Source organism: Pseudophryne corroboree, chromosome 1, assembly GCF_028390025.1.
Source record: "Pseudophryne corroboree isolate aPseCor3 chromosome 1, aPseCor3.hap2, whole genome shotgun sequence".
Lineage (NCBI taxonomy): Eukaryota > Metazoa > Chordata > Amphibia > Anura > Myobatrachidae > Pseudophryne > Pseudophryne corroboree.
The window spans coordinates 50,092,868-50,237,046 of NC_086444.1; the positions used below are offsets into that span (position 1 = coordinate 50,092,868).

Here is a 144,179-nt window from a genome sequence, read left to right on the forward strand (position 1 = left end):
CATCACCGTCTGGAGAGCCCAGAGCTACACAGCGAGTGCTGCATTAGACTGTGAGCTCTCACAGGCAAGGCCCTCCACCCTCTTTGTTCCCCCCTCCTAGGCAGTGACTAGGATTCTTTCTGTCTGCCCTTCCCAGTTCACTGTTGCAATGCATACTGCCCAACATATGGAATTTTAAAGTGTGGATGAAAAAGGGGTGTGGCCTCACGTGAAGGGGGTGTAACCATATGACACATTTTCATCACATGGGGGGCATGTTTAACACTGCTCTCCCCACACAGATGCCGTGTGAGAATACTCCCTCTGACTCACAGAAGGTGGCACAGTCCCTGAAAAGTGGCACTGCGCACAGCTGGGGGGTATGCTATTGCGCTACAGACACTTTATAGCGAGTTATAAATAAAAGTTAATAATAGTAATATAAATATCTACTGTATATAATAATTCTGTAAGGTCTGTCCCATCTCCAACGTGCACGCACAGTAGGAGGCAGTGCGCGCTCTCCTATAGAGACAGACCTAGCGCCAGAAAAGAGGAGGACTCACTGTGCTATCGGTAATAGGGGTAGGTATGGAGGCAGGGTGAAGTAGGAGGCGGGAATTCGCAGGATGGAGTTTAGCTGGGTGGGGGGAGCAGCAGATAGGGAGTGGGACAGAGTGGGGAGTGGATCTGACCAGGGGGTGGTTATCGGTGGGCTGTCCATCTATGATTCATTGTAGACATCGGTGAGAACCATCTATGGCACATAAACCATCTATGGTGAACCATCAATGTTTTGCAACACTCGATGGCCACTGTTGGCAAGTGCTAGATGGGCCATGAGCCATTCAAAAACAGTGGTGGGGCTTAGCATGCAGCTAGGGGTGTGACTAAGCTCTGTGCCTGGGGGGGAGGGTGGGACTATTTGGTTCCACTCAGCCATCGATGGAAGAGAAGCATTGGCTCTCTGCCATCAATGGCAAAACCATTGACCATCAGTAGTTAGCCATCGATGTTTAGCAACTGTCGATGGTCGATGGCCATCCCTAATGCTAACAAGAATAACAGATGTGTTACTGAGCTAATATACTTGAAATATTTTGATATATTGAGTGTTTATATAGTTCACTGGTTCCCAAACTCGGTCCTCAAGAACCCCCAACAGTTCATGTTTTCCAGATCTCCTCACAAGTGAAGTAATTAGTTCCACCTGTGAACCTTTTAAAATGTGTTAGTGAGCAATGACTACACCTGTGCATCTGCTGGGTGTCCGTGAGGACCAAGATTGAGAACCACTGATATATAGCAGCGTATACAGCAAAGTGTGCACAAATCTTGTCAATTTGCATGTTCCATCGAACTTTATTCCTGCATATTTTAATACACTAACACTAAATGTAACAGGCTGAAATCAAATAAAAAAATTTAAAAAAAAACATAAGTGTGGTATTGTATGTGCAAAAGGTTGGTTACCCTGTAATAAATATTTGCATACCAGGAGGGACACAATGCTCTGCTTCTGGACTTTTCTCTTAATGTATGATTGCCGGCACCTGTGTTGAACAGGTTAATGGATAAGAAAGGTGTTTCAGTACAGGTGATGGAAAACATAAATTAAGAGGGAAGTCCAGGAGCAGAGCATTCTGTCCCTCCTGGAGAGGGTCATGTTGGGAAGTATGTATTTGTCTGGGGCCTGTAAAGGTCGTTCCAAGCCCTCATCTTTTGTTTCAGTATGTCCTACAGTATATAACACCTTGGTAGAATGATCAGGCGGGAGATGTAATTTTTATATATATATATATATATATATGTTGAAATTCAGCCCGGCACTCTGTTTGTAATGTAAGATCTGCCCCGGTGCCTCCAGTAACGGAATCAATAGTAAATAAAAAAAGGCTGCGGCACTCGAGGTCTTGTCAAAAAGTTAGTTATTATTGAAACATCAAAGCCAATACATCGACGTTTCGATAGCTATTCACCTTAATAAAGGGACGTGTTTGTCCCAAAACGTTGGCATTCATGCAGTGATTCATTAATACACCTGTTTGCTACAACAAGACCCTGAGTGCCGCTGATTGCTTTTCCGCCTCTCGTCTAACTCATTTGTACCAGAGGGCACCGGAGCACATTTTTTCCAGCAGCGGGAGTGCCGGTCCACGCAAGAACTGTATGTATATATATATATATATATATATATATATATATATTTTAGTTCCTACACTCTTTGAGAAAGGCTCCAACAGGAGAGGACACGTTAGAGGTGGGTACACAGGAGCAAAGAACACTATTCAGTGCATTTACAATTATTTGGAAACCTTCTGGATACTGCATCATTGGAAACCTTCTGAGACATTTGAATCAGCGGTTACGTCACAGGCTCAGGTGTCACGGTCGTCAGTCTGCATACTGTCACTGCAGCCTACACCAGAGTGTATGTGGGACCATGCACTCAGCACTAGATCAAAGGTATTTCTTCACCTCTCAGTGACTGTGCACTGACTTTGTTGTACGACACAGAGCAACAGCTGTTATTATCTCTGGTGGTAGAATTACCTGCAGAGTACATGAGAGCATTGTTATTTATAACATCATACCTGACAGGGGCCAGCTTTCCTACTTGGGACGGATACACTTATACGGTCAGGTGAACATTATATATGTAGTAGCTATGGATGGAGTGCTATATGGAAGAGCTATGGATGGAGTGCTCTGTGCAAGAGCTATGTGCAGAATGCTTTATCTGGGAAGAGCTATGGACGGAGTTTTTCTATGGAAGAGCTATGGACAGAGTGCTCTATGGAAGAGCTATGGACGGAGTGCTCTATGGAAGAGCTATGGACAGAGTGCTCTATGGAAGAGCTATGGACAGAGTGCTCTATGGAAGAGCTATGGACGGAGTGCTCTATGGAAGAGCTATGGACGGAGTGCTCTATGGAAGAGCTATGGACGGAGTGCTCTATGGAAAAGCTATGGACGGAGTGCTCTATGGAAGAGCTATGGACGGAGTGCTCTATGGAAGAGCTATGGACGGAGTGCTCTATGGAAGAGCTATGGAGAGATCGCTCTATGGAAGAGCTATATTCGGAGTGCTATATGGAAGAGCTATGGACAGTGCGCTATATGGAAAATCTATGGACAGAGTGCTCTATGGAAGAGCTATGGACAGAGTGCTCTATGGAAGAGCTATGGACGGAGTGCTCTATGGAAGAGCTATGGACGGAGTGCTCTATGGAAGAGCTATGGACGGAGAGCTATATGGAAGAGCTATGGACGGAGCGCTATATGGAAGAACTATGGACGGAGCGCTATATGGAAGAGCTATGGACGGAGCGCTCTATGGAAGAGCTATGGACGGAGTGCTATATGGAAGAGCTATGGACGGAGCGCTCTATGGAAGAGCTATGGACGGAGCGCTCTATGGAAGAGCTATGGACGGAGTGCTCTATGGAAGAGCTATGGACAGAGTGCTATATGGAAGAGCTATGGACGGAGTGCTATATGGAAGAGCTATGGACGGAGTGCTATATGGAAGAACTATGGACGGAGCGCTATATGGAAGAGCTATGGATGGAGCGCTCTATGGAAGAGCTATGGACGGAGTGCTCTATGGAAGAGCTATGGACGGAGTGCTATATGGAAAAGCTATGGACGGACCGCTCTATGGAAGAGCTATATTCGGAGTGCTATATGGAAGAGCTATGGACGGAGCGCTCTATGGAAAAGCTATGGACGGAGTGCTATATGGAAGAGCTATGGACGGAGCGCTCTATGGAAGAGCTATGGACGGAGCGCTCTATGGAAGAGCTATGGACGGAGTGCTCTATGGAAGAGCTATGGATGGAGTGCTATATGGAAGAGCTATGGACGGAGTGCTATATGGAAGAGCTATGGACGGAGTGCTATATGGAAGAACTATGGACGGAGCGCTATATGGAAGAGCTATGGATGGAGCGCTCTATGGAAGAGCTATGGACGGAGTGCTCTATGGAAGAGCTATGGACGGAGCGCTCTATGGAAGAGCTATGGACGGAGCGCTCTATGGAAGAGCTATGGACGGAGCGCTCTATGGAAAAGCTATGGACAGAGCGCTCTATGGAAGAGCTATATTCGGAGTGCTATATGGAAGAACAATGGACAAACTATATGTGGATTATTCTGCGGAGGTTTTATGGATGGATTGCAACAGATACATCAATTTGTGCCTTACCCCACAAAGCAATCAGATAACAATGAAGATGGCACATGATTGGTTGGTCAGTACCAGTATCCTGCCCAATAAGGTACTGGTTTAATTACACCGTCTCCAGCCCCTAGATGTTTTAGGGATTCTGCTCTAAAACTCCAAGTACTTTTTGAAATCATAATCTGTGTAATTCTCTTTCCCTTTAATAAATATGGTGCAAATATTATAATTAGCCACAGTCTTTTGTAGATAACGAATACAATAATTGGGAGCAGATTCTTGCAGCGAGTGTTATACTGTCAATGCAACATTCCTGTCTACCGTCAGGAACACCTGTGCATCCTGCTTCTGAGCAATTCATGTCAATAAAGTAATCAAAAAGGCTCAATATTTGTGTATTTTATTGGGTCACATTTTTAGAAAAAGCATTGCGTCATAAAATCTGACATGGCTCGATGAAAAGAAAACCTGTCCAGGTAAAATAAATAGATAACGAAACGGGTGACTTCTGTTAAGGACGTGTGTTTATACAGTGAGAGTGAGCAGGTCTGCTTGATCTGTTACAGAAATAGAAACCATGGAATATATTAGATTTAGCTGTTCCCTTCTTTGTCCCGTCAGGGTGATCTCAGGTTAGGATTCACGTTTTAAAAGTACAAAAGCGCCCATGATTGCCAGAACCGCATACTGTAAATAAACACAGAAAGACTATTAATGTCACATAAGCATGTAAGGAAGCACAGGAGGTATACAGAGAATACAATAAAATGCTATACAAGGAGATGGAAATCATTTATGTATGGGGGCTATATAAAGAGAGCATAACAAAGATGATAACGTCGATGTCCGCACATACGCAGTTATTTCCACCACTGCATGACCTAGTGAAGAAGGTGCTTCACCAGTACAGCCTGTTTTCAGATTTGATGTAGCGTCATGCAAAATATGGTTAATACAGTGGCGCATGCAGGGGGGGTTTCTGAGTACCTAGTACCCCCCCCCCCCCTCCCGATCAGCCAAATTACCACTACTAAGCTACTGCTGCAGGGAGTTCTCGTCAGCAGAGCTCAGTCTCTGAACAGAACGCAGAGGAGCGTGGGAACTGCTGCTGCCTCTCCTACTCTTGACATGGCCCCGGGTGTGTGTATTTCTGTGTATGTGTGATATATGTAAATACATTATTATATATATAATACACACACGCACACACACACACACAGAGTATATCTCATACCCCTTTCAGATCTCCAAAGACGGATCCCACCCGGGAATTGGAAACGGGTCCTTCCTGTGTGGATCCGGCATTGGAGCCCCTGCGGTGGCTTTCTGGCCTGGCAATATGCCGGTTCGGTTGCCATAGTGGCGGGGGTCGGTTGCCATAGTGGCGGAGGGCGGTGCCGGCAGCAGGGGCTGGGATGGAGACAGCACTGGAAGATGAGCCTTCCTACCTCTATGTCTGTTTTTACCCAGTTTTGTTCTATTACTGTTGTTCTAATTGTAAAGCGCAATGGAATATGCTGCGCTATATAAGAAACTGCTAATAAATAAATAAATAAATAAATGAGCTCATCTCCGCGCCGCCTCTCCCTATGTAGTAAACGGGTGGGAACCCGTTTACACTGCCACTGACCCGGGAATAACCCTTCTTATTAGCCGGGCTGAATTACTGGGTCAGGCAAACCGGGAATTCTCATGGGGCCCTTTCACATCGCACACTGACCCGTGTTGACCCGGCAATATGCCGGGGTCAATACCGGGTTATTTTTGCGATGTGAAAGGAGTAATAGAGGAAGGTCCGGCTATCCCTGTATCGAAACAGGGATAGCGCCAGGAGCCAGGGTCATGAATACCAACACATAGTCAGTGAGGTTGAAAAGAGGCAAAATGCCCATCGGAAGGGTTCTCTACCACAGGTTAATTTTAGGAGACAGGTGTATGTGTGTCCCAAAAACTTCATTGGTTTATTTATTCTTTTTAATTTGATAAAGTTCTGTTGCCCAGCGCTATCTATTCCTTCAGCTATGATAGAATTACCAGCACTGGGGGATACTTACTGTGGACAACAGAACTTTATCAAATTACAAATAATAAATAAACCAATGACATTTCTGGGGGACACACATTGTCCATCTGTCTTCTACAATGAACCTGCAGTCAGAACCATTATGAAATGTATTAGAATTTTTTAAATAAGTTTCTTACTGTAGTAAAATACTTATGTGCCTTTCAGCCTGTGGTTACTGGTATTCATGACTCCTTAAACTGGGCATACACTATACAATTATCTGGCAGATAATCTGTGGTTAGAATGAAAATCTGGTAATGGATGAGAGGAACTGACAATCGACCATTTGCTCCCAAACACTGGAAAATGGACAAAACCTGTTGTTTATACAAATTGGTTAAATCATGCACAGGTTTTATCCATTTTCCAGTGTTTGGGAGCAAATGGTCAATTGTCAGTAGCTCTCATCAATTACCAGGTTTTCATTCCAACCACAGATTATCTGGCAGATAATTGTATAGTGTATGCCCAGTTTAACTCTTATAACCACTTGCCTCATATTATCACCCAGTAAGTATTGGAGCCCCCATGCCAACTATACCTCCACGTGATATACATGAGTGAGAGAGAGGTCGTTACAAACCACTGTGTTCCTGAGTATAGGAGTACCCCTTTTTTTAATGTATATTGAATAAAGGTCGATTTTGAACAAAATGTGTAAGAGTGCCTCCAAAAAGATACATATATATCGTTCAGTAAATCCTTCGTTTGCCCCTGACTCAAGGTGCATACACACGGTGAGATGTTGACTATGCGATTTCCCTTGAACTCCACCAGAGCCCAGAAGCACCGATATTGTGTATACACACGGTGCGATTTTGGCTATTTGTGATTTTGACTATACTTTTTACTAGATTGTACACAATATAGTCAAAATTGCCTTGCCTGCACAGTCTATTTTTTCTTGCGATATTGATCCCGCATAGCCATGCTATATAGTCAAAATCACAAGAATACATCACACCATGTAGTGTTCACTCTAGGCTGTTTTAGCAGGGCGCCGCGCCCTGCCCGTTTTTTAGCAGGCAAAACCCGCCCTGTCCCTTTTACGGCGCCCTGCTAGAACAGCCGCCCGCTTCCTGCCCTCCCAGCGTGTAAAGATGCCGTGCGCATGCGCGCGGCATCCATTCACGCATTGGGAGAGAGCTGGGGGAAGCCCAGCACCAACGGGGGTGCTGGGCACGCCCCCAACAGTCACGTCGCCGGCCACAGACGCTCTCTATAGTAGCGTTTGTAGGCCGCACCGCCCACTAAAATGACGTAGGCGTGGCCACGCCCCCTAATTTGCGTGGCCGTGCCCCCGTTTTGGGTGCACGCGCACATATGCCCCCGGAGTCCGGCGCCATGCCCCTTTTCACTGCTAGAGTGAACACTACCATGTGTATGCATTTTTAATATTATTAATATCTCAGATAAATCAGAGATTACGGCTGCAAAATGAGTTGTTATTTTTTGGGTGTAAAACCCAGTAAATAATAAATAGGTCCCAAAATCTGTTCAGGAACCTGCCTGCCTCTTACTCTTGGACCCCTTTAAACACAGCACTCACTCAGATAAGAGGAAAGGTGGCTTATAATAACACATTTATTAACAGGATAAGGGGTCTATTTACTAAGCCTTGGATGGAGATATAATACCAACCAACCAGCCCCTAACTGTCATTTTTCAAACCCAGCCTGTGACTTGGTAGTTAGGAGCTGATTGGCTGGTACTTTATCTCCGTTCATCAAGAACTTACACCTGCACTGTTTTAGCAAACGGGGACGCCCGTTAGAATACATTGAGCTTAATCACTCTGACTATTCCCTGCAAACTCCAGCGTATATACCATCAGAGACATTGCTTATTATAAACATCACAAATGCTATCTCAGCGGGAGGATTTAAGCAATCTTGAATTTATATGTCATCTATTCCTCTAGATATGTCTGGGTTGTGATATATACAGTAAATTAATTATAGCCTTCAGTAGGTATATATCAGTGTGGATATATATCAGTGTGGTTATTGTGCTCTTAAAGGTGCAGTGTGGAGGCAATTGTATCTTATGCCACATTGTTTCATATGTGTGTTAGTGTAGCCACTGTGCTAGCTGTGTTTAGTAACAATTATTGTGGAGGTTGCTTCAAGGTCTACATGGAATTTCTATAAATAGGTGGTATTAATACATTTTATGTGATAAAGTTTTAATACATTTTTATTAAAGAGCCTTTATTTTGGACAGCGCTTTAATTTTTTTTTTTTCTCTATGTTTCTATACTAATTTGGGAATCAACAACCCATTTACCTTGAGACCAGCAGTCCTTAATAAGGAGAGCAGAATTTATTTGTCTACATTTTCTTTTCTGATAGTTGGGACAGCTGACACACATTTTAGCTTAGCGCTTTTTTCTTTGGTTTGGCTTTATCTCTGTTGACTTTATCCCCGTCCAAAGTTTAGTAAATAGACCCCTAAAGGTAGTGTGAAAACAATACAAGCCTCCTAGGTAACATAGCACAATCACCAAAGGGCTGTTAACAACATATCACAATTAACAGGTTAAACACCAGTCTCCCCAAAAGTCCCCAGCAGAGCCCCCAAAACTTATCAGAGGCAGCTACCTCAGTTTAACACAGTTACTACCAGGATCTCAGGTAAACAGTCCCCAGACCCCATCCTTTCCAGCATACATGATTTGGAAAAACTGCCACACCTTTCCCCCAGCACCTGATCCCTTTTAAATCCACATTAAGACATGACTAAGGGCGTATTGATTTCCCAAGGAAAGCAAAATCAGGAAATCCAAGAGGAGAATGCTAGAAGATGTTGTCAAACTAGACAATAACTGCTGGGAAAATCAAAAAGTCCCAGCACAATCTTTTATCAGTCCCAGTCTACCGGGCTCTGTTTTAGAACAATCAGGTTAGTAACAAAAAGACTCCCTCCGCACAGTCTAATCCGCCACAAGGGCTTCCTCTGAAAGGGAGAAAGGAACTCTGGGTGAGGCAAGCCGCTGCTGCATCGGAGTCCTTTTTTTGCACAGATTCACATTCACATACATATGTACAAATGTTGCACATCCCAGTGGTCTGCATACACTACCAATACAGCTTTGTCACTTTCAGTGGTTTTATTTGTGTGAATAAGAGGCAAATTGTGAACACAGAGGATGCCCAGTGCGGACGAGTCACCTGAGATCTGGCGCATTTGGCGCGACTGAAGCCACAGTATAAAAGGACACACAATGTACTCAGCATAACCATCCCAGCTGTATCAATTGCTATAAATAATCAACTGGAAATATCTGAGGTGTCTTCCATCCCCAGTGAGTTATCATGTTTCCACAGGTAACAATTTGGAATTCAGAGCAGGCGGAGTAAGGAGGGTTATATATAGGGTGGCCAATCCCAGGATCGGCCCAGGATTTAGGCCAAAAATCGTCCCGGATTAAATCCCGGGATTGGAAGCTCCAATCCCGGGATTGCGGGATCAGGCGGCCCTTTGAGTTTTTAATGCCGGGCAGTGTTGAGTGTCCTCAGGAGGCTCAGACGCTGCCCAGCTCCCTCCTCCCACTGCGCAGCGTGACGTGAAGTCAGAGGTCACGCTGCGCAGTCAGCCGTCCGTCATCCTGTACTCATGGTGCCAGCTGCCTCCAGGAAAGGGCTCTCTCGGGGTGGTAATTCTTACATGCAGTTGGTAGGTTAGACCGGTATTGTCTTAAGGTGGACATAACCTTAAACAAAACTGTGATATACATGTGTAGTTTTACCAACCTTAAATTTGGGGTAGTCGTTCATCACTATAGTCACCATCCCAACGTACGGCAAGAACCTAAATGAAAGAAAGAAAAAAGTTGAATATCAGAATCAGATTGTAGAATCCACAGTGCCACCCGTATGCTGGACAGACACCCACAAATCAGTCACCATGGAGGATAAAGAATAAATGGGATATAGCTACTGCAGCTGGAACCCTGGGCAGCTAGTCCAGAAACCCAGTGGTGAGCACAGTATTGGTTAATGACGCTCCGCACGCGATACATAGATCCAGGACTTCAGTACAAGAGCACAATGAGACGATACAGATGCTTCCTCAAAGCCGATTAGTTGCTATGGGCAACTTCTCCACTCTTTGCACTGCTAGCTACATCATCCCCTTGTTCCTTTACTTTCACAGTCCATATATTATGTATGTGGCACAGACAATGTCATTCTGTAAGACTAAGTATATGGAATTGGCAGAGAGCACTGGGACCGTAAGACGCTCCCTTCTCCTTTTACCATCAAAACCTTAATGACCGATTATAATATAACTATAACAGAAATCCCAGCCTGCGATTAAATGTCATTTTTATTTCAAAAGTTCAGTGTAAGTTCACCATATGCAATGAAGCACAAAGATCCTTGTTTCTTTCACTATATGACAAATGAATACAAGTTTGATTATTCTGCAGAGATAAAAGGAGACAGACATTGCTAGGATACAGGTACCTCCTAGGTGAGCCATCATGGATGTGAGTATACTGGCAGAGGCCTGGCTAGCTTACTGTGGATACTCAGTTATTCAGCTGTGCCCACCCGCTATGAGGCTGATTTAGAGATGTGTGTCCAGTTATCAACTGGGCAAAGGTTTGCTGAGTGGAACATTTTGCCCCCTTAGGAGGCGAATTTGGAAAAATCCCTGCTTAGTGGGTGGCTGCAAATAACTGTCACAGTTTCCAGACACCCCAGCAGGTCACATGTTCCAGGTCATCCAACTGTCACATTTTCCAGAGCACAATGGTGATGCATTATAAAATAAGAATTTACTTACCGATAATTCTATTTCTCATAGTCCGTAGTGGATGCTGGGGACTCCGAAAGGACCATGGGGAATAGCGGCTCCGCAGGAGACTGGGCACAAAAGTAAAAGCTTTAGGACTAGCTGGTGTGCACTGGCTCCTCCCCCTATGACCCTCCTCCAAGCCTCAGTTAGGATACTGTGCCCGGACGAGCGTACACAATAAGGAAGGATTTTGAATCCCGGGTAAGACTCATACCAGCCACACCAATCACACCGTACAACCTGTGATCTGAACCCAGTTAACAGCATGATAACAGAGGAGCCTCTGAAAAGATGGCTCACAACAATAATAACCCGATTTTTGTAACTATGTACAAGTATTGCAGACAATCCGCACTTGGGATGGGCGCCCAGCATCCACTACGGACTATGAGAAATAGAATTATCGGTAAGTAAATTCTTATTTTCTCTGACGTCCTAGTGGATGCTGGGGACTCCGAAAGGACCATGGGGATTATACCAAAGCTCCCAAACGGGCGGGAGAGTGCGGATGACTCTGCAGCACCAATTGAGAGAACTCCAGGTCCTCCTCAGCCAGGGTATCAATTTTGTAGAATTATACAAACGTATTTGCTCCTGACCAAGTAGCTGCTCGGCAAAGTTGTAAAGCCGAGACCCCTCGGGCAGCCGCCCAAGATGAGCCCATCTTCCTTGTGGAGTGGGCATTTACAGATTTTTGGCTGTGGCAGGCCTGCCACAGAATGTGCAAGCTGAATTGTACTACAAATCCAACGAGCAATAGTCTGCTTAGAAGCAGGAGCACCCAGCTTGTTGGGTGCATACAGGATAAACAGCGAGTCAGATTTTCTGACTCCAGCTGTCCTGGAAACATATATTTTCAGGGCCCTGACAACGTCTAGCAACTTGGAGTCCTCCAAGTCCCTAGTAGCCGCAGGCACCACAATAGGTTGGTTCAGGTGAAACACTGAAACCACCTTAGGGAGAAACTGAGGACGAGTCCTCAATTCCGCCCTGTCCGAATGGAAAATCAGATAAGGGCTTTTACAGGATAAAGCCGCCAATTCTGACACGCGCCTGGCCCAGGCCAGGGCCTACAGCATGACCACTTTCCATGTGAGATATTTTAACTCCACAGATTTAAGTGGTTCAAACCAATGGGACTTTTTGGAACCCAAAAACTACATTGAGATCCCAAGGTGCCACTGGAGGCACAAAAGGAGGCTGTATATGCAGTACCCCTTTTACAACGTCTGAACTTCAGGGACTGAAGCTAGTTCTTTTTGGAAGAAAATTGACAGGCCGAAATTTGAACCTTAATGGACCCCAATTTCAGGCCCATAGACACTCCTGTTTGCAGGAAATGTAGGAATCGACCCAGTTGAATTTCCTCCGTCGGGCCTTACTGGCCTCGCACCACGCAACATATTTTCGCCAAATGCGGTGATAATGTTTTGCGGTTACATCCTTCCTGGCTTTGATCAGGATAGGGATGACCTCATCCGGAATGCCTTTTTTCCTTCAGGATCCGGCGTTCAACCGCCATGCCGTCAAACGCAGTCGCGGTAAGTCTTGGAACAGACAGGGTCCCTGCTGAAGCAGGTCCCTTCTTAGAGGTAGAGGCCACGGATCCTCCGTGAGCATCTTTTGAAGTTCCGGTTACCAAGTCCTTCTTGGCCAATCCGGAGCCACGAATATAGTGCTTACTCCTCTCCATCTTATCAATCTCAGTACCTTGGGTATGAGAGGCAGATGAGGGAACACATACACTGACTGGTACACCCACGGTGTTACCAGAGCGTCTACAGCTATTGCCTGAGGGTCCCTTGACCTGGCGCAATACCTGTCGAGTTTTTCCCAACGGTTTATAATCATGTGGAAGACTTCTGGGTGAAGTCCCCACTCTCCCGGGTGGAGGTCGTGTCTGCTGAGGAAGTCTGCTTCCCAGTTGTCCACTCCCGGAATTGCTGACAGTGCTATCACATGATTTTCCGCCTGCTTCTTGTGCCACCCTGTCTATTTACGTGGGTGACTGCCGTGATGTTGTCCGACTGGATCAACACCGGCTGACCTTGAAGCAGAGGTCTTGTTAAGCTTAGAGCATTGTAAATGGCCCTTAGCTTCAGGATATTTATGTGAAGTGATGTCTCCAGGCTTGACCATAAGCCCTGGAAAATCCTTCCCTGTGTGACTGCTCCCCAGCCTCGCAGGCTGGCATCCGTGGTCACCAGGACCCAGTCCTGAATGCCGAATCTGCGGCCCTCTAGAAGATGAGCACTCTGCAACCACCACAGGAGGGACACCCTTGTTCTTGGTGACAGGGTTATCCGCTGATGCATCTGAAGATGCGACCCGGACCATTTGTCCAGCAGGTCCCACTGGAAAGTTCTTGCGTGGAATCTGCCGAATGGGATTGCTTCGTAGGAAGCCACCATTTTTTCCAGAACCCTTGTGCATTGATGCACTGAGACTTGGCTCGGTTTTAGGAGGTTCCTGACTAGCTCGGATCACTCCCTGGCTTTCTCCTCCGGAAGAAACACCTTTTTCTGGACTGTGTCCAGGATCATCCCTTGGAACAGAAGACGAGTCGTCGGAACCAGCTGCGATTTTGGAATATTGAGAATCCAATCGTGCTGCCGCAACACTACCTGAGATAGTGCTACACCGACCTCCAACTGTTCCCTGGATCTTACCCTTATCAGGGAATCGTCCAAGTAAGGGATAACTAAAATTCCCTTCCTTCGAAGGAATATCATCATTTCGGCCATTACCTTGGTAAAGACCCGGGGTGCCGTGGACCATCCATACGGCAGCGTCTGAACTGATAGTGACAGTTCTGTACCATAAACCTGAGGTACCCTTGGTAAGATAGGGTAAATTTGGACATGAAGGTAAGCATCCTTGATGTCCCGAGACATCATGTAGTCCCCTTCTTCCAGGTTCGCAATCACTGCTCTGAGTGACTCAATCTTGAATTTGAACCTCTGTATGTAAGTGTTCAAAGATTTTAGATTTAGAATCGGTCTCACCGAGCCGTCCGGCTTCGGTACCACAACAGTGTGGAATAATACCCCGTTCCCTGTTGCAGGAGTGGTACCTTGATTATCACCTGCTGGGAATACAGCTTGTGAATGGCTTCCAAAACTGTCTCCCTGTCAGAAGGAGACCTCGGTAAAGCCGACTTTAGGAAACGGCGAGGGGGAGACGTCTCGAATTCCAATTTGTACCCCTGAGATATCACCTGAAGGATCCAGGGGTCTACTTGCGAGTGAGCCCACTGCGCGCTGAAATTCATTGAGACGGGCCCCCACCGTGCCTGATTCTGCTTGTAAAGCCCCAGCGTCATACTGAGGGCTTGGCAGAGGCGGGAGAGGGTTTCTGTTCCTGGGAATTGGCTGATTTCTGCAGCCTTTTTCCTCTGCCTCTGTCACGGGCAGAAATGAGGAACCTTTTGCCCGCTTGTCCACGAAAAGACTGCGCCTGATAATACGGCGTCTTCTCATGTTGAGAGGCGACCTGGGGTACAAACGTGGATTTCCCAGCTGTTGCCGTGGCCACCAGGTCTGAAAGACCGACCCCAAATAACTCCTCCCCTTAATAAGGCAATACTTCCAAATGCCGTTTGAAATACGCATCACCTGACCACTGTCGTGTCCATAACCCTCTACTGGTAGAAATGGACAACGCACTTAGAATTGATGCCAGTCGGCAAATATTCCGCTGTGCATCACGCATATATAGAAATGCATCTTTTAAATGCTCTATAGGCAAAAATATACTGTCCCTATCTAGGGTATCAATATTTTCAGTCAGGGAATCCGACCACGCCAACCCAACACTGCACATCCAGGCTGAGGTGATTGCTGGTCGCAGTATAACACCAGTATGTGTGTAAATACATTTTAGGATACCCTCCTGCTTTCTATCAGCAGGATCCTTAAGGGCGGCCATCTCAGGAGAGGGTAGAGCCCTTACAAGCGTGTGAGCGCTTTATCCACCCTAGGGGGTGTTTCCCAACGCACCCTAACCTCTGGCGGGAAAGGATATAATGCCAATAACATTTTAGAAATTATCAGTTGTTATCGGGGGAAACCCACGCATCATCACACACCTCATTTAATTTCTCAGATTCAGGAAAACTACAGGTAGTTTTTCCTCACCGAACATAATACCCCTTTTTGGTGGTACTCGTTTATCAGAAATGTGTAAAACATTTTTCATTGCCTCAATCATGTAACGTGTGGCCCTACTGGAAGTCACATTTGTCTCTTCACCGTCGACACTGGAGTCAGTATCCGTGTCGGCGTCTATATCTGCCATCTGAGGTAACGGGCGCTTTAGAGCCCCTGACGGCCTATGAGACGTCTGGACAGGCACAAGCTGAGTAGCCGGCTGTCTCATGTCAACCACTGTCTTTTATACAGAGCTGACACTGTCACGTAATCCCTTCCAACAGTTCATCCACTCAGGTGTCGACCCCCTAGGGGGTGACATCACTAGTACAGGCAATCTGCTCCGTCTCCACATCATTTTTCTCCTCATACATGTCGACACAAACGTACCGACATACAGCACACACACAGGGAATGCTCTGATAGAGGACAGGACCCCACTAGCCCTTTGGGGAGACAGAGGGAGAGTTTGCCAGCACACACCAGAGCGCTATATATATACAGGGATAACCTTATATAAGTGTTTTTCCCCTTATAGCTGTTGTATCTTTAATACTGCGCGTAATCAGTGCCCCCCCCCTCTCTTTTTTAACCCTTTCTGTAGCGTAGTGACTGCAGGGGAGAGCTTCCCTCCAACGGAGCTGTGAGGGAAAATGGCGCCAGTGTGCTGAGGAGATAGGCTCCGCCCCCTTATCGGCGGCCTTATCTCCCGTTTTTCTATGTATTCTGGCAGGGGTTAAATGCATCCATATAGCCCAGGAGCTATATGTGATGTATTTTTTGCCATCTAAGGTATTTTTATTGCGTCTCAAGGCGCCCCCCCCAGCGCCCTGCACCCTCAGTGACCGGAGTGTGAAGTGTGCTGAGAGCAATGGCGCACAGCTGCGGTGCTGTGCGCTACCTTATTGAAGACAGGACGTCTTCTGCCGCCGATTTTCCGGACCTCTTCTGCTCTTCTGGCTCTGTAAGGGGGACGGCGGCGCGGCTCTGGGACCCATCCATGGCTGGGCCTGTGATCGTCCCTCTGGAGCTAATGTCCAGTAGCCTAAGAAGCCCAATCCACTCTGCACGCAGGTGAGTTCGCTTCTTCTCCCCTTAGTCCCTCGATGCAGTGAGCCTGTTGCCAGCAGGACTCACTGAAAATAAAAAACCTAATTTAAACTTTTACTCTAAGCAGCTCAGGAGAGCCACCTAGATTGCACCCTTCTCGTTCGGGCACAAAAATCTAACTGAGGCTTGGAGGAGGGTCATAGGGGGAGGAGCCAGTGCACACCAGCTAGTCCTAAAGCTTTTACTTTTGTGCCCAGTCTCCTGCGGAGCCGCTATTCCCCATGGTCCTTTCGGAGTCCCCAGCATCCACTAGGACGTCAGAGAAATGGACATTTAGCCAAATAACTCCGAAACGAAGCAAACAATTGCAACACCATTATTTTTCTGCAAATCGACGGCCCAAGACCTTTAATTTAGTATATGTCGGCTCAGACATCAATGGCATCGTAGAAATATGCCACTGAAAGTTGTCCTGCTGCTATTATTTAATATGCAGATCTAGGTAAAGCAATCATCATCATCAACAATTTTAAATTACTAGGCTACAAATAACCCTACGTAACATGCATATCACAGGCGCTCACTAAACTTGCCCCTGGGCACCATTACTGTTCCCCATTTGCAGGCAAATGCCCCTGATCCACCTGTACAAGCAGGAGAGACTGCTAGAGCCAGCCTCACGGAGCACAACGCACGGCCCCCGGAAGTGACATGAGCAGGGCGGCTAGTCCTACGTGACTCGTAGACAGGTCTGGCCTCAGGCAGGGCATCCAAGCACTGCACACCGCAATGTGAATACTGTAATAAATCATGGATAATGGCAGAAGAACCTCCTACATGGTACTGATCAGAATAATACTCCTGTCTGACATTGCAGCTACTTGTTAGCTATGCCTACTGCCTGGCAGTGTTCCTTACCATGGCATCTCCCAGATAAGTGGAGCAGAAAAGACGCCTACATTGTGCACTGCTTTTGGGAAGAACTATTTTTACAGCATAATATCACTTTAAACTGATGATACATATTACGTAGCAATGGGCGACAATACACTTACATCCTGTAGGAATGCTTTCTCTATAGTCCCTACCAAACACTTCTACCGTCTGACTAGTGTTAGGTGAACATGCAGTATGTACAGACAGCATCCTTCATTCTGATCAACAGAGAAGTATTTTCAAGTCCGCTTAAGCGGCGTTCATGAAATCAGTTTCGGACAACAGGCCACAGGCACATTCCCAAAGAGAGATCCCAACTTACAGAGTAATAATAATTATATTTTATATGGCGCCACAATGGGTGCGCAGAGCCTTACCAAGTAGATGAAAACAGCATGTACAAAACAAGAAAAAAGTGATTTACAGTACAGAGCATTGCACGGCCGGATTAGGGGAGGGGCGACCGAGGCGGTCATCCTGGGCCCCCCACACAGCTGTGTTCAAATGGACTAGTACCCCTCTGGCAGCTGAGCTGTGCGGCTGCCGATGAGGTCGCCTGTGTCCAGTGAGTCTTGCGGGATGGTGCGGTGAAATCCCATGAGACAGTGCGCAGCAGCATGTGCTGCTTCAGCGCGCTGGTCCAGGTGTGTGTGTTTTGTACACACAGGGTGTGGGTGTTTATGAGCAATTTTACTAATGGGGACCGCCACAACTTTGTTGCCCCTTGGCCACACCAGCCTTAATCCGGTCCTGGAGCATTGTAGGACCAGGATAAGGTTTAGAAACATTGCTGCACCAGCAGTCATTCTACCCAAATAAGCAGCGGGGCGGCAGAACCCAAAGGTTTGTTGCTGTTGGCAGTGGAAAGGGAATGAAGGTATAGGTGAGGGAAGGAAAAGCACAAGAGGGAAGAGGGCCCTGCTCGTGAGAGCTTACAATCTGGCTTTCTAGCCATCCAGCGCTGCCTGCTCAAGAGCACAGGAAATCCTGAACAAGACCTGTTCATCTTTCAGGAATACTAAGAAAGATAACTTTAAAATTCTCTACCGGGTTATTCTGCCTCTACCTGCATCAAAGTCATCCTCTCAGCTCTGAACAAGTAAAATGTGGCAATACCAGTAATTCTCCCTCATTAACAATGCGTTATTGAAGGCAAGGTGAACGAGCCAGGTAATATCAGCGTAACACAGTTCCTGCATCTACACCCAGGCATATGTTAGGAAAATACAATACTGCAATTCTAAGGACACAGATTTGTCTGTCTTTAGATCGTACTGCTGCTTAGCTTCGGGGTTACATGTAAATAGTTTTATAGGGCCCCTTGGGGAAAACAGAAAGCGCTTGCTGTGTTTTCTTGAAGGTTCTTCATAACGTTTGGTAAGTAGTTCGCTCTGGATTCTGTGTGCGAAAAAATGTCTTTGCAAAACTCTAAAGTTGTTTTCTCAGCCGTGATTTATACAGTCATTTGGTGCAAGGCTGGCGTTTCATTGCAGTCTCTATCACCGGAATGTGCTTTGTAGAATCTTCCATTTCCACAAGGACTAGACAACAAATAACGGAGAACTTGTTTTTAACCCCGTCCGAGTCTAACGGTGCAGCAGGGAATGCAGCACAGTGGCCATCGCACTACAAGGAGAACTAGCGCTGATCTATTAATGTGAAAACAATTCAAAATGTGAAACCTGGCCTATTGCATCCAGCTTGTAGTGCTGGTATTCACATCAGACAGAACATGAGACTGGAAAACATTAAAGCTTGCGATGCCGCTCCACCATAGCCTTCTCTGACACATACTTAGGCTATAGATCTCATCTCCGTCCAAGTAAGATCTGAGATTTATGGAGTACAAAAAGTACCACAAGTATTCCCAGTGAATTGTATCTATATAATGCTTCTCTAAGGTCTGTGCCAACATGCATGAACAGTGGGTTCAAGGGTGCATCCGGCCCGCCCAACAGTTTCCACTACTATGGAGAAGAGACATACCCAGCCTGAGAGGAGGATGAACCACTAGGTCGCTGGGAACGGGATAAGTATGGTAGTGGGACAGAGGGTGGGCGGTAGGGCGGGACAGAGCAGAAGAGGGGGGATGGATGGGACAAAGAAGCAGTTAGAGCTGGTGGGAGGAGCAGAAGATAGAGTAGGCAGGGCCAGACAGAGCCGGGAGCAGACTGAGGTGACCCGTCATAGGCTGGGTCCCTTTACTAGTCACTAATTTGAACTTAACTGCCTAACTAATTGAAACCATTATTCTGTATTGTGGGATAAAAAATGCAAAGTAAAATAGCATTTCTACGACCATAAGCGAGACCTGCACTTTGCACAATCCATACAGGAAGGCACCAGTATCATGTGCTCCTGGGTTATGTGACGAGTACATCACACAAGCTTACATCCGCGTTTTTAGCAACTTCTTTTGCTGGTCCGTTCACAATTACGTGGGCGCGCTCATACGGTGAGGCTGCTCTCTTTTTATATCTCATACCACCGCTGTTAACAGATGCAGTTTACAGGAAGGAACAGGATTTCCATTTCGTTTAAAACCAATTCATTAAAAATCCTTCTCTGTTGCCAAAACAGATCATTGCAGCTGGATGGTGCTACTGTATATACTATGTTATGAGCTTGTAATACTGTATCCTTCATTTATCATATGAATACTGAAGGTGGGCCCATTGGCAACAAACTGGAGGCCATATGTGAGCATTAAGAAGAGGTCATGCGTCTTTAGAAAAGCACGGAGTACCCACTGGAAGAGGAAAGCATTTAGCAGCTGTACGAATGAAGTGCCGACGTGTGCGATTGTTCTATTAGACGCAGGCTGAGCTGAAGGACGCACTAAGGCTGAAAATGTGTTTTGTTGTAGTGCTGCTCAGAAGGACGTTCAGCTTACATAATGCTGGCACGCAAGGCTGAATAACATCAAAATACAATTTGCTTTATGGATGGCTCAATGCATGTTAGAGGTGCTGCAAAGATCTTTATAGCTAAAAGCATGTGCAGGAGTGAACAGAGCAAAAATCAGGTTTAAAGGAGAAATCAACTGCATGATGGCTTTATACAGTCACATAATACCTAGTACCTTATGTAGTTACTGTCTCTTAAAGTTGGCCCATCAGTTACAAATCACTGTTAAACGCACATTAAGACAAATACGAAGCCACAAGCAAACTGCCCTGAAATACATGAACATCGCTGGTCGTGCAAGCAGGGCTGGCTAGCACTGAACTACATGAACACCGCTGGTCGTGCAAGCAGGGCTGGCCAGCACTGAACTAAAATCAACATCACTAGTCATGCGAGCAGGGCTGGCCAGCACTGAACTACATGAACATCGCTGGTCGTGCAAGCAGGGCTGGCCAGCACTGAACTACATGAACATCGCTGGTCGTGCAAGCAGGGCTGGCCAGCACTGAACTACATGAACATCGCTGGTTGTGCGAGCAGGGCTGGCCAGCACTGAAATATATCAACATCGCTGGTCGTGTGAGCAGGGCTGGCCAGCACTGAACTACATGAACATCGCTGGTCGTGTGAGCAGGGCTGGCCAGCACTGAAATATATCAACATCGCTGGTCGTGTGAGCAGGGCTGGCCAGCACTGAAATATATCAACATCGCTGGTCGTGTGAGCAGGGCTGGCCAGCACTGAAATACATCAACATCGCTGGTCGTGTGAGCAGGGCTGGCCAGCACTGAAATACATCAACATCGCTGGTCGTGTGAGCAGGGCTGGCCAGCACTGAAATACCAATATTAGGACAGATGTTTTCAATGATATGCGCAATAAAACTTGAGGTCCAGCTATATCTAGTGTAAATGGAAGTGAACCCCACACTTCAGAAGTATAACAATAGTAGAAAAGATTTTTACACTTGAAAAATGGCGCTCATCAAATATCATGCAAATGGAAGTATATACAACTAATAAAGTTTTCATTCACCCTTATTAGTAGGTAGATCTTCATGTGATGGTGGAACAATTTTATACTCTAGGAGTTCCTCTAATCAATCAAGAGTTCGGATAAAATAGGCAGGTATCCCAGGAGACCTGCAACGATAAATGCCTCTTTCTCCAGTGGAATTGGATTAGGAAATACGAGGCACCATTAAATACCGACCATAGTGTAGTACTTTTTTTAAAAACACGCACTGGTTTTAATGCACAGATAAAACTTACAAAAAGTTAAAAGAACAGAAACATATCATATTTCACTCCATAGGACAACACAGATGGTATATCACCCAGAGATTCACTGCAGCCCCAGCAGATGACGATGGAAGACGTGCACAATCTCTCCAAGAGTCCAGTAGCATGCAGGATAACCAAAGATGATTCTGTCCAGAATGTCCTAGGATCAGTGACAAGTTAAAAGCAGGAGCCACGCTTAACGCGTATCGGACCAAATGTCCTTCATCAGAAGCGTGGTTTACTGGCTCAGGAGAGTGCTTTTAAACCCCATTAAGTGATGGTTACAGCTGTATCCACTGATGATCTGCTCGCTGCGCTCCGGCCAGCGCACCTGCGCGATCGTGACCGGAAGCCGGAAACCGGAAGTTGTCAATGCGGGTCACATGCGTTCCAAACATGTGACTGTCTATTGCGTTTCCTGGTTAATGGAACACATATCAGCAAGGATATCCACGGTGTGAGCGTAAGGGAGCCAGAGACGCGACTTCCGGATGTTTGGAACGCATGTGACCCGTATTGACAACTTCCGGTTTCCGGCTTCCGGTCACGATCGCGCAGGTGCGCTGGCCGGAGCGCAGCGAGCAGATCATCAGTGGATACAGCTGTAACCATCACTTAATGGGGTTTAAAAGCACTCTCCTGAGCCAGTAAACCACGCTTCTGATGAAGGACATTTGGTCCGATACGCGTTAAGCGTGGCTCCTGCTTTTAACTTGTCACTGATCCTAGGACATTCTGGACAGAATCATCTTTGGTTATCCTGCATGCTACTGGACTCTTGGAGAGATTGTGCACGTCTTCCATCGTCATCTGCTGGGGCTGCAGTGAATCTCTGGGTGATATACCATCTGTGTTGTCCTATGGAGTGAAATATGATATGTTTCTGTTCTTTTAACTTTTTGTAAGTTTTATCTGTGCATTAAAACCAGTGCGTGTTTTTAAAAAAAGTACTACACTATGGTCGGTATTTAATGGTGCCTCGTATTTCCTAATCCAATTCCACTGGAGAAAGAGGCATTTATCGTTGCAGGTCTCCTGGGATACCTGCCTATTTTATCCGAACTCTTGATTGATTATAAAATTGTTCCACCATCACATGAAGATCTACCTACTAATAAGGGTGAATGAAAACTTTATTAGTTGTATATACTTCCATTTGCATGATATTTGATGAGCGCTATTTTTCAAGTGTAAAAATCTTTTCTACTACAGCACTGAAATACATCAACATCGCTGGTCGTGTGAGCAGGGCTGGCCAGTACTGAACTAAGGGGGTAATTCTGAGTTGATCGCAGCAGGATTTTTGTTAGCAGTTGGGCAAAATCATGGCCCTCATTCCGAGTTGTTCGCTCGTTGCCGATTTTCGCTATACTGCGATTAGTCGCTTACTGCGCATGCGCAAGGCTTGCAGAGCGCATGCGCTTAGTTTTTTGACACAAAAGTTAGGTATTTTACTCACGGCATAACGAAGCTTTTTCATCGCTGTGCAGATCGTAGTGTGATTGACAGGAAGTGGGTGTTTCTGGGCGGAAACTGGCCGTTTTATGGGAGTGTGCGAAAAAACGCAGGCGTTCGAGCTGCAAAACGCAGGAGTGGCTGGAGAAACGGGGGAGTGGTTGGGCAAACGCTGGGTGTGTTTGTGACATCAAACCAGGAACGAAAAGGACTGAGCTGGTCGCAATGGCTGAGTAAGTCTGGAGCTACTCAGAAACTGCTACGAAATTTCTATTCGCAATTCTGCTAATCTTTCGTTCGCACTTCTGCTAAGCTAAGATACACTCCCAGAGGGCGGCGGCTTAGCGTGTGCAATGCTGCTAAAAGCAGCTAGCGAGCGAACAACTCGGAATCACCCCCCATGTGCACTGCAGGGGAGGCAGATATAACATGTGCAGAGAGAGTTAGATTTGGGTGGGTTATTTTGTTTCTGTGCAGGGTAAATACTGGCTGCTTTATTTTTACACTGCAATTTAGATTGCAGATTGAACACACCACACCCAAATATAACTCTCTCTGCACATGTTATATCTGCCTCCCCTGCAGTGCACATGGTTTTGCCCAACTGCTAACAAAAATCCTGCTGCGATCAACTCAGAATTACCCCCTAAATCAACATCGCTGGTCGTGTGAGCAGGGCTGGCCAGCACTGAACTAAATCAACATCGCTGGTCGTGTGAGTAGGGCTGGCTAGCACCGAAATACATCAACATCGCTGGTCGTGTGAGCAGGGCTGGCCAGCACTGAACTACATCAACATCGCTATTCATGTGAATAGGGCCGGCCAACACTGAAATACATCAACATCGCTGGTCGTGTGAGCAGGGCTGGCTAGCACCGAAATACATCAACATCGCTGGTCGTGTGAGCAGGGCTGGCCAGCACTGAACTACAACAACATCGCTATTCATGTGAATAGGGCCGGCCAACACTGAAATACATCAACATCGCTGGTCGTGCGAGCAGGGCTGGCCAGCGCTGAAATACATCAACATCGCTGGTCGTGTGAGCAGGGCTGGGCAGCACTGAACTACATCAACATCGCTGGTCGTGTGAGCAGGGCTGGCCAGCACTGAAATACATCAACATCGCTGGTCGTGCGAGCAGGGCTGGCCAGCACTGAACTACATCAACATCGCTATTCATGTGAATAGGGCCGGCCAACACTGAAATACATCAACATCGCTGGTCGTGTGAGCAGGGCTGGCCTGCACTGAACTAAATCAACATCGCTGATCGTGCGAGCAGGGCTGGCTAGCACTGAACTAAATCAACATCGCTGGTCGTGCGAGCAGGGCTGGCTAGCACTGAACTACATCAACATCGCTGGTCGTGCGAGCAGGGCTGACCAGCACTGAAATACATCAACATCGCTGGTCATGTGAGCAGGGCTGGCCAGCACTGAACTAAATCAACATCGCTGGTCGTGCGAGCAGGGCTGGCCAGCACTGAACTACATCAACATCGCTGGTCGTGTGAGCAGGGCTGGCCGGTACTGAACTACATCAACATCGCTGGTCGTGTGAGCAGGTATAGTCACGTCAGGAGGCCTGGTCACCGTTAGTCTGAGCAAAAGGCTGAAAAATCTCTCATGTGGACTGACCCAAGTGTTTCGCTGCCACCGATACGAACAGCAGAGACGTAAGAGCACTGGGATCATCACCCCAATGCCCAATCTATTATCAGTATGATCTGCTTGTGTCCTGTCCACCCTGATAGGCGCTATGAGCTATATCTAACAAAAACACACCTTTAAATGAGCCTTTTATATATCTTTAGTAACATGGTGCACCTAGAACCAATGAGCTGCAAACTGGAGCAACCATCTACAGTTTGCTGTTTAGTTAATATCTGAAAATGCTGTTTTTATTTTTACATAAAATGCATAATAATAATAATAAAAATAATAATAACAACAACAACAACAACACCAACAACAACACCAACACCACAAAACAGAAACGAGGAGGCACTATACATAGATAATAATTTCTATCTGGTACCATGGGCACTTATGTCAACATGGCAGCTTAGCTACACGTTCTGATGGCAGGGTGTTTGCAATAATGAGGCACGAGGTTCCCCACCCAGATGTAGAAGTATAATTCATTCTTAGGATGATTTGGTGGATGTACACATGGTAAGACCGGCCACTGTAAGCAGCACATACAGGACGTAGCCCTGGAAGTAAAGTAGAAGGATACAGGCAGCTACTGAGGATCTGCAGGACGTAGTAAATCACCATACGGATTCCTTAGAAGAAACATAACTTGTATCTTACATCGACACTGAAGAAGTGGCTACAACAGGACTCACTCTTTATATACTGTAGATTATTTGTAGTTTTTACTTATATGATCATTCTGAATAGATTATATACCATGGCATTAAATAATAATAATGTAGATTAACATATGTACTCTTCCTGGAACCCAAAGTGCTACTGAATCTCCTGTCATTTCTCATTCAAGTGGAACATGCAAACTCCCAGGCAAATGATTCCCTATGCCCGGTGCGGGGGGGGGGTAACAGAGGGCGATATCTGGCCTATATACTGTCCTGAGCTAGCTATGATTATAGATATACTAAATGACAAAGGTCTGACTGGCACCTCTACAGTGAAACCCTGTGGTGGGTGTGTGGTTAAATTATCCTGCAGCCTGGAGAACGTCCCAAGTAATGCTAGTGGATGGGGTATTTGTACTCCGGAGCTGGAAGAATACCCCTGTTGTAAACAAATTTGAAGTTATACCCCTAGTTTGCGAACCTTGGTTTATTATAGGCTCTAATAAGGGATGATGAATGGTAATATAGTCTTGTTTTTGTGTAGGAGAGTAAATACATATTTCAGATCGACCAAGATATAAGATAAAAAATATATAGAAAGTTTATTTAAACAGCACAATATCTGGATGTTTAGTCCTTCACTACCGAACAATTGTCAACGGCTTTGGGATCAATCCAATCAGCCGCAAAGATCTCACGGGAGAGAGTCATCACTTTACAGCGGCCTGAAGTCGCACAATAGTGCTCGTCACCCCAAAGAGGTCTGAGCAATTTTGTGCAAACTGGGGCCGATATCAGCGCGGGAAGGATGCGAGATCAAATGCCGTTGCCGGAATTGAAATACTGCGGCAATGGTACATCGCACCCTTCACACTCTAATTGGATCGACCCCTAAGTCTGCTGAGCGTTTAGTGTGTGTGTGTGTGTGTGTGTGTGTGTGTGTGTGTGTGTGTAAAAGACGCTTCTGAACCAAAAGAATATCTACCAGCACCTAGTAAAACAAATGAAAAACATCATGCATAATAGATAACAAAATCTAAAAAAAGTAACAAAATTGGAGCGAAATAAAAAATACAATTAAAATAAAGTAACAGACAGGAGTTCTCCCTCAGATACTTGTAACGCGTTTCTCAGTGCTCAGAATGCTTCCTTCAGCAAACTAGGGGTATAACATAAAAGTTCACTTACAACAGAGGTATTCTTGCAGTGCCGGAGTACAAATATCTCATCCACTAGACCAGGCATTCCCAACCACGCTCCTACAGGCACACCAACAGTGCAGGTTGTAGTGATATCCAGGCTGCAGCACAGATGGTTAAATCAAAATAACTGAGGTGCTAATTAAGTCACCTGTGCTGAAGCCTGGATATCACTAAAACCTGCACTGTTATAGGCCCTACACACTGGCCGATTTTCTGAAAGATATGAACGATCTCGTTCATAAATGAACGAGAACTCGTTCATATCTTTCAGTGTGGAGACTCCTGCGATGAACGATGCGCGGCCCCGCGCTCGTTCATCGCTGGTCTCCCGTCGGCTGTGCATGCAGGCCAATATGGACGATCTCGTCCATATTTGCCTGCACTTCAATGCAGCCGCGTGACGGGGGGAGTGAAGAAACTTCACTCCCCCCGTCACTGCCCCCCCACCGCCGGGTCGCTTGTCGGCCGTTTCGGCCGTCGGGCACCTCGGCGGCGCATCGTCAAATGTGTAGGGCCCCTTAGTGTGCCTTGAGGACCGTGGTTGGGAATGCCTTCACTAGATTATAGATATACACCTTCAGATATTAGAGTGCCTTAAAGAACCCACTTCCTTTAAGTTGCTCTCACAAATGCTGCAAACATCTTCATCTGGTCAATACTTTACCAGTATATTCACCAATACAGGAGCTAAATCTGGCGGTAACCTTGACCTAACCTACAGATAAATGACTTGGTACAGGGTGAAGCAGGTAAAGTCACGTAACTCAGCAAGGAAATTATTAATAAGCAAGGTGGAAGCTCTGTATGTGCCCCAGTATAATGATCTGCCGGCCAGCTGAGAATGATGGTTGAGATCCCTTAGATCAGGGGTAGCCAATCGTGGTCCTCGAGAGCTACTAACTGTGCACGTTTTCCAGGTCTCCTCACAGAATCACAAGTTAAGTGATTAGCTCCACAGGTAAGCTGGAAAATGTGAACTGTTGGTAGCTCTCGAGGACCAGGGTTGGCTACCACTGCCTTAGATTAACTCCAGCTAGAAGGTGCAAAAGTCATGTTGTGCTATAGGGATAGGACAGGTTTAGCGTTGGGAGGGGAGTGCGTTGTAGAGTAACTGAAACGCGCTATGCTAAAAGAAAGCAGTTGTACTAGGCGCCAATGCAGAGTGGAACGCAACTTGGTCGCAAATGCTCCCGCTTTGCGTGTATGGCATAAAAGGCCTCCGAGACTGCACGGCCCGTACGCTGCGTTTCACAGCTATCATAGTTATCATCATCAGGGCGGACTTGTACCAGCCTGTACTGGGTTATGCTTCCGTGCAACTCTGCTTAGACAGCAATCCCGACACCATTCCTTCTCTAAACATTACCTATGTGAGAACTCATCAGAGCCCAGTTACGCAGACTCAGGCACAAGTAGAGATGCGACTGAATGCTTAAGACTCTGCATCACCCGTAGTTGCACACACTTGCTTATAAGGCAGGCGCAGTAGTGAGAAATATTGCAAGACGCGTTTCGCAAACGGGCGCTTGCTCAAGTCTACATTGGCTCCATTGTGGTAACGTGATTCTCCCAGGGGCAAATATGAACCCTATAGGGTTTATATGAGGCAAATATGAACCCTATAGCTGCACCCGCTCCGCACTCTGAAGGGGGCCCAGGGTATTGCTACTGTGCGACTCCTAAACTCAGAAGCAGCAGGAATAAATCCAAGAACTGAATGGGTAGGGCAGGAATAAAACGTACATTCAGGATGGTCAGTAATAGCTGAATATGACACTGACGTACATACAAGTCGTCACCAGATACCCATCACAGCCCAGCTCACCCTCTCGCTCTGCCCACTACATCCTTCTTTTCCAGCCAGTTTTGTCCTTCCTTATAGAGACCTCGGTCGTCAACTTCATTGTTATCTCCCTTAGTCAGGAACTTAATATCTCCGTTCTCTCTGAAAAGGAAATATGAAGATTTAGAAATAGTGATCTATGGAGCTGAAGGTTACGTTTGGATCTACAGCTGGATCGGGGTTTACAGGTCAACTATCAATGATATAAGACACATTTACACTACAAATCCGCCTTCATAGGAGGCCATTTAAGAAAAGCAAACTGATCACTCTGCAGCGCAAAAGCCTCATAACACATGACGCGCATATCCATCTACCCAAGTGACATCAGGCATTGTTCTGCATTTTTAAAGAGACATCTCTTAGAGCCTTCATGTTGCACGTCAACAGCAAACAAACAACAGTATTGGCGCCTGTAATGAATACAATCTACGGGGCTCGTTAATCAACGAGTGATAAAACTGGTTGTGATTGATAAAACTAGTTGCGTATAATAAATAGTGCTCCAGCCAACCAGCTCCCAACTGTCATGTGTTTTAAAAATTACAGTTGGGAGCTGATTGGCTGGAGCACCATTAATCATACGCAACAAGTTTCATCACTCGCTGATAAATGGGCCCCTCAGTCTCCTGATTAATTTAAGCCATAAACAAGGCTAAAATATGCATCATTTTAGGACAGAAATGGAAACCCTCCTAAAGGCCCGTACACACTGGTCGATATATCGGCCGTTCTCTTGAACGGCCGATATATCGCGGGACCGTCGGCCAGTGTGTACGGCCAATACGTCTGTGAACTCGGTCGTTCACGGACGTATCGCGTCGGCCGCGCAGCACAGCCGACGGCCAATATATCTACCGATATATTGGCGCGTCGCTGTGTGTGTACGGGGCGGTCGGCCGACCGCCCGTACACATGCTGCGGCGGCCAGCAGCGATTGACAGCTGAACTGGGCGGGCCCAGTTCATGACGTCAGTCCCCGACGGATCGGGCAGTGTGTATGCTCAACACACTGCCCGATCCGTCCATAGATATATCTGCAGATCAATTGATCTGCAGATATATCTATTAGTGTGTACCCACCTTAAGAGACCAGTTTGTGAAGGCATGTCTTGAGTTTGAACAACAGATCAACTCAGGTTTGACCGATGGAGATAAATGGGGTAATTTTGACCCGTTCGCTCGCTGCGTTTTAACACAGCAGAGCGAACGGGTCCCTGCTGCGCATGCGCCGTAGTGTGGGATGCGCCGGCGCCGTAGCAGGGATGCGATCGCCTCTGCCTGATCGACAGGCAGAGGCGATCGCTGGGCGGGAGGGGGCGGAACAGCGGCGTTTGGCCGCCGTTCCGTGGGTTTGGTCTGACCAATGCAGGCGTGGCCGGACCGAACAGGGGGCGGGCCGCAGCGGCTGCGTGACATCACACGCAGCCGCTGCGGGCCGGGGAGCGATGAGTAGCTCCCAGCCAGCACGCTAAAGCTACGCTGGCCGGGAGCTACTCTTGAAGAACAAAGGCATCACCGCTGTGCGATGCCTTTGCACTTCTGCGAGGGGGGGCCGGACTGACATGCGGGGCGGACTAGCCCTGTGCTGGGCGTCCCCCCGCATGTCAGGGTAGAACATCGTAGCTGTGCTAAATTTAGCACAGCTACGATCAACTCGGAATGACCCCCAAAATGCAGTAGGTCCATTGTCTTATCCTAAGTCAACAACAAATGTTTGTGCAGGAGCTAAGATCGGGGTGCCGCAACGGGATTTCCCCCTCTGCTGGTTGATAGACTACTCCACTCCGGGATGTAGACAACTCATCTAGGCATCCCAGGTGAGTAGTCTGTGTCCCGGAGTAGGGGTGGTAGGTAGCCCATGACCTGGTTGGAGGCACACCGTCTTTGCTCCTGTCATGCCTATGGTCAATGAACATAGTCATATTTATCTGGCAATAAAATACTGTGAAAGTAGAGTTCCTCTTTAATAAACGTCAGGGACACCTACGTCATTTGGAGGAAATTAACAATTGCTAGTTATGTAATCAATAATGACTCATTCTAATTGTAACACTTAGACAACGTTCATGGCAGAACAGCAGTAATAATTATACGTTACTTTTCGTGAACTTTGATGACTCTGTGAACTATTGGGATATCTCGGCCTTCCACTTTAAACACCACAATCTCTCCGGCTCGGATGGGGTCTTCGTGGAAGTTAGTTAGGAACAGCAGGTCTCCTCGATGAAAGGCTGGCTCCATGCTGCCACTGTGTAAGGTCACAATACAGACAGAGGTCATCAATCTGTTTGCTTGGCTCTTTGCTCACATTTAGTTATGGCTGAGGACAGCGGGGGGCTACTGCGGCCTGGGCTGAAAAGCCACGCAAGGATACAACACGTACACTAACAAAGTAATAGTGTTGATGCTGAGCTTCCAATTAAGGGGTTCTGTAATGCTACTACTAAATGTATACACATAATATATATACAGATGCCCAATACATTCTTCAACCCTCATATTTTTTTGATCCATGTGTCTGTAACTCTTTCTAAAAAAGATGGTGACATGGTGTTGATGTATCAAGCAGTGAAAACAGAGAAGTAGACCAGTGGAGGCGCTGCTCATTGCAACCAATGAGCATCCACCTATCATTTTATAGGGTGTACCTGATAAATGCTTCCTCAAAGATGATTGGTTGCTATGGACAACTACTCCACTCTTTCCACTTACTGATACATCAAGCCCTAAGTCTAATGTCAGCCATTCTGAATTGTGCTTGTACAAACAATAGCGTCTGCAGGCATAGGCTTAGCATACTATGGGGTCTATGTACTAAACCTTGGAGAGAGATAAAGTGGACAGAGATTAAGCACCAGCCAATCAGCTTCTAACTGCCACGTTACAGGCTGTGGGGTCTATTTTCTAAGCCTTAGATGGAGATAAAGTGGATGGAGATAAAGTATCAGCCAATCAGCTCCTAACTGTCATGTCAAAAATTTGGAAAAATAAGATTTTACTTACCGGTAAATCTATTTCTCGTAGTCCGTAGTGGATGCTGGGGACTCCGTAAGGACCATGGGGATAGACGGGCTCCGCAGGAGACATGGGCACTTTAAGAAAGAATTTAGGTTCTGGTGTGCACTGGCTCCTCCCTCTATGCCCCTCCTCCAGACCTCAGTTAGAGAAACTGTGCCCAGAGGAGCTGACAGTACAAGGAAAGGATTTTGGAAATCCAAGGCAAGATTCATACCAGCCACACCAATCACACCGTATAACTTGAGTTTATAACAACCAGTCAACAGTATGACAAACAACAGAGCATCAGGTCAACCCTGATGCAACCATAACATAACCCTTATTGAAGCAATAACTTTATACAAGCATTGCAGAAGAAGTCCGCACTTGGGACGGGCGCCCAGCATCCACTACGGACTACGAGAAATAGATTTACCGGTAAGTAAAATCTTATTTTCTCTAACGTCCTAGTGGATGCTGGGGACTCCGTAAGGACCATGGGGATTATACCAAAGCTCCCAAACGGGCGGGAGAGTGCGGATGACTGCAGCACCGATTGAGCAAATAAGAGGTCCTCCTCAGCCAGGGTATCACACTTGTAGAACTTTGCAAAAGTGTTTGAACCTGACCAAGTAGCCGCTCGGCAAAGTTGTAATGCCGAAACCCCTCGGGCAGCCGCCCAAGAAGAGCCCACCTTCCTAGTGGAATGGGCCTTAACTGATTTTGGCAGCGGCAATCCAGCCGCAGAATGAGCCTGCTGAATCGTGTTACAGATCCAGCGAGCAATGTTTGCTTTTAAGCAGGAGCACCCAGCTTGTTGGATGCATACAGGATAAACAGCGAGTCAGTCTTCCTGACCCTAGCCGTTCTGGCTACATAAACCTTCAAAGCCCCGACCACATCAAGCAACTCGGAATCCTCCAAGTCACGAGTAGCCACAGGCACCACAATAGGTTGGTTTATATGAAAAGATGAAAACACTTTCGGCATAAATTGTGGACGGGTCCGCAATTCTGCTCTATCCACATGGAAAACCAGATAGGGGCTTCTATGTGACAAAGCCGCCAACTCTGACACACGCCTAGCCGAAGCCAAGGCCAATAGCATGACCACCTTCCAGGTGAGATATTTCAACTCCACCGTTTTAAGTGGTTCAAACCCAGTGGGATTTCAGGAAACTTAACACCACGTTAAGATCCCAAGGTGCCACTGGAGGCACAAAAGGAGGCTGAATATGCAGCACTCCCTTTACAAATGTCTGAACTTCAGGTAGAGAAGCCAGCTCCTTTTGAAAGAAAATGGATAGGGACGAAATCTGAACCTTAATGGAACCCAATTTTAGGCCCAAATTCACTCCGGACTGTAGGAAGTGAAGGAAACGGCCCAGCTGGAATTCCTCCGTAGGAGCATTCCTGGCCTCACAGCAATAAACATATTTTCGCCATATACGGTGATAATGTTGAGCTGTCACGTCCTTCCTAGCCTTTATCAGCGTAGGAATGACCTCATCCAGAATGCCTTTCCCTGCTAGGATCCGGCGTTCAACCGCCATGTCGTCAAACGCAGTCGCGATGTCTTGGAACAGACAGGGCCCCTGTTGCAACAGGTCCTGTCTTAGAGGAAGAGGCCATGGGTCCTCTGTGAGCATTTCTTGCAGATTTGGATACCAAGTCCTTCGTGGCCAATCTGGAACAATGAGGATTGTTCTCACTCCTCTTTTTCTTATTATCCTCAGCACCTTGGGTATGAGAGGAAGAGGAGGAAATACATAGACCGACTGGAACACCCACGGTATCACCAGGGCGTCCACAGCTACCGCCTGGGGGTCTCTTGACCTGGCGCAATACCTCTGTAGCTTTTTGTTGAGGCGGGATGCCATCATGTCCACCTGTGGCAGTTCCCACCGACTTGTAATCTGTGCGAAGACTTCCTGATGAAGTCTCCACTCTCCCGGGTGGAGGTCGTGTCTGCTGAGGAAGTCTGCTTCCGAGTTGTCCACTCCCGGGACGAACACTGCTGACAGTGCGCTTACGTGATTCTCCGCACAGCGAAAAATTCTGGTGGCTTCGTCATCGCCACCCTGCTCCTTGTGCCGCCTTGTCGGTTTACATGAGCCACTGCGGTGATGTTGTCTGACTGAATCAGAACCGGTTGGTCGCGAAGCAGGGTCTCCGCTTGACGTAGGGCGTTGTATATGGCCCTTAGTTCCAGGATGTTGATGTGAAGGCAAGTCTCCTGACTTGACCACAGACCTTGGAAATTTCTTCCCTGTGTGACTGCTCCCCAACCTCGGAGGCTTGCATCCGTGGTCACCAGGACCCAGTCCTGAATGCCGAATCTGCGGCCCTCGAGAAGGTGAGCACTCTGCAGCCACCACAGGAGTGACACCCTGGCCCAGGGGGATAGGGTGATTAACCGATGCATCTGAAGATGTGATCCGGACAACTTGTCCAATAAGTCCCATTGAAAGGTCCTCGCATGGAACCTGCCGAAGGAAATGGCCTCGTATGATGCCACCATCTTTCCCAGGACTTGAGTGCAGTGATGCACTGACACCTGTTTTGATTTTAATAGGTTCCTGACCAGTGTCCCGTGTTCCTGAGCTTTCTCTATCGGGAGATAAACCCTTTTCTGGTCTGTGTCTAGAACAGGCCTGGCCAACCTGTGGCTCTCCAGCTGTTGTAAAACTACAAGTCCCATCATGCTTTGCTACAGTTTTGCTATTAGGGAAGGCTAAAACTGTGGCAGGGCATGCTGGGATGTGTAGTTTCACAACATCTGGAGAGCCACAGGTTGGCCAGGCCTGGTCTAGAATCATGCCCAGGAAAGGCAGACGAGTCGTAGGAACCAACTGCGGCTTTGGAATATTTAGAATCCAGCCGTGTTGCCGTAACACTTCCAGAGAAAGTGCTACGCTGATCAGCAACTGCTCTCTTGATCCCGCTTTTATGAGGAGAACGTCCAAGTATGGGATAATTGCGACTCCTTGCTTCCGCACGAGTACCATCATTTCCGCCATTACCTTGGTAAATATTCTCGGTGCCGTGGAGAGACCAAACGGCAACGTCTGAAATTGGTAATGACAATCCTGTACCACAAATCTGAGGTACGCCTGATGAGGTGGATAAATGGGGACATGAAGGTATGCATCCTTTATGTCCAGAGACACCATAAACTCCCCCCCTTCCAGGCTTGCGACGACCGCTCTCAGCGATTCCATCTTGAACTTGAACCTTTTCAGGTACAGGTTGAGTATCCCTTATTCAAAATGCTTGGGACCAGAGGTATTTTGGATATCGGATTTTTCCTTATTTTGGAATAATTACATACCATAATGAGATATCATGGTGATGGGACCTAAATCTAAGCACAGAATGCATTTATGTTTCATATACACCTTATACACACAGCCTAAAGGTCATTTAATACAATATTTTTAATAGCTTTGTGTATTAAACAAAGTTCGTGTACATTGAGCCATCAGAAAACAAAGGTTTCACTATCTCACTCTCACACAAAAAAATCCGTATTTCGGAATATTCCGTATTTCGGAATATTTGGATATGGAATACTCAACCTGTATATGTTCAGGGATTTTAAATTCAATATGGGTCTGACCGAACCGTCCGGTTTCGGGACTACAAACATGGTTGAATAATAACCCCCTCCTTGTTGAAGGAGGGGAACCTTGACCACCACCTGTTGAAGATACAATTTGTGAATTGCAGTTAACACTATTTTCCTCTCGTGGGGGGAAGCTGGCAGGGCCGATTTGTATCGGTGAGGGGGCATCTCTTCGAATTCCAGCTTGTATCCCTGAGGCACAATATCTATTGCCCAGGGATCCAGCTGGGAGTGAACCCACTTGTGGCTGAAATTTCGAAGACGTGCCCCCACCGAGCCTAGCACCGCCTGTGGAGCCCCAGCGTCATGCGGTGGATTTTGTAGAGGCCGGGGAGGACTTCTGTTCCTGGGAACTAGCTGTGTTGTGCAGCTTCTTTCCTCTGCCCCTGCCTCTGGCAAGAAAGGACGCACCTCGGACTTTCCTGTTTCTTTGTGATCGAAAGGACTGCATTTGATAATGTCGTGCTTTCTTAGGCTGTGCGGGAATATAAGGCAACAGATCAGAATTACCAGCTATAGCTGTGGAGAACAGGTCCGAGAGCCCTTCTCCACACAATTCCTCAGCCTTGTAAGGTAAACCTTCCATATGCCTCTTAAGTCGGCATCACCTGTCCATTGCATGTTCCACAGGACACGTCTAGCAGAAATCGACATAGCGTTGACTCTAGAACCCAGTATACTAATGTCTCTTTGGGCATGTTTTATATATATATATATATATATATATATATATATATATATATATATATATATACATATATATATATATGAAGCAAAAAACAACTGCGGCACTCGGAGACTTGATGCAAAAATAGGTGTATTACAAACAACACATTTCCAACGTTTCGGGGATAACACACCCCTTTATCAAGGAGATACAGCAATTGCTGTTTCTCCTTGATAAAGGGGTGTGTTAGCCCCGAAACGTTGGAAATGTGTTGTTTGTAATACACCTATTTTTGCATCAAGTCTCCGAGTGCCGCAGTTGTTTTTTGCTTCATACATACTTTGTATTTGCTGGAGGCACCGGAGCATTGGAGTGATCATTGGGAGGAGTGCCGGTCCGTCCCGCGGCTGTACATACATATATATATATATATATATATATATATATATATATATATATATATATACATACTAGGGTCTCAATCTCTGCTGATAAGGTATCTGTCCACGCTGCTACAGCGCTATAAACCCATGCCGACACAATCGCCGGTCTGAGTAGTGTACCAGAATGTGTGTAAATGGACTTCAAAGTACTTTTACTGCATGCTACTTTGGGTAAACGTGACAAGCTTTGTCCACCCTAGGGGAAGATTCCCATCGTATCCTGGCCCTAGTAGGGAAAGGATACTCCCTGAGAATTCTTTGTGGGAAACTGCAGTCTCTTGTCAGGAGATTCCCGCTCTTTTTCATCATGAGAGGAGGGAAATTTACCTCAGCTTTCTTCCCCTTAAACATGTGTACCCTAGTGTCAGGGACAGATGAGTCATCAGTGATATGCAAAACATCTTTTATTACAATAATAATATATTGAATACTTTCCTGCCATTTTGGCTGTAACTTTGCATTATCGCAGTCGACACTGGAGTCAGACTCCGTGTCGATATCAGTGTCTATTATTTTGGATAGTGAGCATTGTGAGACTCTGAAGGTCTCTGCGACATAGGGACAGACATGGGTAGATTCCCTGTCTGTTCTCTAATCTTTTGTGCAATAAATTTACCTTAGCACTTAATTTCACATATCCAAACAGGTGTCGGCGTTGTCGACGGAGACACCACTCACCCACACACATTTGCTCCATCTCCTCCTTAGGGGAGCCTTTTACCTCAGACATGTCGAGACACACGTACCGACACACCACACACTCAGGGAATGGTCATCTGAAGATAATTCCCCCACAAGGCCCTTTGGAGAGAGAGAGAGAGAGAGTATGCCAGCCCACACCCCAGCGCTATATGACCCAGGAAAAAACACAGCAATTTAATGTTTACCCAGTAGCGCTGTTATTATCTGCGCCGAATTATGTGCCCCCCTCTTCTTTAAAACCCTCTCTTCTACCGTGGTATAAGCAGGGGAGAGACCGGGGAGCTTCCTCTCAGCGGTGCTGTGGAGAAAAACATGGCGCTGGTGAGTGCTGAGGGAGAAGCCCCGCCCCCTCGACAGCGGGCTTCTGTCCCGCTAAAAGTGTAAAATTGGCGGGGGCTCCTGCATATATACAGTGTCCAGCTGTATATATGCTCCTTTTGCCAAATAAGAGGTTTATATTGCTCTGCCCAGGGCGCAGGGCGCCGCGCGCCCCCCCCCCTGCGTCCTGCACCCTTACAGTGACCGGAGTATGTGAGGTGTGTGGGAGCAATGGCGCACAGCTGCAGTGCTGTGCGTTACCTCAGTGAAGACCACGGAGTCTTCTGCCGGCTGTGAAGTCTTCTTTGCTTCTCATACTCACCCGGCTTCTGTCTTCCGGCTCTGCGAGGGGGACGGCGGCGCGGCTCTGGGATCGGACGGCGAGGGTGAGATCCTGCGTACGATCCCTCTGGAGCTAATGGTGCCCAGTAGCCTAAGAAGCAGGACCTAGCTTCAGAGAGTAGGGCTGCTTCTCTCCCCTCAGTCCCACGATGCAGGGAGTCTGTTGCCAGCAGAGCTCCCTGAAAATAAAAAACCTAACAAAATACTTTCTCTCAGCAAACTCAGGAGAGCTCACTGAAAAGCACCCAGCTCGTCTGGGCACCGTATCAAACTGAGGTCTGGAGGAGGGGCATAGAGGGAGGAGCCAGTGCACACCAGAACCTAAATTCTTTCTTAAAGTGCCCATGTCTCCTGCGAAGCCCGTCTATCCCCATGGTCCTTACGGAGTCCCCAGCATCCACTAGGACGTTAGAGAAATGACAAGAGCTGGTTATCTGATAGTTTATCTCTCTCCAGGGCTTACTTAATAGACCTCCTATGCCTTTAAACCGGGACACTCATGAATTACACAGGTTCTGTGGCTGGCTGACGTAAAGTCTGCATTTCACCTGGTTTTAACCAGCCACAGAACCTGTGTAATTCACAAGTGTCCCAGTTTAAAGGGATAGTATTGTAAACCTATGGAGGCATGAACTGGGAGTACAATGCTATACACTTCCTCTAATACACAGGTTCTCAAACTCGGTCCTCAGGACCCCACACAGTGCATGTTTTGCAGGTCTCCTCGCAGAACCACAAGTGAAATAATTAGCTCCACCTGTGGACCTTTTAAAATGGGTCAGTGAGTAATTAATACACCTGTGCACCTGCTGGGTTACCTGCAAAACATGCACTGTGTGGGGTCCTGAGGACCGAGTTTGAGAACCCCTGCTCTAATATATGTGTTGATTTCAATTAAGCAATTATTCTAAACAACGGAATACTGTTTTTCATACGAGCTCCTTATAGCACTATTATTGAGGCTGACCAATATTTTATGGATGGGGTTAATTTCTGGGTGTACAAGATCAAGTTACACCATACTTGCCTACCGGTCCCTCTCCATGAGGGAGAAAATGCTCTGTTCCTGGACTTTCCTGGTAATGTATGATTGCCATCACCTGTGGTGAGCTAGGTAATTGATAAGAAAGGTGTTTCACCACAGGTGATGGCAATCATAAATTACCAGGAAAGTCCAGGAACAGAGCATTTTCTCCCTCATGGAGAGGGTCAGGTAGGCAAGTATGAGTTACACTCTCTATTTCTTATTAGTTTTTACTACATGACACAATTTTAGTTGCCGACCCATCTAGTATAATATTAGGGATTCCTCCTACTTTCACACACTTGGCTCTTCTTATACTTACCCCGTACTCATTTTCTCATTGTTGTTTGTTTGCTCGTTGATGTTGTACGCAGTGGAGGGATTTTTGGGGGATTTTTTTTGCTACTGCATTTAAAGTCCTGGAAACCCATAAGCTTGGTACACACCGAGCCATATATCAGCCGTTCAATCGAATGGCCGATATATTGTGAGCCTGCCGGCAGCTGTGTACCCCCAATATGTCTGTGAACGGTGTCGATACTGCAGCACAGCTGATGTCAGATATATCTACAGATATATCAGAACACCTGGCTGTGTGTACACAGGGACTGCCAGTGACTGACATCTAACTGGACGGGCACATTTAAATGCCCACCCATTATGTGACGCCAGGAACGACACATCGGCTGAACGATTGGTAAGTGTGTATGCACTTACCAATCATTAAGATCGGTTGACGGATCGGCTGACCTGTCGGCCAGGTGTCTACCCAACTTTACTGCGCACATGCGACCCCAAGAGTCAGATGGTGTTCGCAATTGCGTATGACACCGCTAACACTTGAGAAAGGGGTTTGTGATCCCTGGGCGTTTCAGGGTGGAGACTGGGAAGTGTCCTAAGGTGAACGCAAAAAAGGTCCGTTTCATGGGTATGTTCTGGGAGTGTCATGTCCCATCGGTAAATCGATATAGGATGGAGACACAAATGGCCCGGCCACTTCCCGCTTTTTTTGGCCCGTTAGTGCAGTCAGAGGATGGAGCATGAGATATTAAATGTAACAGTAGAACCAGTGAGAAAAGTCAGTCTCTGTACCTTAATACGACCACAATAGGGCTCTCGCTCCCGGTGACCACGATCAGACCTTTCCATATCATGAGGGCAGACGACACTATCATGGCAAAGTTCAGCACTTGATAGTACAACTGTAGAGACAAAAACAGTGGAAACATAACAGGATTACTATGGGGCCAGAGACCGTTCCCCATGTGACGTGACAGCTGCGGCGTGGAGGCACTATGACTTCTGCCAGTGATAATTAGCGAGGTAACGAGCACATCCTCTAAATCGCCACATTGCAGCCTGAGCAGTGGGACAGTCTCATACTGAACCCTGGGGAATGAAATGGGTGACATACAATGGGCCATGTGTGAGTCACATCTAGAACACAGGATTACAGTGAGCCTGGGAAAGCCTCACGGATGGCATAGAGCAGAGCTGCCAGCTTCCCAGGAAACGGGCATCATTCCAGCCCATCTGCGACACTCACTGTACTCCACATCTCAGTCTCCCCTCTTGTGCCTGGTCATATGATCTAACCCAGTGGTTCTCAAACTCGGTCCTGAGGACCCCACACGGTTCACGTTTTCCATGTCACCCGGCAGCTGCACTGTGTATCACCAACTGTCACATTTTAAAAATGTACATGTGACCTGCAAAACATGCACCGTGTGGGGTCCTGAGGACCGAGTTTGAGAACCTGTGCTCTAACCAATGCACCTTGTAAAAAGGGTTTTAGCAAACGCCGGGGGCTATTCAATTAGAGACCATTTTTCTTGCTTGGTAAATTACTGTGTTAACGGGCGTTAACCCACAGGATCTGGGATAAGTTCTCGGACCTATGAGGTTAAGCTATTTAACACATATTTCTATTTGAAAGAAAATCCTCATTAACTGCAGCCTGTGGATTGCCCTCTTGCATAGCTCAGCTGCTTCAAGTAGCCCTAATTGAATTCCCCCTTAGGGGGTAATTCAACTGTTTTAGGGTGGCCATAAGTAGGTCAATTGTTTTGGCGATGGGCAGGAATGCTGCAGGCACCCATCATTTCTTCTCGCATCCTCATGAGGTGGCGAGCAGAAGGAGGCCCAAAGTCAGGCGTTTGGTTGCCGAAATGCAGCGTGCAACCAATGCATTTTGGGAGCGGCTGGCAAGATAAGTAATGGATGCCTGCTAGGCAGAACAACTGAGTATCGTCCCACCATGAGCACAAAAAATAAGATTTTACTCACCAGTAAATCTATTTCTCGTAGTCCGTAGTGGATGCTGGGGACTCTGTAAGGACCATGGGGAATAGCGGCTCCGCAGGAGACTGGGCACAGCTAAGAAAGATTTAGGACTACCTGGTGTGCACTGGCTCCTCCCACTATGACCCTCCTCCAGACCTCAGTAAGGATACTGTGCCCGGAAGAGCTGACACAATAAGGAAGGATTTTGAATCCCGGGTAAGACTCATACCAGCCACACCAATCACACCGTATAACTCGTGATACTATACCCAGTTAACAGTATGAACACAACAGAGCCTCTCAAAAGATGGCTCAACAATAACCCTTGTAGTTAACAATAACTATATACAAGTATTGCAGACAGTCCGCACTTGGGACGGGCGCCCAGCATCCACTACGGACTACGAGAAATAGATTTACCGGTGAGTAAAATCTTATTTTCTCTGACGTCCTAGTGGATGCTGGGGACTCCGTAAGGACCATGGGGATTATACCAAAGCTCCCAAACGGGCGGGAGAGTGCGGATGACTCTGCAGCACCGAATGAGAGAACTCAAGGTCCTCCTCAGCCAGGGTATCAAATTTGTAGAATTTTGCAAACGTGTTTGCCCCTGACCAAGTAGCAGCTTGGCAAAGTTGTAAAGCCGAGACCCCTCGGGCAGCCGCCCAAGAAGAGCCCACTTTCCTCGTGGAATGGGCTTTTACAGATTTAGGCTGCGGCAGGCCAGCCACAGAATGCGCAAGCTGAATTGTGCTACAAATCCAGCGAGCAATAGTCTGCTTTGAAGCAGGAGCACCCATCTTGTTTGGTGCATACAGGATAAATAGCGAGTCAGTCTTCCTGACTCCAGCCGTCCTGGAAACATAAATTTTCAAGGTCCTGACTACGTCCAGTAACTTGGAGTCCTCCAAGTCCCTAGTAGCCGCAGGCACCACGATAGGTTGGTTCAAGTGAAAAGCCGATACCACCTTAGGAAGAAACTGGGGACGAGTCCTCAATTCTGCCCTATCCATATGGAAAATCAAATAGGGGCTTTTACATGACAAAGCCGCCAATTCTGACACACGCCTTGCCGAAGCCAAGGCCAAAAGCATGACCACTTTCCACGTGAGATATTTTAAATCCACGGTTTTGAGTGGATCAAACCAATGTGACTTTAGGAAACCCAACACCACGTTGAGGTCCCACGGTGCCACTGGAGGCACAAAAGGAGGCTGAATATGCAGCACTCCCTTGACAAATGTCAGAACTTCAGGCAGTGAAGCCAGTTCTTTTTGGAAGAAAATCGACAGAGCCGAAATCTGGACCTTAATGGAACCCAGCTTTAGGCCCATAGTCACCCCTGACTGTAGGAAGTGCAGAAATCGACCTAGCTGGAATTCCTCCGTTGGGGCCTTCCTGGCCTCACACCACGCAACATATTTTCGCCATATGCGGTGATAATGTTGTACGGTTACATCTTTTCTAGCTTTAATAAGCGTAGGAATGACTTCCTCCGGAATACCCTTTTCTTTTAGGATCCGGTGTTCAACCGCCATGCCGTCAAACGCAGCCGCGGTAAGTCTTGGAACAGACAGGGCCCCTGCAGCAGCAGGTTCTGTCTGAGCGGCAGAGGCTATGGGTCCTCTGAGATCATTTCTTGAAGTTCCGGGTACCAAGCTCTTCTTGGCCAATCCGGAACAATGAGTATAGTTCTTACTCCTCTTCTCCTTATTATCCTCAGTACCTTGGGTATGAGAGGAAGAGGAGGGAACACATAAACCAACCGGTACACCCACGGTGTCACTAGAGCGTCCACAGCTATCGCCTGAGGGTCTCTTGACCTGGCGCAATATTTTTCTAGCTTTTTGTTTAAGCGGGACGCCATCATGTTCACCTGTGGCTTTTCCCAACGGTTTACAATCAGTTGGAAGACTTCTGGATGAAGTCCCCACTCTCCCGGGTGGAGGTCGTGCCAGCTGAGGAAGTCTGCTTCCCAGTTGTCCACTCCCGGAATGAACACTACTGACAGTGCTAACACGTGATTTTCCGCCCATCGGAGAATCCTTGTGGCTTCTACCATCGCCGTCCTGCTTCTTGTGCCGCCCTGTCGATTTACATGGGCGACAGCCGTGATGTTGTCTGACTGGATCAGAACCGGCTGGTTTTGAAGCAGGGGCATTGCTAGACTTAGGGCATTGTAAATGGCCCTCAGTTCCAGAACATTTATGTGTAGGGAAGTCTCCTGACTTGACCAAAGTCCTTGGAAGTTTCTTCCCTGTGTGACTGCCCCCCAGCCCCGAAGGCTGGCATCCGTGGTCACCAGGACCCAGTCCTGTATGCCGAATCTGCGGCCCTCTCTGAGATGAGCACTCTGCAGCCACCACAGCAGAGACACCCTGGTCCTTGGAGCCAGGGTTATCAACCGATGCATTTGAAGATGCGATCCGGACCATTGGTCCAACAGGTCCCACTGAAAGGTTCTGGCATGGAACCTGCCGAATGGAATCGCTTCGTAGGAAGCTACCATCTTTCCCAGGACTTGCGTGCAATGATGCACCGACACCTGTTTTGGTTTCAGGAGGCCTCTCACTAGAGACGACAGCTCCTCGGCTTTCTCCTCTGGGAGAAACACTTTTTTCTGGACTGTGTCCAGAATCATCCCCAGGAACAGTAGACGTGTCGCCGGAACCAGCTGAGACTTTGGAATATTCAGAATCCAACCGTGCTGGTGTAGCACCTCCTGAGATAATGCTACGCCGACCAACAACTGCTCTCTGGACCTCGCCCTTATCAGGAGATCGTCCAAGTATGGGATAATTAAAACTCCCTTTTTCCGAAGGAGTATCATCATTTCGGCCATTACCTTGGTAAATACCCTCGGTGCAGTGGACAGGCCGAACGGCAACGTCTGGAATTGGTAATGACAATCCTGTACCACAAATCTGAGGTACTCCTGGTGAGGATGGTAAATGGGGACATGCAGGTAAGCATCCTTGATGTCCAGAGATACCATGTAATCTCCCTCTTCCAGGCTTGCAATAACCGCCCTGAGCGATTCCATCTTGAACTTGAATTTTCTTAAATATGTGTTCAAGGATTTCAAATTTAAAATGGGTCTCACCGAACCGTCCGGTTTCGGTACCACAAACATTGTGGAATAGTAACCCCGTCCTTGTTGAAGTAGGGGCACCTTGACTATCACCTGCTGGGAATACAGCTTGTGAATTGCCTCTAACACAGCCTCCCTTTCTGAAGGAGTCGTTGGTAAGGCAGATTTGAGGAAACGGCGGGGGGGGGGGGGGGATGTCTCGAATTCCAGCCTGTACCCCTGAGATACCACTTGAAGGATCCAGGGATCTACCTGTGAGCGAGCCCACTGATTGCTGAAGTTTTTGAGACGGCCCCCCACCGTACCTGGCTCCGCCTGCTGAGCCCCAGCGTCATGCGGCGGACTTAGCAGAAGAAGCGGAGAAGGACTTTTGTTCCTGGGAAGTGGCTGTATGCTGCATCTTATTTCCCCTACCTCTGCCTCTGGGCAGAAAGGACGCGCCTCTACCCCGTCTGCTCTTTTGGGGGCGAAAGGACTGCACCTGATAATACGGCGCTCTCTTTGGTTGTGAGGGGACATGTGGCAAAAACGCTGACTTCCCAGCTGTTGCTGTGGACACTAAGTCTGAAAGACCATCCCCGAACAACTCCTCACCCTTATAAGGCAAAACTTCCATGTGCTTTTTGGAATCTGCATCACCTGTCCACTGCCGGGTCCATAACCCTCTCCTGGCACAAATGGACAGTGCACTTATTTTTGATGCCAGCCGGCAAATATCCCTCTGTGCATCTCTTATGTAAAAGACAGCGTCTTTAATATGCTCTACGTTTAGCAATATAGTGTCCCTGTCTAGGGTGTCAATGTTTTCTGACAGGGAGTCTGACCATGCAGCTGCAGCACTGCACATCCATGCTGAGGCAATAGCTGGTCTCAGTATAATACCAGTGTGTGTATATATAGCTTTCTGGAGAGCCTCCTGCTTTCTGTCAGCAGGTTCCTTTAGGGCGGCCGTATCCTGGGACGGCAGTGCCACCTTTTTTGATATGCGCGTAAGTGCTTTATCCACCCTAGAGGGTGTTTCCCAACGTGACCTATCCTCTGGCGGGAAAGGGTACGCCATTAGTAATTTTTTTGAAATTACGAATTTTTTATCGGGGGAAGCCCACGCTAGTTCACACACTTCATTCAATTCTTCAGAAGGGGGAAAAACTACTGGTAGTTTTTTCTCCCCAAACATAATACCCTTATTTGTGGTACCTGGGGTTACCTCAGAAATGTGTAAAACATTTTTCATTGCCTCAATCATATAACGAGTGGCCCTATTGGACATTACATTAGTCTCTTCGTCATCGACACTGGTATCAGTATCCGTGTCGACATCTGTGTCTGCCATCTGAGGAAGCGGGCGTTTTAGAGCCCCTGATGACTTTTGAGACGTCTGGGCAGGCACGGGCTGAGAAGCCGGCTGCCCCGCATTTGGCATGTCGTCAAATTTTTTATGTAAGGAGTCGACACTTTCGCGTAAATCCTTCCACAAGTCCATCCACTCCGGTGTCTGCCCCGCAGGGGGTGACAACACATTTATAGGCACCTGCTCCTCCTCCACATAAGTCTCCTCATCAAACATGTCGACACAGCCGTACCGACACACCACACACACACAGGGAATGCTCTGACAGAAGACAGGACCCCGCAAAGCCCTTTGGGGAGACAGAGAGAGAGTATGCCAGCACACACCAGAGCGCTATATAAATCAGGGATTAACTAAATTATATCCCCTTATAGCTGCTATATGTATATTGCGCCTAAATTTAGTGCCCCCCCCCCCTCTCTTTTTTACCCTTTTCTGTAGTGTAGACTGCAGGGGAGAGCCAGGGAGCTTCCTTCCAGCGGAGCTGTGAGGGAGAAATGGCGCCAGTGTGCTGAGGGAGATAGCTCCGCCCCTTTTTCGGCTGACTTTTCTCCCGCTTTTTTATGGGTTCTGGCAGGGGTATTTATCACATATATAGCCTCTGGGGCTATATATTGTGATATATTTGCCAGCGCCCTGCACCCTCAGTGACCGGAGTGTGAAGTGTGTATGAGGAGCAATGGCGCACAGCTGCAGTGCTGTGCGCTACCTTGGTGAAGACTGATGTCTTCTGCCGCCGATTTTCCGGATTCTTCTTGCTTCTGGCTCTGTAAGGGGGCCGGCGGCGCGGCTCCGGGACCGAACACCAATGGCCGGTTCCATGTGGTCGATCCCTCTGGAGCTAATGGTGTCCAGTAGCCTAAGAAGCCCAAGCTACCACCAGTTAGGTAGGTTCGCTTCTTCTCCCCTTAGTCCCTCGCTGCAGTGAGTCTGTTGCCAGCAGATCTCACTGTAAAATAAAAAACCTAAAATATACTTTCTCTCTAGGAGCTCAGGAGAGCCCCTAGTGTGCATCCAGCTCAGCCGGGCACAGGATTCTAACTGAGGTCTGGAGGAGGGTCATAGTGGGAGGAGCCAGTGCACACCAGGTAGTCCTAAATCTTTCTTAGCTGTGCCCAGTCTCCTGCGGAGCCGCTATTCCCCATGGTCCTTACGGAGTCCCCAGCATCCACTAGGACGTCAGAGAAACAAATGATTTACCCCCTTAAAGCAACAATTTTTGACAATGCAAAACCAGGTTGTTTTTGCATTGTAAGAAATTGGCGCCTTAAAAATTGCTGCTAAATCTCAGATTTCTCGGTACTTTGTAAATTCCGCACACTGTGACGTTTGGGCCAGCCTCTCCCAACACCCACTTTGACTCAAGGCCTATGCTTCCTGTCAATCACCTTGTGAACGCCCATGTGATCAAAACTTTCGCACCATCCTGTCGCTGTTTGGCGACATGTGTGCGCATTGCGGTGCATACACATGCGCAGTAGTTCGATAATCACCCACTGTGCGAAAATGAACAGCAGCGATCAAGTCTGAATTGGGCCCCAAGATTGATTGACATTCAGCATGTCAACAGTGACATGGATATGTCGACAAACTGTCCCTGTCAAACTAGCGGTGTGCGGCTGCGTCGTCTTCTTCTGGCGGTCACGTGACGAAGAGTTTCGGTGGCATGCCGGTGAGTATTAAACCCCTAAGTCCCTAACCCTTTCCCCACCGGCTGCCTAACCCTGACCCTCCTGGCAGCACCAGACCCTAACCGTCGGCATCCTCAGCACGTCGACATTTCACATTGTCGAAGTAAAAAAAATAAGATTTTACTTACCGATAAATCTATTTCTCGTAGTCCGTAGTGGATGCTGGGACTCCGTAAGGACCATGGGGATATAGCGGCTCCGCAGGAGACAGGGCACAAAATAAAAGCTTAAGGATCAGGTGGTGTGCACTGGCTCCTCCCCCTATGACCCTCCTCCAAGCCTCAGTTAGGATACTGTGCCCGGACGAGCGTACATAATAAGGAAGGATATTGAATCCCGGGTAAGACTCATACCAGCCACACCAATCACACCGTACAACTTGTGATCTGAACCCAGTTAACAGTATGATAAACGCAAAGGAGCCTCTGAAAAGATGGCTCACAACAATAATAACCCGAATTTTTGTAACAATAACTATATACAAGTATTGCAGACAATCCGCACTTGGGATGGGCGCCCAGCATCCACTACGGACTACGAGAAATAGATTTATCGGTAAGTAAAATCTTATTTTCTCTGACGTCCTAGTGGATGCTGGGACTCCGTAAGGACCATGGGGATTATACCAAAGCTCCCAAACGGGCGGGAGAGTGCGGATGACTCTGCAGCACCGAATGAGAGAACTCCAGGTCCTCCTCAGCCAGGGTATCAAATTTGTAGAATTTAGCAAACGTGTTTGCCCCTGACCAAGTAGCTGCTCGGCAAAGTTGTAAAGCCGAGACCCCTCGGGCAGCCGCCCAAGATGAGCCCACCTTCCTTGTGGAATGGGCTTTTACTGATTTTGGCTGTGGCAATCCTGCCACAGAATGTGCAAGCTGAATTGTACTACAAATCCAACGAGCAATCGTCTGCTTAGAAACAGGAGCACCCAGCTTGTTGGGTGCATACAGGATAAACAGCGAGTCAGATTTTCTGACTCCAGCCGTCCTGGAAACATATATTTTCAAGGCCCTGACAACGTCAAGCAACTTAGAGTCCTCTAAGTCCCTGGTAGCCGCAGGTACCACAATAGGTTGGTTCATGTGAAATGCAGAAACCACCTTAGGTAGAAATTGAGGACGAGTCCTCAATTCCGCCCTGTCAGAATGAAATATCAAGTAAGGGCTTTTATATGATAAAGCCGCCAATTCTGACACACGCCTGGCTGAAGCCAAGGCTAACAGCATCGACACCTTCCATGTGAGATATTTTAAGTCCACAGTGGAAAGTGGTTCAAACCAATGTGACTTTAGAAAACTCAACACCACATTGAGATCCCAAGGTGCCACTGGAGGCACAAAAGGAGGCTGTATGTGCAGCACCCCTTTTACAAATGTCTGAACTTCAGGTACTGAAGCCAGTTCTTTCTGGGAGAAAATCGACAGGGCCGAAATTTGAACCTTAATGGACCCTAATTTTAGGCCCATAGACAGTCCTGTTTGCAGGAAATGAAGGAAACGACCCAGTTGAAATTCCTCTGTAGGGGCCTTCTTGGCCTCACACCACGCAACATATTTACGCCAAATGCGGTGATAATGTTTTGCGGTTACGTCCTTCCTGGCTTTGACCAGAGTAGGGATGACTTCTTCTGGAATGCCTTTTTCCCTCAGGATCCGGCGTTCAACCGCCATGCCGTCAAACGCAGCCGCGGTAAGTCTTGGAACAGACAAGGCCCCTGCAGTAGCAGGTCCTTTCTTAGAGGTAGAGGCCACGGTTCGTCCGTGAGCATCTCTTGAAGTTCCGGGTACCAAGTCCGTCTTGGCCAATCCGGAACCACGAGTATAGTTCTTACTCCTCTCCTTCTTATGATTCTCAGTACTTTTGGTATGAGAGGCAGAGGAGGGAACACATGCACTGACTGGTACACCCACGGCGTTACCAGAGCGTCCACTGCTATTGCCTGAGGGTCCCTTGACCTGGCGCAATATCTGTCCAGTTTTTTTGTTTAGACGTGACGCCATCATGTCCACCTTTGGTTTTTCCCAACGGTTTACAATCAGGTGGAAGACTTCTGGGTGAAGTCCCCACTCTCCCGGGTGAAGGTCGTGTCTGCTGAGGAAGTCTGCTTCCCAGTTGTCCACTCCCGGAATGAATACTGCTGACAGTGCTATCACATGATTTTCCGCCCAGCGAAGAATCCTTGCAGCTTCTGCCATTGCCCTCCTGCTTCTCGTGCCGCCCTGTCTGTTTACGTGGGCGACTGACGTGATGTTGTCCGATTGGATCAACACCGCCTGACCCTGAAGCAGAGGTTTTGCTTGACTTAGGGCATTGTAAATGGCCCTTAGTTCCAGAATGTTTATATGAAGAGACGTTTCCAAGCTTGACCACAGGCCCTGGAAATTCCTTCCCTGTGTGACTGCTCCCCAGCCTCTCAGGCTGGCATCCGTGGTTACCAGGATCCAATCCTGAATGCCAAATCTGCGGCCCTCTAGTAGATGAGCACTCTGCAGCCACCACAGGAGAGACACCCTTGTCCTTGGCGACAGGGTTATCCGCTGATGCATCTGCAGATGCGATCCGGACCATTTGTCCAGTAGATCCCACTGAAATGTTCTTGCATGGAATCTTCCGAATGGAATCGCTTCGTAAGAAGCCACCATTTTCCCCAGGACCCTCGTGCACTGATGCACTGAGACCTGTCCTGGTTTTAGGAGGTTCCTGACTAGCTCGGATAACTCCCTGGCCTTCTCCTCCGGGAGAAACACCTTCTTCTGGACTGTGTCCAGAATCATTCCTAGGAACAGTAGACGTGTCGTTGGAATCAGCTGCGATTTTGGAATATTTAGAATCCACCCGTGCTGACGTAACACTACCTGAGATAGTGCTACTCCGACTTCTAACTGTTCCCTGGATCTTGCCCTTATCAGGAGATCGTCCAAGTAAGGGATAATTGAAATGCCTTTTCTTCGTAGAAGAATCATCATTTCGGCCATTACCTTGGTAAAGACCCGAGGTGCCGTGGACAATCCAAACGGCAGCGTCTGAAACTGATAATGACAGTTTAGTACTACAAACCTGAGGTACCCTTGGTGAGAAGGGTATATCGGGACGTGGAGATAAGCATCTTTGATGTCCAGAGACACCATATAGTCCCCTTCTTCCAGGTTCGCTATCACTGCTCTGAGTGACTCCATCTTGAATTTGAAACTTTTTATGTAAGTGTTCAAGGATTTCAGATTTAAAATTGGTCTCACCGAGCCGTCCGGCTTCGGTACCACAAACAGCGTGGAATAATACCCCTTTCCTTGTTGCAGGAGGGGTACCTTGATTATCACCTGCTGGGAATACAGCTTGTGAATGGCTTCTAGAACTGCCTCCCTGTCGGAGGGAGACTTTGGTAAAGCAGACTTCAGGAAACGATGAGGGGGAAACGCCTCGAATTCCAGTTTGTACCCCTGCGATACTACCTGTAGAATCCAGGGATCCACTTGCGAGTGAGCCCACTGCGCGTTGAAATTTTTGAGACGGGCCCCCACCATATCTGAGTCTGCTTGTAAAGCCCCAGCGTCATGCTGAAGACTTGGCAGAAGCAGGGGAGGGCTTCTGCTCTTGGGAAGCGGCTGCATGGTGCAGTCTTTTTCCTCTTCCTCTGCCCCGGGGCAGAAAGGAGTGGCCTTTTGCTCGCTTGTACTTATGGGAACGAAAGGACTGAGATTGAAAAGACGGTGTCTTTTTCTGCTGATGTGGAGTGACCTGGGGTAAAAAGGTGGATTTTCCAGCCGTTGCCGTGGCCACCAGGTCCGATAGACCAGCCCCAAATAACTCCTCCCCTTTATACGGCAATACTTCCATGTGCCGTTTGGAATCCGCATCCCCTGACCACTGTCGCGTCCACAACGCTCTTCTGGCAGAGATGGACATAGCACTTACTCTTGATGCCAGGGTGCAAATATCCCTCTGTGCATCACGCATATATAATAATGCATCCTTTAAATGTTCTATAGTTAACAAAATATTGTCCCTATCCAGGGTATCAATATTCTCAGTCAGGGAATCCGACCATGCGACTCCAGCACTGCACATCCAGGCTGAGGCGATTGCTGGTCGCAGTATAACACCAGTATGTGTGTATATACTTTTTAGGATATTTTCCAGCCTTCTATCAGCTGGTTCTTTGAGGGTAGCCGTATCAGGAGACGGTAACGCTACTTGTTTAGATAAACGTGTGAGCGCCTTATCTACCCTAGGGGGTGTTTCCCAACGCGCCCTAACCTCTGGCGGGAAAGGATATAATGCTAATAATTTTTTAGAAATTAGCTGTTTTTTATCGGGAGAAACCCACGCTTTTTCACACACCTCATTTATTTCCTCTGACTCAGGAAAAAATATTGGTAGTTTTTTCTCACCCCACATAATACCCTTCTTTGTGGTACTTGTAGTGTCAGAAAGGTTCAATGCCTCTTTCATTGCCGTGATCATGTAACGTGTGGCCCTACTGGACATTACGTTTGTCTCGTCACCGTCGACACTAGACTCAGTATCTGTGTCAGGGTCTGTGTCGACCCACTGAGGTAACGGGCGTTTTAGCGCCCCTGACGGTGTCTGAGACGCCTGGACAGGCACTAACTGATTTGCCGGCTGTCTCATGTCGTCAACAGTTTTTTGCAAATTGCTGACATTATCACTTAATTGTTTAAATACAATCATCCAGTCAGGTGTCGACTCCCTAGGGGGTGACATCACCAACGCAGGCAACTGCTCCGCCTCCACATAATTTTCCTCCTCATACATGTCGACACACGCGTACCGACACACAGCACACACACACCGGGAATGCTCTGATAGAGGACAGGACCCCACTTAGCCCTTTGGAGAGACAGAGGGAGAGTCTGCCAGCACACACCCAGCGCTATATATATATATACAGGGATAACCTTATATAAGTGTTATTCCCTTATAGCTGCTGTTAATTATTGTTATTTGCTGCCAACAATGCCCCCCCTTCTCTTTTTTACCCTGATTCTGAAGCAGGACTGCAGGGGAGAGTCAGGGAGCCGTCCTTCCACCGGAGCTGTGAGGGAAAATGGCGCTTGTGTGCTGAGGAGATAGGCTCCGCCCCTTCACGACGTCCTTATCTCCCGCTTTTTTGTGTAAAATGGCAGGGGATTAAAATACATCCATATAGCCCAGGAGCTATATGTGATGTATTCTGTTTTGCCACCTAAGGTATTCTGTTATATTGCGTCTCAGGGCGCTCCCCCCCCAGCGCCCAGCACCCTCAGTGACCGGAGTGTGAAGTGTGCTGAGAGCAATGGCGCACAGCTGCGGTGCTGTGCGCTACCTTAGTCTGAAGACAGGATGTCTTCTGCCGCCGATTTCACCGGACCTCTTCGTCTCTTCTGGCTCTGTAAGGGGGACGGCGGCGCGGCTCCGGTGACCCATCCAGGCTGAACCTGTGATCGTCCCTCTGGAGCTAGTGTCCAGTAGCCTAAGAAACCCGATCCACTCTGCACTCAGGTGAGTCCGTTTCTTCTCCCCTTAGTCCCACGATGCAGTGAGCCTGTTGCCAGCAGGACTCACTGAAAATAAAAAAAAACCTAACTAAACTTTTATTCTAAGCAGCTCAGGAGAGCCACCTAGATTGCACCCTTCTCGGCCGGGCACAAAAATCTAACTGAGGCTTGGAGGAGGGTCATAGGGGGAGGAGCCAGTGCACACCACCTGATCCTTAAGCTTTTATTTTGTGCCCTGTCTCCTGCGGAGCCGCTATATCCCCATGGTCCTTACGGAGTCCCAGCATCCACTAGGACGTCAGAGAAATATTACATACACACTACATGTAAACTCCAAACAGAGTGGCCTCTGTTCATGTGCGTTACCGGCGTGCGTGCGCATACACGAAGTGATATACGGTAGCATACGCATTTGTACAGAGAAGCCACAAAGATATATTCAACACATATTCATACAACACATAGACAAAACATGTTTAGCACCAGACTGGTATTAAATTGTATATGTATAATAGAGTGGAAAACCAGATATATATATATTACTGGAACAGAACAAGTTAATCATATCATTTAGTCTCATATTAAGCAGTGTTTTACCATCAGTAATCTGGTCATTATGGATAAACCGTTGCACACTGAGACTGCAAAATATGAGTAATATAAGATATGTATGGAATAAAGGTGGTCATTCCGAGTTGTTCGCTCGCTAGCTGCTTTTAGCAGCATTGCAAACTCTAGGCCGCCGCCCTCTGGAGCAGAATAGCGAACGAAAGATTAGCAGAATTGCTACTAAATATTTTCTTGCAGTTTCTGAGTAGCTTCAGACCTACTCCTAGATTGCGATCAGCTCAGTCCGTTTAGTTCCTGGTTTGACGTCACAAACACGCCCTGCGTTTGGCCAGCCACTCCACCGTTTCTTCAGCCACTCCCCCGTTTCTCCAGCCACTCCCGCCTTTTTCACTGACACGCCTGCGTTTTTTAGCACACTCCCGGAAAACCCTCAGTTACCACCCAGAAACACCCCTTTCCTGTCAATCACTCACCGATCAGCAGTACGACTGAAAAGCGCCGCACAGACAACAGCAAAACTGCTAAGTTTTTAGTTAAATAACTAAGCGCATGTGCGCTGCGTACCATGCGCATTTAGCAACAAATTGCAGCATAGCGAAAATCGGCAACGACCGAACAACTTGGAATGACCACCAATGTGCAGAGCAAGGTGTGGATACTGGTCAGTTGGAACTGGCTTCACAGCATGGCCCTGGGGGCAAACACATGTGCCTGCAACATAGGACAAAAGCCCTCACACTGACCTATGAGCCGTCGAGTTCTTGAGAGGTCTGGCCTCTGGTCTAATGGAAGAAGATGAAACCCACTGTTGTAGACACCCATTATTTTACTGTATAAAAAGAGGGACCCAAAATCAGGCAGCTCTCTCACACACACACACACACACTTATCAGAAGGGTCCTACCTGATGATTGGACCAGTGAAACCTGCGTATGTATATTGTCTGTAACTGATTCTTATGTAGCTGTAACTGATTCTTATGTAACTGCAACTGCTTCTTTTGTAACTGTAACTCTGTAACCATATTTATATATGTTATTTTGTATGCATAACTTTTAATATCAAATAAATATATCTCATAGCATTGGACCTCAGTACACAATGTGTGCGACTGCTTGCTTTCTCTTAAGGGACATAGTGCTGCAACGTTCAGCGCACTTTTATCGTATATATGGTAATAAGATGCGCCTTGCGTCCGCAGTATATAGTTACGCTGGCATTGAAATGTTTATTTAAAATAATAGGATTTTAATAACCTACCGGTAAATCCTTTTCTCCTAGTCCGTAGAGGATGCTAGGGACGACATCAAGACCATGGGGTATAGACGGGATCCGCAGGAGACATGGGCACTCTAAAGACTTTTCATTGGGTGTGAACTGGCTCCTCCCTTTATGCCCCTCCTCCAGACCTCAGTTGTAGGAACTGTGCCCAGGGAGACTGACATTTTGAGGAAAGGAATTACTTAACTAGTGGTGAGATATCTACCAACTCACACCCTCAACCATGCCGCACACATGGCATTCAACATAACACACGCCAACAGGCATGAACTAATTGCAGCAACATGCTGAAACCAAGATAACACAACTTGTGTAACTGTAATAACTAAACTGCAGGTAAAGTACGCACTGGGACGGGCGCCCAGCATCCTCTACGGACTAGGAGAAAAGGATTTACCGGTAGGTTATCAAAATCCTATTTTCTCATACGTCCTAGAGGATGCTGTGGACGACATCTAATCCATGGGGTCTATACCAAAGCTCCAGCACTGGTGGGAGAGTGCGGATGACCCTGTAGCACCGATTGACCAAACTTTAGGTCCTCGTCGGCCGAGGTGTCAAACTTGTAGAACTTAGCAAATGTGTTTGACCCTGACCAAGTAGCTGCTCGGCAAAGTTGTAATGCAGAGACCCCCTGGGCAGCCGCCCAGGATGAGCCCACCTTCCTAGTGGAGTTGGCCTTTACTGACGTCGGTAACGGCAATCCAGCCGTAGTATGAGCTTGCTGAATCGTATTCCTAATCCAACGTGCAATAGTCTGCTTGGAAGCAGGACAGCCAATCTTCTTGTGAGCATACAGGACAAACAGAGCCTCCGTTTTCCGTATACGAGCCGTTCTAGCAACATAGATTTTCAAAACTCTAACCACATCTAGAGATTTTGAATCAGTGAATGTGTCAGTAACTACTGGCACCACACTAGGTTGGTTTATGTGGAAAGATGAAACCACCTTCGGAAGAAAATGTTGACGAGTTCTCAACTCTGCCCTATCTTCATGGAAGTTCAGGTAAGGGCTCTTGTGAGACAAGGCCCCCAATTCAGACACCCACCGCGCGGAAGCCAATGCCAAAAGCATCACCACTTTCCAAGTGAGAAACTTCAACTCTATCTTTTGTAGAGGCTCAAACCAATCCGATTGAAGGAACTGCAATACCACGTTAAGGTCCCATGGTGCCACTGGAGGCACGAATGAAGGCTGGATGTGCAGAACCCCTTTCACGAAGGTCTAAACCTCTGGAAGAGAGGCCAATTGTTTTTGGAAGAACACTGACAAGGCCGAAATCTGGACCTTGATTGATCCCAATCGGAGGCCCGCCTCCACACCATCCTGCAAAAAAATGGAGAAAACGTCCTAAGTGAAACTCTTCCGTAGGAGCTTTCTTGGATTCACACCAAGACACATATTTTCTCCAAATACGGTGGTAATGTTTCGACGTTACTCCCTTTTCGGCCTGAATAAGGGTGGGGATGACTTCCTTGGAAATACCCTTCCTGGCTAGGATACGGCACTCAACAGCCATGCCGTCAAACGTAGCCGCGGTAAGTCTTGGTACACGCACGGCCCCTGCTGCAGCAGGTCCTCTCGAGGAGAAAGATGCTGAGGATCTTCTATGAGTAACTGCTGAAGATGGGTACCAAGTCCTCCTTGGCCAGTCTGGGGCAATAAAGATTGCTCAAACCCTTGTTTTTCTTATGATCCTGAGTACTTTTGGGATCAGCGGAAGTGGAGGGAAGACATATACTAACGGAAACACCCACTGGGTCACCAGTGCATCCACTGCTACTGCTTGAGGGTCTCTCGACCTGGAACAGTATCTCTGAAGCTTCTTGTTGAGACGAGACGCCATCATGTCTATTTGAGGAAATCCCCAAAAACCTGTCACCTCTGCGAAGACTTCTTGGTGGAGGCCCCACTCTCCTGGATGGAGATCGTGTCTGCTGAGGAAGTCTGCTTCCCAGTTGTCTACTCCCGGAATGAATATTGCCGACAGAGCTTGTAGATGTTTTTCTGCCCAGCTGAGGATTTTTGTCGCCTCTGCCATTGCCGCTCTGCTATTCGTTCCGCCCTGCCTGTTTATGTATGCTACTGCTGTTACATTGTCCGCCTGGATCTGCACGGGACGGTCTTGAAGAAGATGTACCGCTTGTTGAAGGGCGTTGTAAATGGCTCTTAGTTCCGGAACGTTTATGTGAAGGCAGGCTTCCTGATGTGACCAACGTCCATGGAAGTTTTCTCCCTGAGAGACTGCTCCCCAGCCTCGGAGACTTGCATTCGTGGTTACCAGGACCCAGTCCTGAATCCCGAACCTGCGTCCCTCTAGCAGGTGAGAGCTGTGCAACCACCACAGGAGCAAAATCCTGGTTTTTGACGACAGGATTATCTTTCTGTGCATGTGTAGGTGTGACCCCGACCACTTGTCCAACAGGTCCCACTGGAATACTCTGGCATGGAACCTGCCAAACTGTATGGCCTCGTAGGCCGCCACCATCTTCCCCAACAACCGAATGCACTGATGAATCGACACACTTGATGGTTTCAATATCTGTTTTACCATTTTCTGGATTTCCAGAGCCTTTTCCAGCAGAAGAAATACTCTCTGAACTTCGGTGTCCAGAATCATCCCGAGGAAAGACAACATAGTCGTCGGTTCCAACTGTGACTTTGGGTAATGTATGATCCACCCGTGTTGGTGGAGTATTGACTAGGAGAGGGATATGTTTTGTAATAACTGCTCCGTAGATCTCACCTTTATCAGGAGGTCGTCCAGATAAGGGATTATATTGACTCCTTTCTGACGGAGGACCATCATCTCCTCCATCACCTTGGTGAATACCCTCGGCACCGTGGAGAGACCAAAAGGTAACGTCTGGAATTGGTAATGGCAATCCTGAATCGCGAATCTCAGATAAGCCTGGTGAGGATAAATGGGAGCATGTAGGTAAGCATCCTTTATGTCCACTGACACCAAGTAGTCCCCCTCCTCCAGACTGGCAACCACCGCCCGAAGTGATTCCATCTTGAACTTGAACCTTTTCAGGAAGAAATTCAGATCCTTTAGATTTAGGATCGGTCTGACCGAGCCGTCCGGCTTTGGAACAACAAAGAGGCTTGAATAAAAACCCCGCCCTTGTTGTGACAACCGTACCAGGACTGTGACCTGGTCTTGACATAATTTTTGGATTGTCGCTGTTACTGCTTCTCTCTCTGGCGGAGAAGCTGGCAAGGTCGATTTGAAAAATCGGCATGGGGGAACGTCTTGAAACTCTAGTTTGTATCCCTGGAATACTATTTGCAACACCCAGGGATCCAGGCCAGACAGAATCCAATCCTGGCTGAAGAGTTTGAGACGTGCCCCCACCCGAGTGGCCTCCCACAAGGGAGTTCCAGCGTCATGCTGGGGATTTGGCAAAATTAGGGGTAGACTTTTGCTCGAGAACCTGGAGCCGGTGTAGGCTTCTTTCCCCTTCCTATTCCCCCACCTGCAAAGAAGGGGGAACCTCTCGTCTTTTTGTATTTATTGGGCCGAAAGGACTTCATTTGCGGGCGATAGGTCTTTTTTGCAGATACAGGCGCAGAGGGCAAAAATGTTGACTTACCTGCAGTAGCCGCCGATACTAACGCATCCAGGCCATCGCCAAATAAGGCCTCACCTTTATATGGGAGAGCCTCCATGTTTCTTTTGAAATCTGCATCCGCATTCCACTGGCAAATCCATAAGGCCCGCCTAGCCGATACTGCCATGGTAGCGGCTTGTGAATTCAAGAGTCCAATATCCTTCATTGCTTCCAGCATGTAGGCGGCAGCGTCCTTGATATTCCCTAACTTTAGGAATATCTCATCTTTATCAATCGTGACAATTTCTGATGACACGCTTTTTGACCATTTTTCAATAGCGCAACTCACCCATGCACAGGCAATAGTGGGCCTGAGCAGTGTATTATTGGTAACATAAATGGATTTCAATGTCGTTTCCATTTTGCGGTCTGCAGGCTCTTTAAGAGAAGCCGTGCCAGGAGCAGGGAGAATTACCTTCTTTGTCAACCTGGAAAGTGCACTGTCTAACACAGGGGGCGACTACCATTTTTTCCGGTCTTCAACCGGGAAAGGATAAGCTATGTGAATCCTTTTGGGAATACAACATTATTTATCAGGATTCACCCACATCCCTTCAAACAGAGCATTTAGTTCGTGTGAAGTAGGGAACGTGACTTTGGATTTCTTTTCCTTACATAAATAAGCTTTCTCCTGAGGTACCGGAGTGCTTTCTGTAACCTCCAACACGTCCCTTATAGCCACAATCATATATTGTATACTTTTAGCCAATTTATGATCTCTCTCTCCGGATTCACTATCGTCGACACAAGAATCAGAATCCGTGTCGGTATCAGTGTTTACAACATTTGCAAATGGTCTCTTATGTGACCCAGAGGGGCCGCCCGCATAAGGAACAGCATCCTGAAAAATCACATCTTCACGTAGCCGCGGTAAGTCTTGGTACACACATGGCCCCTGCTGCAGCAGGTCCTCCCAAGGAGGAAGAGGCCGAGGATCTCCTATGAGTAACTGCTGAAGATCTGGGTACCAAGCCCTTCTTGGCCAGTCTGGGGCAATGAAGATTGCTCGAACCCTTGTCTTTCTTATGATCCTAAGTACTTTTGGGATCAGCGGAAGTGGAGGGAAAACATACACTAACGGAAACACCCACTGGGTCACCAGTGCATCCACTGCTACTGCTTGAGGGTCTCTCGACCTGGAACAGTATCTCTGAAGCTTCTTGTTGAGACGAGACGCCATCATGTCTATTTGAGGAAATCCCCAAAAACTTGTTACCTCTGCGAAGACTTCTTGGTGGAGGCCCCACTCTCCTGGATGGAGATCGTGTCTGCTGAGGAAGTCTGCTTCCCAGTTGTCTACTCCCGGAATGAATATTGCCGACAGAGCTTGTAGATGTTTTTCTGCCCAGCTGAGAATTTTTGTCGCCTCCGCCATTGCCGCTCTGCTATTCATTCCGCCCTGCCTGTTTATGAATGCGATTGCCGTTACATTGTCCGCCTGGATCTGCACGGGACGGTCTTGAAGAAGATGTGCCGCTTGTTGAAGGCCGTTGTAAATGGCTGTAAGCTCCAGAACGTTTATGTGAAGGCAGGCTTCCTGTTGTGAACAACGTCCCTGGAAGTTTTCTCCCTGACAGACTGCTCCCCAGCCTCGGAGACTTGCATCCGTGGTTACTAAGACCCAGTCCTGAATCCCGAACCTGCGTCCCTCTAGCAGGTGAAAGCTGTGCAACCACCACAGGAGCGAAATCCTGGTTTTTGACGACAGGATTATCTTTCTGTGCATGTGTAGGTGTGACCCCGACCATTTGTCCAACAGGTCCCACTGGAATACTCTGGCATGGAACCTGCCAAACTGTATGGCCTCGTAGGCCGCCACCATCTTCCCCAACAACCGAATGCACTGATGGATCAACACACTTGATGGTTTCAATATCTGTTTTACCATTTTCTGGATTTCCAGAGCCTTTTCCAGCAGAAGAAATACTCTCTGAACTTTTGTGTCCAGAATCATCCCGAGGAAAGACAAACTTGTCGTCAGTTCCAACTGTGACTTTGGGTAATTTATGATCCACCCGTGTTGTTGGAGTATTGACAGGGAGAGGGATATGTTTTGTAATAACTGCTCCCTGGATCTCGCCTTTATCAGGAGGTCGTCCAGATAAGGGATTATATTGACTCCTTTCTGACGAAGGAGGACCATCATCTCCGCCATCACCTTGGTGAATACCCTCGGCGCCGTGGAGAGACCGAAAGGTAACGTCTGGAATTGGTAATCGCAATCCTGAATCGCGAATCTCAGATAAGCCTGGTGAGGAGGATAAATGGGAACATGCAGGTAAGCATCCTTTATGTCCACCGACACCAAGTAGTCCCCCTCCTCCAGACTGGAAATCACCGCCCGAAGTTATTCCATCCTGAACTTGAACCTTTTCAGGAAGAAATTCAGATCTTTTAGATTTAAGATCGGTCTGACCGAGCCGTCCGGCTTTGGAACAACAAAGAGGCTTGAATAAAAACCCAGCCCTTGTTGTGACAACGGTACCAGGACTATGACCTGGTCTTGACATAATTTTTGGATTGCCGCTGTTACTGCTTCTCTCTCTGGCGGAGAAGCTGGCAAGGTCGATTTGAAAAATTGGCATGGGGGAACATCTTGAAACTCTAGTTTGTATCCCTGGGATACTATTTGCAACACCCAGGGGTCCAGACCAGATAGAATCCAATCCTGGCTGAAGAGTTTGAGACGTACCCCCACCCGAGCGGCCTCTCGCAAGGGAGTTCCAGCGTCATGCTGGGGATTTGGCAGAATTAGGGGTAGACTTTTGCTCTTGGGAACCTGGAGCCGGTGTGGGCTTCTTTCTCCTTCCCCTACCTGCAAAGAAGGGGGAACCTCTCGTCTTTTTGTATTTATTGGGCCGAAAGGACTGCATTTGCGGGTGATAGGTCTTTTTTGCCAGTGCAGGCGCAGAGGGCAAAAATATTGACTTACCTGCGGTAGCCGGCGAGACTCATACATCCAGGCCATCGCCAAATAAGGCCTCACCTTTATATGGGAGAGCCTCTGTTTCTTTTGGAATCTGCATCCGCGTTCCACTGGCGAATCCATAGGGCCCACCTAGCCGATACTGCCATGGTAGCGGCTTGTGAACTCAAGAGTCCAATATCCTTCATTGCTTCCAGCATGTAGGCGGCAGCGTCCTTGATATTCCCTAATTTAAGGAGTATCTCATCTTTATCAATCGTGTTAATTTCTGATGACGCTTTCTGACCATTTTCAATAGCGCGACTAACCCATGCGCAGGCAATAGTGGGCCTGAGCAGTGTACCATTGGTAACATAAATGGATTTCAATGTTGTTTCCATTTTGCGGTCTGCCGGCTCTTTAAGAGAAGCCGTGCCAGGAACAGGGAGAATTACCTTCTTTGTCAACCTGGAAAGTGCACTGTCTAACACAGGCCATTTTATCCTATCTTCAACCGGGAAAGGATAAGCTATGTGAATCCTTTTGGGAATACGAAATTTTTTATCAGGATTCACCCACATCCCTGCAAACAGAGCATTTAGTTTGTGTGAAGGAGGGAACGTGACTTTGGATTTCTTTTCCTTACATAAATAAGCTTTCACCTGAGGTACAGGAGTGCTTTCTGTAACCTCCAACACGTCCCTTATAGCCACAATCATATATTGTATATTTTTTGCCAATTTATGATCTATCTCTCTGGATTCACTATCGTCGACACAAGAATCAGAATCCGTGTCGGTATCAGTGTTTACAACATTTGCAAATGGTCTCTTATGTGACCCAGAGGGGCCGCCCGCATAAGGAATAACAGCATCCTGAAAAATCACATCTTCCACAGATTTTCTCCAGCATGCAGCCTTAGATTCAGACTTATCTAATCTACGGTTAATCAGATGCATACTGTCACGTAGCTCTTTCACCCATGCAGGCTCTTGGTGTGCCGGTAGCGCCACCACATTACAACTCTGTGTCCCTAAAATGGCTTCCTCCGGGGAGGAACTCACTGCCTCAGACATGCCTCACACTTGTACAGCACTCACAGACACACTGGGACTTATTTGGGGACAGACCCACAGTAAAATCTGTCAGAGGGACACAGTATAGGAGCAGCCAGTTCACAACCCCAGCACCTGTATTTAATGTCTGTGAACACAGAATGCCCACTGACATGCAGCGCTCTTTACACAGTAAAACACATTTGTAAAGCACCCAAATCGCTTTGTGCCCCCCTTATTTACACCCTGAATACTTGTAGTCAGAAGTGGAGGAGGACCAGCTATATCTCTGCAGCCTGAGCAGAGAGAAAATGGCGCTGAGCAGTGTGCTGGCTGCCTGAGGAAGAAGCTCCGCCCTTTTTACCTCAGAGACTGTTTGTAGTATTTATACTGGCGGGGGTAGGGCTGTGCCTGGGCATCTTATGCCCCCTATTAGCCAGTTTATAGAGGTATTTTGCTGCCCAGTGCGCCCCCTCCCCCATGCCCTGCAGTGCCTGTGTGTGTGGGCAGCAATGGCGCGCTGCGCTCCAGCCAGTCGCGACGTACCTCAGCCGTCACTTACTTGATTGAAGTACAATCTTCTCATACTCACCTGTCTTCTGACTTCTGGCTCTGTGAGGGGGGTGACGGCGTGCTGTGGGAGTGAGTATCTAGACACGGCTAGCGTTCAGTTCCCTTCAGGAGCTAATGGTGTCCTGTCAGCCAGAAGCAGAGCCATGAAACTCTTTAGGAAGTTGGTTCTGCTTCTGCCCCCTCAGTCCCACGAAGCAGGGAGACTGTTGCCAGCAGTTCTCCCTGAAAATAAAAAAAACTAACATAAGTATTTTCAGAGAAACTCAGTAGAGCTCCTCAGCACATTTCTAAAACTGAGGTCTGGAGGAGGTGCATAGAGGGAGGAGCCAGTTCACACCCAATGAAAAGTCTTTAGAGTGCCCATGTCTCCTGCGGATCCCGTCTATACCCCATGATCTTGATGTTGTCCCCAGCATCCTCTAGGACGTATGAGAAAATTAGAAATTCACAACATGGAGATAGTTCACATGTTGACATTCTGCGGACGTCGACGTAGTTAAGGTCGGTCTTCTGACCAGATAGCATTTTAAAAACCTGACTCATCATCTCGCAGCTGTATTAGCCTATAGCCGCCTACTTATTTCCTCGTGCTAATGCCAGAATCTGCCCATATATGCTGAAGATCTGTGCGCCGTGTGTGGAGGGCCATCCCGCACCCCCTGATATTTCCATCTGCAGCTGTAACCAGTATCCCACCCCATGCTGGACGCAAAAGATCAGTCTAAAACACGTGCCCTCCATGGAGCACATCAGTTCTGCGCATTCGCATGTGTGCCGCCCAGTGTGGAAATTGTGGTCGGTCGACTGATGCATTGATCCGTACGCAGAAGCGAGTTCCGTCAGTGTGCGCATACCTGATCCAGCACAGGCGGGGTTCCAGATTTCCTACTCAGGCCTTGGCTTGGTACTCTTCATCATCCAGACGTACTTGCACCATTGTATTGGTGGTGTAAATAATAAGATTTTACTTACCGGTAAATCTATTTCTCGTAGTCCGTAGTGGATTCTGGGGACTCCGTAAGGACCATGGGGAATAGACGGGCTCCGCAGGAGACAGGGCACTCTAAGAAAGAATTAGGACTACTGGTGTGCACTGGCTCCTCCCTCTACGTCCCTCCTCCAGACCTCAGTTAAGGAAACTGTGCCCGGAAGAGCTGACAGTACAAGGAAAGGACTTTGGAATCCAGGGTAAGACTCACACCAGCCACACCAATCACACCGTATAACTTGTGATAACTTACCCAGTTAACAGTATGAACAACAACAGAGCATCAGATAAACCTGATGCAACTATAAAATAACCCTTATTTAAGCAATAACTATATACAAGTATTGCAGAAAAAGTCCGCACTTGGGACGGGCGCCCAGCATCCACTACGGACTACAAGAAATAGATTTACCGGTAAGTAAAATCTTATTTTCTCTAACGTCCTAGTGGATGCTGGGGACTCCGTAAGGACCATGGGGATTATACCAAAGCTCCCAAACGGGCGGGAGAGTGCGGATGACTCTGCAGCACCGAATGAGCAAACACAAGGTCCTCCTCAGCCAGGGTATCAAACTTGTAGAACTTTGCAAACGTGTTTGAACCCGACCAAGTAGCTGCTCGGCAAAGCTGTAATGCCGAGACCCCTCGGGCAGCCGCCCAAGAAGAGCCCACCTTCCTTGTGGAATGGGCTTTTACAGATTTTGGATGCGCCAATCCAGCCGCAGAATGAGCCTGCTGAATCGTGTTACAGATCCAGCGAGCAATAGTTTGCTTTGAAGCAGGAGCACCCAGCTTGTTGGATGCATACAGGATACACAGCGAGTCAGTTTTCCTGACTCCAGCCGTTCTGGATACATAAATCTTCAAAGCCCTGACTACATCTAGTAACTTGGAATCCTCCAAGTCACGAGTAGCCGCAGGCACCACAATAGGTTGGTTCAAATGAAAAGATGACACCACCTTCGGCAGAAATTGCGGACGAGTCCGTAATTCTGCCCTGTCCTTATGGAAAACCAGATAGGGGCTTTTACATGACAAAGCCGCCAATTCTGACACACGCCTAGCCGAAGCTAAAGCCAATAGCATGACCACTTTCCACGTGAGATACTTCAACTCCACGGTCTTAAGTAGCTCAAACCAGTGAGATTTCAGGAAACTCAACACCACGTTAAGATCTCAAGGTGCCACTGGTGGCACAAAAGGGGGCTAAATATGCAGCACTCCCTTTACAAATGTCTGAACCTCAGGAAGAGAAGCCAGTTCTTTTTGAAAGAAAATGGATAGGGACGAAATCTGGACCTTTATGGACCCTAATTGTAAGCCCATAGTCACTCCCGACTGTAGGAAGTGAAGGAAAGGGCCCACCTGGAATTCCTCTGTAGGGGTCTTCCTGGCCTCACACCAAGCAACATATTTTCGCCATATACGGTGATAATGTTTTGCTGTCACGTCCTTCCTAGCCTTTATCAGCGTAGGAATAACTTCATCCGGAATGCCTTTTTCCGCTAGGATCCTGCGTTCAACCGCCATGCCGTCAAACGCAGCCGCGGTAAGTCTTGGAACAGACAGGGCCCCTGTTGCAACAGATCCTGTCTGAGAGGCAGAGGCCATGGGTCCTCTGTGAGCATTTCTTGCAGTTCCGGGTACCAAGTCCTTCTTGGCCAATCCGGAACAATGAGTATTGTTCTCACTCCTCTTTTTCTTACGATTCTCAGCACCTTGGGTATGAGAGGAAGAGGAGGAAACACATAAACCGACTGGAACACCCACGGTGTCACTAGTGCATCCACAGCTATCGCCTGAGGGTCTCTTGACCTGGCGCAATACCTCTGTAGCTTTTTGTTGAGGCGGGATGCCATCCTGTCCACCTGTGGCAGTTCCCATTGATTTGTAATCTGTGTGAAGACTTCCTGATGAAGTCCCCACTCACCCGGGTGGAGGTCGTGCCTGCTGAGGAAGTCTGCTTCCCAGTTGTCCACTCCCGGAATGAACACTGCTGACAGTGCCTGCACGTGATTCTCCGCCCAGCGAAGAATTCTGGTGGCTTCTGCCATCGTCACCCTGCTTCTTGTGCCGCCCTGGCAGTTTACATGAGCCACCGCGGTGATGTTGTCTAACTGAATCAGCACCGGTTGGTTGCGAAGCAGAGGCTCCGCTTGACTCAGGGCGTTGTATATGGCCCTTAGTTCCAGGATATTGATGTGCAGACAAGTCTCCTGACTTGACCACAGCCCCTGGAAGTTTCTTCCCTGAGTGACTGCCCCCCACCCTCGGAGGCTTGCATCTGTGGTCAGCAGGACCCAGTTCTGTATGCCGAACCTGCGGCCCTCGAGAAGGTGAGCACTCTGCAGCCACCACAGAAGAGAAACCCTGGCCCTGGGGGATAGGGTGATCAGCCGATGCATCTGAAGATGCGATCCGGACCACTTGTCCAACAGATCCCACTGAAAGGTCCTCGCATGGAACCTGCCAAAGGGAATGGCTTCGTATGACGCCACCATTTTTCCCAGGACTCGCGTGCATTGATGCACCGACACCCGTTTTGGTTTTAAGAGGTCTCTGACCAGAGTCACGAGCTTTTGGGCCTTCTCCTCCGGGAGAAACACCTTCTTCTGGTCTGTGTCCAGAATCATGCCCAGGAAGGGCAGTCTCGTTGTAGGAATCAGCTGAGACTTTGGAATATTCAGAATCCAGCCGTGCTGTTGTAACACCTCCCGAGAGTGTGCTACGCTGATCAGCAACTGCTCTCTGGATCTTGCCTTTATGAGGAGATCGTCCAAGTATGAGATAATTTTGACTCCTTGCTTTCGCAGAAGCACCATCATTTCCGCCATTACCTTGGTAAATATTCTCGGTGCCGTGGACAGACCAAACGGCAACGTCTGGAATTGGTAATGACAGTCCTGTACCACAAATCTGAGGTACTCCTAATGAGGTGGATAAATGGGGACATGCAGGTAAGCATCCTTTATGTCCAGAGACACCATAAAATCCCCCTCTTCCAGGCTCGCAATAACCGCCCTGAGCGATTCCATCTTGAACTTGAACCTTTTCAGGTAAATGTTCAGGGATTTTAAATTCAATATGGGTCTGACCGAACTGTCCGGTTTCGGAACCACAAACATTGTGGAATAGTAACCCCTTCCCTGTTGAGGGAGGGGAACCTGTACCACCACCTGCTGGAGATATAATTTGTGAATTGCCGCTAACACTACTTCCCTTTCTATGGGGGAAGCTGGCAGGGCCGATTTGAGGTAACGGTGAGGGGGCATCACTTCCAATTTCAGCTTGTATCCCTGAGACACAATCTGCATAGCCCAGGGATCCACCTGTGAGCGAACCCACTGGTGGCTGAAATTTCGGAGACGCGCCCCCACCGCTCCTGGCTCCACCTGTGGAGCCCCAGCGTCATGCGGTGGATTTAGTGGAAGCCGGGGAGGACTTCTGTTCCTGGGAACTAGCTGTATTGTGCAGCTTCTTTCCTCTACCCCTGCCTCTGGCAAGAAAAGACGCACCTCGGACTTTCTTGCCTCTTTGCGACCGAAAGGACTGCATTTGGTAATACGGTGCTTTCTTCGGTTGTGAGGGAATATATGGCAAAAAATTTGACTTCCCAGCCATAGCTGTGGAGACTAGGTCCGAGAGACCGTCCCCAAACAATTCCTCACCTTTATAAGGTAAAACCTCCATGTGCTTTTTGAGTCGGCATCACCTGTCCATTGCCGAGTCCACAGGACCCTTTTGGCAGAAATTGACATTGCATTTATTCTAGAGCCCAGTAGGCAAATGTCTCTCTGGGCATCCCTCATATATAGGACAGCGTCTTTTATATGCCCCAGGGTCAGTAATATAGTATCCTTGTCCAAGGTATCAAGTTCCTCAGACAGAGTATCTGTCCATGCTGCCACAGCACTACACATCCAGGCCAACGCAATTGCCGGCATCAGTAGGGTACCTGAATGTGTATAAACGGACTTCAGGATACCTTCCTGCTTCCTATCCGCAGGATCCTTTAGGGAGGCCGTATCCTGCGACGGCAGGGCCACCTTCTTAGATAAGCGTGTCAAAGCTTTGTCTACCCTAGGGGATGATTCCCAGCGTAACCTGTCCGTTGGCGGGAAAGGATACGCCATCAGTAACCGTTTGGAAATCTGCACTTTCCTATCAGGAGAATCCCAAGCTTTTTCACATAACTCATGTGAAAGGGGAAAAGTCGCTTCTTGTCTTTTTTCCCCAAACATATAAACCCTCTTGTCAGGGACCGGGTTTACCTCTGAAATGTGCAATACATCCTTCATTGCTATAATCATGTAGCGGATGGCTTTAGCCATTTTAGGCTGCAACTTTGCATCATCGCCCTCGACACTGGAGTCAGAATCCGTGTCGATATCTGTGTCAACAATCTGGGATAGTGGGCGCTTCTGAGACCCTGACGGCCTCTGCGCTGTAGGATCAGGCATGGGTTGAGACCCTGACTGTCCCAAGGCTTCAGCTTTATCCAACCTTTTATGCAAGGAGTTTACATTATCATTTAACACCTTCCACATATCCATCCAATCAGGTGTCGGCGCCGTCGGCGGAGACCCCACATTCATCTGCACCTGCTCTGCTTCCACATAGCCTTCCTCGTCAAACATGTCGACACAATCGTACCGACACACCACACACACACAGGGGATGCTCTATTTGAGGACAGAACCCACACAAGGCCTTTTGGAGAGACAGAGAGAGAGTATGCCAGCACACACCCCAGCGCTATATAACCCAGGAATTACACAGTAACTTAGTGTTTACCCAGTAGCTGCTGTATTAGTGAATTTGCGCTAAATTTATGTGCCCCCCCTCTCTTTTTACCCTCTTTCTACCGTGATTCTGCAGGGGAGAGCCTGGGGAGCTTCCTCTCAGCGGAGCTGTGGAGAGAAAATGGCGCTGGTGAGTGCTGAGGAAGAAGCCCCGCCCCCTCAGCGGCGGGCTTCTGTCCCGCGATTTTGTGAAAAATAATGGCGGGGGCTCATGCATATATACAGTGCCCAACTGTATATATGCTCTATTTTGCCAGGAGGTACTCAATTGCTGCCCAGGGTGCCCCCCCCTGCGCCCTGCACCCTACAGTGACCGGAGTGTGTGGGTTAGTGTGGTAGCAATGGCGCACAGCTGCAGTGCTGTGCGCTACCTCATATGAAGACAGGAGTCTTCTGCCGCCGATTTTGATGTCTTCTTGCTTCACTCGCCGGCTTCTGTCTTCTGGCTCTGCGAGGGGGACGGCGGCGCGGCTCCGGGAACGGACGACCAAGGGTGAGTTCCTGTGTTCGATCCCTCTGGAGTTAATGGTGTCCAGTAGCCTAAGAAGCGCAACCTATCCGCAGTTAGTATGTTTGCTTCTCTCCCCTCAGTCCTACGTAGCAGAGAGTCTGTTGCCAGCAGACCTCTCTGAAAATAAAAAAATCCTAATAAAATACTTTCTTATTAGCAAGCTCAGGAGAGCTCACTAAAGTGCACCCAGCTCTGACCGGGCACAGATTCTAACTGAGGTCTGGAGGAGGGACATAGAGGGAGGAGCCAGTGCACACCAGTAGTCCTAATTCTTTCTTAGAGTGCCCTGTCTCCTGCGGAGTCCGTCTATTCCCCATGGTCCTTACGGAGTCCCCAGCATCCACTAGGACGTTAGAGAAAACATAGTGTTCATTCTAGCACCCTGCACCTTTCAAATCCTGTGCAGTTCCTCTTTCCTGCCTGGGGTATCGCTCTCTGCTCTGGTGCTTTTCAGCACACACAGGTCTGTATCACAGCACCGAGTAAGAGATCAGAGTGTGCGGAGAAGCACCACAGCAGAGAGCGACACCCCTGGCAGGAAAGAGGTACTGCACAGAATTTGAAAGGTGCAGGGTGCTAGAATGAACACTATAACCACGCCTGGAAGCTTCCATATCTACGCTTTCGCCCGACTCTGCGCAGCCTGCAAATCTATCGGCTCGCCTTCTGACAACTTTCCTACGTGCGAACGCCCCATTACAGTCCAGTTACGCCCCATCAGATGAAGACAACAAATGCTGAAGACTCTGCATCGCCAATACCTGCGTAGATCAGCGCATCGCCAATACCTGCGTACATACGTGCATTCCGCCGCTTTACATATATTGTATCTGGATAACGTGCCTATTAGACACAGAGTTACAGTGAAAAGGTGACAGCCTCCTGTATAAAGCTTGCCGTAACCAGGCAGGTGTATTTGAGAAATGCTCTTTATAGCGGCACCGCGGGGAGAAGAGTGGAAAAATAACAGAAAACAAAAGCAAAACCTCCAACGTTACCTGCATTGTAATGCGGCTAAATACATCAGGAAAATGAATGCTGGCCTGCTGAGATTTCCCGAGCTGCTAAGAGGGCTCTGATAGATTGCCTGTTACCAGCCAAATCATCTGGGGCCTTAATCACAGCATACCACAGACGTCTGGGCACGCGCTGCTGCTTGCAGGACTTACAGTGCAAGACAAGGGCAGTGCCGAAGCACAATACACAATAAACAGACTTAAGGTGGTAGAGCAGCAACACCGCCACTCACTTTACTAAATTACAGGTCTTTAGTGTTTTCTGAGGCCACGGGAGAGGTAGAAGCAAACGGTGTGCGACATGGATGATGTGTGGGTTATGTGAATGCAAATAACCAGGGGAGCTAGTCTGCAGCGCTATATCACCTGGTAATTATGTCCCTGCTGAGCCATGCGCTATGTAATAACACTGCACGTCAGACACCCCAGGTCAGCCAGGTGACTAGAACATAACAATACAGGTAATTTACAGACTCGCTAAGCTTCTATACTGCTCTCTGCGCCCACTTGTCCGTCAGGGGTGTTTTAAGGTGTATCCCCCAATTCTAGGCAGTCATATAAAGAGACACAACTACACTTTATAATTTATAAATACATTATTTGTCATTCTATTATTCTGTTGTGCTCCAGATCAGAAGAGACCTGATATCATTTCAGAATATGAATCTTCCAGCCACTTTGTTACACGGAGACCCCAATCACTGCCGGCCACCCCGTTACACGGAGACCCCAACCACTGCCGGCCACCCCGTTACACAGAGCCCCAACCACTGCCCGCCACCCTGTTACACGGAGACTCCAACCACTGCCCGCCATCCCGTTACACGGAGACCCCAACCACTGCCCGCCACCCCGTTACACGGAGACCCCAACCACTGCCAGCCAGCCCGTTACACGGAGACCCCAACCACTGCCAGCCACCCCGTTACAGAGACCCCAAGCACTGCCAGCCACCCTGTTACACAGAGACCCCAACCACTGCCAGCCACCCCGTTACACGGAGACCCCAACCACTAACAGTCACCCCGTTACACGGAGACTGCAGATACTGCCTGCTCCATATGTACGGAGACCCCAACCACTGCCAGCCACCCCGTTACACGGAGACCCCAACCACTAACAGTCACCCCGTTACACGGAGACTGCAGATACTGCCTGCTCCATATGTACGGAGACCCAACCACTGCCAGCCACCCTGTTACACGGAGACCCCAACCACTGCCAGCCACCCCGTTACACGGAGACCCCAACCACTGCCAGCCACCCTGTTACACGGAGACCCCAACCACTGCCGGCCACCCCGTTACACGGAGACCCCAACCACTGCCCGCCACCCCGTTACACGGAGACTGCAGATACTGCATGCTCCATATGTACGGAGACCCTACCACTCACCCTCACAACTTGCCATGCAGACTGCTGCCAAGTGCAGACACAACATCCACTGTCAGAAGACAGTGGCCCACTCCATCACATCCACACTTGCTGGTCTTGCTGCCAGGGATGACCTGTAGGCTGCAATCGACCACTTGTGTAACACTGACTTAGAGGTCCTGTCTCCAAACTGACGGAGTCTTAAGCGTCACGGTTTTTAATTCAATTATTCTGCCTGTTCCTCCCCATGGAGAGCTGCATATGGAGCATGCTAAACAAGGCTGCACTCTGATGCTCCCCTCCTGCAGTCACCACTATCATCGCCCATTACAGGCTGCAGAACCGTGCCATGTGCAGGAGGCAGGGAGATGCGGACAGGTCACCACTGTAGTATATGGGGCATACTTCTTATCAAACGGCCTCAACTGGGTGAACGGTTGGAAACAAGAGAATTATTATTTTATTATTTTTTAATTTTGTTAAATTACCACTTTAATAACAAAATATCCCCCTGGGCCTCTTTAGGAATGATTAGTGACAATGTCTGCCTTATACTTCTATCTATGCAGGTCTGAGTGAGACAGGACACTGGACCCTATCCAGTAAGAATTGCAAATTCTCCATAAAAGCAGAATTTGCAATCCTTTGAGTCACCTATCGCAGGGCAAGGCCGCCCAGCATGCTAACCGACCCCTGGCTGCGCTGGCAGGAGGGCCGCCGCCATCTTTTTGATCAGAGCGGCTACATGTTGCATCACGCCGCCGCCCTGATCACGCACATGCCATGCCCCCCGTTTGCACCACTGCGCCCCCGTTTCCCTGATGCTGCCCCTGTAACGCTCCGTCTACGCCTAGGAAACGGAGCTTTGCCACGCCCTCCCGCCCAGCGAATGCCTCTGCCTGTCAATCAGGCAGGGGTGTTCGCATTTATTGCGGGTCACCCGCAGTAAATGCGGGGCGCACATGCAGGATTGGTCCATAGCATGCACCCGCATCATCATTGTAATTTTTGCGGTTGGATTGCAAATTGAATTGGAGCCGGGGGGAGAGGGTGCCGGCTCCGGTTCTGCATAATAAATTATGCAGTCATCGGCCGCCAGCGTGAGTGCGGGAACCGGGGGAGGGGCGGGCGCTGATATTTTATAATAAATTATGCTTTGATACATGAGTGAGTCCCTGTCTCTGTGTAGGGGGGAGGGGGGGGGGGATGGTTATGGTGGTGCCTATGCTGCCAGTATGGAGGGGGAAAATGATCATGGTGTCTGCATGCTGATATATTGGGGGAGGGGTATGTGATTTTGGTGCATCAGTCTATGTGGGGGAGGGGGGGTCTTGGTGCATCAGCCTATGTGGGGGAGGGGGGGACATGGTGCATCAGTCTATGTGGGAGAGGGGGGGGCGTGGTGCATCAGTCTATGTGGGAGAGGGGGGGGGGGGCGTGGTGCATCAGCCTATGTGGGGGAGGGGGGGACGTGGTGCATCAGTCTATGTGGGGGAGGGGGGACCGTGGTGCATCAGCCTATGTGGGGGAGGGGGGGGGGACGTGGTGCATCAGTCTATGAGGGAGAGGGGGGGCGTGGTGCATCAGTCTATGTGGGAGAGGGGGGGGCGTGGTGCATCAGTCTGTGTGAGGGAGGGGGGGGGGTCGTGGTGCATCAGTCTATGTGGGGGAGGGGGGGTCGTGGTGCATCAGTCTATGTGGGGGAGGGGGGGGTCGTGGTTCATCAGTCTATGTGGGGGATGGGGGGTCGTGGTGCACCAGTCTATGTGGGGGAAGGGGGGTCGTGGTGCATCAGTCTATGTGGGGGAGGGGGGGTCATGGTGCATCAGTCTATGTGTGGGAGGGGGGGTCGTGGTGCATCAGTCTATGTGGGAGAAGGGGTGTCGTGGTGCATCAGTCTATGTGGGGGAGGGGGGGTCGTGGTGCATCAGTCTATGTGGGGTAGGGGGGGTCGTGGTGCATCAGTCTATGTGGGGTAGGGGGGGTCGTGGTGCATCAGTCTATGTGGGGGAGGGGGGGTCGTGGTGCATCAGTCTATGTGGGGTAGGGGGGGTCGTGGTGCATCAGTCTATGTGGGGTAGGGGGGGTCGTGGTGCATCAGTCTATGTGGGGGAACCTATACACAAATTATTTGGAAACCCCCCTTTCAAAGTCCTGCGTTTGCCACTGAGACTGGCTAGGCCTACTATGTATGGCTTTGTTTTTCCCATTGTGTTTTATTGGTTCTGGAGCAATGAGAATGCAGGGTGTAAATGACGTCACAGCGGGACACGGAATATAATTCTACACTTAAATGGAAACAATCACTACAAAGTGATAAGAAAAAGAGGGAACAACCTGTACTTAATGTAAACACACGTTATGTATATCTTATATCATGGCTTAGCAAATTCCGGTCGCCAGGCCGCCATGGTGTCTAAGATTTTAGTCGAGAATTTTCTGTGCTGGGACTTCTAGTTGTAAGATTTGTTGGTGTTTTCGCTTTGTGTTTTTTTTGTTAATCCTAGATTTGTTTGCTGTTTGCTTTATTTTATTTATTTATGTTTGTGCATGTGCTAACCTCGCGTCTGACAGCAAACGGTCTCCAACACGTATGCAGAATCGGAGCCGGGATGTGCGTCACATGACCATCGGGTTCCACTGCTAGGGAGACGGGACAGACTGGCCAGGAGTGGGTTAGGTATAGGAGCATTGGGGGGACAAGAAGCAGTCAGAGGGGAGGAGGTACATTTCTTTATACATTGCTCGGTCAGTATACATACTCGGAAACGGGCAGCACGGGCGGTGTAATGGTTAGCATTACTGCCTCACAGCACTGAGGTCATGGGTTCGATTCCCACCGCAGCCCTAACTGTGTGGAGTTTGTATATTCTCCCCGTGCCTGCCTGGTTTCCCTCCGGGTACTCCGGTTTCCTCCCACACTCCAAAAATATACTGGTATGTGAACTGGCTCCCAACGAAAAATGAGTCTAGTGTGTAAGTGTGTGTCCATGTGCAGACTAGATGGGGCCGGGTGGTTCTTATCTGCCGTTACATTCTATGTTTCTATGTAACCCTCTCATCTCTTATACACAGGTCTCTGCTGTTTCTGTATACAGCGGTGTTCATAAACTGGCAATCTGCAGTTACAGCGCAGCCACATGCACCAGCTGCATGAGCCCACAGGGCAGCCGAGACTATGACTTGTGTTATGTACAGATGTAGGCATGCTCATCTTACTGCGATGCAGCACGCTACATGGCGTAGCAGATGGCGATCACTTTTATTTCCTTTAGGAATTAAAGAAGCCTTAGCCGGCTGCGAATAGTCGCAGCAAGCCGCGTTGCAGCATGCCGCATCGCAGCAAAGATGAGCATGGCTACATCTGTATAAGCACCCCGTTTGGGCATCCTTAAATACAAACACCAAAAATAGGTTCGTGATTATACTTGTTCTGTTCTTCTATCTGCTTTTCCTGTGCAAGCTGTAATATATTTCGGTTTAGGATCGATGGTAGAGCCAACTTTTTGGTGCCCTGTGCCAGAGAGAGAAATGCAAGGGCAGATAGCTCAATGAATAGAGTGTCTGACTGCAATGCAACAGGCGATGGGTTTGAATCCCAGGTATGTCAGCATCTTGAAATGTGATAAAGGACAGTGTGGCTGAATAACACAGAAACCTCAAGTTGAGCTCATGAATGTTGTATAGGTATATTAGCGACAGGAGGGGTCAGGGTAGGAGACAGGGGCGGTCAGGAGAGGATGGGCGTCAAAAAGGGGAGAAGCTGAAAGTGAAAGTAATTAATACAGATTGACACGTGCCGCCAACAGAGCCCCCTACCCTGCAGCGCTATGTGCGATGCCCCCTTCGCACACACCTACTTACGTCCCTGATTGATGGTCGGGCTCCAAAACTTTTAGGCTGGCTCCGAGGTTTTACAAAAACGAGTTGACCCCTGTCTTGTCTTACATGACCACAGTCCGCACCCCATTGCAATGATAAACAGTTTGCCATGAAATTACAAAAATGTACGTTTGAAACATAGGGGGTAATTCCAAGTTGATCGCAGCAGGAAATTTTTTAGCAGTTGGGTAAAACCATGTGCACTGCAGGGGGGGCAGATATAACATTTGCAGAGAGAGAGTTAGATTTGGGTGGGTTATTTTGTTTCTGTCCAGGGTAAATACTGGCTGCTCTATTTTTACACTGCAAATTAGATTGCAGACTGAACTCACCCCACCCAAATCTCTCTCTCTCTGCACATGTTATATCTCCCCCCCCCCCCCCCCCCTGCAGTGCACATGGTTTTGCCCAACTGCTAACAAAATTCCTGCTGTGATCAACTTGGAATTACCCCCATAATTAGTAACAAAATGTTTCAAACTGTCTAATAGATGAGTAATGACATCGTTTCACTTCTATTTACAAAACACCTTTAACCATTAAAGCTTTATAAGGAATAAGGTAGGGCGGCTGCACACTACACACACGTATCTTAACTGTCCCCTTGACGTTCTGATATTATTATACAGTTTATTTATTACCAGTTGTTTATATAGCGCACACATATTCCTCAGCGCTTTACAAAGAATACTCGGCCATTCACATCAGTCTCTGCCCCAGTGGAGCTTACAATCTATTTTGTCTACCCCCAATCTGCTCACTACAGTTCTCTCTTATGCAAACTCATGTATGTTTTTGATGGGATCCGGACTGAAAGTCGACAGTAACTAGGTCGACAATGTCTAGGTCGACCACTATTGGTCGACAGTAACTAGGTCGACAGGGTGTCTAGGTCGACAGGGTCTTTAGGTCGACATGTTCTAGGTCGACAGGTCAAAAGGTCGACATGAGTTTTTCACAATTTTTTTCTTTTTTTGAACCTTTTCATACTTAACGATCCACGTGGACTACGATTGGAACGGTAATCTGTGCCGAGCAAAGCGGTAGCGGAGCGAAGGCACCATGCCCGAAGCGATGGGACGCGGTGCACTAATTGGGGTTCCCGGTCACTCTACGAAGAAAGCGACACCAAAATAACATTAAAAACTCATGTCGACCTTTTGACCTGTCGACCTAGAACATGTCGACCTAAAGACCCTGTCGACCTAGACACCCTGTCGACCTAGTTACCGTCGACCAATAGTGGTCAACCTAGACATTGTCGACTTTCAATACCACACCCGTTTTTGATGTAATGATTTGCTTGTAATTGGCATTGCATGTGTGGGGAAGTTGTTCAGTGAAACAGTTTATTACTGCATGCTGTCTGGTGTTTACATCCTTTGACCATTTGGCCATTGTGGACAGGTGTACTATGGCCCTCATTCCAAGTTGTTCGCTCGCTAGCTGCTTTTAGCAGCTTTGCACACACTAAGCCGCCGCCTACTGGGAGTGAATCTTAGCTTATCAGAATTGCGAACGCAAGATTAGCAGAATTGTGAATAGAAATTTCTTTGCAGTTTCTGAGTAGCTCGAGACTTATGGGCCCTACTCACTGGCCGAGGTGCCCGACGGCCGATACGGCCGACGAGCGACCCGGCGGCGGGGGGGGCAGTGACGGGGGGAGTGAAGCTTCTTCACTCCCCCCGTCACCCGGCTCCATAGACGTGCAGGCAAATATGGACGAGATCGTCCATATTGGCCTGCATGCACAGCCGACAGGAGACCAGCGATGAACGAGCGCGGGGACGCGCATCGTTCATCGCTTAAGTCTCCACACTGAAAGATATGAACGAGATCTCGTTCATTTATGAACGAGATCGTTCATATCTTTCAAAATATCGGCCAGTGTGTAGGGCCCATTACTCTGCCACTGCGATCAGTTCAGTCAGTTTCGTTCCAGGTTTGACGTCACAAACACACCCAGCGTTCGTCCAGACACTCCCCCGTTTCTCCAGCCACTTCCGCGTTTTTCCAAGAAACGGCAGCGTTTTTCCGCACACTCCCATAAAACGGCCAGTTTCCGCCCAGAAACACCCACTTCCTGTCAATCACACTCCGATCACCAGAACGAAGAAATTTCTTCGTTAAGCCGTGAGTAAAATACCAAACTTCTTAGCAAATTTACTTGGCGCAGGCGCAGTGCGAACATTGCGCATGCGCAGTTTGCGGAAAATCGCTGCGATGCGAAGAAAAATAACGAGCGAACAACTCGGAATGAGGGCCTATATGTTTACATTTAGTGAGGTGTAGTCGTGGTGTAAAAGACAGAGTGTGATTCCTGATTAGTGAAGAAAACAAAAAAAAAAAACACTGAACAACATCACCAAACAGGTAATTTCAACTTTAAAGTTGACATTTATTTTGTACTGTCTGGACATGGCTACTAATAACAGATGCACTGACAAAATTCTTAAAGCTATGTGTGCAAATGCTAGGAGCTTAGGAGACAAAATTCCAGAGCTAATTGCGATAATGACAAGGGATAACCTGGATATTGTCGCAATTACTGAGTCATGGTGCAATGAGTATCATGACTGGGACATAGCTATATCAGGATACAATTTATTTAGAAAGGATAGAATGGGAAGAATAGGAGGAGGGGTAGCAATGTATGTGGAAAAAAAGCATCAATGCTACTTTAATACAAAATGTTGAGGACAAAACTGAGGCCCTTTGGGTCACCACAGAAACCGGGGAGAAGGACATTATTCGCATTGGGGTGATCTATAAACCACCAGGCCAGGGGCAGGATTTGGACAGGAACCTATTGTTGGACATCTCTAAAATGGCTTTAAAGGGAGAAGTCATAATCATGGGAGACTTTAATTTACCTGATGTAAATTTGGAGGGGTCTTTTGCAAGTTCAGCTACAAGTGGCAAATTTCTAAATTCCTTACAGGGAGCATCTCTCAAGCAATTGGTGAGGGAGCCCACTCGCAAAGACTCAATATTAGATTTAATTCTTACAAATGCTGACAGGATATCAGACATATATGTGGGTGAGCACCTGGGATCCAGTGATCATCAAGCAGTATGGTTTAGTATAAAGACAGGATCCAACTCCGGTCACACAAAAACAAAGGTGTTGGATTTTAGAAATGCTGACTTTGCAAAAATGGGGAGATGTTTAAGTGATTCATTGGCGAACTGGAGGAACTTGGAAGGGGTGCAGGAGAGGTGGGAAAAACTGAAAAATGCAATACTAAGGGCAACAGACCTTTGTATCAAAAGGGTGAGGAAAAGCACCAGGAAAAGGAAGCCAGTGTGGTTCACAAAAGAAGTATCAACTAGTGTGAAAGCAAAAAAGATGGCTTTTAGGAAATACAAACAGACTCAAAATAATAATGACAAAGAGGTGTATCTTGACAGACGGAAGGATGCTAAGAAAGTGATGAGACGTGCAAAGGCAGAAGCCGAGGAGAAAATGGCCCAGTCAGTAGATAAAGGGGGCAAAACTTTTTTTAAGTATATAAATGAAAGGAGAAAATCAAATGGAGGAATAATAAGACTTAAGACAGACTAGGGTATTCAATTATCCGCAAATTTGCGGCAATTTTTCGCCCGAAAATTTTTCGCGGCAATCGGCCGAAAATTGCCGCGAAAACGCTCCATTTTTCGACCTATTCAATTCCGACCGGGTTTCACGTGAAAATTCTTGCAGTGAAAAGTGCAGGTGAAAATGGGGAAATCAGCCTGTACCCCAAAAAATGCTAAACTAACATAGGAAAACAGAAGAGAAGTGTGTTAGAGATCACATTAGAGAGTTTTTGGGGACTTAAATTGTGTGAAATGGCGGTTATATGCATTTTTTAAAAAATGCAAAAAAATGATAGAAAGCAAGTTTTTTTGAGCAAAATAAATGCTCTCACTAAATTTGGGGTACATGAAAATGGGTATAAGTATATATTTGGGTCATTTTAGGGTACTTTTAAAAAAAGTGGAAACAGACCGATTACTCCCATCTGCAAGCCTAAAAAACACCTGTCCCACTCATAAAGCACCCCAATATACCTGTCCCATACCTTGAACCCCAATTTCCATCACTTTTTACTTTTTCACCCCAAAAATGACATGTCATTATTGGCCAATTAAAAATAATTAAAAACTTCAACGTGCCTAATTAGTCATAAAGGGGGGTGTCCCAGGAGTTCTGTACCATATCCAAACATTTTTACCTTAAAATAGTGACTTTTCCCAACTTTTCACCTGCTTCAGAGAAGGTGAAGTGAAATTAGTGAAAACATGATCACCGATAAATTTTCCAGGATAATTGAATAGGCTGTAATTGCATTTCACGTGAAAAGTCCGGTTTTTCACCCGAAAACCGGACTTTTCACGTGAAAAGTCCGTTATCACTGCTAATTGAATATGGCCCAGAGAGTGAGAATTTGGTGGAGGGAGACAAGGCAATTGCAGATCACCTAAATCATTATTTTTGCTCAGTATTTACTACAGAAGGAGAAGGGAAGGGGCCAGAGTTAAGTTGCAAGGACATTCATAAAAATAAGGTACATGAAAATACATTTACAGAGGAGAAGGTCCTAGCAGAACTTTCAAAACTAAAAGTGGATAAATCAATGGGGCCAGATGGGATACACCCAAGGATACTAAAAGAGCTAAAAGATGTGCTGGTGGCACCATTAACAGAATTATTTAACCAGTCACTAAATACAGGTGCCATTCCAGAGGACTGGAAAAGAGCAAATGTAGTTCCACTGTACAAAAGTGGAAGCAAGGAAGAAGCAAGTAACTACAGACCAGTAAGCCTTACATCAGTAGTAGGGAAAGTAATGGAAAAACTACTAAAAGAAAGAGTTGTGGAATATCTTAAAGCAAACAACTTACAGGATCCAAAACAGCATGGATTTACTGGTGGGAGATCATGCCAAACAAATCTTATTGACTTTTTTGACTCTGTGATGAAAATAATAGATCAAGGGGGAGCTGTAGATGTAGCATATCTAGACTTTAGTAAGGCATTTGACACTGTCCCACATCGCAGACTGATAAATATGTTACCACGTGTCCACATTCACGCTAGGGTTCATTTTGTTGGAGCCAGTATATTTTTGGGTTGTGGAAGAAACCAGAGTCTGCGGAGGAAACCCACGCAAGCGCGGGGAGAATATAAAAACTCCACACAGTTAGAGCCATGGTGAGTATCGAACCCATGACCTGGGGAAAGGCTGCCTGGATAATCCAATTCACGATTAATCCAAAAATATATACAGTACCTATGGTATTGTATGTAGTGGGTAATGCGGACAGGGCTAGCGCTGTGATGCTACACTGGAATGTAGAATGCAGTACGCAGAGGTGCACGCTGGATATGAACACGTGCAGGATAGCAGGTCCTACTGTACAGCACTGTCCGTACTGTATTCATATACTGTAATATAGGGAGGATATAAGTTTTTAGCTGCCTGGTTAATCCGCCCCACTGTTAATATGATTCTGGATAATTGGCATTCCACTGTAGTAGTAATAATCATTATTATTTTCATACAGTATGCAGAATAGGTATGGCGGATTTCTATAACTGCAATAGGCGCAACTGTCTCACAACACAAGTAATGGTTACTAATTTGAATATTTAACATGCCCAGACACCAATGTAATATTAGGGTACTCTGGAGGGGTAATAATGTCTCATAAGCTTTACTTTGAAAAAGTTTGCTTTATACGTCCCATCAATGATCTGCAATGCAAAACTCTGGGCTAAGGGCCTGAGTCATACCTGACCGCTGCTGGTGTGCGTTCTTGCACAGCGGGCGATCAGGTACTAACTGCGCATGGGGTATGCACCGTAATGTGCACACGCGTCGGACAACAACAAAGGGCATCGCCGCTCAGCGACAGGATGGTGCGAAAAATCCGATCGCAAGGCCGTTTGTGGGTGGTAACTGACCATTTATTGGGAGTGTGTGGAAAAACGCAGGCGTGCCCAAGCGTTTTCAGGGAGGGTGTCTGACGTCAGCTTCGACCCTGATCAGCCTTTTCTCATTGCACTGGAGGAGTAAGTCCTGGGATGCGCACACACTGCACACAGTGCATTTTTGCAGCTCAGCGTACACATGGGATCGCACACTTGCACGGCGAATGTACACTCCCTCTGGGGGCGGCGACTATCTGAACGCAGGACAGCAAAGTTAGCAGCCCAGCGATCAGATCTGAGTCACCTCTTAAGTCGATACATGAGCTTTGCAAATTTGAAATTTGCAAACCCACAATCGAGAATAATCATCTTTGTCGCTCTTTTAGCGCAGTATGCCTTATGTCACATATGCACTATTGTGAGCAAGAGGTCTGAATAATAAAAGCAGCTCAATGAATGTCGGAATCCATACATACTTCACCAGACTGGCGCAAGATAGTGCGTTTGCTAATGGCATGCGAGGGGCTTTCACCCTTTGACAATAAAATAACCTACCACACTGAAGGAAATAATTACCATTTTGGAGTGTAAGCTTTTTGGGTCAGGAATCTCTGTGTCCGTGGTCTTCCTGCATCTGTACTTGTCCTTGCGCTGCTTTCTTCCAGTAGGGCACAGTGCTGTGTACACTATGTAGCACTACGTAGCTATACGGTGCTTGCAGGATTCATATCCATAGAGAAATAGGGAAATGAGACAGTGTACGGAGAGTATTTTGCAAATATGCAAAGGCTTCTGAGTATCATATATATATATATATACATATATATACTGATATTCTGACTTGTAGCAATATCTAATATATATATATATATATATATATATATATATATATATATATTTTCATTCTTCCCTGGATTTTAACTCCTTAAAACTCCATAAATGATAGCTATACTTACAATATTAAGGACCAGAATTTCACATGCATTCATTCTGTGCACATACATGGGGGCTGAGGGACCCCCTAATTGACTGTCTCATGTTATTTCACCTATAACCTAGCAATAATCAGAAATAAATACACATAGCACAGGATAACCAGTGTGAGTGAGGAATGAGGTGGGGTGATGGCCCAGTGACTTACAGCATGGTAAAAGTTACTGGTGGTAATACATGTGGCCCCCAGCTGGGCACCATATGGGACCCCTGGGCAGTCCTGCCCGTCACTCACCTGCCTCTTGTTCATCCTTCGTAGGTCCCCGAACAGATCCATGCCTAGGGTGCCCGCCTGGGATGGGGGTGCATGAGGTGAGAACCGGGGGAGAGGTGCCAGCTGCTGCCACCACTACAATACAGAGGCTGGCAGCCGTGGGAGGAGGGGCTTGTTGCCAGGATACCCACCCCGGCTCCCCCTGTTCCATGTGGTGCTCATTCATAGGCCGCTCGCAGAGCATGACGGGATCTGCAGTCCTCAGAGGGCGCGTTTAGTCCGGCGTTCCACGTGTACGGAGCCTGGCGAGGACTACATGTCCCGTCATGCTTTGCGCGGGTTTGTGGAGATAAAGAAAGCTCAGTCAGCTAGGAAGACCCTGCAGTAATGCTATATATATTACTTATTAGTTACTACTATATTACTATTACTACAGGTGCAACCCTAGCAGTATGGCACAGTTCCTGCAAATAAGCTGTAAAGAATAAAACAGTTTCTGCAGGTAAACTGTAAACATAGTACTGTTCCTGCAAATAAACTGTAAACGTGACAATGTTCCAGCAAATAAAACAAAAAAAAATACCGTTCCTGCAAAATGCAAATAGTAAAAATAACCCAATTCCTGTAAATAAACTGTAAACATGACACCGTTCCTGCAAATAAAGCTGTAAAAAAAAATACAGTTCCTGCAAATAGTAGAAAATAACCCACTTCCTGCAAATAAACTGTAAGCATGACACCGTTCCTGCAAATAAAACTGTAAAAAAAATTGTTTCCTGCAAATAGTAAAAAAATTGCACCGTTCCTGCAAATAAACTGTAAACATGACACAGTTCCTGCAAATGAAACTAAAAAAAATACAGTTCCTGCAAATAGTAAAAAATTTACACAGTTCCAGCAAATAAACTGTAAACGTGACACAGTTCCTGCAAATAAAACTGTAAAATGAATTCAATTTCTGCAAATAGTAATAAATGACACTGTTCCTGCAAATAAAGTGTAAACAAGACACCGTTCCTGCAAATAAAAACTGTAAAAAAATATACAGTTCCTGCAAATAGTAAAAAAAGACACCGTTCCTGCAGATAAAGCTGTAAAAAAATACAGTTCCTGCAAATAGTAAAAATAGTAAAAAATGACAGTTCCTGCAAATAAACTGTAAATGTAAATGTGACACCGTTCCCGCAATTAAACGTTAAAAAAAATACAGTTCCTGCAAATAATAAAAAAATTACACAGTTCCAGCATATAAACTGTAAACGTGACACCATTCCTGCAAATAAAACTAAAAAAAAAAAAAAAAAAAGACATTCTGCAAATAGTAAAAAATGACCCCGTTCCTGAAAATAAACTGCAAAAATGTCATAAAACATCTGGAAAACCCAAATAACACAGTGGATATTTGCTGAAAGCCTTACTTTTGTTTTTATGTAACAGAAGATAATGTTTCAACCAATTTTGAACGTTATACCTCCCACTATTTAAAGGTGGTATCGGTAAAATAATCCCATCCCTGAGCCAACTGCATACTATGGGCCTAAATCAGACCTGATCACTCGCTAGGGTTTTTTCCAGTCCTGTGTTCGCATAGTCGCCGCCTATAGGGGAGTGTATTTTTGCTTTGCAAGTGTGCGAACACTTGTGCAGCTGAGCGGTACAAAAAAGTTTTGTGTAGTTTCTGAGTTGCCCAGAACTTACTCAGCCGCTGCGATCACTTCAGACTGTCCGGGGCCTGAATTGACGTCAGACACCCGCCCTGCAAACGCTTGGACACGCCTGCGTTTTTCCGACCACTCCCAGAAAACGGTCAGTTTACACCCACAAACACCTTATTCCTGTCAATCTCTTTGCGATTGGCAGTGCAAATGGATTCTTTGTACAATCCATCGCACAGCAACGATCCGCTTTGTACCCGATGCATACGCATGCGCAGTTCTGATCTGATCGCAAAAATACTAGCGTGCGATCAGGTCTGAATGACCCCCCATGAGGGAAGTGCAATGGGGTGTCAGTTTGGGGAGTCGCCCAACATTGCTGCGCCCATAAACACAGAAATAAGGAGATGAAACTGTGTAGAGAAAACACTTTGCAGCTATAGTTGAGTTCATTTGCATTTCTAACTCATTAAACTGCAAAAATGATAATTATAACATATGAATTACCATAAATGTATATGCATTCACTCAATACACACAGATGGGAGCTAAGGGACTTCTAATTGCCTGGATCTTTATATATTTATCTATTTTAAGTATTACCAGTATATTAGTTAAATAACCATACTAGCTGTGAATTGCATCATTATGGCCCCACCCCCGGCAACACAATGCCGCAGATCATTTGTGTGATCTGGATAAGTAGTTGTTAAGTATCTATATAAGTAAAGAATTGTTTTGGGACAATCTCCTAGTGACTTAATAATAATAATTATTATTTTATATATACAGTCTCCCTTATCCAAAACGCATGGGACCAGAGGTATTTTGGATATGGGATTTTTCCGTATATTGGAATAATTGCATCCCATAATGAGATATCATGGTGATGGGACCTAAATCTAAGCACAGAATGCATTTATGTTTCATATACACCTTATATACACAGCCTGAAGGTCATTTTAGCCAATATTTTTTATAACTTTGTGCATTAAACAAAGTGTGTCTACATTCACACAATTCATTTATGTTTGAGATACACCTTATACACACAGCCTGAAGGTCATTTAATACAATATTTTTAATAACTTTGTGTATTAAACAAAGTTTGTGTACATTGAGCCATCAAAAAACAAAGGTTTCACTATCTCACTCTCACTCAAAAAAGTCCGTATTTCGGAATATTGCGTATTTCGGAATATTTGGATATGGGATACTCAACCTGTAGCACGTTTTCTCCAACAGGACTCAAGGCGATTTACACACATTAAACACAATGCACATAATACAGAAGATGTAAGTAATACAGCAATAAACAAGCCACACAGACATATAAAAAAAACCCTCGAGCGCACATACAGGGTTGGAGTAGGAATTCTGGGAAATAACTTCCATGGGTTGTATATTCCACCCTCACAGGTACCAGGTGAGGCAGCCATATTGGGCATGTTGCGTAGGATTACCCTGAGTGGAATAGGAGAGATGACACAAGACAAGATGGGGTGATTGCAGCGTCCAAACACTCAGAGTAGGGTCCCAACAAAACCATCAGGTTCATGTATTTTTCATCCCATCCATGAGTGTACCATATGAGGCAGCCATGTTGGGCACGCTATGAAGGTTGCACTGTGGGAGGTAAGCCATACAAGGACCCAATGCATATATGGGAAAACTGACACGTGTGGTGGTATGATATACCCTGTGCGGAAAGATCCACGTGAAGCACATCCTGCCTGCGGAGGAACCATCTGAGGCACCCATCTGAAGTGCACTATGTAGGTCGACGCTGGTAGGGAGTATAAAATTATGAATATTAAGCCCACTGCACTATACACCCCTCCCCTGCGTATTAAACACCCCCTACCACCCTGGAAGTCAGTACTGGGCCCCTTCATTCAGCCCAATGCCCCCTTCTACAGTTTAGTGTTCTCCCTCCCCCCCCCCCCCCCCCATTTCCCACCATCTGCCCAGTAAAGGAGTAATGAGCAGAAATGACTGCTTCTGTTCCTACATGCGGGACATCAAAGCTGACGCAGATAGCACCCTCCACCCGGGATCCGGTCTCTAGGTCGCCAGTAACTAGGTCGACACTATCTAGGTCGACCACTATTGGTCGACAGTAACTAGGTCGACAGGGTTTCTATGTCGACAGGGTCTCTAGGTCGACATATTCTAGGTCGACAGGTCAAAAGGTCGACATGAGTTTTTCACCATTTTTTTATTTTCTTGAACCTTTTCATACTTAACGATCCACGTGTACTACAATTGGGAACGGTAACCTTGCACGAACGCGAGGGGACATGGTGCACTAATTGGGGTTCCCGGTCACTCTACGAAGAAAACGACACAAACCCCCCATAAAAAACACATGCGGACCTTTTGACCTGTCGACCTAGACCATGTCGACCTAAAGACTCTGTCGACCTAGAGACCCTGTCGACCTAGTTACTGTTGACCAATAGTGGTCGACCTAGACACTGTCGACCTTGTTACTATCTACTTTCCATACCACACCCCTCCACCCCTACCGCTGGAGGATGGGTAGGGGCCCCAGTGCATTGCTTTGCCCAGGGGCCTACACTGCTGTTAAGAGGACCCTGGAAGGAGGGAAAGCTTAGCGTTGAAAAGCGCTAAGCATGCCTGGACCTTCAGTTACGCGGACACAACCCATTGACTGTATACACCCATCCCAGTCATGAATCGGTCTGACAATACAGTATTTTGGGAGGTATGCAAGTATGCTGACAGGATCTAGCTTCTAGAGCCGGTAGGTGATGTAATTGGGGATGTCCTACGACCTTTTTTGTGCTATTTTAACACTGAATTTATAAATCACATTGGCTGGGCTTTGTAGAGATGAAGCAGCAAGAAGTGTCTGTCCTGGGCCACCACTTGGTTTCACTGTAAAATCCAGGGAGCAGTAACAGTATTTGAAACTATTAGCCCTAAAATACACATACAAGTTAACTCATTTCATGAGATTAATTGCTTAGAAAACACAATGCTGTTTAATGCTACTGTAACGTAATCACCTGAGATTAATCTGGAAAATCCGATTCCACGGGTCAGATTGGCCTCTCCTGCCCCGAGTCCCCTCAAAAAACTGAATCAATGAGAGAATAATCTTTTATCCCATTATAGTCAATGGATGCCGGTAATTGTAATTACATCCTCACACCCACCCGTGCGCCCACGAGACCAGGACATTTATAATTTTATCAAAATAATGTTTTCCCGATTTTCCCCATGCCATCGGGAACCTGCAAATGTGTTCTTCTCCCTAACAGCGTACTTCCACCCCACCGTGTGCGTCTCCTGTAATGTGTACCTCTACTGATTGCACATCATGCCAGCTGCAACCTCATCAGTGCACCCCAGATGGTTACCTCGGATGGTTCCTCCGAGGGCAGGATGTACTTCACGTGGATCTTTCCATGCAGGTTATATCGTACTACTTTACAGTGTCAGTTTTCCCATAAATGCATTGGGCTGTTCTATAGTCACCTCCCACAGTGTAACCTTCGTAGTGCGTCCAACATGTCTGCCTCATCTGGCACGCTTGTGGATGGGATGGAAAATACATAGACATGACTGTTTTGTTGGGACCCTACTCTGAGCGTTAGGATGCTGCAATCACCCCATTTTGTGTCATCTTTGCTAGGGGTAGACTATTCCACCCAGGTTAATCCTACGAAGCGCGCCCAAGATGGCTGCCTCACCTGGTACCTGTGAGGGTAATAGACACAACCGGTGGAAGTTTTTACCCAAAATGTCTACACCAATCCTGCATTATGCTTATTGGGGGTCATTCCGAGTTGATCGCTTGCTAGCTAGTTTTGCAGCCGTGCAAACGCTATGCCGCCGCCCACTGGGGAGTGTATTGTAGCTTAGCAGAAGTGCGAACGTATGTGCAGCCGAGATCTGCTAAAACAGTTTGTGCAGTTTCTGAGTAGCTCTGAACCTACTCAGCGCTTGCGATCACTTCAGCCTATTCGTGTCCGGATTTGACGTCATACACCCGACCAGCGAACGCCCAGCCACGCCTGCATTTTTTCAGACACGCCTACGTTTTTGCAAACACTCCCTGAACATGGTCAGTTGACACCCAGAAACGCCCCCTTCCTGTCAATCTTCTTACTGCCGTCAGTGCGACTGAAAACTTTGCTAAAACCTGTGCACAACCACAACGGGCTTTGTACCCATACGACGCGCGTGCGCATTGCGGGCTATACGCATGCGCAGAAATGCCGATTTTTAGCCTGATCGCTGCGCTGTGAACAACGGCAGCTAGAGATCAACTCGGAATGATCCCCATTGTGCGTTCTAGGTTTTCTTTTTACGTCTGTGTGGCTTGTCTATTGCTGCATTACTTACATCTTCTGTATTATGTGCATTGTTTATGATGTCTATAAAGCGCCTTGAGTCCTGTTGGAGAAAGAGCGCTATATAAATACAATTATTATTATTATATATTGCAGTTATGGATACGCAATATCCCCATCTGGGGGAAAATAATGGAAAATACTATATGCAGCCCTGCAAGCGTCTCTTCACACTGCAAAGGGTGACATGTTCCCTCTCAGCTGCTGACAAGGGCCCCTCCAAGAGGCCCGTAACCAGATAATTAGTGTTTTGTAGCAAATACCCAGAGTAGGTCTTATGTTACAGTGATGCACTGAGGTCATGGGTTTGATTCCCACCACAGCCCTGTGTGGAGTTCGTATATTCTCCCCGTACTTGTGTGGGTTTCCTCCTACAGTCCAAAAATATACTGGTAGGTTAATTGGCTCCGTTGGTTTCATAAAAAAAAAAAAACATATCTGGTTGATTTTGTAGTGTAGAGTTTACTCAGAATAAAAAAAGTTATTTTTTGTTTGTGCATTGAAATAAATATATCTTTATTAATCAGTATTTGTGTTGGAAATTACAGACAAATATTTAGAATAACTGCATGTTCTCCCTAATTCTGTAAATCTTTTCCAAATTGCAGTTCGTGCACCAGCCAGGGTAGACACACCAGGAGGGGTAAAACAAATGATTGAGGATCTAGGTAGACTAAAGGAATGGTCAAGAGTGTGGCAATTACAGTTTAATGCCAAAAAATGCAAAATCATGCACTTGAGTCTCAAAAATCCAAAGGCTAAATATAGTATTAATGGCACTACACTGGAAACTACTGAGGAGGAAAGGTCTCCAGGAGTCACTATTTAAGGTGACCTAAAGGCAGGTAAGCAATGAGGAAGGCTAGTCAGATGCTTGGCTGCATTGGGAGAGGAATCAGCAGCAGAAAGAAAGAAAGAAGTAATAATGCCACTGTATAAGTCATTGGTACGGCCTCATCTAGAACACTGTGTTCAGTTCTGGAGGCCATATCTTCAAAAGGATATTAATACATTAGAGACTGTACAAAGAAGGGCAACTAAAATGGTGCATGGCCTACATCACAAAGCATACCCAGAAAGACTAAGAAATCTCAATATGTATAGTTTGGAGCAGATAAGGGAAAGGGGGGACATGATAGAAACTTTCAAATATATCAAGGGTTTTAACAAAGTCCAGGAGGGAAACATTCTTCAAATGAAGAGAAGCAATAGGACACAGGGACATGCACTGAGACTGGAGGGGGGAGGATCAGGGGAAATATGAGGAAAAATTACTTCACAAAAAGGGTAGTGAGTGGACAAGTGGAATAGCCTCCAATCAGAGGTGGTAGAGGTGGTAGAGGCTAAGACAGTAGAGCAATTTAAACATGCATGGGATAGACATAAGGATATTTTTACAAAGAAATAAGGATCAAATAATATTTAAGGTAAAAATATGGTAAAAAAAAGGGACAGACTAGATGGGCCAAGTGGTTCTTATCTGATGTCAAATTCTATGTTAGCCCCCCAAGTCCCCTTCCCCTCCCAATGATGCGTTCAGCACCTTCTCTAGATGATAATGAAATGTTTCTACTTTGCCACAGCAGGTATACTTTAGGATCTATGCAAAATCAATAACTGTCAGGCAAAATGCTTTCTATAAGATTGTTTTATACCACTCCATAGAACGCCAAGGCCTGCGCTGATAAAAATCCATATACATTTCGGTCACACATATATGCAGGTGATTAAAATAAAAGCACATTAATCTCTGTAGAACAAAAGGTTTCATCAGCTCTATCCTCTGGGCTCAGCCTGCCGACATTTTTCCCTGCAGTGTACATTGTCCATATTTGCTCATACATTGCTCATAGTCATATTTGAGCAGATTTTAGGACATGTCTCTAGAGCATAGTTTATCGCTCCCCTTTCTGGGAAGCAACAGTATTTTATATTTGTCAGCAGTATTCCAAAATCAGTACTATGCCTCAATAAAAAAAAAAAGAGCAGATATTCTTTTTTTGCAACGTGAAAGGTGCCTCTGCATTGAATCGCGTCAGCCCATCCACTCGCTGTAAAATGCTACGATCCTCTGTTGTACTGGGCGAATCAATGGGATTGTAATTTCCTTCAAATTAAGGCGCATATACCAAGTGTTATTATATATATTTATTGAATAGTCCTCCAGTTTTACAAGTAAGGAAGCATGCAGTCCGCTTCGCAAATTTTATATGAATTTTTTTTATAGCGCAATCTAGCTTTTAAATATATAGAATATCCACAATCATCTGCTTTGCATGTCAGGTTTGTATGGTACTGTATGGACTTTAATCCCAGACACCTATGATATACACCAGTCTGTTGCTAATTTTAACCAGATTAATTGCAGGTTTGAATTTAATCTGCCTTAGAACCCGTGTAAATCATAGGTGTCCCGGACTAAAGAGATATTATGGCAAGCCTACCTATAATGTATGTTGATCACTGGGATGTTCTCTGTTTTATACAGATGTCCCTAGGTTGCTCTCTGTATTGTATAGTGGTCATTGGGATGCGCTCTGAAATGTCTGGCAGCCACTGGGGTGCTCTCTGCAGTTGCTGTATATCCAATTATCATGTTGCATTATCCTTAGTTGACTAGGGATGCCACGCCTCTTAGGCGTGACAAGGGGTGTGTGGGCGTGGGTGTCAGCCTTCCATGGGGTGACACCAAAATGCCAGTTGCTGCACTGTGACATTATTTTGGGGCATTTGGATCCTGTCACTGAGGCGGAGCCGGCAGTGCCAACACTAGTCTCAGTGTCTCCGGGGATGCTGTAACTGAGGTGCTTCCCATGAGGCCATGCCCCCATACTGACGCAGTTGGTGGGCTCCTGAGAGGCCACACCCTATCCACGGAGCCACACCCCATTCTCACCCAGGTGTGCCAGAGCTACATGCAGGGGGAACTATTGGCTGCACCAGGTGTCATCGACCCTGGTGCCACCACTGCCCGGCCTACTTTTGTTTTGGGCTGTGCCTACAGTCAACTTGGTCCCACCTACTTAAGGCCACTTTCCTGTCTTTTTTTCCAAGGTCACCAATATCTAGTAACACATCTGTCTTACAAAGTCATAAGAATTAAACCCTATAGTCCGAAGTGGAGTAGTAGTAGTAGTGCTGTGTGGGTGTGGCCAGGGCCATGTGGGTGTGACCAATGATATGGAGGATATGTTAATATACTGTTTATACAGGACTAGGGCGGCAGAGTCATCTCCTGGGCCCCAGTGCTAAAGATGGGGGCTTGGGCAATCTTAGTGTCCTGGCCTCCCCACGATCAGAATACAATGATCACAATGAATAATATGGATGCCGCTGCTTTATGGTATTGCTCCGCCTCCACCACCACCCATTGCACCATGCATCGTTCACTCACTAGGAGTAAGCACAGAGACTGATACAGATTGGGAGGATTCGGAGCAGGAGATTACCCCTTGTGCACCTTCTGTCATCCATTATTGGAGCACAACCATAGAGGGATTAGTCAATGTCACCACCTCAGGAAAAGTTCTCACCTCACCTCATGAGATGAGGTGGAGCACTGGTAGGAGCAATGCCATGGAGTAGAAAGAATGTAAAAGTACTAAACTAAAGCAATAAATTTATGAATTGAAAAAGGTCAGAGAAAACATTGACCTTCGCCCATCATCCTCTATTATCATTTCTAAAACTTCCGTAGTGCTCTTCCGGCTTGCGCTCATATTGGTCAATAGACCTCAGCTCTTCAAGGTTTGAAAGTGTTTCCTGAGAACATGTGTTCAGAGAATCTAATCAAATTCAAAACGTTTCAACCACCTGTTGACACTTAACATTATATTGTCTCCTCAGTGTTTTTCATTCATGTGCTAGCACAGAAAGTACAGATAGCCGACCGCAACCATAAAACATTATTGAGCACTTAATCATATTCGTTTGAATGTTTAATTAGTCACCCTGATTGTAATTGTAAATGTCTGTTAGTTCCGGCATCACGCAAAAACTACTGGATGATTTTGGATGGCGTTTTTACTATTTTATCAGTGGCAGACGCAGGATTTTGAAAGGGGGGGTTTCCAAAGAATTGGGTATAGACCAATGAAAAAAAGTCAAACCACATACCCCTCCCCCAATATATCAGCATGCAGCAGGCACTATGATCATTAGGTAGATGCTAGATCCAAGTGGCCTAAGGGACCTTTTACGTAAGGGGGAGGAGCCACAACACAAGGGGGAGGAGCTAGGCATTAATATACTGGCAAGCGGGATAGTTCCTCTGCTATCCACGCCACCAACTATTACCTTTAGTAACCCAGTGGCGAGCGAAGCGGAGCCCGAAGCGTGGCAAGCGAAGCGAGCCCGCGAGGGTACTTATCGGGTACCCTGTTTGCCATAGCTCCTCCCCCTGGTGACGTGTCTCCTCCCCTAGTGACGTCAGAAGGTCCCTTCTCCCACTTGGATTTAGAACCTCCATACTGGCAGCAAAACCATTCCTCTCCACACCCCCCCCCCCCCCCCCCCCCTACACACACACAGACAACAGGCAGCACACACAGGAAGCATCATTATTCCCCCCCCACCACCACCCATAGACAGACAGGGACACGCTCACTCATGTATCAGAGCTCAGCATTTATTATAAAATATCAGCGCCCGCATCATTTATCTCCCGTCTCCCCCTCCCCCTGCCCGGTTCCCGCACTCATGCTGCTCGCTGGCAGCGTCTGATGGCTGCATCATGGAGAGCCGGTGGTGCACATCCCCCTCCTCCCTCCCTCCCCCCCCCCCCTCCCACTCGGTACCACTACGGTACTCAGCAGTTACCGCGATCAACCTCCTGGTCCCCGCTGGCTGCGCCACTGGAGTTCTCTCACAGTGAGTCCCGTGGGCTGGCTGCTGGCAGGGAGAACACACACTGCGCATCTCAGCCTGAGACCGAGGAGCTGCAGCTCCCCCTACGTGCAGCTACCAGCTCTCTCACTGGCCCTCATTCCGAGTCGTTCGCTCGGTATTTTTCATCGCATCGCAGTGAAAATTCGCTTAGTACGCATGCGCAATATTCGCACTGCGACTGCGCCAAGTAATTTTACAATGAAGATAGTATTTTTACTCACGGCTTTTTCATCGCTCCGGCGATCGTAGTGTGATTGACAGGAAATGGGTGTTACTGGGCGGAAACACGGCGTTTTAGGGGCGTGTGGATGAAAACGCTACCGTTTCCGGAAAAAACGCAGGAGTGGCCGGAGAAACGGGGGAGTGTCTGGGCGAACGCTGGGTGTGTTTGTGACGTCAAACCAGGAACGAAACTGACTGAACTGATCGCAGATGCCGAGTAAGTCTGAAGCTACTCTGAAACTGCTAAGAAGTTTGTTATCGCAATATTGCGAATACATCGTTCGCAATTTTAAGAAGCTAAGATTCACTCCCAGTAGGCGTAGGCTTAGCGTGTGTAACTCTGCTAAAATCGCCTTGCGACCGATCAACTCGGAATGAGGGCCACTGTGCGGCCACGCATGGGGAGACACTAACTGCCGCGATATAAAAAGAAAAAAAAAATCGCCAAACAACAGTTTGATAGATCGGCGGCTTGGGGGGGTTTCTAGGTACTCGGACCCCCCCCCCCCTCCCGCGTGCGCGCCTGTGTATAGCTAGACCTAGAAAGAAACTGAGGTATGTACTATCTCAATGTGACATCGGGGAGAGGAGCAATAAAGTATAAACCTGGTGCTTAATACTCAGTGAGCAGGCTCCTCAGGTCCAATATGACTATATGTATATAAATATCGATTTTTGGGGAGAAATATACTTCTAGGGACTGTGTATGAACTACTGTATGGAGATAAACATTTTTTTATTGGAATTTGCACAAGCTCCTCAAGTCCAAAATGACTATAAATGTATATATGCATATATTGCACACCCCGAATGCAAACAGTTATATATGTGTGTAAAACTTTCTGTTTGTATATTTTTAAGTAGGTGGCCATGGGCTACATGCACCCCACCCTATGAGTGGTGAGTGCAGACACTGCACCCCGCTTCTGGGGTGATGAGTGCTGTGGTTTTATATTTGTTGTTTTATATATATATATATATATATATATATACATACAGGTTGAGTATCCCATATCCAAATATTCCGAAATACGGACTTTTTTGAGTGAGACTGAAATAGTGAAACCTTTGTTTTCTGATGGCTCAATGTACACAAACTTTGTTTAATACACAAAGTTATTAATAATATTGTATTAAATGACCTTCAGTCTGTGTGTATAAGGGCCCTCATTCCGAGTCGTTCGCTCGGTAATTTTCATCGCATCGCAGTGAAATTCCGCTTAGTACGCATGCGCAATAATCGCACTGCGACTGCGCCAAGTAATTTTACAATGAAGATAGTATTTTTACTCACGGCTTTTTCTTCGCTCCGGCGATCGTAGTGTGATTGACAGGAAATGGGTGTTACTGGGCGGAAACACGGCGTTTTCGGGGCGTGTGGATAAAAACGCTACCGTGTCCGGAAAAAACGCAGGAGTGGCCGGAGAAACGGGGGAGTGTCTGGGCGAACGCTGGGTGTGTTTATGATGTCAAACCAGGAACGACAAGCACTGAACTGATCGCAGATGCCGAGTAAGTCTGAAGCTACTCTGAAACTGCTAAGTAGTTTGTAATCGCAATATTGCGAATACATCGGTCGCAAGTTTAAGAAGCTAAGATACACTCCCAGTAGGCGTAGGCTTAGCCTGAGCAACTCTGCTAAATTCGCCTTGCGAGCGATCAACTCGGAATGAGGGCCAAGGTGTATATGAAACATAAATACATTCTGTGCTTAGACTTAGGTCCCATCACCATGTTATCTCATTATGGTATGCAATTATTCCTAAATACGGAAAAATCTGACATCCAAAATACTTCTGGTCCCAAGCATTTTGGATAAGGGATACTCAACTTGTATTTATATTTTTATATATATATATATATATATATATATATATATATATATATATATGTGCCAGTAGAGGAATGGGCGCACTTGGGTTGTTTTTCCGCCCAATATTCAATGGGGAAAAACAGCAGTCTCCCTAAGATATTCACTCCTAATTCGTGAGCATAAAACTACATTTAACATGTTCCATGTAAAAATGTATTACAACATAAAAGCAATGATACAAAACGGTATAGCATCTCTTCTTGCAGATAACACCATATAGTACAGAGGACCAGTTGAAATAACTTTGATAGGTTCCTCCTTCTCCTTTGACAATTTGGAGATTTGATGTTTATGAACAAATAACCCAACGCGTTTCGTCTTACTCTAAGACTTCATCAGGGGTATGTCTCTAGTGCTTGATAAATACTGTTAGTGCATCAATGAAATGGCAATTACGTATTCTGGATACTTGAAAAAACCACACACCGGTGGGGTACACAGGTGAAAGTTAGATTAAGCCTTATGGTTAAGTGCTTGAATAACAAGTTCAAACGCATAGGCCTGAACGCAAGTTCATAAGGGTATGCGACCTTATGATTCAGGGATTTGGATAACAAGTTCAAATACACAGGTCTACCACAATTTCATATGCGTGTGTAACCTTACCAGTAGCTACAATAGCTTCAAGTCACAACCAGTGTGGTTTTTTCAAGTATCCAGAATACGTAATTGCCATTTCATTGATGCACTAACAGTATTTAAAAAGCACTAGAGACATACCCCTGATGAAGTCTTAGAGTAAGACGAAACGCGTCTGGTTATTTGTTCATAAACATCAAATCTCCAAATTGTCAAAGGAGAAAGAGGAATCTATCAAAGTTATTTCAACTGGTCCTCTGTACTATATGGTGTTATCTGCAAGAAGAGATACTATACCGTTTTGTATCATTGCTTTTATGTTGTAATACATTTTTACATGGAACATGTTAAATGTGGTTTTATGCTCACGAATTAGGAGTGAATATTTTAGGGAGACTGCTGTTTTTCCCCATTGAATATTGGGTGGAAAAACAACCCAAGTGCGCCCATTCCACTACTGGCACATATTTGTATCTTTTTAGTCCCTCCTAACAAGGGACTTAGTGGAATTTGGCAGCCCAAACCCAATCCTTTCTCACTTTCTGTTTAATAGTGCAAAAAGGAGAGTATCTGTTTTATATATATATATATATATATATATATCTCAAGATCTATTTAGCAGGAAAATCCGATTATATAGAAATCACTAATCAGGCAGCTTATCTTGACTCATGAAGTTGCAATATGCATGTCAATCCAGTAGAAGGCGCACCAAGGCAAATACTACATAACTTAAAGTCATGTTATTTGCAACCATTTCCGTGTTACTGTAGGTTAAGTTACAGCATATTTGGGATAATGTTTGTTTAACTAAAGTGAAGTTAGACTGTGAGGCTGATTGCCCCTTGAATTGGATTTTGTGGTTTAGCCGCCACCCAGAGGGGTTAGGGTTAGGCTTCCGGGGGTAGGGAGATTATGGTTAGGCGGCGGCCGAGGGGGTGTTTAGGGTTAGGCACCACTGGGGGGGGGGTAGGTTTAGGCACTAAGGGGAAGGGTTAGGGTTAGGCTGTAGGGTGTGGGGGTTAGGTTTAGACAGTAACCTGGGAGGTTAGGGCTTGGCACTAATGCAGGAGGCTAGGGTTAGCATGTTGTAAGGGAGGGTTAGGGGGGTAAGGGGGTGAGTTTGAATGCTTAACTCACCCCTGTCAGGAGCTTCAGCATCGGAATGCCGGCGCTCAGAATACCGACCATGCACTGAATTCTTATACCCAACCCGTGCACGCAGCCTGGGGGTGGCAAATACTCAGCTACTCCTGAGCTGCAGGTTGCTCTTGGGGTCCTTGCTACAGTCTACAGTCTTTGATAGGAACCGGTGACTGGCTCTGGTGTGATTCTGTAGATTCACACTGTTAGGATGATCAGTTTACCAAAATGCTTTTAATTTGTCAGATATTTTCCATTCCCGGCAACCCAGTGATAAATTGAAGTATACACAGTTATTATCCATTTGATCAAACCACCTGCACATTGTGTCTGCCCTGCTGTTTCCTACTACAGTCTAACAATAACATTGACCAAAACTAACCATGTGTGGAGTCTTGGGTTTGTCCTGGATGGTGGCCTGACACTCAAACATCAGGTATCAGCCACAATCAAATCCTCAGTCTTTCATCTGAGGAACACAGCCAGAATCAAGCACCAAATTTCCTCAGAAGATCTTCCTAAAGTCATACGTGCATGTGTATCATTACATCCAGTGTTGCAAGTATGGCGGTATGGGCCGGTACGGCATACCGTTAAGAAATTGGCAGCTGGTACACCGTTCTGCCCGACCACCTTACAGCCGCTGTTTATATTGCACCATCGAGTGTGCTGTGCTTGGTGGGTGCGTGGAAGCTAGCTCAGCCTCTGGCCAGAGCTGCTGGGAGCGCAGCATCACAGCATGAAGGAAAATCCTGCTGCAGCCCCTGCCTGGATTCTCTGTCTGCCGATGCCTGAAGCCTGGAGGTGAGAGACACAGAGTGAAGGAAAGGGGGGCGCAGGTTGAGAGACACAGAGTGAAGGAGGGGACGCAGGCTGAGAGACACAGAGTGAAGGAGGGGGAGCAGGCTGAGAGACACAGAGTGAAGGAAGGGGGGACGCAGGCTGAGAGACACAGAGTGAAGGAAGGGGGGACGCAGGCTGAGAGACACAGAGTGAAGGAACGGGGGCGCAGGCTGAGAGACACAGAGTGAAGGAAGGGGGGGGGCGCAGGCTGAGTGACACAGAGTGAAGGGGGGGACGCAGGCTGAGATACACAGAGTGAAGGAAGGGGGGCGCAAGCTGAGTGACACAGAGTGAAGGGGGGGACGCAGGCTGAGAGACACAGAGTGAAGGAAGGGGGGGCGCAGGCTGAGTGACACAGAGAGAAGGGGGGGACGCAGGCTGAGAGACACAGAGTGAAGAAGGGGGGGCGCAGGCTGAGAGATATAGAGTGAAGGAACGGGGGCGCAGGCTGAGAGACACAGAGTGAAGGAAGAGGGGGCGCAGGCTGAGTGACACAGAGTGAAGGGGGGGACGCAGGCTGAGAGACACAGAGTGAAGGAAGGGGGGGCGCAGGCTGAGTGACACAGAGAGAAGGGGGGTACGCAGGCTGAGAGACACAGAGTGAAGAAGGGGGGCGCAGGCTGAGAGACACAGAGTGAAGGAACGGGGGCGCAGGCTGAGAGACACAGAGTGAAGGAACGGGGGCGCAGGCTGAGAGACACAGAGTGAAGGAAGGGGAGGGGCGCAGGCTGAGTGACACAGAGTGAAGGGGGGGACGCAGGCTGAGTGACACAGAGAGAAGGGGGGGACGCAGGCTGAGAGACACAGAGTGAAGAAGGGGGGGCGCAGGCTGAGAGACACAGAGTGAAGGAACGGGGGCGCAGACTGAGAGACACAGAGTGAAGGAACGGGGGCGCAGGCTGAGAGACACAGAGTGAAGGAAGGGGAGGGGCGCAGGCTGAGTGACACAGAGTGAAGGGGGGGACGCAGACTGAGAGACACAGAGTGAAGGAAGGGGGGGCGCAGGCTGAGTGACACAGAGTGAAGGGGGGGACGCAGGCTGAGAGACACAGAGTGAAGGAAGGGGGGACGCAGGCTGAGAGACACAGAGTGAAGGGGGGGACGCAGGCTGAGAGACACAGAGTGAAGGAAGGGGGGGCGCAGGCTGAGAGACACAGAGTGAAGTAAAGGGGGCGCAGGCTGAGAGACACAGAGTGAAGGAGGGGGCGCAGGCTGAGAGACACAGAGTGAAGGAGGGTAGCACAGGCTGAGAGACACAGAGTGAAGGAAGGGGGGGGGTGCAGGCTGAGTGATACAGAGTGAAGGAGGGGGGGCGCAGGCTGAGATACACAGAGTGAAGGAAGGGGGGCACAGGCTGAGAGACACAGAGTGAAGAAGAGGGGATGCAGGCTGAGAGACACAGAGTGAGGGAGGGGGGGCACAGGCTGAGAGACACAGAGTGAAGAAGAGGGGATGCAGGCTGAGAGACACAGAGTGAGGGGGGGGGCACAGGCTGAGAGACACAGAGTGAAGAAGAGGGGATGCAGGCTGAGAGACACAGAGTGAGGGAGGGGGGGCACAGGCTGAGAGACACAGAGTGAAGGAATGGGGGCGCAAGCTGAGAGACACAGAGTGAAGGAAGGGGGAGGGCGCAGGCTGAGTGACACAGAGTGAAGGGGGGGACGCAGGCTGAGAGACACAGAGTGAAGGAAGGGGGGGCGCAGGCTGAGTGACACTTAGTGAAGGGGGGGACGCAGGCTGAGAGACACAGAGTGAAGAAGGGAGGCGCAGGCTGAGAGACACAGAGTGAAGTAGGGGGCGCAGGCTGAGAAACACAGAGTGAAGGAGGGTAGCACAGGCTGAGAGACACAGAGTGAAGGAAGGGGGGGCGCAGGCTGAGTGACACAGAGAGAAGGGGGGACGCAGGCTGAGAGACACAGAGTGAAGAAGGGGGGGCGCAGGCTGAGAGACACAGAGTGAAGGAACGGAGGCGCAGGCTGAGAGACACAGAGTGAAGGAAGGGGGTGGGGGCTCAGGCTGAGTGACACAGAGTGAAGGGGGGGACGCAGGCTGAGAGACACAGAGTGAAGGAAGGGGGGACGCAGGCTGAGTGACACAGAGAGAAGGGGGGACGCAGGCTGAGAGACACAGAGTGAAGAAGGGGGGGCGCAGGCTGAGAGACACAGAGTGAAGGAACGGGGACGCAGGCTGAGAGACACAGAGTGAAGGAAGGGGGGACGCAGGCTGAGAGACACAGAGTGAAGGAGGGGGCGCAGGCTGAGAGACACAGAGTGAAGGAGGGTAGCACAGGCTGAGAGATACAGAGTGAAGGAAGGGGGGGGGTGCAGGCTGAGTGACACAGAGTGAAGGAGGGGGGACGCAGGCTGAGATACACAGAGTGAAGGAAGGGGGGCACAGGCTGAGAGACACAGAGTGAGGGAGGGGGGACACAGGCTGAGAGACACAGAGTGAAGAAGAGGGGATGCAGGCTGAGAGACACAGAGTGAGGGAGGGGGGGCACAGGCTGAGAGACACAGAGTGAAGAAGAGGGGATGCAGGCTGAGAGACACAGAGTGAGGGGGGGGCACAGGCTGAGAGACACAGAGTGAAGGAATGGGGGCGCAAGCTGAGAGACACAGAGTGAAGGAAGGGGGGGGCGCAGGCTGAGTGACACAGAGTGAAGGGGGGGACGCAGGCTGAGAGACACAGAGTGAAGGAAGGGGGGGCGCAGGCTGAGTGACACAGAGTGAAGGGGGGGACGCAGGCTGAGAGACACAGAGTGAAGGAAGGGGGGACACAGGCTGAGAGACACAGAGTGAAGGGGGGGACGCAGGCTGAGAGACACAGAGTGAAGGAAGGGGGGACGCAGGCTGAGAGACACAGAGTGAAGGAAGGGGGGCGCAGGCTGAGAGACACAGAGTGAAGGAGGGGGCGCAGGCTGAGAAACAAAGAGTGAAGGAGGGTAGCACAGGCTGAGAGACACAGAGTGAAGGAAGGGGGGGGGGTGCAGGCTGAGTGACACAGAGTGAAGGAGGGGGGGCGCAGGCTGAGATACACAGAGTAAAGAAGAGGGGATGCAGGCTGAGAGACACAGAGTGAGGGAGGGGGGCACAGGCTGAGAGACACAGAGTGAAGAAGAGGGGATGCAGGCTGAGAGACACAGAGTGAGGGAGGGGGGGCACAGGCTGAGAGACACAGAGTGAAGAAGAGGGGATGCAGGCTGAGAGACACAGAGTGAAGAAGGGGGGGCGCAGGCTGAGAGACACAGAGTGAAGGAACGGGGGCGCAGGCTGAGAGACACAGAGTGAAGGAACGGGGGCGCAGGCTGAGAGACACAGAGTGAAGGAAGGGGAGGGGCGCAGGCTGAGTGACACAGAGTGAAGGGGGGGACGCAGGCTGAGAGACACAGAGTGAAGGAAGGGGGGGCGCAGGCTGAGTGACACAGAGTGAAGGGGGGGACGCAGGCTGAGAGACACAGAGTGAAGGAAGGGGGGACGCAGGCTGAGAGACACAGAGTGAAGGGGGGGACGCAGGCTGAGAGACACAGAGTGAAGGAAGGGGGGGCGCAGGCTGAGAGACACAGAGTGAAGGAAAGGGGGCGCAGGCTGAGAGACACAGAGTGAAGGAGGGGGCGCAGGCTGAGAGGCACAGAGTGAAGGAGGGTAGCACAGGCTGAGAGACACAGAGTGAAGGAAGGGGGGGGGTGCAGGCTGAGTGACACAGAGTGAAGGAGGGGGGGCGCAGGCTGAGATACACAGAGTGAAGGAAGGGGGGCACAGGCTGAGAGACACAGAGTGAAGAAGAGGGGATGCAGGCTGAGAGACACAGAGTGAGGGAGGGGGGGGCACAGGCTGAGAGACACAGAGTGAAGAAGAGGGGATGCAGGCTGAGAGACACAGAGTGAGGGAGGGGGGGCACAGGCTGAGAGACACAGAGTGAAGAAGAGGGGATGCAGGCTGAGAGACACAGAGTGAGGGAGGGGGGGCACAGGCTGAGAGACACAGAGTGAAGGAAGGGGGGGGCGCAGGCTGAGTGACACAGAGTGAAGGGGGGACGCAAGCTGAGAGACACAGAGTGAAGGAAGGGGGGGCGCAGGCTGAGTGACACAGAGTGAAGGAGGGGGCGCAGGCTGAGAAACACAGAGTGAAGGAGGGTAGCACAGGCTGAGAGACACAGAGTGAAGGAAGGGGGGGCGCAGGCTGAGTGACACAGAGAGAAGGGGGGGACGCAGGCTGAGAGACACAGAGTGAAGAAGGGGGGGCGCAGGCTGAGAGACACAGAGTGAAGGAAAGGGGGCGCAGGCTGAGAGACACAGAGTGAAGGAGGGGGCGCAGGCTGAGAGACACAGAGTGAAGGAGGGTAGCACAGGCTGAGAGACACAGAGTGAAGGAAGGGGGGGGGTGCAGGCTGAGTGACACAGAGTGAAGGAGGGGGGGCGCAGGCTGAGATACACAGAGTGAAGGAGGGGGGCACAGGCTGAGAGACACAGAGTGAAAAAGAGGGGATGCAGGCTGAGAGACACAGAGTGAGGGAGGGGGGGCACAGGCTGAGAGACACAGAGTGAAGAAGAGAGGATGCAGGCTGAGAGACACAGAGTGAGGGAGGGGGGGCACAGGCTGAGAGACACAGAGTGAAGAAGAGGGGATGCAGGCTGAGAGACACAGAGTGAGGGAGGGGGGGCACAGGCTGAGAGACACAGAGTGAAGGAATGGGGGCGCAAGCTGAGAGACACAGAGTGAAGGAAGGGGGGGCGCAGGCTGAGTGACACAGAGTGAAGGGGGGGACGCAGGCTGAGAGACACAGAGTGAAGGAAGGGGGGGCGCAGGCTGAGTGACACAGAGTGAAGGGGGGGACGCAGGCTGAGAGACACAGAGTGAAGAAGGGGGGGCGCAGGCTGAGAGACACAGAGTGAAGGAAGGGGGGCGCAGGCTGAGAGACACAGAGTGAAGGAGGGGGCGCAGGCTGAGAAACACAGAGTGAAGGAGGGTAGCACAGGCTGAGAGACACAGAGTGAAGGAAGGGGGGGCGCAGGCTGAGTGACACAGAGAGAAGGGGGGGACGCAGGCTGAGAGACACAGAGTGAAGAAGGGGGGGCGCAGGCTGAGAGACACAGAGTGAAGGAACGGAGGCGCAGGCTGAGAGACACAGAGTGAAGGAAGGGGGGGGCTCAGGCTGAGAGACACAGAGTGAAGGGGGGGACGCAGGCTGAGAGACACAGAGTGAAGGAAGGGGGGACGCAGGCTGAGTGACACAGAGAGAAGGGGGGATGCAGTCTGAGAGACACAGAGTGAAGAAGGGGGGGCGCAGGCTGAGAGACACAGAGTGAAGGAACGGGGGCGCAGGCTGAGAGACACAGAGTGAAGGAACGGGGGCGCAGGCTGAGAGACACAGAGTGAAGGAAGGGGGGGGCGCAGGCTGAGTGACACAGAGTGAAGGGGGGGACGCAGACTGAGAGACACAGAGTGAAGGAAGGGGGGACGCAGGCTGAGAGACACAGAGTGAAGGGGGGGACGCAGGCTGAGAGACACAGAGTGAAGGAAGGGGGGACGCAGGCTGAGAGACACAGAGAGAAGGGAAGGGGGCGCAGGCTGAGAGACACAGAGTGAAGGAGGGGGCGCAGGCTGAGAGACACAGAGTGAAGGAGGGTAGCACAGGCTGAGAGATACAGAGTGAAGGAAGGGGGGGGGTGCAGGCTGAGTGACACAGAGTGAAGGAGGGGGGGTGCAGGCTGAGATACACAGAGTGAAGGAAGGGGGGCACAGGCTGAGAGACACAGAGTGAAGAAGAGGGGATGCAGGCTGAGAGACACAGAGTGAGGGAGGGGGGACACAGGCTGAGAGACACAGAGTGAAGAAGAGGGGATGCAGGCTGAGAGACACAGAGTGAGGGAGGGGGGGCACAGGCTGAGAGACACAGAGTGAAGAAGAGGGGATGCAGGCTGAGAGACACAGAGTGAGGGGGGGGGGGCACAGGCTGAGAGACACAGAGTGAAGGAATGGGGGCGCAAGCTGAGAGACACAGAGTGAAGGAAGGGGGGGGCGCAGGCTGAGTGACACAGAGTGAAGGGGGGATGCAGGCTGAGAGACACAGAGTGAAGGAAGGGGGGGCGCAGGCTAAGTGACACAGAGTGAAGGGGGGGACGCAGGCTGAGAGACACAGAGTGAAGGAAGGGGGGACACAGGCTGAGAGACACAGAGTGAAGGGGGGGACGTAGGCTGAGAGACACAGAGTGAAGGAAGGGGGGACGCAGGCTGAGAGACACAGAGTGAAGGAAGGGGGGCGCAGGCTGAGAGACACAGAGTGAAGGAGGGGGCGCAGGCTGAGAAACACAGAGTGAAGGAGGGTAGCACAGGCTGAGAGACACAGAGTGAAGGAAGGGGGGGGGGTGCAGGCTGAGTGACACAGAGTGAAGGAGGGGGGGGCGCAGGCTGAGATACACAGAGTGAAGGAAGGGAGGCACAGGCTGAGAGACACAGAGTGAAGAAGAGGGGATGCAGGCTGAGAGACACAGAGTGAGGTAGGGGGGCACAGGCTGAGAGACACAGAGTGAAGAAGAGGGGATGCAGGCTGAGAGACACAGAGTAAGGGAGGGGGGGCACAGGCTGAGAGACACAGAGTGAAGAAGAGGGGATGCAGGCTGAGAGACACAGAGTGAGGGAGGGGGGGCACAGGCTGAGTGACACAGAGTGAAGAGGGGGAAGCAGGCTGAGAGACACAGAGTGAAGGAAGGAGGGACGCAGGCTGAGAGACACAGCGTGAAGAAGGGGGGGCGCAGGCTGAGAGACACAGAGTGAAGGAGGGGGAGCAGGCTGAGAGACACAGAGTGAAGGAAGGGGGGGGGTGGCGCAGGCTGAGTGACACAGAGTGAAGGAGGGGGGCACAGGCTGAGATACACAGAGTGAAGGAAGGGGGGCACAGGCTGAGAGACACAGAGTGAGGGAGGGGGGGCACAGGCTGAGAGACACAGATTTAAAGAGGGAAGGCTGAAAGTAGCAGGGGAAGATGACAGTGTGGCTGAAAGTAGCAGGGGGAGATGACAGTGTGGCTGAGAGTAGCAGGGGGAAGATGACAGTGTGGCTGAGAGATGCTGGGGGGAGATGACAATGTGGCTGAGAGTAGCAGGGGGGAGATGACGGTGCGGCTGAGAGTAGCAGGGGGGAGATGACGGTGTGGCTGAGAGACGCTGGTAGGAGATGATGGTGTGGCTGAGAGTAGCAGAGGGGAGATGATGGTGTAGCTGAGAGATGCAGGGGGGGAGACAATGGAATGGCTGGGAGACGCAGGGATGAAGATAATGGTGTAACTGAGTGACGCGCGGGGGGGGCGGGGGGGATAATGGTGTATATTACTGTGATTATTATCATCCAGTCACTGATTCAGATTTGCATAATAGGAATGTAGTGAAACATATAGGAGGATTACTGTGGGTATATTAAACAGCGTTGCTTAAGGAGCAAGTAAAGCCTTTGTATTACAGAGTCGCTAACCTTTGTCAATTCATATTAATAACACGTTGTTTTTCACAGAGAGGGACATGGGACCAGCATCTGTAAGGGGAGGTCATAGAAAGCTAAGAAGACTGCAGCTTCTCTCAATTATTGCAGTTATCTATAATGGATGCAGGATGTGCGGTGCACACGGGCCCCTGGAGTCAAGGGGGGGCCCACACCATACAGCGTGCGCCCATTCAACATAATTACCTTGCAGTTGCCGCTTAAGAAATCACTGGTAAAAATGGCGCCAGAGCATGTGCAGAAAACTCTGGCACCGGGACAGAATTCTTAATGCCCATGCGCTGGAGCAAAAGGAGGGGGAGGTGCAGGGAGTGTGTGCACTGGCCCCTTCTTCCAATAAACGTCTCTGCTCTTAACCATTGATCTGGAACTTCTATAGTGATGTCCATAAGATAGAATATACAGTATTACCAACCTGTATCTTCCTGTTTCACTACATTTTTATTGCTTGTCAGAACAGCAATAAGTAGGGAGCTACACTGTAAATGACAAAAACTAAGGGGATAATTCAGACCTGATCACTGCTGTGCGTAAGCGCACAGCAGCGATCAGGTCTGAAGTGCGCATGCACCGGCGCCTGAGTGCGCCGGCGCATGGCAGACAGCTGACGGCTGTCTTAGCCCTGCGATCGCCTCTGCCTGATTGACAGTCAGAGGTGGTTGCTGGGAGGGAGGGGGCGGGCCAGCGATGTTTGACCACTGTTAAGGGGGCGCGGTCCGGGTAACACAGGCGTGCCTGGACTGTTGGGGGCGGGCTGCGTTGGCTGCGTGACGTCACACGCAGCCGCTGCAACCCGGGCAGCGACGAGTAGCTACCTGCCAGCGCGCACTGTGCGTTGCTTTTGTACTTGTATGACGGGGTAGGGCCTGACATGTGGGGTGGACTAGCTCTGTGCTGGTCGTCCACCCGGATATCCGGGAAGTTGATCGTAGATGTGCTAAATTTAGCACATCTACAATCAGGTCTGATTTACCCCCTAAGTGGCCACTAAGAACCGTGCACCCACTTATCATGCCTGCTGTGCAATGATGGGGCATGCAGAGACATACACATTTCGGTCAGATCTCCACTTGCGACTGAAGGAACGTCACTGAACTGCAGCGGGACATTCTTATGTAAGCAATGTCCATTAGCGGTGGGATGATGGAATGACAATCTATTGAGAGTTGTAACCTGGGAGCTCTGGGTACCCTAGCTCCCCCTAGTGGTAGCGCTGGGTCTGTTTAAATTAGAAATTTGCGGGTTCAGATTGTTGACATCCAAATACACCCAAACGTGGGGAATACCAGTCGGACCAAGGCATGGCTCAGTTTCTCCCAGCAAGTTCGGTTCTCAAATTGAGGAAAAACTTCATAATCCTGGAACTGTCAGATCTTGTGTTGTTTTGGATTGTATATAAGTCCTTCCCAATTCTACTATAAAAAAAACTATATTTTGCAGTTTTACAAACAAAGTTTATATTTTAAATGTTCACAACAGTAAATGTGAGCCCCATAGTAAGAATACTTGTCTTTTCACATACCTCTTTATTCTATTTTCATCCAGGTAAGTCCTTCACACCTTCAGGCTGCTCCTTTAACACCTTCACTAAACCTAATCTATGTCAGTTGTCCCTAAACTGGGGTGCCAGGGGTTGGTGGTACCGGACCAAATCATATTATTTATGGTCCATGCAATATGCAAAACCAGTGCTAGTGGCTGCCAAACATAACGTATCTGGACAAACAAAGTGAAACCCCTGTCCACCACCAGATAACTGACCCTACGGACGGCAGGTGAGTTACTTAGCTTAAATTTCCCCCCAGAATTTCATAATAATAAACTTTTGGATCTGTGTGTGACTCAATAATGTCTAGGAATCATTGGGGGGTAATTCAGATCTGATCGTAGATGTGCTAAATTTAGCACATCTACGATCAGAAACTCTGACATGGGGGTGGGAATCGACCAGCACAGGACCCCCCCCCCCCCCCCCCGCGCAGGTGCAAAAAGCATTGCACGGAAGCGATGCTTTTGCACCTGGCGAGTAGCTCCCAGGCAGCGCAGCTACTGCTCGCTGACAGGCCGCCCCCTCCCGCCCCGCGTCGCCTCTGCCTGTCAATCAGGCAGAGGCGATCGCAGCCCTGAGATGCTTTTAGCATGCGCACTCCACAAAAGGATTCAGACTGCGACCGCTGACACTGCAGTGAGTGATCCAGTCTGAATTAGCCGCTTTGTTCTATGTGATAAATCCCCATTGTCACCCAGTTCCTCCCAGCTAGCCACAAGAGGAGTTGGGTCTGAGATGCATTTGACTCGGAATCACCAGTAGATGCGTGCGCTCAGCTGCAGACCATATGCAGTGCCAAATATCACAAAATCATTCACACAGCGAACTTGGGTGCAGCTCTGCACTGGCCCCAGGGTGTTACAGGTCTGAGTTGACATAGGGGGTAATTCCAAGTTGATCGCAGCAGGATTTTTGTTGGCAGTTGGGCAAAACCATGTGCACTGCAGGGGAGGCAGATATAACATGTGCAGAGAGAGTTAGATTTGGGTGGGGTGTGTTCAATCTGCAATCTAATTTGCAGTGTAAAAATAAAGCAGCCAGTATTTACCCTGCACAGAAACAAAATAACCCACCCAAATCTAACTCTCTCTGCACATGTTACATCTGCCACACCTGCAGTGCACATGGTTTTGCCCAATTGCTATCAAAAATCCTGCTGCGATCAACTTGGAATTACCCCCATATAACTTTTGCTGTTCCGTTCTTGATACATTTTATGGAAAATCATGGAAAATGATTCACTCCTACGGATCAAGTTGTAATAAGAGAGTTCTTTAAATGATTTCTGCTACAGAACTGTGCTGAGTTTACGAGGACATGGTTATGTAATGGGTTATAAATCTACTTTATTCCACCTGCAGAACAGATCCACACAACGTTTGTGTTACCGAAATAGGAAACAATCAAAGACGTCTCAGGAAAGACATCAAGAGCTGAACATGTGCCACGCTGAGAAGAGAAAGGACAGAGGTGACAGACACATCCGAATACATCAATAGCAGTAGCGGAGCTCAGGAAGGCAGTGTGTAACAAATAAAAGAATACTAATACAAGGGACACACTTTGAAATTGGAGCAAGGCTGAAAGGTAAAAGGTAAAAACTTTTCTTTACACAATGACGGATGAGAGGCTACCAGAAGCTGTGGTGAGAACTTGCTCAGTATAATAAATGTTATTCATGGTACAAATATATTGTTGTTAATCGGCCTGATTCAGGTCCCGTTGTTAGTGCAGCGCATACTGCAAGTACCAATGTTCAGTACTTTGTGCATGCGTCCGTCAGTGATTGACAGTCTGATGCCATTTGGGGGGAGGTGAGGCCTCCATTTCTCCAAAATGTGTTGCTGGCGTTGCGGCAGAGGGACGAGGCCAGGATCTCCGTCAGAGGAAAAGATTTCCTGGCCTCTTGGTAGGTCTTGTGACAGCCGGCTTATCAACCTCAAGGATCACCCAGCCGTCCGATGGTTTTGCAGTTGATCTAATGCAGCTGGAATCAGTAATGCATGCAGGAGGTTTGAGTACATCAGTGCGTCCTTGCATGCAGCGGACGATCACAGAAGTCACAGTGGGTGCCTTCTCACACAAGACGCCTACTGTGTCTTTTCCATATTTTTTCGCACAGCAGCTGCGTCCGAGATGCATCCGCAGTGCAAACAATGTCCTCCCCTGAATCACTCTCTCCCCTGAATTACTCTCTATGGGGTCTATTCAATTGAGAGTCGGAACTGCCGTCAAGTCGGAAAGACAGCAGTTTCCAACTTTTCTTGGTAGAATCAGAATTAAACCTATTCTATGGAGCTGCCGTTTTTCCAACTTGTCGGCAATTCCAACTTGTCGGAAAACACATGGATCAGCAAATTAGTCGCGAATCCACGTCTTTTGTCAAATTACCGCCCAATTTCCGATTTTGGCCCATTTTCGGCAATGCTGATCCGACATAAAAAAAAAGTCTTATCAGCATTGTCGTAAACGGGCAAAACCTGTCGGACTTGCCCACTAATTGAGTACTGCACTGTTGGATTCTGTCCGTCAGAAAGGCTCCGACATGCATGAATAGACCCCTATGCCGGCAAATTGCCTATGCTATGCCAATAGCTAAAGTCTTAGATAGTTTCTAGCATCTAAACCAGGGGTCAGGGAACTTTTTTACCTTTTACCCCAAAATATATTTAGATACGCCGATGTTACCCCCTTGATTTGAAAGGAAGGAAATCATATATTATTGTGCATATATACTGGTTATCACTGTTTATATGGCATTTCTGAGATACTGTGTGTAAATATATATATATATATATATATATATATATATATTTATTTTTATTTGATTTTTGACTATTTTTGCCAAAAATTTTTTGGCAATGAATGGGTTAATTAACACTTTCTCCCCAAAACACCAGAATGAATGTAAGAAAGATGGGGGGGACACGACTTTTAGGAGACAGATGGCCACATCCTCACCTCAGTAATATCAGTGGGAATTTCCCACGGTTATGTGGGCCACTGTCTGATCCGGCGGAACTCCGTTAGCGGTCAGCCACAGAACACTTTAAGTTCTGTGTGTGGGATGGCGGGCCATGGGCGGGAGGACAGGACAGCACAGGACAGGCAGGCGTGAGGGAGCATGGTGTGACATCAGCACGTCACATCGTGGCCAGGAACTCCGCACAGGGTGGCCAGGAGCACAGCGCAGGGCAGGCAGGAGGGAGCGCGGTGTGACGTCAGCACGTCACATTGCGAGCTGGACGGGGCTGTGTCTCGGCAGCGCGACCGTCCATAACCCCAAGGAATTTCATTTCTGCTGCGGGGTACACTGGGCTCCACAAGTCTGAACAATGGGGTGTAGAGTAGGATCTTGATCCGAGGCACCAACAGGCTCAAAGCTTTGACTGTTCCCAGAATGCACAGCGCCGCCTCCTATATCACCCCGCCTACCAGCACTGAACAGAGGGGCTGCTCCAAGCAGCCCTGAGAAAAGCTTTTTATGAGGTAAAAAGTGAAGACTTCAAGGGCAGCAGCAGTGGTAAATGTCTTGTGATATATTCACTGCTGCAGCTCCAGCTCTCCCCAGCGGCGCTGTACACTCCCGAGCCCTGGTTGCCGGGTACCTACAGCGGAGGCTCCGGTTTTCTTCATGTTAGACACACACGGCTGGGGCTCTCCAGGATCGCGTGGCCGCACTTCGGGAGGTGGTAAGTGGGTCCCGCTCGCGGGACCCGGTCTTTATCGTGATCCGGCGCGGTCAGTGGGAGGCGGGCCGTGCTCTCTGGTGGTGGACACTTTGGATACAGGCGATCCCACTAGATCACCAGGGCATGGGTCGCAAGTCAGGTTTTCTCTTAAAACCGATTTTAATATCACCCACAGTACCCGGTGGTTTTGCTAGCAAGGGGGATAAGACTTAGACCTGAAGCCCCTCCCCCAGCCCCAGGGCGCCATTTCTAGCAAGTGTTCCCGCCCTGGAGCTGCATCTCTGTCTTTTCCTCACTCCCTGTCAGTGTCTGCGGCGCCATTACTCCTCAGCTCACTGTTCCTGGGACTGCTTGGGCAAATCCTCCTATGTAAAGCCGCCTGGTTGTCAGTGCTGTGCCTTTACATGACACTTAAGTATTCTACCTGCCTTTTTAATCAGTGTTAGTAAGAAAGAGTGCATTTAGTAAGGGGTTTATAGTACAATTACCCTGTGATATACATCCAGTTCTTACTGTGTACTGTTATATCTACTGTTATATAGCTGTGTAAGCTAGTCCAGTGCAGTATTATTGTCTGTAATAACCTCTGCATTGTACAAACTGTGACTATTTGTGTGTGCATTGATAGCTGAGTGGTGTTCATCTCGTGTCTTTCACTCAACCTGCTATGCTATCCCTATATTCCATAACCTGAGGGTGCTTGGTGCGTCAGGTGTTATTTAATATAGGATTTTCACAAAGATATACTGTATTACGTATTTTTCTCTGTGATTTAGTCACCATATCTCTCCTTTATCTCTGCTGGTGCTGACTACACTGCGCAGGGGTTTGGGTTTAGGGATATAGTGCTGCTAATAATTGTACTGTGTTACCTCATACTGCAAGTTATATCATGTCTGCTTCTGAGGGTACCGGTTCTGGGGCGGAACACACTGCTGGTGTTGCTGAAGCACCAGGCACATATGGGGAGAATATAGCAGCTGTGGGCTCTGGTTCTGGGGGCTCCTTGCCCCCCAGTGGGACTGTGGCAACGGAGTCACATACTGACCCTCCGTGGGCCGCTTTTTTCACGCTTCTGCATACGCTAGTTCATAAACTAGCACCCCCTATGGGACCCCCAATGCCTGTACAACCGTTTGTGGTCCCTGCAGCTAACCCGCCGTGGGCGGACGATTTATCTGCTCAATTAAAGAAGTTGAACCAGTCCCTGACTACTAAAAAGTCTGACCAACGCTCGCCTAAGTCCAAGAGGTCCTCTAAGCGAGCGCTCGTCTCCTCACAATCCACTGCTGTCACTGACACCTCGTCTGATGAAGACAGCACATACACTGACCCCACAGGTTCTGATTCAGATACGGCTGATGGGGAGGGTAGTTCACATGTGGATGTTCCTGATCTTTTGGAGGCTATTAACTTAATTCTGCAGATTACGGATGATCCCGAGCCATCCGTTCCTCCTAAGAAACCAGATAGGTTCAAGCGTCAGAAGGTGATTAAACAAGTTTTACCTCACTCTGACCACCTAGTGGATATAAGTCAGGAACCCTGGCAAAGCCCGGGTACGAAGTTTGTGCCTCAAAAGAAGATGCTGGCTCGCTATCCCCTCGCGCCAGAGCTGTCTAAGAATTGGGAAACGCCTCCTCCAGTAGACTCACATGTGGCTAGGATGGTGGTTTCCTCAGCTCTACCTGTCACTACCGTCACGTCTCTAAAAGAGCCTACGGATAAACGTGTCGAGGGTTGTCTAAAAGCGATTTACACCCTCATGGGTGCTGCACAAAGGCCCACTATTGCAGCTACATGGGCGGCAGAGGCTATTGAAGCATGGGCCTTGGAGTTAGAAGCTGAAATCTCCTCTGACCATGCTAGACAATGCTTGTCATATATTGTCACAGCTTCTCGCTATATTAAAGAGGCGGCTTCTGATGCCGGTATCCTAGCAGTCAAGGCCTCTACTACGTCAGACCTGGCTCGCAGGATATTGTGGCTGAGATCCTGGTCTGTGGATCTGGACTCTAGAAAAATCCTGGTGGTATTCCCTTTCAAGGGGGATATTCTGTTTGGGGAGGATTTAAATAAGATAGTGGCTGACTTGGCTACTGCTAAAACTGCCTGTCTGCCTAATACAGCTCCTTCGGTGTCGAAGGCCAAAGGCACGTCCTTTCGCCCCTTTCATCCTTCAGGTAAAGCAAAAGGTCAGGTGTACCATAAGCAGGCCCACACTTCCAAACCTGGTAAGCCGAAGCCCAAAAGAGCCTGGGCTGCCCGTCAGCCAGCAGCCAAGACCGATAAGCCTGCCGCATGACGGGGCAGAACTCCCCCTGGGGATCCCAGGGTGGGGGGCCGCCTTCTAGGGTATACCCAGGAATGGTTGAAGACCACTTCAGATGCCTGGGTATGGAAAGTCGTCACTCGAGGTTACGCCATAGCCTTCAAAAACCGACCCCCTCATCGATTTTGCCAGACAGACGTCCCGTCGGACCAGACAAAGGCAAACATTCTGCATTCGGTGGTACAGACCTTCCTAGATACAGGAGTCGTAGTACAGGTGCCTCTTGCTCAGAGGGGCCGGGGGTACTATTCTCCGCTGTTTCTAGTCCCGAAACCGAATGGGTCCTCCCAGCCCATTCTCAGCCTCAAGGCACTGAACAAGTTTGTGAAGGTTTCCAAGTTCCGTATGGAAATCCTTTGCTCTATAGTTCTGGCCTTGGAACCTGGGGACTACATGGTCTCCCTGGACATACAGGATGCTTACCTGCATATTCCTATAGCAGTGTCACATCAAAAATACCTGAGGTTCGCTATTGGCAACCTCCATTACCAGTTTCGGGCATTACCTTTTGGTTTAACAACGGCTCCGTGAGTCTTCACCAAAGTTATGGCGGTGATGACGGTGGTACTCCGCCGTCAAGGGATCAGGATACTGCCGTATCTGGACGACTTGTTAATCCTGGCAAATTCCCCAGATCTTCTCCTGCGTCATCTGGATATGACGGTCCGGTTTCTACAAGCCCAAGGGTGGCTCATCAACTGGAAGAAATCCTCCCTGGAGCATGGTGCATCTGGGAGCGCTGTTGGACAGTCACAACCAGAGGTTGTTCTTGTGTCAGGAGAAAGTCCCGAAGCTTCAGGACAGGATTCGTTGCTTCCTTTCTCGTCCGCAAGTGTCGATACATTCGGCAATGCAGGTGCTGGGCCTCATGGTATCAGCATTCGACATGGTGGCGTATGCTCAATTCCATTCTCTCCCCCTCCAGAAGCTGATTCTAGCCAAGTGGGACGGCCTGCCTCACTGGATCTTGTCTCAAATGATCTCTTTGGCTCCGGAGGTCCGTCTGTCGCTGCTCTGGTGGCTCCAGGACCAACAATTGTGCAGAGGCCGTCCCTTCTGGATATCCAACTGGGTCCTGTTGACAACAGATGCCAGTCTAAGAGGTTGGGGCGCGGTGCTGGAGCAGCACTCCTTGCAGGGTCGGTGGACCAAGGAGGAATCTCTCCTCTCGATCAACATTCTGGAATTGTGGGCGGTCTTCAATGCGTTGAACCTAGCCCAGCATTTGATTCAGAACCGTCCTGTTGAAGTACAGTCGGACAACGCCACCACAGTGGCTTACATAAATCATCAAGGCGGCACTCGAAGCCGTTTGGCAATGAAGGAAGCCTCACGGATTCTACGTTGGGCAGAACGCCATCTACCGGTATTATCGGCAATATTCTGAATAGTCCTGAATTGGGAAGCGGACTTTCTCAGTCATCAGGACGTGCATGCCGGCGAGTGGGTCCTCTATTCAGAAGAGTTTCAACTCCTCGTGGAAAGGTGGGGTCTTCCAGATATGGATCTGATGGCGTCTCGACACAATCACAAGGTTCCGGTCTTCGGAGCAAGGACAAGGGATCCTCAAGCAGCATTCGTGGTTGCGCTGGCAGTGCCATGGAGGTTTCGGCTGCCGTACGTGTTCCCTCCGGTGTCACTCCTGCCCAGGGTAATTAGGAAGTTCAAGCAAGAAAAAGGAAATCTGCTTCTCATAGCTTCGGCGTGGCCCAGACGGCACTGGTTCTCAGACCTGCAAGGCCTATCGTCAGAGCGTCCACTTCTACTTCCACAATGCCCAGACCTCCTTGTTCAGGGCCCCTGTGTCTACCAGGACCTAGCCCGGCTGTCTTTGACGGCGTGGCTCTTGGAACTTCCGTCTTAAGAGCTAAGGGTTTTTCTGAAGAGGTCATTAAAACTATGTTGCGGGCCCGGAAACCGGCCTCTGCTCAGATTTACCATCAGATTTACCATCGGGTCTGGCATTCCTACTGTGTTTGGTGCGCATCTAACCATTATGACGCTTCCAAGTTTAGTACAGCCAAACTTTTGGCTTTTCTACAGCAGGGCCTAGATTTAGGCCTGCGTCTGGCCTCCCTCAAGGTTCATATTTCAGCCTTGTCGGTGTGGTTTCAGAGAAAAATTGCGACTTTACCTTATGTTCATATTTTCACTCAGGGTGTGTTGCGTATATCCTTGGGACTTCTCAGTGGTTTTGGAGGCATTGCAGGAGCCTCCCATTTGAACATCTTGGTTCTGCTGACCTTAAGTGGCTTTCCCTTAAGGTGGTGTTCTTGCTGGCTATTGCCTCTGCTAGAAGAGTGTCGGATTTGGGTGCCTTGTCTTGTAGTTCCCCATATATGATTTTTCACTGTGACCGGGCGGTTCTTAGGGCTCGGCCCGGATATTTACCTAAGGTGGTTTCTTCGTTCCACCTTAATCAGGAGATTGTGGTTCCAGCTTTTGTCTCGCCTGATTTGTCTCCCAAAGAGCGGTCTTTGGATGTAGTACGGGCTCTCTGTATCTATGTGAAGAGAACTGCTTCTATTCGAAAGTCTGATTCTCTCTTTGTTTTGTTTAGATTTCACAAACGTGGCTGGCCTGCTCACAAGCAGACCCTGGCCAGGTGGATTAGAATGGTGATTGCGCATGCTTATGTGAAGGCTGGTCTGTCAGCTCCTGTTCACATTACGGCCAATTCTACTCGGTCTGTTGGACCTTCTTGGGCGGCCCAACGTGGTGCGGCCCTTGATCAGTTGTGCAAGGTGGCTACGTGGTCCTCAGGGAACACGTTCATAAGGTTCTATGCCTATGATACTGCCGCCTCCCAGGATGCTTCCTTTGGACGCCGGGTTCTTGTGCCCGCTACAGTGTGTTCCCTCCCAAAAGGAACTGCTTTAGGACATCCCCATTGTCCAGACTTGTGGAGCCCAGTGTACCCCGCAGCAGAAAATTAGTTTTATGGTAAGAACTTCCCCTTGTTAAAACTCTTTCTGCGAGGTACACTGGGCTCCACAAGGCACCCACCCTGACGCACTTAGCTTCTTTGGGTTGATATGGCATTAGCCGCTGACACTTCTCTTGTCGTGAGAGTGTGGTGTATGTGGCTACTAACCGTTGTCGTCCTTTTTCCTGCTACTGCATTGGGCTGGTTAACTAAACTGAGCTCCTGTGCTGGGAGGCGGGGTGATATAGGAGGCGGCGCTATGCATTCTGTGAACAGTCAAAGCTTTGAGCCTGTTGGTGCCTCGGATCAAGATCCTACTCTACACCCCATTGTCCAGACTTGTGGAGCCCAGTGTACCTCGCAGAAAGAGTTTTAACAAGGGTAAGTTCTTACCATAAAACTAATTTTTTCCCCCGACCACTGATCTAAACAATAAATAACTGTTACATTCAGAGGTTATTGTACAGCTTTTCCATGATGATATGTTACTATTTTTAGATGCTGATACATTTTATGTTGTAACCTTATACCTGCTGATACATTATTGTAAATTCAGCACTTAGTTTTTGTTTGCGTCAGTAGCTTGTATTATGGTTATATTAAGCTTATTGTAAGTGTGTTGGGCACAAGATGAATGTATGTAATTAACTTCTTAACTAATATTTTTTTCCAAAAACCACTCAGAAATTGTCTTTTTTTTTTTTTTAATGATTGGATTAGGTTTAGAATGTTTATTTAAAACATACCCAACACAACTTTCTAAAAAAAAATAATTATACATATATACATTTGCTGAGTTGAACCTCTGTAATAGACATTTTATTACTGCTCGTTATATTTTTCATTTTTTATTTTTCTAACTATTTTATATGAGTTTTTAAAATAGTATGCAGTTTCATTAATAAAGTTTATTCAAATTATTTTTAATTAAAGAAGAGCAAGTTATAAGATGTCTAAAAGCATTCGTTGATGTAAAAGTGTGTTTAAGGTTGCTAGTAATGTGCTACACCTGAGTATATGATGTAAGCAATCAGTGCGTATAAAAAGACGTCGCTGGAGACACTGACCACACCCCCTGACGAAGTCATACAGTGACGAAACGCGTTGGACGTGGCCTAAACAAGGACGTGTTTGCTTCATTCATGAACACTTGATCCGTAAGCTGAGACGCTGACCCGAGTGCAATCGTGTGCCGGCAACTTGAGAGACGGACTGCTGCAAGTGATATTGGAGACAGTTTTTTCGGCTCTCACGAGCTGGTGATTTTAAACCTATGATGTATGTGAGCTTGTTATTTGTAGTAAATCTACTTTATACATTTATTCACTGAGTGCGCCTTCATCATTTTTTTCCAGTTACATTTCCAATTAACAGTGTGGTTACACTGTTTAGAAGTGCCAGCACCTACATCTGAAACTAGTACGGATTTTACGGACTTTTAAGGACGGATAACATTGAATACACAACCATCCCTTTCTTTTAATATATATATATCTATCTATCTATCCAAAAAGCAGTGTGTACAGGTGCGCTGGAACTTAAAAGGTAATAATTCTCAGTCCGGTATCCGGACTCCAGGTCAACAACAAAAAGGTCGACACACCATAGGTCGATGTCAATTGGTCGACACACCTTAGGTCGACATGGACAAAAGGTCGACATGGACAAAAGGTCAACAGGAACAAGGTCGACATGGAAAAAGGTCGACATGAGTTTTTCACAATCTTTTTTGGAACTTTTTCATACTTAACGATCCATGTGGACTACGATTGGAACGGTAATCTGTGCCGAGCGGAGCGGAGCGAAGGCACCATGCCCGAAGCATGGTCATTCTACGAAGAAAACTACACCAAAAAAACATAAAAAACTCAAGTCGACCTTTTTCCATGTCGACCTTGTTCCTGTTGACCTTTAACCATGTTGACCTAAGGTGTGTTGACCAATTGGCGTTGACCTAAGGTGTGTCGACCTTTTTGTTGTCGACCTGGAGTCCCAGACCCCTCAGTCCACAGGTAATCCACTCTGGGCTGTAGCACAGGTGTACATCAACACCGCAGCTAATAGTGCAGATCAGTTTTAATTTAAAAACACAAATGAAATAAAAACATCACGTAATTCTACAGGACTCGTAACCTGAACAACCCACACCGTGGGCAGGTTAGCAGATGGTATAATACATTACACAATGGCAAAACTGCATACCGCTGACACATGGACCCGGGACCTTACACCGCGCCGGCTGAATATTTTCCAGACCGTACCAGTCAGGACACCGCGTCACGAACTCAGGGAGCCTGTGCAGTGCGAGTGATGAAGATCAAGCGTCTGGCAAGCACAGCATCAATATGTTTCGTAGATTACTTTGTCATACACACACATCGGTACACATTTTGATGGTACTGTAGATATACACTGTGGTGTATCTATAATGGGAGCAGTGTGTTCGGTGCCCTACGGGGTTCAGTGGGGCCCACACCACACACCATGCGCCCATTTTTTAAATACTCACTTCTCCGGAGCCCCCCGCCGGCGGTAGCATCTCTCCTCAAATCTCCGGTAAATGGCACAGCGGCCATTTCCCCAGAGATTTGCACAAGCGCAATAGAGTTTCTGCAACCTCTAGCGCTCAGACTCTATTACACTGACGGGCGCCGGCTGCAGAGGAGGGGGCTCCGACGGAGGAGGTTGGACATGGGCCTCCTCCTCTGTTAAGACGCTCGTGGATATATAGCACCATCAGCGATCAGACCATCGTAACCCCTATATTTTCCTATCTCTCTGCAGCGTCAGGTGGCCACAGGGAATGTGAGGGGCTGCTTTTTTACATAATCTCTGCATCTGCGGGGTGGGGGGAACTGCTGGCTGCCCGATCAGCAGTGATCAGCTGCACAACAGACATTGGTGGTGTGAACCAGGATGCAGATGGGCTGGGAGGTCCATCTGATAGTAGCAGCTGCTAGAAGAATGTCTTCCAGCAGTGCTGCAGCTGCACAGGTGACATCAGATGCAACCATGTCAGGGAAAGCCCAGCCTGATGTGGTCTCATCTGATGCGACCGTGCTAGGATTTTTACCCCTGGGAGGTTATTTTTTGCACGCAGTATACTGTTCTTTTGTGTGTTTATTTTGTCTTTGTGTACAATAACGATATTTATGGTAAGAACTTACCATTGTTAAATCTCTTTCTGCGAGGTACACAGGGCTCCACAGGGAATGACATTGGGATGTAGAGTAGGATCTTGATCCGAGGCACCAACAGGCTCAATGCTCTGACTGGTCCCAGAATGCCTAGCGCCGCCTCCTCTATAACCCCGCCTCTGTGCACAGGAGCTCAGTTTTTAGTTAACCAGTCCAATGCAGTAGCAGGCAAAAGAGATGACAATGGTTAGTAGCCACATACACCACACTCTCATGACAGGAGAAAGTGTCAGCGGCTAATGCCATACCAACCCAAGGAAGCTAAGTGCGTAAGGGGGGGCGCCTTGTGGAGCCCAGTGTACCTTGCAGAAAGAGATATAACAACGGTAAGGTCTTACCATAAATCTCGTTTTCTGCTGCGGGGTACACTGGGCTCCACAAGGATAGACATAGGGTATGTCCTAAAGCAGTTCCTTATGGGAGGGGACGCACTGTAGCGGGCACAAGAGCCCAGCATCCAAAGGAAGCATCCTGGGAAGCGGCAGTATCGAAGGCATAAAACCTTATGAACGTGTTCACAAAGGACCACGTAGCTGCCTTGCACAATTGTTCAAGGGTCATACCATGGTGGGCCGCCCAAAAAGGTCCAACCGACCGAGTAGAATGGACCTTTATGGTAGCAGGAGCTGGAAGGCCAGCCTACACATAAGCATGTGCAATCACCATTCTAATCCATCTGGCCAGGGTCTGCTTGTGAGCAGGCCAGCCACGTTTGTGAAAACCAAACAGAACAAAGAGAGACTCCGACTTCCTGATGGAGGCAGTTCTCTTCAAGTAGATGCGGAGAGCCCGTACCACATCCAAAGACCAATCTTTAGAGGACAATTTAGGAAATGCAAAGGCCAGAACCACAATCTCCTGATTAAGGTGGAAAGAAGATACCACCTTACGTAAATACCCGGGATGTGTTCTAAGAACCGCCCGATCACGGTGAAAAATCAGATATGGTGACCTACAAGACAAGGCACTCAGATCCGACACCCTTCTAGCAGAGGCAATAGGCAGCAGAAACAACACCTTAAGAGAAAGCCACTTAAGGTCTGCAGATTCAAGAGGCTCAAACGGAGACCCTTGCAACGCCTCCATAACCACCGACAAGTCCCAGGGGGCCACAGGCATGATATAAGGAGGCTGAATCTGCAACACACCCTGAGTGAACGTATGTACATCAGGTAAAGTCACAATTTTCCTCTGGAACCAAACCGACAAGGCAGAAATATGAACCTTGATGGAGGCCAGACGAAGGCCCAAGTCCAGGCCCTGTTGTAGAAAGGCCAAAAGTTTGGCCGTACTAAACTTGTAAGTATCATGATTGTTAGATGCGCACCAAGCAAAGTAAGAATTCCAGACCCTGTTTACCACAAGGTTTGGAATTCTTACTTTGCTTGGTGCGCATCTCACAATCATGATCCGAGCAGAAGCCGGTTTCCGGGCCTTCAACATGGTTTGAATGACCGCCTCGGAAAATCCTTTGACCCTCAGGACGGAAGCTTCAAGAGCCATGCCGTCAAAGCCAATCGGGCTAAATGCTGATATACACAGGGGCCCTGAACGAGGTGATCTGGGCGCTGTGGAAGTAGAAGAGGACGCTCTATCGATAGACCCTGAAGGTCTGAGAAACAATGCCGTCTTGGCCACGCGGGAACGATCAGAAGTAGGATTCCGCCTCTTTGCTTGAACTTCCTTGTTACTCTGGGCAGGAGTGACACCGGAGGGAACACGCATGGCAGCCGAAAGTTCCATGGAATTGCCAGTGCGTCCACGAACGCTGCTTGAGGATCCCTTGTCCTTGCTCCGAAGAACGGAACCTAGTGATTGTGTCGAGATGCCATCAGGTCCACATCTGGAAGCCCCCACCTGTCCACGAGGAGTTGAAACACTTCTGGGTGGAGGCTCCACTCTCCGGCGTGTACGTCCTGACGACTGAGAAAGTCCGCTTCCCAGTTTAGGACCCCTGGACTGAACACTGCCGATATGGCTGGCAGATGGCGTTCTGCCCACTGAAGAATCAGTGATACTTTCCTCATTGTCATGCGGCTTCGAGTGCCGCCTTGATGATTGATGTACGCCACGTGGTGGCGTTGTCCGACTGTACTTGAACAGGCATGTTCTGTATTAAATGCTGGGCCAAGTTCAGAGCATTGAACACTGCCCGCAGTTCCAGAATGTTTATCGGGAGGAGAGACTCCTCCATGGTACACCGACCCTGAAGGGAGTGTTGCTCCAACACCATGCCCCAACCTATCAGACGGGATCCGGTCTGAAGATCGACAGTGTCTAGGTCGACAATGTTTAGGTCGACCACTATAGGTCGACAGTCACTAGGTCGACATGGATGGAAGGTCGACAGGGTTTCTAGGTCGACATGTGATAGGTCGACAGGTCTAAAGGTCGACATGAGTTTTTTAATTAATTTTTATTTTTTTATTTTTTTCATACTTAACGATCCATGTGGGCTACGATTGGAACGGTAAAGTGTGCCGAGCGAAGCGGTAGCGGAGCGAAGGCACCATGCCCGAAGCATGGCGAGTGAAGCGAGCCATGCGAGGGGACGCGGTGCGCTAATTTGCGATCCCGGTCACTTTACGAAGAAAACGACACCCAAAAAAAAATCCTCATGTCGCCCTTTAGACCTGTAGACCTAGCACATGTCGACCTAGAAACCCTGTCGACCTTCCATCCATGTCGACCTAGTGACTGTCGACCTATAGTGGTCGACCTAAACATTGTCGACCTAGACACTGTCGATAAAACGAACCACACCCCTATCAGACTGCCATCCATCGTCAGAAGTACCCAGTTGGAGATCCAGGAGGGACGACCCCTGCTTAATCATTTGTCCTGAAGCCACCAGCTCAGTGACAGACGGACTTCCGGAGACAAGGAGATCATTTGAGACCTAATCCGGTGAGGCAGGCCATCCCACTTGGTAAGAATCAGCTTCTGCAGAGGGCGGGAATGGAATTGAGCATACTCCACCATGTTAAAGCCGACACCATGAGACCTAGCACTTGCATTGCCAAATGTATCGACACTTGTGGACGAGATACGAAGCATCGAATCTTGTCCTGAAGCTTCAGGACTTTCTCCTGAGACAAGAACAACCTCTGGTTGTGAGTGTCCAACAACGCCCCCCAGGTTCACCCTGCTCTGAGCAGGGACCAGGGAACATTTCTTCGAGTTGATGAGCCATCCGTGGGCTTGCAGAAACTGGAGAGTCTGATCCAGATGGCATAGGAGAATTTCTGGGGAATTTGCCAGGATCAACAAGTCGTCCAGGTATGGTAGGATCCTGACCCCTTGACGGCGAAGTACAGCCGTCATTACCACCATGACCTTGGTGAAAACTCGTTGAGCCATGGTCAAACCAAAAGGTAACGCCCGAAATTGGTAATGGAGGTTGCCAACCGCAAACCTCAGGTATTGCTGATGCGACACTGCAATGGGAATATGCAGGTAAGCATCCTGTATGCCCAGGGAGACCATATAATCCCCAGGTTCCAAAGCCAGAACAATAGAGCGAAGAGTTTACATGCGAAACTTGGAAACCCTAAAAAATCTGTTCAAGGACTTGAGGTTGAGAATGGGCCGGGAGGACCCATTCGGTTTCGGGACTAGGAACAGTGGTGAACAGTACCCCTTGCCTCTCTGAGCCAGAGGCACCTGTACTACCACTCCTGTGTCCAGGAGGAACTGTACCACCGAATGAAGAGTTTTTGCCTTCACCTGATCCGAAGGGGCGTCTGGCAGGCAAAATCGATGAGGGGGGGTGATTCTTGAAGGATACGGCGTAACCTGGAGTGACGACTTCCCATACCCAGCAATCGGAAGTGGTCTTCAACCATTCCTGGGTATACTCTTGTAAACGCTGGTTTACTTACAGGACTAAAAAGCATATACCTTAAACACACTTGATACACTTTAAAATTGAGCAGCTGCGGCCGCAGTAAATAACCTTTCACCTTTATATTATTCACAAACCTTACGTACACAAAGTCACACAGTGTACGCACTCTGCGTACGTACTGATAAAGCCTAAAATTTATCCTATATTAAACACTCTAAAAGGTAAATAGACACAGTACACAATTGGCGTATGAGATACCGTAAGGGTACGCACTTAGCGTAGCAGACGCTTATCCGTGGTCGAGACGCACGAGCGGCACGTTCGCTCACGGCTTAATGCGTAGAGTCAAGCACGCTATAGGCTGCAGACTACCGTAATCATACGCTACCAGCGTAGCGGACGCTGGAGACCACGAGGAGATCACAAGCGGCGCTGACGCTCACAGAATAAAACCTTAATAACTATACCTTAAAGAATGAACCTATACTGTAAACCTTTATGCAGTGATAATGTGTAGATGCAACGCAGTGTAACCTTGTTAGTTTAAAAGCTGTATGAGCGACTGAGACGCTCAGAGAACCCTTAGAAATATAATAAACACTCAAATACCGGTCTAAGGTTCTAACACCTTTAAGGGAGAGAATGAACGTTCAATTGCAAAAGAATATACAGTACAGTTTATACACTACCAGGCTAACATAACCTAACAGAATTACTATACGTTAAAATACAATAGCGGCACAATTACATTTAAGGGGAAGGAGAGAGAGAATGGCTTACAACAAATAGGAGGTAAAAATGGCTGCAGAGAATTTACGCACAAGGGGAAACAATCGCAAGCGCCTTCCTGGATATCCAGCTCCCGATTATCAGTGATGAGAACCGTTGAGAAGAGTAGAGTGGAGCTGGCCCAGGTCGGCTTGTCTTTATATACACTACACACAGTACAGTACAATGGTCCCTACATTCTTATTGTTCATTGGACACAGGAATCCGTCTCCGCATTATAACAAAAGGTCATAGGTTGGTTCATACAGGTGGGCTGTGACTATTTCAAACTGCTCAGGTGGGAGCGAAACTCAGGTTTCCCGCTGCATGGGTAATAAACTGCAAATATAGTAAATGTCCATAAACTTCTTATAGTCATAACTATACGCACGAGCGATTAATCTGTTTCTAACCAACACCGGAATATTGCTAATTATATACTCTTTCGACGGATACTAAACACCACTGCGTAACCCCTGTCTGACCCTTCGTATCAAACAAAGAGGGATCTCTTTGTCTCTGAACATGCTATATTAACTAAACTTTCAGATTCTATCAAAGGGACCATAATCTACAAAATACATTATATGACTAAAATATGTAACGATCGAGTCGCATGCTAGATGCACACAAACTCTACCGTAAATGCGCATACCGTGCGCCCGTGAAAGGCGAGTATGCGCACGCACGGGAGGGTTCATGCACGTGCAGCGTGCACACGCATGGGGAGAAAACAAGGCAATGTAGGTTTAGATATTTTTCCACTTTGACAGTCCACCCTTTGGCAGTCACCAATAACTGCCACTTCCTAAAACAGTTCAAACAGAGAAAAATATATGTCATATGTAAATACATTTCTATGATTGGGTAAGGGAGGAGAGAAAAAGGTGGGAAAAAGGTATGACCTAGTGAGATAGTAGAAGCATGTGTGTATAAGTCCATGTTTGGGGGGGGGGGTCATGTATCATCGTGCCGTACGTGTTTTAAATCAAGCTTCGAGGTATTGCGAAGTATACATTTGAATTCCTTCTTATCCCGTATTAAGGGTCTGTGGATGGGCTGTCAAACTTTACCGAGCTCTCTTCGGCTTATGGGTGTAACAAAATGGGGGAGCACATTTTAGTTGATGATACATGAATGGGGGAATCTGTGATTGCTGATATCTGTGCCTATATTCCCTATCGACTATGTGTGTCATTACCTGAAGGTTGTAGAGATGAAGATAAGAAACAATTATGGTAAATGCAGTGATAAACTATGTGAGTTTAATATACATTTGCCGATTGAGGTCTTGTCTTGTGTCTTGTCTTGTCTTGTCTCGATGTACATGTTAACTGTAGTCTCCTGATGCTTTTGCAATAAACGGTGTGCAAAAAGCTTTCTCAATGTTCATAGACTTACAATCTTTAAAATGTTGGGCTATCGTAAAATTTAAAGTCACTAGGGATATTGGGGGGTCTATGGCATTGTCCATCAGTGTTCTGTATAAAAGGTTGTCAAAGTCTTCTTCCAAGCGGATGTCTTTGTACCTTGGAGGAAAACAAAGGAGAAACAGGTGAAAGAAACGGACCGTGGAATCACATTTTCATCACAACATTGTCTCTATCGTTGGGTCATAAATCAAATTAGTCGTTGTTATTATAGCGTCCTCACTCCTTAGACTCATCACTCGGGTACTACGTTTACACTTTGTTAAAACCCGAACGCATCTAAATATCAGACCGACCAATATGATGACACCCAGAATACACAAAAGAAATTTCCCTACATTCATGATAATACCTTGGGCCCATTCTCCTAAACCAGAGAACCAATTTCGTGGGTTCAACCATGACACCCAACCGGTCAGCTCATTACCCACAGCTGCGAGGGTGAGATTATGTCTCCTTCGGAACTCCCACTTTAATTGCAAAATGTCATCCATCTTTTGGTCTATGACCTCGACCGGGTCCTCAGTACTGTTTGTAATATACGTGCAGCACTTTATTCCATATTCAGTTGCCAAGGTAACACAATACCCGCCTGTCACAGCTGTGAGATAATTGAGAATCATCCTATGCTGAACCAGTTCTGTTTTGTAGGCTTGTAACTCTCTCCCAGTATACCTGAATGTGTCGTCATACATTTCGGTGATATTGTCTAATAAATTTGCAAGCGCAGATATATATCTATAATTCATCACTCCTCTGGCGGTACGAGTGATATCTAACGCGAGTAGGACTTGAATCCCAGTGGATTCATGGATCAGGTCAGAGGCCGGATGCTCTGTTCTTTCTATCAGGTGCCGTTTAACGATGTGCTCGTAATGAGTGTGAGTATAAGGAGCTTGGGCACCACGGTGAATATCTTTCATTTTAGTGTGGGATACAGTCATTACCTCAGGCAGTACTTTTCCAATATAACATAACCCTTCTGAGTTTGGGGCAAGCCACTTATACGCCTTTCTCCCGCATATGAAATATGCGTCATCGGGGAGAACATATGGGACTGAATATGTTAGAACCATGTTACACATCTTCCATGTGAATCCTCCTAACCCTAATTCTCCCATCTGTTTAGTACACGTATCTGTCTGTACGACATGTGCACAGTATCCTGTTGATACTTCTCCAACTCGCATGGTCCTACTTCCTAAAGTATACCTATACCGGAAGAATCTTCCATGGTCGGCTATCTGGCGTATAAGTTCGGTGTCTATGGGCATTCTGTCGGCTCTGTGTGAAAATGTCATGGTCTGATTACTCCATGACACTTCCCAATTTCCCGGCTTTCGGGGATTGGAAATGTTAAAGCACACTAAGGACCTATCCACATGATATTGGTGGAGCTTCAAACTAGGAGGACTAGAGATATTAAACCTCCTGTCCACCGGCCTCCCACCACTTAGCTCAAGTACCTCTCCTACTGTTAAAGGGAATGGTACTAGCCCTGATTTGCTATGGCCTTGAGGTACTTGAGAGCATACCCAACAGTCTGTCTGATTTAATACTTTACCCACTAATGAGTGATAGTCACTCAATGGATGCCGATCCATATGGATATTAAAACTGGATTGACATTTCTTGATGCATCCATCCTCAACTACGTTATTACAGTGCCTACAGATGCAGTTTTCTTCAGCTAACAATCCTTCACAATTCCTTTTATTGTCAATGCTATCAGATCGTTTTCTGATACTCGCCTTTACTCGTTGATTATGTTGTTCTTGGAAAACTACGCCTCCATCCTGGTCATCAGAACCCATTCCAGAACCTCTCTCGCCCTCCATGGTACTCTCGCCGGAACAGACTGCTCTGGTCAACATCATGGTCAACAGGAAAATCCGGATCACAGTCTCTTGGGGCAAGTCCATCTTATAGGAGGAAATGGAGAAAAATGAGAAGGGGGAAAGAAATAATTGAGGGAGATGGGATGGGAAGTGGAGGAAAACAATAAAAGGGAACAGGGGATCGACAACTGCCTCCGATCTTATTATTCTCAATGCTCAGGTGCCGTTTCAATCTTCCTGAAACAGACACTCCAGTGATACAACTTCCTCTACCGTCTGTTCTTTATCACGAGACCTCTCTGGATCAGCAACCTTCTTACAATGGGACGAATGAACCCAAGTCTCTCTCTCGGCAACCTTCAATGCTGTCGTGCTAATCAATAAGACTTGGTATGGTCCTTCCCATCTGTCAATAAGGCAACCTGAGCGTAGAAAATTCCGTATCATTACATAATCCCCAGGTTCAATGTCATGACAATTACTATCTGGCAGATCAGGAATCACCAATTTCAAATTATCATTCTGATTCCTTAGCTGTTTACTCATCTTAACCAAGTACTTTACAGTCACTTCATTGTTACACTTCAAATCATCCTGAGGGTTAATCATAACATGCGGTTGTCGACCAAACAGAATTTCAAAGGGGGACAGATTAAGAGGGGACCTGGGAGTGGTTCTGATGCTGTATAGTACAATGGGCAAAGCTTCTGGCCATGTCAATCCTGTTTCTGCCATAACTTTGCTCAATTTATTTTTAATAGTGCTGTTCACTCTTTCTACCTTCGCACTCGCCTGGGGGCGGTACGGAGTGTGCAGCTTACTATTAATTCCCATCAACTTACACATTCCTTGAAAGACATCACCTGTAAAATGGGTACCCCTATCACTTTCAATTATTCTAGGGATACCGTATCTACACACAAATTCCTGCACAATTTTCTTAGCAGTAAACATAGCGGTATTTGTGGCCGCAGGAAATGCTTCGACCCAATTTGAAAACACATCTATACAAACTAGTATATACTTCAAATTTCGACAAGGGGGTAATTGTATGAAATCAATCTGTATTACTTGAAAAGGGCCGTCTGTAGGTGGGATATGAGATGGCTCTGTTGGTATTGCTTTTCCGATATTCTTCCTCAAGCAGGTGAGGCATGTCATTGCTCTCTTACCCGCATGGGAAGAAAATCCTGGGGCGCACCAATAAGCTCTTACTAGCTTACACATCCCTTCTTTGCCCAGATGAGTCAGCCCGTGTGCTGCTTCCGCTAGACTTGGAAGGTATGCTCTTGGTGCCACTGGTTTACCCTGTCCATCTGTCCAGAGTCCTGAGGACTCCTGGCCATATCCTTTTAACCTCCAAACTGCCTTTTCCTGTGGGGAACACAAATTTTGCATTTCACACAATTTCTGTGTGTTAACAGTATTAAATACCATCAGTTGTGTGATGTCTGTCTGTCTGGGGGTACCAGCTGCTAACTTAGCAGCTTCGTCTGCTCGGCTGTTACCAAGTGATACCGGGTCTTGGCTATATGTATGTGCTTTACACTTGATAACAGCCACTCTGTCGGGTTCCTGTATCGCTGTTAGAAGCCTTTTGATGTGGCCTGCATGCGCTATCGGTGTACCAGCTGCCGTCATGAAATTTCTGAGGCGCCATAGGGCTCCGAAATCATGGACTACCCCGAAGGCGTATCTAGAATCCGTGTAGATATTGGCTGACTTTCCCTTAGCCAATTCACATGCTCTGGTTAGGGCAGCTAGTTCAGCAACCTGGGCTGAGTGTGGTGGGCCTAGCGGTTCTGCTTCTATGGTGCCTTGGTCATCTACGACTGCGTATCCAGTACACAAGTCTCCCGAGTCCGTCTGTCTGTGACAACTACCGTCAGTGTAGAAAGTAAAATCTACATCTTCCAGTGGGTTGTCACTGTTGTCAGGCCTTGCCGTGAAATTTTGGGTCAGATATTCCATACAATCATGCATGTCTCTTCCTATACTAAATCCTCCTTCACCATCACTCTCATCCTCCACCCTTTGTGCCTGTCCAGGCACACCTGGAAGATATGTTGCAGGATTTAGTATACTGCATCTCTTTATAGTGATGTTTACCGGGGCCATCAATGCCAATTCCCATCTTGTAAACCGTGCTGAAGAGACGTGTCTGGTTTGAGCCGAATTTAGCAAGGCTGACACTGCATGCGGTGTATGGATTGTGAGGTTGTGTCCTAGCACTACATCTTCGCTTTTTGTTACTAGCAATGCTATCGCAGCAACACTTCGCAAGCATGTGGGGAGGGATCGCGCTACCGTATCTAGCTGAGCGCTGTAGTATGCTACCGGCCTGCTGGCATCACCATGCTTTTGGGTTAGGACGCCTGCCGCGCAACCAGCACTTTCTGTTCCGTACAGCTCAAAGGGTTTCCCATAGTCTGGCATACCTAATGCTGGTGCCTGCGTTAGGCACTGTTTAAGTCTCTCAAATGCCATCTCAGACTCGTCTGTATGCGAAATCCGATCAGGTTTGTTTGATGAGACCATCTCCTGCAAAGGTAATGCTAGTATGGAAAAACCTGGGATCCAGTTACGGCAATACCCACACATTCCTAAAAACGTTCTGATCTGTTGCTGGGTTTGTGGCAGAGTCATGTCACTAATTGCTTGAATTCTATCAGCGGTCAGGTGTCTCAGTCCTTGTGTCAGACAGTGTCCCAAATATTTTACCCTAGTCTGGCATAATTGCAACTTATCCTTTGAAACCTTGTGTCTGGTTTCTGAGAGATGAAACAGGAGTTGTTTCGTATCTCTCAGGGACGATTCGAGTGAATCAGAACACAGAAGTAGATCGTCTACATACTGTATTAATATTGATCCACTCTCAGGTTGAAAAGACTGTAAACAATCATGCAAAGCCTGTGAGAAAATACTTGGACTGTCAATGAAACCTTGTGGTAAGCGAGTCCAGGTGTATTGAACTCCTCTGTATGTGAACGCAAACAAATATTGGCTGTCAGGGTGCAGAGGTACCGAGAAGAAGGCGGAGCAGAGGTCAATTACAGTGAAAAATTTCGCAGTGGGTGGGATTTGCATAAGGATGACAGCTGGATTTGGCACTACGGGGAACTGACTCTCAACTATTTTGTTAATCCCCCTTAGATCCTGCACTAGCCTGTAACCCCTCCCCCCACTCTTTTTAACAGGGAAGATGGGAATATTGGCAGTGCTGGATGTTCTTACCAGAATGCCCTGTTGTAGCAAGCGCTCTATTACGGGGTACACTCCTAACTCCACCTCTGGCTTCAGAGGGTATTGTGGGATTTTTGGAGCTATCCTACCATCTTTTACTTGCACAACTACTGGAGCTACGTTTGCCATTAATCCAGTGTCTTGTCCATCTTTAGTCCAAAGTGACTCTGGTATTTGGGATGTCATTTCTTCTACCTGGGATGGACTCCTATTTATCATAACAGTATGTGACATTAATTTTGATGAGGAGTCTAGCATATCTTGTACTTCCTGAGCGTGATTCTCAGGTATGTCTAAGAATACACCTTCAGGAGTACAATATATGACGCACCCCATTTTACACAATAGATCTCTTCCCAGGAGATTAGTCGGTGCCGATGCAGCTAGCAAAAAGGAATGCTTGGTATGTAAAGGCCCTATTGTAATCTCTGCTGGTTTGCTAACAGGGTAGTGCTGTACTACTCCCGTTACTCCCATGGCTGGAATTGTCTTACCAGTGGTTCTCATGCCCACTGTCGAATTTATCACTGATTTGGCCGCCCCTGTATCTACAAGGAAATTTAATGGTTTACCAGCTACATCAATTGTGACCTCGGGTTCACTTCCAAGACTCGCAATTAATTTCACTAGCTGCAGATTACAGGTATGGCCACACCCCTATTGGGTATGGTGACCTCCCTGAATCGCACTGGCAGCAATTACTTGTGGTGGGGGTAGATGGGAACTATCAGAGATTTTCCAGTCTCTTCTTGGGGGATACCTTTTTGTTTCCCCTGCATGTGGCTCATAGCTCCGCCTCTGCGGTCCTTGATCCCAATGTCTCGTATCAGGTCATTGTCTAGGGGATTGATATGAATTTTGTATTTGTCTTGCTTTACAATCACGTGCCATGTGTCCCTCTCTGTGCCAACAATAAAATTTTATACCTCTTGACTTACCCTCAGGGGTCACAGTTCTGGGCTGAGGTGGCCTGGTAGTAAGGGCCTGTATGCTCACAGCCATTAATTTATCACTCTGTGAATCCCTGTGTCTGATGATATTCCGATCATGCCCAGCAGCAGCCTCTCCCAATGCATCCACCGACATACCTCTCCAATCAGGCCTAGTGGTTTGTATTCTATTCCTTAAAACCTCTTTTAAACCGTCCATTAATACAGAAACAGCTACTTCCCTGTGGTGTACATTAGTTTTAATGTCATCTATACCAGTGTACCTAGCCATATCCTGCAGAGCCCGGTGAAAATACTCTGGTGTGGATTCACCTTCTTTTTGTTTTATTGTAAAGATTTTATTCCACTTTACTACTGCAGGAAAATATACTCCTAACTGTAAGTTGACTCTCTTTACATTATCCTGATTATACTCGTCTGTTAGTGGTACTTCCTCATCTAACTTGCAATCAGCGATAAACTTTAACGAATCAACATTGGGGGGTAAACATGCCCTCAAAACTGTCCTCCAATCTTTGTTATTTGGCTCTGCAGAATTTCCTAGCTCTCTAATATACTTTTGACATGCAACTAAGTCTTTCCTAGGATCAGGGAATTCAGACATCATTGATCTTAATTCTGCTCGGGAAAAGGGACAGTGCATGGCGATGTTCCTGACAGGAGTTCATAACCCTGTGTGCCATTCTCTGCAACCAATTTCTCTCCAGGTATGTATGGTGGTGGGGGTGCAGTGGCTATCAGTTTCCTGATAGGGTTAGATCCAGCGGCTTGCGCCAACCCCCTTTGTATTTCACCTTCCTGTTGCCACAATGTTAAATAGTCATAATGTCTAATACGCCTTTTTGAAGATTTAATCAGGCAAACTCTTCTCCTTAAATTCTGTAATACTTCTGGGTTAAAACTACCTACCCGGGGAAACTTCTCCCCGTCATGCACAGTCATCCTTTCCCATTCATTGCACAACATCTCTGTGTGATGACCATATTTCTCACACATGATATACCTTGCCGACCCGATTGGTCGGTTTACCAAATCAACCTGAACCTCGGTTGATCGCCCCTTACCTGAACAACTGGCCCCCATCTTTGCAGGTGCTGCTTTCACTACCTCTGACTTCAAATCAGGGTCTTCGGCAACCCTTACAAAAACCAAGATGTCCGGGGTAAGGCTGCGGTGGGGGTTTTGCACCGAGGTCCGCCCACTTAACTCCGCCCACGCTGGCCAATACGGCGACCAAAGTTCCCAGAGGTTCCGTACCCAACCTAGGGCCTCTATGAACGTCTACTTGCTCGGGCGTGTGGGAGTATGTTACCCTCCCCAGCAAGTATCAGTCGTTGGAGTGTCCCTGAGTGATCAGGCTACCTCCCTTAAAATAAAAAAAATTACACAAATCACGTTAACAATGTGCAAGTAGCGTTCTTATGAATATTCAAGACACGCTAATGCACATAATCACATGCGGTACAATCATATCTGCACACAAGCAACTAATCTTATGTGCGGAACGATCAACGGAATTGAACATTTCGGCAGCAAATTCCTTCAGCAATGAGCTTTGTTGGCCTATATGGGTCTCACACCAACCGTCTTCGGTTGTGCTCTCTACTTCTAGTCTACTGTACCTGAACCTCCTGGTCCGTGACCTCCTGGTCTGTTATGTACAGCAGACTCTACTGCTCATAATATGTCGAGACTAACAAGAGACGCCTCCCAAGCCACCCCGCGCTATCACTTTCGCTGGTGTACCTCTTTCTAATTTCCTATGGTTCCCACATCCGTAAAAAGAGAGAAATCTTATATATACACACTCTTACATTCGAACACTCTTATTTCTGTACAGAATTCCTTTTATTCGGTATTAGTCTAACCCAGAAGAATTGCAACAGAGAAGGTTTTTCTTTTAACTTTAACTTTTGGATTTGAGATAGATTTGCGTTATTATCGCGTTACTTCCTTATCGCCTACTAAAACAATACTATCGTGCGGTTTGTATTATGTGGGCGTATACGTACGCTCCGTTGCGTAATATACGCTCCGTGCATCAACCCTTGCGTCGTGTACGCCCCGCCCTTGTAAGGACACGTGTACACAGACCAAGTACGTCCACAGTAACACCACTACACGTTTATCAATGTAAATGATCTTTAAGTGTAATCATTTACTGGACACCACCCAAATCTCCCTTGTATTTCTAGGCGAGACTGTGTGCGTGCTTTTACAACTATTCCCTTAAATATTACTTTTTATCTTTTAACTATTAATAACAACAAATCTATCAGCACGTTATCAATGGTATGTGGAAATCAGGAGAATGAGATACGGACAAATACACTAAGCAAGAAATACAGGTGTGTGTGCTTATGCATACGTACGCAAAACAGAAACTAAACAGTTTTAAAAGACAATAACGTACTGTTCCTACCTTCCGGTTCCGGATTCCCTCAGCACTCCTTACCAAGCGAAGCAGACGCTTATCTGGTCAGTACTACGAGGGATACCACCTTCCCGCCTTTTGCTGACCGATAATGTCTGCTAAAGTTACTTAGTGCAGATATGTGAAGAGCGGACGAGCCCCCCATTGATAAAGCCTAAAATTTATCCTATATTAAACACTCTAAAAGGTAAATAGACACAGTACGCAATTGGCGTATGAGATACCGTAAGGGTACGCACTTAGCATAGCAGACGCTTATCCGTGGTCGAGACGCACGAGCGGCACGTTCGCTCACGGCTTAATGCGTAGAGTCAAGCACGCTATAGGCTGCAGACTACCGTAATGATACACTACCAACGTAGCGGACGCTCAAGACCACGAGGAGATCACAAGCGGCGCTGACACTCACAGAATAAAACCTTAATAACTATACCTTAAAGAATGAACTTATACTGTAAACCTTTATGCAGTGATTATGTGTAGATGCAACGCAGTGTAACCTTGTTAGTTTAAAAGCTGTATGAGCGACTGAGACGCTCAGAGAACCCTTAGAAATATAATAAACACTCAAATACCGGTCTAAGGTTCTAACACCTTTAAGGGAGAGAATGAACGTTCAATTGCAAAAGAATATACAGTACAGTTTATACACTACCAGGCTAACATAAATACCTAACAGAATTACTATACGTTAAAATACAATAGCGGCACAATTACATTTAAGGGGAAGGAGAGAGAGAATGGCTTACAACAAATAGGAGGTAAAAATGGCTGCAGAGAACTTACGCACAAGGGGAAACAATCGCAAGCGCCTTCCTGGATATCCAGCTCCCGATTATCAGTGATGAGAACCGTTACGAAGAGTAGAGTGGAGCTGGCCCAGGTCGGCTTGTCTTTATATACACTACACACAGTACAGTACAATGGTCCCTACATTCTTATTGTTCATTGGACACAGGAATCCGTCTCCGCATTATAACAAAAGGTCATAGGTTGGTTCATACAGGTGGGCTGTGACTATTTCAAACTGCTCAGGTGGGAGGGAAACTCAGGTTTCCCGCCGCATGGGTAATAAACTGCAAATATAGTAAATGTCCATAAACTTCTTATAGTCATAACTATACGCACGAGCGATTAATCTGTTTCTAACCAACACCGGAATATTGCTAATTATATACTCTTCCGACGGATACTAAACACCACTGCGTAACCCCTGTCTGACCCTTCGTATCAAACAAAGAGGGATCTCTTTGTCTCTGAACATGCTATATTAACTAAACTTTCAGATCCTATCAAAGGGACCATAATCTACAAAATACATTATATGACTAAAATATGTAACGATCGAGTCGCATGCTAGACGCACACAAACTCTACCGTAAATGCGCATACCGTGCGCCCGTGAAAGGCGAGTATGCGTACGCACGGGAGGGTTCATGCACGTGCAGCGTGCACACGCATGGGGAGAAAACAAGGCAATGTAGGTTTAGATATTTTTCGACTTTGGCAGTACGCCTAAAGGGCGTAGTGACTACATCTCACAACTGAGGGTTTAGGCTGATGGGAGGAAGCCTCAGTTGTAGGGGCTGAGATGAAGTTAAACCTGGGAGGTTTAATCAGACCCCTGGACATGTAAGTGCAGATTGATTACCCGAAGATGTGACCATGACAACCAGTTTAAAATTCAAAATAAAAGTTTATTTAACAGACTCCGTGAAATTACAACCAGCATTCAAAGTAAATCAAAGACAGTGGCAAATGACACAGTTCCTGGATCACATAACCATAGGAGGTATCTCAGAGCACTGGTAGGTATAGAACAGATGTAAAAGTCCTTTGATGGAATCACCTTACCAGGCCTGGGTGTAGTAGTGGAGATAGCCGAGGAACATGCCAGTAGTTGTAACAGGTGAATCTGTAACTTGAGTATGCTGCTGTATCAGCTGGATGGAACCAGCCAGGTGGTAAGACACGGAGTGGATGCTGAGTGGAATCATACGGGTGATGAAACACAGAGTGAATGATGTGAGATGCTAGGGAGCGTAGAAACTGAATAGCTGACAAATGATTACCGGTGGTAGTGGATACTGCTGGTAAGATAGGATCCGCTGGATCAGCACCGGTGTTTAGTAGAAGCTGAAATCTGTTGAAAGCTGGCTGCTGGAAACAGATTGTAGATAGCTGGAAACTTGGACAGCCACGGAAGACTGTAGAGTCAGGCTGCACCGCAAGATGGAAAGCAGGTGCGGGTCTCTTTGTGGATGCTGGAGACAGGAACTGGAACCTGGAGAAACAAACCACAGGAGAGAGAGACTAGAACAAGGTATGCCATTCAAAGCACTGACATCTATCTGGCCTAGACACAGGATACTTATACCTGCTGCTATGCAGGCATTGGCTAGGCAATTATGCAGATTCCAGAGACGGTGGATTGGAGGAATTGGAGCATGTGATCAAATCCAACATGGCTGCGCCCATGCTGGAACCTGGAGGGAAAACTAGTTTGAAATGAAATGTGCAAACATAGTGATAATGGCGGCGCCGGCCGCGGAGGACAGGAGACGCCAGATGACTGTTATATGCTGAGACACTTGGAGGGCAGCAGAGGCCGCGGCAGGCATGATACACTATACTGAGAACCTGCAGCAATAACACAGGAACGGCGGCGAAGGCCGCTGAGGACGGGAGACGCCATGTTGGATTCAAACATGGCGCCGCTGTGATAGTGTCTCAGAATGACAAGAGGGATGTGCAGAGGGTTGACACAGATGAGATCCGGACTTGGAACGCTGGGCCAGTCTAAGAAGACACCTAAACGGCAGGTAATGGCGTCCAGATACCCGGATCGTGACAGCACCCCCCCCTTTAGGAGTGGCCCCAGGACACTTCTTAGGCTTTAAAGGAAACTTTGAGTGGAAATTTCGGACCAAGGCAGGAGCATGGACGTCTGAGGCATTGGTTCAAGAGCGTTCTTCAGGACCATAGCCCTACCAGTCAATGAGATACTGTAACTGACCCTAACGGAAACGTGAGTCCAAAATCTTGGCCACCTCGTACTCGACTCCCCGTTGAGTCTGAACTTTGGGAGCTGGAGGAAGTGCGGAATGAAACCGATTCAGGATCAGCGGTTTCAACAAGGAAACATGAAATGTCCTGGGTATTTTCAAGAAGGGTGGTAACTGTAATCTGTAGGCAACAGGATTGATGACTTGTTCAATCTTGAAGGGACAGATGTAGCGAGGTGCAAATTTCATGCTGGGAACTCTCAACCTCAAATTCTTCGTGGACAACCACACACGATCACCCACCTTGAGAGCAGGTACCGCTCTACGCTTCCTATCAGCAAACTTCTTATACCTAGATGAGGCTTTAAGCAGGGCTGCGCGGACGTTCTTCCAGTTATTTGAAAACTGGCGCAAAGTGACATCCACTGCTGGAACAGAAGTTGCGGGAAGCGGTTGAAATTCTGGGACTTTAGGGTGGAATCCATAATTGACGAAGAATGGTGTCGAAGAAGATGAGGAATGGTATTGATTGTTGTGGCTGAACTTGGCCCAAGGAAGGAGTTGAACCCAGTCATCTTGAGAGGAAGACACATATATACGGAGGAAGGCCTCCAAGTCCTGATTCACCCTCTCGGTTTGACCATTGGTTTGAGGATGGTAAGCTGTGGAAAACTTTAACTTGACTTGGAGGGCTTGACACAAACTTCGCCAAAATGTGGCTACAAATTGTACTCCACGATCCGAGATGATCTCTTCAGGAAGACCGTGAAGTCGGAAGATTTCCTGTATAAACACTTGAGCCAACTTGGAAGCTGACGGAAGACCGGTGAGAGGGATGAAATGTGCCATCTTGATGAACCGGTTAACTACCACCCAGATGGTATTAAACTTGTTGCAGATAGGTATATCAGTAACAAAGTCCATCGACAAATGGGTCCATGGTCGACGGGGAACAGATAATGGAACCAGTTGCCCCGCAGGTGACTGGCGGGAGACTTTGTGTTGGGCACACTTTGGGCAGGAGGCAATAAATTCCATAACGTCCTTCTTCAGAGATGGCCACCAGTAGGACCTAGCGATAAATTCAAGGGTTTTCTGAATGCCTGTATGTCCAGCAAAACGGGAAGCATGGGCCCAATGCATGAGCTTCTTCCTTAGAACTGGCTTAACAAAACTTTTCCCTGGTGGGGGCGTAGAGTCCATCCCTACCGTGGAGAATGCCAACGGATTAATAATAGGATGCTTGTCTGCAGACTCGGACTCATTTTCTTGCTCCTATGAGCGGGAAAGGGCATCGGCCTTACGATTCTGAGAACCCGGACAGAACTGGAGTTTAAAGTCAAACCTAGAGAAGAAAAGTGCCCATCTGGCCTGACGAGGGTTCAGACATTGTGCGCCTTGGAGATATAAAAGATTTTTGTGGTCGTTAAGTATGGTGATTGAGTGGGAAGCTCCCTCCAACAGGTATCTCCACTCCTCCAGAGCGAGCTTGATGGCTAGCAACTCCTGATCGCCAATGGCATAGTTGCGCTCAGCTGGGGAGGACTTCCGGGAGAAGAAACTGCAAGGATGTAGATGTCCATCTTTGGCCCTCTGGGATAACACCGCTCCTACTCCAACGGAGGAGGCATCTACCTCTAAGATAAAAGGAGAGTCGGTGTCGGGCTGTTTCAGAACTGGTGCAGAGATGAACCGTTGCTTCAGAAGGTGAAAGGCCTGCGTAGCTTCCTCGGACCACTTGGACGGATTAGCACCTTTCTTGGTTAATGCAGTGATAGGCGCCACAATGGTGGAAAAGTCTCGTATAAACTTTCTATAATAATTGGCGAACCCTAAGAACCTCTGGACCCCTTTGAGGGTTAAGGGTATAGGCCAATTCTGGATTGCTTGGAGTTTCTCAGGATCCATCTCTAGTCCAGAACCGGACACAATGTAACCTAGAAACGGAATGGTTTTAACTTCAAACACACACTTCTCCAATTTACAATAGAGGTGATTGACACGGAGACGGGAAAGAACCTCCTTTACCCAGAAACGATGATCTTCTAGATTATTAGCAAAGATGAGGATGTCATCTAGATAAACCACGACATGGCGGTATAAGATGTCCCTGAAGATCTCATTCACGAAGTGCTGGAAGACAGCTGGAGCGTTGCTCAATCTGAAGGGCATGATGAGGTACTCATAATGTCCGTCACGGGTGTTAAAGGCGGTCTTCCACTCGTCACCCTCACGGATTCGGATGAGATTGTAGGCACCCCTCAAGTCCAGCTTTGTGAAAATGGTTGCACCACTAACTCTATCAAAGAGCTCTGTAATCAGGGGTAAAAGGTATCGGTTCTTGATGGTAATGTCGTTCAGACCTCTGCAGTCGATGCACGGACGCAGACCACCGTCTTTCTTCTTAACGAAGAAGAAGCCTGCGCCGGCTAGAGAAGAAGATGGTCGGATGAAACCGTTCGCCAGGTTCTCTTTGATGTACTCTTCCATGGAGTGTGTCTCAGGCAGAGACAACGGATAAGTTCGGCCTCGCGGTGGAACCTTCCCTGGAATGAGGTCGATTGGGCAGTCCCATTCTCTATGAGGAGGAAGGATATCAGCAGAGGCTTTACTGAACACGTCCGTGAAGTCTTGATATGGAGGAGGTGGAACATCAGATGACCTGGGGAAGGAAGAACAAACAGGAAGAACTTTGGCTAAACAAGTCTCAGCACAGGAGGGACCCCATGCCAGTATTTGCGTAGTCGACCAGTCAATCGATGGGTTGTGGAGACGGAACCATGGAAGGCCTAAAACCACTGGATGTGTGGCTCTTGGAATCACTAGAAAAGAAATATACTCAGAATGAAGAACTCCCACTCTCAGACGAACTGGAAGAGTCCTTAAGGAAATGACTGCGTCAAAAATCTTGCTGCCATCCACGGCTGTCAAAGAGATGGACGAGGACAGTCTCTCGTGGGTAGGGACCACCATTTAACATAAGCTTCGGTTATGAAATTCCCAGCTGCTCCGGAATCAAGGAGGGCAATGACGTTCCTGTAACGTTGAGCAATTTGGAGCGACACTGGGAGGTTACAATCATGAGGAGATGGAGAGGAGATCATTACTCCTAGCTGGCCCTCTCCTTGGCGAGCTAAGGTCTGGAGTTTTCCCGAACGTTTGGGACAGGCGTTGATAGTGTGCGACGGAGCTGCACAGTAGAGACATAGAGACTCGGAGAGGCGTCTTCGGCGCTCAGCGGGAGATAGACGGGAACGAACAATTTGCATAGGCTCATCCTTGGATGGAGATGGTTGACGAGGAGGAGGAGCAGAAGATTGAGGAACGGATGATCTTCCTCGCTCGGTTGCTCTCTCTCTGAACCGTAGATCAACCTTCGTGCATAGTGAAATTAGCTCATCCAACTTAGAATGCAAGTCTCGGGTAGCTAACTCATCTTTAATGTGTTCTGACAAGCCATGCCAGAATGCAGCATACAGGGCCTCGTCGTTCCAGGCCAGTTCAGATGCCAGGATTTTGAACTGTATAAGATACTGTCCCACAGTACGTGTTCCCTGGCGTAGACGGAGAATCTCAGATGAAGCAGAGGATACCCGGCCTGACTCGTCGAAGATGCGCCTGAATGATGCTACAAAGTCAGTATAGGAGGACAGCAGGGGATCAGATTTCTCCCATAACGGTGATGCCCAATCAAGGACTGAGCCACTGAAAAGAGAAATAATATAAGCAACTTTGGTACGGTCACTGGGGAAGTTGCCAGGTTGAAGCTCAAAATGGATTTCACATTGGTTGAGAAATCCCATGCAGTACTTTGGAGATCCGTCAAATTTTGCTGGCGTTGGAAGATGAAGACGTGGTATGGAAATGGGTAAGGTGGGTGGGGTTACAGCTGGAGTCACTGTGGTGGACGCACCAGACGTGCCAGGTACACGGAGGGTCGTCTGAATCCCATCCAGCCGAGTAGAGTGATCCTGGAGACAGCGGATGGTGTGACCTTGTGCAGCCTCCTGATGTTCGAGTCTGGCTGCCAGTTCTTGCATAGGTCTAGCCGCTTGATCCTGGTCTCCGGCTGGATTCATATGGTCAGTGCTTACTGTCACAACTGAGGGTTTAGGCTGACGGGAGGAAGCCTCAGTTGTAGGGGCTGAGATGAAGTTAAACCTGGGAGGTTTAATCAGACCCCTGGACATGTAAGTGCAGATTGATTACCCAAAGGTGTGACCATGACAACCAGTTTAAAATTCAAAATAAAAGTTTATTTAACAGACTCCGTGAAATGACAAGCAGCATTCAAAGTAAATCAAAGACAGTGGCAAATGACACAGTTCCTGGATCACATAACCATAGGAGGTATCTCAGAGCACTGGTAGGTATAGAACAGATGTAAAAGTCCTTTGATGGAATCACCTTACCAGGCCTGGTTGTAGTAGTGGAGATAGCCGAGGAACATGCCAGTAGTTGTAACAGGTGAATCTGTAACTTGAGTATGCTGCTGTATCAGCTGGATGGAACCAGCCAGGTGGTAAGACACGGAGTTGATGCTGAGTGGAATCAGCCGGGTGATGAAACACAGAGTGAATGATGTGAGATGCTAGGGAGCGTAGAAACTGAATAGCTGATAAATGATTACCGGTGGTAGTGGATTCTGCTGGTAAGATAGGATCCGCTGGATCAGCACCGGTGTTTAGTAGAAGCTGAAATCTGTTGAAAGCTGGCTGCTGGAAACAGATTGTAGATAGCTGGAAACTTGGACAGCCACGGAAGACTGTAGAGTCAGGCTGCACCGCAAGATGGAAAGCAGGTGCGGGTCTCTTTGTGGATGCTGGAGACAGGAACTGGAACCTGGAGAAACAAACCACAGAAGAGAGAGACTGGAACAAGGTATGACATTCAAAGCACTGACATCTATCTGGCCTAGACACAGGATACTTATACCTGCTGCTATGCAGGCATTGGCTAGGCAATTATGCAGATTCCAGAGACGGTGGATTGGAGGAATTGGAGCATGTGATCAAATCCAACATGGCTGCGCCCATGCTGGAACCTGGAGGGAAAACTAGTTTGAAATGAAATGTGCAAACATAGTGATAATGGCGGCGCCGGCCGCGGAGGACAGGAGACGCCAGATGACTGTTATATGCTGAGACACTTGGAGGGCAGCAGAGGCCGCGGCAGGCATGATACACTATACTGAGAACCTGCAGCAATAACACAGGAACGGCGGCGAAGGCCGCTGAGGACGGGAGACGCCATGTTGGATTCAAACATGGCACCGCTGTGGTAGTGTCTCAGAATGACAGGAGGGATGTGCAGAGGGTTGACACAGATGAGATCCGGACTTGGAACGCTGGGCCAGTCTCAGAAGACACCTAAACGGCAGGTAATGGCGTCCAGATACCCGGATCGTGACACTACACAGTTAGCGTACACAGGCCTGTACGCTGTAAGCACAATGCAGCAGCCCGAGTGGCTGTAAATACACTTTAAACCTTAGCAAGGAAATGGAACACGACACCAATTGTAATTCAAAACTAGGGCCAATATTTACTAATAATCCGAGTTTGCCCGATTTGTGTTTTTTTTTCTAAGTCCCAACACGGGAATTCACTAAGCACAAATCTCGGCAGTGTTTGGGCTATTCGTAATGGTTTGATTGGCAAAGTTAAGAAATACGAATGAATAGACCATCGGTCAAACGCGGCTGTTATTTCATACAACACGGGTATTCACTATTCATTCGTATTTGGGTGTTAGTCTCTGAGTGCTCAAGTGCGGGTGTATTTTTTTTGCGATTCGTTAAAAAAAGCAGCGAAAAAATGGACCTGCTTATTCCAGGCGAGTTTGGATAATCATGCACGGATCAGTGAGATCTGTGCATGGTTATCTATGGGAAAGGGTCTGTTTACTGTAAAAACTTGTAAAAAAAATTGCGTGGGGTCCCCCCTCCTAAGCTAAACCAGCCTCGGGCTCTTTGAGCCGGTCCTGGTTGAAAAAATATGGGAGAAAAATTGACAGGGGTTCCCCCATATTTGAACAACCAGCACCGGGCTCTGCGCCTGGTCCTGGTGCAAAAAATACAGGGGACAAAAAGCGTAGGGGTCCCCCGTATTTTTTACACCAGCACCGGGCTCCACTAGTCAGAGAGATAATGCCACAGCCGGGGGACACTTTTATCTTGGTCCCTGCGGCCCTGGCATTAAATCACTAACTAGTCACCCCTGGCCGGGGTACCCTGGAGGAGTGGGGACCCCTTAAAGCAAGGGGTCTTCCCCCTTCAGCCACTCAAGGGCCAGGGGTGAAGCCCGAGGCTGTCCCCCCCATCCATGGGCTGCGGATGGGGAGCTGATAGCCAAGTGTAAAATAAAAGAATATACATTTTTGCACAAGAACTACAAGTCCCTGCAAGCCTCCCCCGCAAGCTGGTAGTTTGAGAACCACAAGTACCAGCATGCGGGGATTAAACGGGCCCGCTGGTACCTATAGTTCTTCTGCAAAAAAAATAACCACATAAAAACAGGACACACACCTTGAAAGTACATTCAAACACACACATACTTAGCTATGTTCAGATGCCGACTCGGCCCACGTCTCGACGACGATTCCAGGGTACCAGAAAATAAAATTATACTCACCTAAATCCAGTGAGTCGTGTCCTTTTTTTATAATCCACGTACTTGGCAAAAAAACAAACCGCATACCCAATTCACGCACTGAAAGGGGTCCCATGTTTACACATGGGACCCCTTTCCCTGTCTGCCGGGACCCCCCCTGACTCCTGTCAAAGAGGGTCCCTTCAGCCAATCAGGGAGTGACACGTCGTGTCACCCTACTGATTGGCTGTGACGTCCTGTAGTCTCAGTGAGGCTGTGCAGTGAAGATACAATGTAGCGCATAGGCGCTACATTATATCCAATGATGGGAACTTTGCGGTCAGCGGTTGACCACGAGTAACCTCAACCGCTGACCGCAAAGTTCAGATCGGGTTTTTTCGGTTTGTTTTTTTGCCAAGTACGTGGATTACAAACAGGACACAAGCTACACTGGATTATGTGAGTATAATTTTATTCACAGGTACCCCGAGGATTCGACATGGAGAAGTGGAGCGAGCCTCATATGAACATAGGTAAGTATGTGTGTATGAAGGTGTGCATGTATGTAATAAAGTTTTACTGTCACGGTGTGTGTGTTCTGTTTTTTGTTGGGTATTTTTTTTGCAGTAGTACTACAGGTACCAGCAGGCCCGTTCTTCCACCGCATGCTGATTCTCCAAGTACCAGCTTGCGGGGGAGGCTTGCTGGGACTTGTAGTACTGCTACAAAAAACAATATTCTTATTTTTACACTTGGCTATCAGCCCCCCATCCGCCGCCCTTGGATGGGGGGGGGGCAGCCTCGGGCTTCACCCCTGACCCTTGGGTGGCTGGAGGGGGAAAACCCCTTGATTTAAGGGGTCCCCACCCCTTCAGGGTACCCCGGCCAGGGGTGACTAGTTAGTGATTTAATGCCAGGGCCGTAGGGACCTATATAAAAGTGTCCCCCGGCTGTGGCATTATCTCTCTGTCTAGTGGAGCCCGGTGCTGGTTCAAAAAATACGGGGGGACCCCTACGCTTTTTGTCCCCCATATTTTTTACAACAGGACCAGGCGCAGAGCCCGGTGCTGGTTGTTCAAAAATGGGGGAACCCCTGTCAATTTCCCCCCCTTTCTTTTTAAACCAGGACCGGCTCAAAGAGCCCGAGGCTGGTTTGGCTTAGGAGGGGGGACCCCACGCAATTTTTTTCTGAATTTGTAACACTTTAAACAACTTTTAAAGGTACACAATAAAGCCCTGCCCGGATCTCACAGATCCGGCCGGGATTCCTTGTGTTTTGTCAGGCAGTGTTTTACTCATCACTCCCGTAAAACACTGCCTGACATTACGTATAACATCGACATCGGATAAAAAGATTGTGGAAAACTCGGCAGCTTAGTAAATGACCGTATCAGG

General features: G+C 47.8%; 1 protein-coding gene across 1 annotated transcript; it reads right to left on the bottom strand.

Moving 5' to 3' along the window:
* Nucleotides 1-4,546: 4,546 nt before the first annotated feature.
* Nucleotides 4,547-82,097, bottom strand: SEC11C (SEC11 homolog C, signal peptidase complex subunit). The gene is made up of 6 exons (XM_063959377.1): nt 81,928-82,097; nt 39,392-39,501; nt 30,281-30,430; nt 28,162-28,281; nt 9,980-10,037; nt 4,547-4,849 (listed from the first exon to the last, which is right to left on the bottom strand). Exons 1-6 carry the CDS (start codon nt 81,967-81,969, stop codon nt 4,796-4,798), a joined length of 534 nt encoding a protein of 177 aa, XP_063815447.1. The 5' UTR covers nt 81,970-82,097; the 3' UTR covers nt 4,547-4,795.
* Nucleotides 82,098-144,179: the final 62,082 nt, after the last annotated feature.

What these genes read in the sequence shown, in the direction of transcription:
- SEC11C (XM_063959377.1), bottom strand. Translation starts at nt 81,969, where the DNA reads ATGGATCTGTTCGGGGACCTACGAAGGATGAACAAGAGGCAG. An exon ending in CCTATTGTGGTCGTATTAAG is followed by an intron (nt 30,431 to 39,391) that starts GTACAGAGACTG and finishes GACCTTACACAG; the next exon opens with TGGCAGCATGGAGCCAGCCT. An exon ending in ACGACTACCCCAAATTTAAG is followed by an intron (nt 4,850 to 9,979) that starts GTTGGTAAAACT and finishes GTTTATTTACAG; the next exon opens with TATGCGGTTCTGGCAATCAT.